At 42.0% G+C, this 144,179-nt stretch overlaps 1 protein-coding gene across 1 annotated transcript; it reads right to left on the bottom strand.

Moving 5' to 3' along the window:
* Positions 1-76,722: 76,722 nt before the first annotated feature.
* FER1L6 (fer-1 like family member 6) lies at positions 76,723-142,912 on the bottom strand. Its single transcript, XM_051610306.1, has 42 exons — positions 142,866-142,912; positions 139,218-139,300; positions 135,167-135,293; positions 134,226-134,280; positions 133,999-134,130; positions 133,222-133,284; positions 128,833-128,911; positions 127,369-127,525; positions 126,051-126,237; positions 124,257-124,449; positions 122,660-123,009; positions 119,411-119,519; positions 117,681-117,861; positions 116,156-116,276; positions 114,785-114,885; positions 114,049-114,136; positions 113,173-113,292; positions 111,660-111,812; positions 110,133-110,319; positions 109,441-109,565; positions 106,872-107,006; positions 106,172-106,321; positions 102,362-102,472; positions 99,934-100,095; positions 98,598-98,781; positions 98,222-98,406; positions 96,543-96,665; positions 96,369-96,412; positions 96,206-96,210; positions 94,507-94,613; positions 93,255-93,386; positions 91,753-91,878; positions 90,672-90,799; positions 88,705-88,875; positions 87,701-87,861; positions 85,822-85,964; positions 85,165-85,253; positions 83,059-83,157; positions 81,456-81,697; positions 80,946-81,109; positions 78,146-78,246; positions 76,723-76,903 (listed from the first exon to the last, which is right to left on the bottom strand). The coding sequence occupies exons 1-42, from the start codon at positions 142,910-142,912 to the stop codon at positions 76,723-76,725; spliced, it is 5,601 nt and encodes a 1,866-aa protein (XP_051466266.1).
* Positions 142,913-144,179: the final 1,267 nt, after the last annotated feature.

Raw genomic sequence — 144,179 nt, 5'->3', positions numbered from 1 at the left:
TAGAGCCACCAGATTAAGGGCAGTCACAAATTGTTCTTTTTTTGCCAGGTCTTCTACTGTTCTTGGTCCTCATGCATCCTGAGCCTGTAGTGTGCAGGCTGGTTCTGCAAAAAGGGATGTGACACTGTTCCACATGACACCCTGGTCTCCAAACTGACAAGACATGGATTGGACAGATGGACCACTCAGTGGATAAGAGATTGGCTGGATGGCTGCACCCAGAGAGTTGTGGTCAATGGCTCAGTGTCCAAATGGAGGCAGGTGATGAGTGGTGTCCCTCAGGGGTCAGTACTGGGACCAGTGCTGTTTAACATCTTTGTTGGAGACATGGACAGTGGGATTGAGTGCATCCTCAGCAAGTCTGCTGATGATCCAAAGCTGTGTGGTGTGGTTGACACCCTAGAGGGAAGGGATGCCATCCAGAGTGACCTTGACAGGCTGGAGAGGTGGGCCAGTGCCAACCTCATGAAGCTCAACAAGGCCAAGTGCAGGGTCCTGCACCTGGGTCAGCACAACCCCAGGCACAAATACAGGCTGGGGGAAGAATGGCTGGAGAGCAGTCCTGAGGAGAAGGACTTGGGGGTGGTAGTTGATGAGAAGCTCGACACGAGCCACCAGTGTGTGCTGGAGCCCAGAGAGCCAGTTGTGTTCTGGGCTGCATCAAAAGAAGTGTGGCCAGCAGGGCCAGGGAGGGGATTCTGCCCCTCTGCTCTGGTGAGACCCCACCTGGAATCCTGTGTACGGTTCTGGTGCCCTCAGCACAGGAAAGATACAGACCTGTTGGATAGGGTTCAGAGAAGGGCCATCAAGATGACCAAAGGCCTGGAGCACCTCTGCTATGAAGACAGGCTGAGAGAATTTGGGCTGTTCAGTCCAGAGAAGAGAAGGCTCCAGGGAGACCTTATAGCACCTTCCAGTACTTGAAAGGGGCTACAGGAAATCTGGGGAGGGGCTTTTCATCAGAGAAGATAGTGATAGGACAAGGGGTAATGGTTTTAAGCTGAGAGAGGGGAGATTTAGGTTAGACATTAGGAAGAAGTTCTTCACTATAAGGGTGGTGAGGAACTGGAATGGGTTGCCCAGGGAGCTTGTTGATGCCCCATCCCTGGAGGCTTTTAAGGCCGGGTTGGATGAGGTTTTGTGCAACCTGATCTAGTGGTGGGATTCCCCGCTAATGGCAGGGGGGTTGGAACTTGAGGATCTTTAAGGTCTCTTCCAACCTTAATGATTCTATGATTCTGGGTTGCTCAATACAAAATCCTTCTAAAAAGCACCAAAGAAACCCAGCTAACTTGTTTGCCAAACAAGATACAGTCTGGATCTTAATGCTCTGCTTATTCTGCAGGGATGTAGCAGCATGGGGTTTGCTTCTACATCTGAAGAAGAGCTGAATGCTGCAAGGTCAGGTCATCTGGCACAGAAGAACCTGCTGTGCTAGGGAAAGGCTACAGGGATATAAAAGCAATTGGGAGTAAGACAGAGACCTTAGTTAGAATCTGATTTCCTGTCAGGCACTGACCAAATCAAACTCCAGCAAGTAGAATTTATTAATATTGCCACAGTAAGAGCCGAGCCTGGCAGCAATGGAAAGCTGTAGTTCCCTGTCCCAGAAGCTTCCTGCAGGAGGAGGGAGTTATGTAAACAAACAAGACTGTGAAAGAGAACTGAGAGGACCAAAATGGGATATTGGTTTCTCTGAGCTCACACAGCCAAGCTGAAAAGTCCCACCATCTGACGCCAGTGGTTGCTCTTTCCCAGGTTCCCCGACCTCCAGGTGTCTGCACGGTCATGCTCCATCTCTCACCCCTGGGCAGATGGAAGAAAAAAGGTTCCAGTAAAATTTTCTCTTCACTGTTGCTGACAAACAATCTGTCCCTTGCTTATCTTTAGCACACACTGCAGAAGAGAGAGCCCTGCTAGTCTGTGTGCACTTCTAAAGGTCTTGCAGCTGATACAGAAATGTATGACGTGTCTGCATTCACTGGACCTTGCATTACAGTGTGGATTGATGTTTCCTTTGGACTTGAGGTCAAAAGCCATATAAAAATAAAAGCTGTTCATAAGACATTGTAAATGGACTTACTCTCTAGCTGCTCTGACCTCAGTATTCCCAGGAAACAAGTCAGTAATATTTTACAAGATAACAGTGTTTTAGAACAAAGTTCCCCTGAGCTCTGAAGGGCATCTCCATTTAGGGAGCACTATTGGAAAATAAAGGAATCCCCTTGGTCTAGTGCTTCATGCCTTTGAGCAGTACCAGCATCTTCCCCACAGGTCAGACTAGCTCTGAGATCCTAGTAACTTTTATACTGCAATTTTCTAGACACTGAGCATCATTTGCCTTCTAGGCAAATTTGTCTGGTCTAGGTGGCAAAATCTGAAATGAAGATCTGAGTAGGAACTCAGGGTAAAATCTAGATGGACACAGCCTTGTCCCAGTAGTAGCCCACCTTCCAAGGACACTTTTCCCAAAGCTTTCTCAGTGTACATTTTTATCTATCATCTTCATCCTCATCATTAGTAAGTTCAACTGCTCTACTGCTTTGAGGTCTGCACTAGGAACAGGATCTCCCTGCAGCAGAGAGTGTGCACCTTTGTACAGCCAGGGACAGTCCATGCTACAGAGAGTTCACAAAATACATATTGGAGAGCTGGGAGAAAGCAGATGGCAGATCCTCTACTTCAGTCTCACCTGCCTCATCATCTCCACTGACAGCAAGGTTTCCTTTCCCACGCTGACTGACTTCAAGTGGTGGGCAGTCCATCCCTATAATAAGCTCTACCCTACTTAGGAAACCCAGAAAGGTCCTTCCCAACCACGTTACTAGGAAAAAATAATTGTGCTTAAATCCTTGCAGGGTGTTATCTGTCCCTGTTGCTTAGCTGCTGGGAGTGCATCCATCCATCTCCAGCTATCTAAGAGTTATCCATCTCCTCAAAACTACTTTTCCATGTTTCCAGTACAAGCTTGATAAAGAGATAGGAACTAGCTGACTCCACTTGCCTTGGCTACTCTCTTCAGAGTGTAATGAGTGCTTCTTTGGAGGTGCCCACCAACTAATGCGAGGTGCCTAGGTAGGTCTCTCACACTAGAGCTTGACCTTCATGTGGTCAGATTAATTGAGATTAAAATCAAGTTTATAGACTAAGTGACTGAGGAAAATATTGAGCTGCCCTGGTAAGCAAATAATTGCTGAAGAGTTTCCTGAGCTCTGGCTGCATTAGTTTAGGTTGGTATTAGATGAGTTGAATTGCCCCTCAGCTAAATGCCATTGGAAAGGGAATGTTTCTTCCCATGTCTTTATGGAAGCTGCAGCTCTCACCCAACAGCAGATGTAACTGATCTTTCTGGACCTCTTCCACAGAGCAAAGCCTAAAGGCTAAAAGTGCCAAAGGCCCCACTGATGAGGAGTGAGTCCTGGTGGCAACAGAGAGACCATTAAAAGCCTAAAAGAAAAATATGAGGACATCTGCAGGAAGGGGCAAGAGCAAGCATTAAAAGGTACATAACATTTTAATCATAATCCTATTTTAATCTAGGACTGCACCCAGTTAATATAAAAATAGCTTTTACATTTCTTTTTATGGCTTTGCTGTGTAGACCTATAGTCTAATGCAGTTATCAAGTATCTTTTTAGGTTCTGCACAAAGGTGAAGAGATGGATTTTCTGTCTTTGTAAGAAAACTCACTTCTGCAAATAGAGGATGGTAGGTGGGTTATTCAGTGAACTAATGAAATGGAACAAATTCACACCTGTGTATTAAGTTAATTGTGCAGCAAAGCAGAGCTTACTGTCAGGTTAGTTTCCACTCAGAACAGGTAAATTAATTAGTCTTCTAGTGTGTTAAAGAGGAAAACTGTGTTGGATATACAGGTTTCCTAGCTATGTAAGCCATCAGAGAACACATTGCAAGTAGGACCAGGAGGTTTTTCCTTCTTGCTGGCTGGTTTCATCTAGCCCATGGTAAGCACTCTGGTAGCTCAGTCTGGCTTGGACAAGGATACATAAAAAAGATAAGTATGAAATCTGTTTGAAGAGTAAAAGGTTTGAGGCTAGGAAGAGCCATTCATGTCCATCCCAACCTTCTGTAGGACACAGGGAAAAAAATGTAAGTTGGTTAGGTTCAGACATATTGTATCTGATCAAATTGATGATACAATCAAATACTACTGTATTACTGATTGCCAATAAAATGAATTAGAAATACAGATATCCATGTGTTTGTAAAATGGATATGTGCTGCTGAATATGAGCAATGATATTGTGGTAACACCCATTTGGCTGTAAGCATCTCTGATTAAGATTCCCTCTAAGATTTCAGGAGAAACAGGAACTTTAAGGGCTCATCTTGACTCAGTTTAGGCATTTGCATTAGAAAGAGATGACCAGAGCCCTGAAAGACTCTGTTGCTCTGTGATGGTTGAAATGAGGAGGCAGTGATTACCACAGAGGTAAATGTCTGTGTTGTAGGCATCCATATTTCCTAAATAATTCTGATTGCATTTTAACTGGAAAGCTTTTTGGGCTAAAAAAAAGGAAAAAAAAATAAAGAAAAAGAAAAAAAAATATTAAAAAGGTCAAATAGAAAAGCAACAGCACAGTTGATAAAAACTGTTGAGGAAGAGTTTGTTAAGTTGGCCAGATCATTAAGATGAAAGTCTCAGGCTAATTTGTCATGTACCAGAATAACAATGGGAAAGAGCTCAGCCTTGAATCCAGAATGCTCCTGGGATTTTGCTAAACAAGGGCATGTGGCTGCCCAGTGAAGACTGGCACAAAGGCTGCATTAAACCACACTTGCTAGGGATTAACTTTTTATTAGAGTGAATCAGAATCAATATCAAAGCAGTCTGTTTTCTTTCAGATGTGGGAGGAATGGTGAGCAGAGTGAAGGCAGCAGAGGCTGTGAACAGTGATAAATACACGACATGTCTTTGTTTTGGTAAATAGGAATATTTCTGCCAAAAGCAGTGCTCTGATTTAACTTGGATATTGAGTCTGGCTTATTAATATACTGCACGAAAGACATCGTTCAAAACTTTTAATCTGTTTGATGCCCCTCCTAACGGGCAGGAAATTTCAGTGAGAAATAAATCACAAGCAGAACTGTTTTACATCTCACTTAAGAGAGTCATGTATCATCAGCATTCCCAGATCAGCTTATTCATCTTCAGTCTTCAAAGATATTTTAAAACAGATTTTGAAAAAAACAAAAAAAAAACAACCCCAAATCAAATTGTTGGTGGGGTGCTGAAATGCAACATTATCAAGACACTGCTCAGAAAGACAAAATGGTGTTTCCAGTCCTGCAAACTCAGACAAAGCAGAATGATGCTTTTGCTCAGCAGAAGTTTCAGTCTCATCTGCTGTGTTTAGGTTTTGTTCTTCCCTTCATGAGGGCACCAGGAGCTGTTGTTCATTACGTAGCTGGAAGTCAAGGAGTATCTTCTGCTGAATCAAGTGGGCAGACCATGGGGGATCTGACATGGTGACACGAGGAAAATGACACACAAACTTGACGTTACTACCTAATGTCTGTAGGGCATCAACTTATGCAAGTCTTCCCGTTGCTGGAGCCCTCAAGAGATTTCCCATGAACCTCAAGGCTGGGGAAAGAGAAGTTCTCAGCACAGTTTGTGCTGGACCGTTATAAAAGGTCCCACTGCTCAGTGTGGAGCTGGCTTCCAAGGCTACAGACCTCATTAGTCCTGTCTCCTTTCTTTACTTCAGGCTGGTCCTATGGCCAAAACCCAGGCTGGAGATGCCATGTGGGCAGTTTATGGTGTGCAGGGTCCTTGCAGGGACATCTATCACATCCCCTCCAGACAGAGTCACGTCCTTGCTGTGCAGATTAAGGTCTCTTTTCCTCACCTACTCCTGCTGTACAGGAAGGGTACTCGCACCAGGTACTGATTAAATTTTCACATTTGACATATTTTCCCTTCTTTCAGTTTTCATAAAAAGCTGAGTGCATTTCACCATTTTCATAGAAGCACAGGATGGTTTGGGTTGGAAGGGACCTAGAAGATCATTTAGTTCCAACCCTCCTGCAAGGGCAGGGACACCTCCCGCTAGACGGGGTTGCACAAAGCCCTGTCCAGTGTAGCTTTGAACACCTCCAGGGAAGGGACATTCACAAACTCCCTTGGCAACCTGTTCCAGTCTCTCACCACCCTTACACTACAGAATTTCTTCTTAATGTCTAACCTAAATCTACCCTCTTCCAGTTTAAAACCATTACCCCTTGTTCTATCACTTCACACCCTGGTAAAAAGCCCCTCCCCAGCTTTCCTGTACCCTTCAGGTACTGGAAGGCTGCTGTAAGGTCTCCTTGGAGCCTTCTCTTCTCCAGGCTTCAACAGCCCCAGCTTTCTCAGTCTGACAGTTTTTTCTGTTCCTAGCACAAGGCATGGAAATGACATCAAGGACATCTGTAGTGTTTGTTCCAGCAACTGTGTGGCTCACATTACAGAACAAGCCAGCAAGTACTGGCACACAGAGCTACATGTGGTGAAGATGTGCAGCTCCACACTGCAAAGACAGTGCAATAGTAACAACCCTAAGTCCTGTGGCTCCCACTGAAACCTTTGGGTTTCTCTTGACACCTGTGAGTGATCAGCCTCTTGCACTTCTCTGTGCCTTTTTCTTATACTTACTGCTGACCATAAATTGCCACCTGACATAGAGAATTAACTGGGCCAAAGTACACGCAGGCAGGAAGCAGCAAAGGAAAATGTGTGCTACATTTATGTGCACTTTATAGCTGCTACAAAAGCACAAGCTTTGCTGTGCAGTATTTTCAGGAGTTCAAACTTAAGTAATAGCAGGGATGTGAGTGGTATTTCCCATGTGTTCCTTAAGGAGGATGATGTAAGGTTACCACTGCCACCCAGACTGGCATTTTTGGAAAAGGACACTCTCTGTCATACAAGATCCCTTGTGCCTTTTGTACCCTCTTATTTCTGCTGATGGCAGCAGCTCAACTATGTGCCGAAAGTTAGCTAAGGAGTCACTGAAACCAAAGCTTATAGGAAAGCTACTTGCCAGGAATGGTGATTTATTGACCCATATTTGAGGTATTTTCATATGAATTTGGGTGGGACTTGATCATCCTTCTTTGCTCCCAGAAAGATTTTCCTATTTCACATTCCTTTATTTTCCAGGAAGAGGAGCAGTAGGGCAGCCATGAAGTGCTGGATGCTCATCTTGGTGGGGTTCCAAAGTGCTGTATGAGCAGGGTATGCCAGAAATCTTGTTTCTAAACACCCACTCAATGTTCTCGACCTCTGTAAAAGTCCCTAGGCCTCTTATCCTGAAAGCTAGAAAGCTTTTTTGTTTGTTTGTTTTGTTTTGTTCTGTTTTAATGCATAAATACACAAAATCTCCCCTCATAAAAACTTTTCCAGACACCTCCTTGGTGTGAATCTCCTTGTGGCTGCCCTTGCTCTGCAGTCCTTCAGTCACAAAGCCAGTTCTCCTGTCTGCTGTCAAGGGGTGAAACTCCATCTCCTACCTGTCATTTAGGCAGGAGTCTCGTTACACCGAGTCCTTCCTGGCATGGCTTTGAGCTAGGAGAGATTCAGTCTTATCTGAGGTGAGAGCTGCCTGGAGGAACTCAAGACAGAAAGCCCTCAGCAGACCCAGAGCCCCACTGCTGCTAGGTGTTAAGATTTAAAAACCTGTCTTTGATGTTGCCATTAGTCTTGCTAAAATATTGTGCTCTTTTTGTATTTTCTTAAGTCTTGCACTGAATGAGTATTACCTATCTTTATAATGGCTTCCAGTGGGAGATCTCACCTGGAGGATAAGCACAGGTCTGTAACTCACAGATGACTTGGTCATTTAGCGGAAGAAGCAGAAACGAAACTGGGGCTTTCTAATCAGCACAGCTTGATACAACTTTGCAGAGGGCAAAATCCTGCCCCTTAGTTTGCCCAGGCCTTTATGAGCCATCTACTGAAAGGTAATCAGTGGGGGCTGATTGTTCACAGGGTGTAGCAACTATTTCTCTAAAGGTCTTGGGGTTCAGACCTATTTTTCCCCTCATATCTGTCTAGTACCCAGCACCCTGCATTGTTTTCTGTCACCAAAGAGTTGTTAGTGATAACAACATCATCACAGTTCAGAGCAGCTTCTGCATTTTCTGACCTGGTATTTCTTCTGCAGATCAAACATCTAACCATACTAAAAACCAATAAGGACATAGTCTGCATGGAGCAAAGGTACAACCTGGGCTATCAGTCTGGGGTGGAAGAGAATTATGATCTTTTGATGGTCTGAATTACAATCCCACAGAGCACAGCTTGGCAATGCAGTAAGTTCCAACATTCAGAGTAGAGCTAAGACTTCTGTGTGTATAGTGTCAAACACAGCCTGACAGCAGAACATGTTTTCCTGACTTGCTAGGGAGAATTAAAATCCTGACTGCCTCTTCTCGTTGTTAACTCAGAAAGAAAAATGTAATGCTGTGTGTCTGGGAGCTACAGCATAAATGAATGAGCTGTAACCAGAGGTGATTTTTTTATTTTTTTTTTTTTTTCAGCAGCAGACAGTAAGATGTAGGCTGTAGATGTTGTGTCCAACAGAGCTGGGGAGTGTCCACAGACATGTTGAGCCAGATTCATTTGAACAACATCTTCAGTACAGGCACAAGGACCTGGCTGCCTTCCCCTCCAGTCAACCAAGAGAAATATTGATTCCAACACAGGATCCCTAAAATATGCATCCACATTTACAAAAAGGGAGTTATGAATGATGAACACAACTGTAGCTTCCTCTATAGTTAGATCTGTTATTTAATATGAGTTTATGGCTGCTCATACACAGTGTCCAAAATAATCCCAATTTAACACCCCTGGAAGTCACTAAGTATTGCACAACTGCTAGAATAGAAACTGCAAAGACAGGAAAGCTGAGCTGATGATCAGGGTGGATTTATTTCCAGTGAAGAGATGCAAGTGCATAAAGAAGTCAAATGTGAAAGGTAACAGAAAATCTTGAATGAAAACATGAGGGCAAATGAGCTTACCAAAGGAAAAAAAAAGTCAGTAAAAGGAAAATTGGCTTCACCCTGGCTCAAACCAGGACAGCATTTCATACAGAATGGGACAGTGGGGCAAGTAGAAGGATATAAAGTAAAGCTCTGAGGAAATATGAAGCTGAACAGAACTTGATAAAAATAAAAAGAATGACTGTACTAACTTCCTTCTTTGAAATTCCATACTCTACCATTCTCCTCCAGCCTCATCAAAGTAGCCAGGAACATTTGTTACAATTTATTTATGAATTGCACTTGCAAAAAGTGATTTAGCAACTAATTAGCTCCACATTCTTGGAATGAATGTGGTTAAAAATTAATCCAGGTGTTTTACACTTAGGAAACTGGCAATGAATCTTAAACAAGCTTTTAAATACTGGAATACTCTAATGTTTTTGGCCACCAGAAACTACAGGATTATTCAGGAAATGATTGCTTAGAACAGAATTGCTTGTTTTGCATGAACATTTGCTCAGCTGTTGACATCCCTATCAGCCCGTGGCAGCTTGAGTCAAGTATCACCTATAGCAGATTGAAACTTCAGAGTATCCTGCATTTTTGTGCCTGATGGGAGGGATCCTGGAGCTGTGAACTGCTGTGCATTTGCACTCCTTGAACTCAGTGAACTGACACTGAGTGAAAGAGAGCATAATGGTAACAGATGCCAAGACTGTAGCTTCCTGGAGGCTGGAGCAGCAAGTGAGAGCACCACGAGAACCTGGAAGAAGGGCTCTCTGGTACTTTTAGGGGTGACTGAGGAGGGATTTTCCTAAAAATAAACTTAAATCTGTGCAGTGATCAGCCAGACCTGCTGCTGCCACGATGACATGACCCACACTTCAGCACCAGAGTGATTCCTGCCTCTGTCCTATGCGAGCCCTGAACTCTCCATCAGTCAAACTTGCCAGCTTTTTGTGAAGAAATGCATTATTTTAACCATCAGCAGGGAGAGCAGAGCAGTCCTTACTTCTCTCAGGGAAACACCAGCTGTAATATTTGCCACTTTAAATGTTCAAGTGCAACTCTTTTTGTGTTGTACAGCTTAGTAATGGGAACCTTCCTAATAAAAATCCCTGCAAAAACACTCTCTATCTGCTTGCCTGCCCTGACCTTCCCCTTCCTCTTCTCTGAATGTCATGCTTAGAAGCTGGGAGAGCTGCTAGAGGCTGCAGGGAAAAAAAAGTTGTGCTCTTCTAGTGTTTGTATTTCTATGGTGATTTATGCCTAGTGTTATCTACTGGAGCTTCAGGGAGCAGCAATTACAGATTTCAGGTCATCAGATTAGTTCTTGAGGGGCCAAACACTCCCTTTAGAAGTGGTGACAGATTCAGCTACCAAGTGCTGCCTTTCATGGAGCATCTGCAGTCGCTTCAGAAGGCCAAAGGTTTTACTGGAAATGGGCTGAATTTTTGTTGTTGTTGTTTCATTTTTTGGCCTGCTGTAAAGCAAAGAGACAGAAAACAGCAGGAGTTGCCCTGGGCAGCTCCTGTTGCTGGGTGGGGGAAAAGGCACTGCAGTGCTGCAGAGCCAGTGGGGCCGGGCTCAGCACCCTTCTGGCCCTCCCCACACAAACCCTGTGTCTGCACTAGCAGAGGGGGAGGCAGCACCAGTGCCAAATCCTCCAGCCTCTCTCCTGCACGTTGTGCTGGGATGCTTCCAGCTGGCAGGTCTTCAAGAAACCTGAAGACTTGTGCTGTATCCCATGGGGAACAATGCAGTGTGTTACAACTGAGTGCTCAGAGTTCTTGGGCTCCTGCAACATTCCTGCAGTGAGGATTGATCCCATGTAGAGGGAGGAAAAGACCTGTCTGCTGTGCCTTTTGCTGGTTGGAAAATAAGACAATGCAGCCATATATATACGTGGCCCTGTGTATAACTAATCCAAAGGGCAGCAGGAGGATGATAGAAGTTATTACTTATACTTGTGACATGAATGAGTTAAACTAGACAGGAGTGATGCCAAGAGCAATCATGGGTAACATTTTCCCTGAAATGATATTGAAGTTTTATAACAAGTCCTTTTGAGCTTTGTACTGTTATGAGATCTGTTCAAGCAGGGGGCTGGCTGGTAAACAAGTGCCACCATGGCCCACAGCAGGTCCTATCACTGATGGTGCAGCCATCAGTGCAAAGCAGCACCATGTTTTAAGGCAAGGAAACGGAGCATTTAATTTGAAATAACCAGTTAAGGTTAAAAAAAAAAAAAATCAGTTCATAATCATTGGCTGTTTGGTAGGCAATTAAAGAAAATGGTTGTTAATTAGATAATCTCATTAAAACAAAGCCAAAGAAATAAAGTAATTTACTGACACCAATATAGGCAATTGATTTGCTCATTTCCATTTATTTGTCTCATTTCATGTATCTGGAATGATGCTTAACATCCCTTTGCGTGAAGTCTATAAATTGCATTATGCAAGCTTTATTGGAGAGGCTCTAACAGATAAAATAGTCTCTTACTTCATTAAATAATCTAACCTTGCCCCGGGGAAATATAATAACTTATGATCTCCTTAATCAAGTTTTTTAATACATATGGCAATTCCATGGGCCAACAAACATGAAAAGATGGTTTTAACTCTCGTTGGTTTTGGAATAAAGGGGGTTTTCAAAAAGAAGTAAAACTGGTTTGATAGAGGTGGGAATAGAATTGATAGACTTGGGAATGCTGTTTCAGCCTGTCCTGTTCTATTCACTGATGCCTTTGCATTTGAGGTTGGGGCTCCTCAGGCTGTTGCAGGTTCACTGTCAACATTCAAATGTGGCATCTCACAGTGTCTTAAGCCACAAGGTGTGGAGCCATGGCCATTATGGAAATTTCCAGCTGTTAAAGGCATCCTATCTGATGAAGAAGAAGTATCCTTTATAAATTACCCAATAGGAAAAGCTCGTGTGAAACCCCTGCTTTTTTCTGTCTGTCTTTGAATTCTTGCTCAGATGTTGTCTCAGGCAGTCCAGAGAAGTGCCCTCAGCCAAATAAATGCCTATTCTGTTAAAGTATTACACCTCAATACTGTGATGATAATTACAGATGATTTTATTTTATATCTACTTGAAACTCTCAGAGCACTTTGCATGCATCATTTCTCGTGGTTTTTTCCACAATGGATAGATTGCATTTGTCCTGCTTGGAAAATTACAGGACTCAAGTGCCTTGATGTCTCTTTGCTGGGGCTTGTGATGAGTAAAGTAACTTTACAGACCCATTTTCTATATTGACTTCAGTCACTTATATCCTGCAGTGCTGAAATACTTCTTGCAATCTGCATCGGATTGATTTGGTGCAGGATGATGAGTTACTCTAGTGACTAGCTTCTGAATTCAGAAATATCTGGAATCCTGCCTTTGGTGGCCTTTGCTAGACCATGACTTAGAAGAGATTTATGGTGATTTACAGTGCTGTGGGAATAATATAAAAGAATCTTAGAATGGTTGGAGTTGGAAGCAATCTAGTCCAACCCCCGTGCAGTGAGCAGGGACTTTTTCAACTAGATGGGGTTGCTCAGAGCCTCATCCAACCTGACCTTGAATGTTTCCAGGGATGGGGATCCTACCACCTCTCTGGTTAACCTGTTTCAGTCTTTCACCACCCTCATTTACTGTAAGAATAATATTCCTAATATCTAGTCTAAATGTACCCCCTTTCATTACTATTATCCCTTGTCCCCATCTTTCCTGTAGGTCCCTCTGTCACTACAAGCCCTTATAAAAAGCCCCTCCCCAGCTTTCCTGTAGCCCGTTCAGGTACTGGAAGGAGCTATAAGGTCTCCCAGGAGCTTTCTCTTCTCCAGACTGAACAGCCCCAACTCTCTCAGCCTGTCTTCATAGCAGAGGTGCTCCAGGCCTCTGATCATTTTTGTAGCCCTGCTCTGGCTCACTCCAACAGGTCTTTCTTGAGCTGCGGGCTCCAGAACTGGATGCAGTGCTCCAGGTGGGGTCTCACCAGAGCAGAGTAGAGGGGCAGAATTGCCTCCCTCGGCGCTTCTTTTGATGCACCCGGCATACGATTGGCCTTCTGGTCTGTGAGCACACATTGACAGATCATGTCCAGCTTTTCATCCGCCAGTACCTGCAACTCCTTCTCTGCAGGGATGCTCTCAACCCCTTTATCCCCCAGCCTGTATTGATTGTTGAGGATTGCCCCAGACCGTGTGCAGGACCTTGCACTTGGCCTTGTTGTGCTTCATGAAGTTCACATGGGCCGACTTCTTGAGCTTGTCCAGGTCCGTCTTGATGGCATCCTGTCCCTCAGGCATGTCAAATGCACAACTCAGCTTAGTATCATCTGCAAATTTGCTGAGGGTGCCCTCAGTCCCACTGCCTATGTCATTGATGAAGATAATAAACAGTACCAGTCCCAGTACGGACCCCTGAGGGACACTGCTGGTCACCAGTCTCCGTCTGGACATCAAGCCATTGACCACAACTCTCTGGATGTGACCATCCAACCAATTCCTTAATCACTGAGCAGTCATAATAATAATTATCAGCGTTCAGGGCTTCTCAGGACTGAAAAAAAAAAGATCTTGAGCAATTCATCTTATGGAACATCTGAGAAGGTGAGTGATTATTTGCCTCTCTGAGACCAGGGGACAACTGAGCTGTGCTAATTCACCTCCTATTATACGTAAGTTTCAGAGTCCAAACACAGACTTGATTTCCTGTGATTAATGCCTGTGGCCACTATTCAGCTACAAGGGTTGTCTGTTCACTTTGCTGGTCTTCTGAACAATTTTGTTATTTTTGGTCAACTATCTGGCCAGAAGCATTTTCCTGGAACACGTTATTTTCCTGTAAAACTCCATGGAACTAAGAGCCAAACTCTCTGAACTCCATTCCCAGGACTGGCCACAAGCATCTGGCAGGGAATTTGGTGGAAGCAGAATAACGTTGTTATTTCAGCCGCTGTAGATTTGCAATAAATATCCAAAGCACAAAATAAAGTGGTTTAAATGCAAATGAAGCTCTGCTTTAATACAATTATGCAACTTCTGGTGCCAAACAACTTTTCTGCTGTAGCCACGAAATAACAATATATCATCTGCAGGATGATGTACTTGCCTTGCAGTCCCAAAATATATGTGGAACTCAGTCAAGATCTGGAAAGAAATATGTATTTCTTCAGAATACCCCTGGGGCCAGAATGAAACGTAGTGCCTCAGACTACACAAATGTCAGTTGTCTTACTCTAAAATAAGTAAATAAATAATTAAAAAATCAGATTGTCATTTTTAAGGCAGTGGCTTTGCTAAGAGCTCCTGATCAAAACCAGGGATCAGTATGCTGCTGTGTGGTGTATATACACTTACAAACTAACAAGCTTATGTCACCCAAATGCTTGAGCAGATATTAGTCAATGTAAAATGAATGTGAATTGGACAGAAATATTAATATTGTCTGCTGAGTTTGTCAGGAAATGCATATAATCCACTTTTATAAGTGTTGAACAAATTGTAACTGATCAAAACGTACCACCATATTATGAAGAAAAATGCCTGTGTTGTTCAAGCAAATTAGATAACTCCAAGCACATTTTGCAAATAGAGAAAACCAGATTTTGTTTTGAAATATTCCCCAGATAGGTTCTGTAGGTGCTTTGTTTCGAGGTATGAAGGACCTGAGAGACTTTTGGTGAAGGTTATTATTGATTTACAGAAATTGTATAGATTTAGAATTGTATCTATTGAATGAATAAATAAATAGATAAAAATGGATAATAGATAAAAAAACATTTATACTTGTCAAAACTGAAGTTCTTCACAGGAGAACACTGGCCTTTACAGAAGTATCAATTTTTAAACACTTGGTTATATTTTTAACACAAAAAGATGATACTTGTGGCTCAAAATGGCTTTTAATTATTTAAGCTAATACTTTCGGTAAATGCAACATGACATCAAACCAAAATAATTTCCATTGACATCGAATTGTTTTTGACAGGTAGTTTCAGGCTTCCCAGATTTGGACTTCTTGCCTTAATCTAAAAATCACTTCCCCCCCCCAAGAGAGGAAAGCAACTGGGTAAGATTTTCATTGATTACAAAAGCAATGGCTTGGGGATCTCCTCCCCCTTCCAGCCCATAAGGTTAATCCCTTTTGGGGACAGTTAAATCTGTTACAAATATCCTCAGATGTCCAGCAGTGGCTGTGGTGCTTGGCCAAAAGGTGGCCTTACAGACCTTCAGAGCTGTGTGTGATTTGGGCTTCTCCAGTATTTTTTCATCCCCCTACACTGTCACTGAAGCCTGTGGATATCATTTAGCCAGCTGATGCCACAAAGCAGCAGTTTTCTAATAGTGCTTAATGGGGAAAACAAAGCAGCTGAATTACATGAAGCAGTGCACTGAGGTGGTAAGTAACTTCATCAGGTGCTGTCTGAACTGGTAGCAGAAGGTAATTGCCTCCAAGGGGAGGGTCAATTAATGAATTTTTAGCCAGGCAATTCAGCTCATGTATTGTTCAGAGATCCCCAAATGCTGTTCATGTCCTTGTACAGGATAATTTCCTTACCCAGGAGCCTTCAGATGTTAACCTCCTATAAGCACAAATAGGATTATTTGACCATTGCTTCCACTCACATTTAAATCCAGTTTTAGCCACTGCAATTATTTCTAAAATTCACAATAAAAGACAGTGGCTGGAGCATCAGGTGGAGTGGTGATTTGAGCAACGTAGACACAGATTTTGATTATATGAAAGACTCATGGAAGGGTATTGCAGCAATGACAGCTTTCTTGGGTGATTTCAAAATGATGCTGATGAATCTTTATAACCTTCATGTCACCCAGACCTTTGTGCTGTTGCAGATCTGTTCTGCAGACCTGGAGGGACTGGCTCAGACAGATTCTCCAGAGCTGACTCGATGATCTCCAGAGGTGCCTTCCAACCCCTAACACTCTGGGATTCTGTGAAGCTTTGTGCATGACCAGCACTGCCAGTCACTGGCTGCCCATGCTTGCCATGGTGCCTGCTACAGGGGGTAGGTGTGGGTAGGGGTGTCTGAGGGAAAGCTTGTAGCAACAGGAGAGGACCTGGCTTCTGAATGTTCTCACCTACAGACAACCTCACATGGACCTCAGCTCATCTGTTCTCCTTAGAATGGGATTGAGGAGAAGGCCAGAGCTTGGAACAGCTCAGGGAACTGATGGGGCTGGTGGGGAATGAACTGGAAGGTTTTTTTTGCTTCAAAGGCTTTGGAGGGAGAGAGTTCTTATCATTATGGAACTGGCCGGTGATAATGAATTACTTCCTGATACATTTGGCTTTTGCTTTTCCTTTAATTTAGAGGTGTCCTTCCATTGAATGAAAGAGATACTGATCTGTCATTCCCTGTAATATCTATAGACCTCCCTAAGCAGATGAAAGAATACACCTCCCTCCCATGTCACCCCCCAAAAGAAGCTTTTACCTGTGTCTCAGTCTCTGAAGCTCCTCAGCTTGTCTAGTGTATGGTGGCTACTTTCTGCTTTTGACTTAGCTGCACATGGTATCCAAAGATGTGTAACCACTCCTAGTGTTATTCCTCTGCATTAAAAATCCCTCAGGTCAGTGTAAACTGAGATCTATGGTCAATCTTGCCTTGTTTTGGTGCAGTTGCAAGCCAGCAATGTGCCCCTAGTTTGAGCAGATCACAACCCTGAGGTCATTTTCTAACAACATCAGCTGCTTTGGCACAGGCAGGCACACCTCTAGGGTTGCAGTCCATGTCTTCCCTGTTGGTTTTGGACTGCCTGTTTTTACAAACATTTCCTCCCCCCCTTCTCCTGCAAGAAGAGGAGTCAGAAGAACAGCAGCTGCCTGCTGGCATATGTCTTCCTCTCACTGCGCCTGCATCAGCTGTTGGGTGTTCATCAACATACTAGACAAGTCCTGTGGTGGTGGGAGCTGCTAGCTGTGCCCTCCACAGGCCATGCCAGCAGGGCTGTGGAGCAGAGCTCAGCCTCAGGCAAACTGCAGCACATCTCTTGGATCTGGTCCTGGTGTTTCTTATGTCATCAGTGTCCACAGGATTTTTTGCAAGATGAAAAGAAGGGGACTGAAACTGCTTCTCTGCTTCTTCCATGCCTGTTTGTCAGCACTAACCATCTTCTGCAGAAAATGCATGTGTTGGAAAAGAAACTTCTGTGATGGAGTGGCTCCTGCTTGGCCAGAGACTGACAGCCAAGCATCCTGAGATGGCTGACTGGTAAAATATCTACAATCCCCCTGCTCATCCTCTGCCTAACTCCAGTAAGGTGCTGAATACACTTTCACTCATACCATGGGAATCATCTCAGCTGCCTTTGGCCTTCTAAAATTTTAGACATAGCTAGGGGAGGAAGACAAGCACCTCTTGAAGGATCATCATCCTAGATGACCTTAGCACTGCTTTTAGGATAGTGTGAATTATCTCCCCATACTGAGATTTTTAGAAATAATGAATCCCATCTGCAGACTGAGAAAACTTAACTGTAGGATATAATTTTAATTTTCATTAAAAAACCTGTCTTTCATTTAGAAAGATTTTATGTAGATATTTATCTTTCTTTCCCACTCTGTCCCTGTTAGATTCTTCATTGTATTCACAGTAATATCGGTGCAGTCAATAGGTCAAGAGCACAGATCTTGGTGATGCTAATGTAGTCACACCAGCTCTGCTGCTGGTTCATGTTTTATTGAGTATCTGCCTTTTTTAAGTCTGTGAGTATATCTTAAGCAGATGAATTTTCCTGTTTGCTTTAGTCTTGTGCCAGAAGGTCGTGGGATCATGGCTCCTTTCTACAGAGCTCTATTACAAGGCGTTGGATGTTGTACGAAAGGTACCAGGTGTCGTGTTCTTTACAGGAGTCTGGGTGACACTACCCAGGTTTGTCCTGCCCTACCAGGTTCCACCAGCCTCACTAGTGTCCTCATGGGCTGCCAGACACAGCTTGTGTCATGCTGACAGCACAAGGAAGTGCTCCCAAGGGATTTTAAAACTACTTGATGGGTGAAATGTGCCTCCTAGTAGCCCCACACATCACTGTTTGCTAAAGGACTCCTGCCTACCTTCCTCCAGAAGGAATCTGGAGTCCCTGTGCCCCACATATTTGTTCAGACTTAGACCCTCATGCCCAGAAGCTGTGGTGCAGGGAAGTGTGCCCATTCCTCACAGAACCTCCTGCTCTTTGCAGATGGTGGCTGGCTCACCTTTGCGTGCACTCAGGAGCAAAACAGTGTTTCAATGACACCATCACTTTTCTGGAAGACCAAGCAGAGGCATCAGGACTGGCTGGAAGGTGTTGACACAAACCATCGAGAGTTAAGACCTCGCTGATGCTCTGACAGACAGAGTGACAAATTATCTTCTGAGGCAGGGGCAGGGTTCACTGAAACCATTAATGTTCATGTTTTTCAGAGCCTCAGAAAAGTCACCTTCTTTCCCTACTTGGATGGCAAATGACAGTGCATTGGCAGAGACAAAAAGAATTCTCTTGTTGAAATAAGTCCCTAATTTTAAGAGCATGACCTGGCAGCACGATGCAGGACTGACAAAGTAAAACCAGGATAGAGCAGCCAAAATGTCTTCACACGTCATTGCTCTGTAATCAGCTTTGTTGCATAAAAAAATTCAGCCTTTTGTTGCAATGTAATCTAACAAAACACATTTCAAATTAACAAATCAGCTTTCCCTGATGGCAAGCTATGTGCAGAGTGGTACTGAAGCATTCAGGGTAGCTATGGTGACAGGATCTTCCTGCTAACAAAAAAATACTCTGGAATTAGAAAATTATTTGTGAACAAGCAATAATTTTGTATCCAGATCGCAAGAATTTGCAGAAAAAAGGGTTGTGAAGTTCACAGACACAGGTTTTTATAACACACTACTTGGATGTTGCAGATCAGTTCTGAGAACAGCCATACCAGGACATGCCTGATTTGCTGAAGAGGCGTAACTTGGCCAGGATCCCAAACTTCTGTTATTTATAAAGGCTGTAGTTTATCTGTCCTTGCACAATTTTCAGCTTATCTGGAAAAAAATCTATTGAACTTTTCACCCAGCTTATGTTTATTCACAGCCTGGGTGTTCCAAGGCAGAGCTGCCTTGTTCCTCTCACTGCTACAGGGACCTTTCTTATGCAAATCTCTAGAGATCTGGGAGAAGATGGGTCATGGAGGAACAGTAATTACAGTATGGTGGAGGGCAGCCAGAATCTTTCTCAGACTTTGTTTGCCTTACAGTATCCCCCCAAAGCATATATCATTGCACATCAGAAAATTCATAGCTTGCACTGTTTCCCCTCCTGTCACACCCCATTAAGAGTTCCAGAAGTGTGCCCATAGTCTTACTGAGCTCTGCTGCTCTTCAGCAGTCATGAAGATGTAAATATTTATGCTCCTACAAATTTGTTTGCCTGTGTTTTGAGGAGTTATATTCATATTTGATGTTAACTCCTTGAACTTAGCAACAACACACGGGCTGTTACTCTTACTCTGGACCTTACAGTATCTTGAAGAGCTGTTCTTGCTATGCACACTGAGACCTTCCTCAGTGAAGTGAGAAGACATATAACAAGAGATATTCACAGAAAGCATGAAGCTTCAGACTGAAAGAAGGCTTGAAAGAGAGAGAAAATTACTAAGAGGTGTGCAAAGTTTTTCTCCAGATCTCTACACCAAACTTCAAAGAGAGAGAGAGCAAAGAGCTGAAGGGTTGCCTCAAGAGGTGTTGCACTAGGTACAACCATGTCCTCCTCCATATGCCTTCCCTTCTTGGTGTGATGGAACAGAAAGCTCTTGGAAAGACCTTTATTCCACTAGAGAGTAGGACTGCTGAATGCATCCAGACTTTCACAGGAGGCACTTCTTTCTCTGAGCAGTTTCTGTACTGTTATTACGTGGATCCCTGTGGTGTGGAAAGCTGATTTTTCCTCTCTTCTGGTGCAGATGCACAGTGTAACTCCTTCCTTCTGATCTGGAGAGTTTCCAAGGAAAGAAAAAAAAGCTTCTGACTCTACAGGCACAAAATATCAGGCTGTGATATTTGCCATAAGCAGCAATGTCCAACTGTGTGGTTCAGGCTCTCCTTGCTCTCCCAGCACCTCGGCTGGTTCTTGTTCCTGCCCTGCACCTGGATGCTGGGAATCAGCAGATGGCTCATCCCTCCATCCCCAGCAATTGCATGTGTCTCTTGGCCTCTCAAACAGCATGCAAAACACAGCATGCATTGATAACAGACAGAAAGGTTAGCTGGGTGGCTTCCAGTCTGTTCATACAGTGTTTCTATTGGTCATTTAAATTGCCAAAGGCTCACATTGTGATCATCCAGTGGCGTGAGCTGGGCACACTGCTGGAGCAGCACGGCTTCCTCTTCCTGGAGACCTGAGGAATAATTTTCTTCAGCATCTCAGGAGACCCCTCACCCTGGCATTCCCACTGCAGCCACAACCCAGGAGGATGGGCTGCCCATGCAATAGGGAATCAAGTGGGAAGCAATCCATCTGAAAACGGATGCTAAAAGAGGTCTAACTGGGATCATTTCAGCAGCTTACTCCAGATGAGCTCTTTGGTTTGACTGTGCCCACTGCTGTTGATATCAGCTGCAGTCCTGATGCCTGAATTTGTCTGGTTAAGTCTTTTTTTTTTTTTTCTGAGTATGCTGAGCCTTGTCATGTGGTACTTAGCACTTTTACTCCCTGCCTCACTCAGAAAGGTTAGATTTTAGAGATATTTTTAGCACAGATTCAGGCTCTTAGCAGTGGTAGGACACAAACAGTAGCACATGTGAGGACATGGGGTAATGTGACCTTTTGTTTGTGCCAGGGTATGGGCATGAGTTCATAGATATGGAAAGTACCTTAGACCTTTCTTCCCTCCCTTGTTCTGTTTACAACCTGGTGTATTAAGGTTATAGGGAAATTAATATAAACTGACTTAGATTATATTTAGCACTGTAGCTGCAGTTCTTATTTTGATTTTTCAAACATTTTCTTGTTAGCTTGATTTCCTTTGGCTCATGAATTGATCATTTGACATCAGAAGTGTGCAGTCACTGATTTTTTTTACTTTTTACCTCTGCAGTTAATTTTATAAACTGGAAACGGGTTCTTCAAATGAGAAGGTCAACAGTCAGTATTTCGACTTAGCTGTTACAGAGATATGTGCATCTTGTGTTATCATAAAATGCTACAAGGAGTGAACCAACCAGTATTTGTAACATGTGAGCTCAGCTTGCTCATTAAACGGCCTTTTCATGCCTTTCCTTTTGAAAACAGGAAATTGTTCTATAAAAGATGATAATCCAAGAATGGAAAAGTAATCAAATCAGTAATAACACATAGGAAGTGTGTATCATCTTTTACCTTAAGGTTTAAAAGTGTTTTATAAGCTACTAATTAAGACTCAAAACCAGCAGGGTGTTACTGTAATGAGTACTGAGACATCCTACTTCATGCTGAGCTGAAAACAGTCTTGAGCATTCCAATAAGTTTCTATTGTAGACCTCCCTGTGGTCAGTACTAACAAGGTCTGAAATATTATGAACAGGATGGGCAGTCCAATACTAAGGTCAAAGAAACAAATATTGTGGTTTATAAAGACAACATCACTTTCCTTCCAAAATGCTTCTGAGAAAAACAAGATTTTTGTTTTATTTCTATTAATACAAGTATTTATTTACCTAGCAGGCAAAAACATCCCCTTTTTTAAAATTTAAAATGTAAATCAAGTTCCAGACCCTGTCATGTGAATGTTCTCAATGTTTTATTCTGCAACTATGTGGGAGAAGCTTTTTTTTGAAGTGTTCACATCACTGTGTGGTTTAAAAAGCTCTGGTTTTAAGTAAAACACAAAATAATAAGAGTTTTTTTATAAACTGAAGAGATCTAGCAAAAAATTAGGAAAAAAAATATTTATTGAACCTTAAAGCAAGTCTTGTTCAGTATTTTCTTCATAGATCGATAGGGATTCTAAAAAAATATGAATTGCTATAAAACAATGTGAGTGAGGGGTAACAAATTCTTGCACAGAAATGAAGGAAATCAGATTCGGACTGATTAGCAACACTACTGTGTTGTACAGAGCAAAGGTGTTATTGACAAGTTTTAAGAAAAGTTTGCCTTCCTAGTTTCACTGTAAGCAAGGCTTTAGTAGTTCTCCAGTTGTTATAAACATCTCCTCCCAGTAGCACTGACCTTCAACAACGGAAAATATTAATAAGGTCTCTGAATTATGCTTTTGTGAATATTTTTTAACAACTAGGAAGGAGCATGAAACTTTGTCAGAAAAGAAATTTAGAAGTACTCTAGTAAGCACATGGCATCCTTCAGGAGTTTACCCAGACCCAAGTAACTACAGCTCAGTACCAGCTGGGTTCATCTCAAATTAACCTGGTGATAGTCCATCAAACATGCAATTTTCATCTAAATTAGAAATGGCTGCTAACAATTTCTGTTAATAGGTTTGTTAATTAATTATTAGATAAAATCCCCATATACCTTGTAGGATTTTTACTCATTCAGGGGAGGATATACGTTTATTTGGAATTTGCTGTGTGCACACTGCTCCATCCACTCATAAAAGCCCTTGAGGTTTCTAGCTAGCCAATGGATTTTTGTATTCCAAGTCTGAGATATGATTTTGGTATGTTCTAATCATGCTACCCTTTTGCCTTCCCTTTTATACAGAGCAAAGATCAAGGAATGAGTTTCAAAGAAATGAAAGGGCCCTTCTGTCTCCTGAGTCAATAGCAGAAATAGACATATTGAAAAACCTGGAGACTGATGCCTGCTATTTTTTTTTCCAGCTGGGAACGTTTTTCTTCTTTTGCTGATTGATGAAACAAATATGCTCCCCCAGTATTCAGCAGTTGCCTATTTTATGTGTGTCTAGGCACCTCCCTTGGAGCACCCACTTTACTGCCCATTTTTTGGTAAGACGCGACTCATCCTTGCAGATAATTGAAAAACATGCTCACTGAAATGATTTTGCTGCCTTTGCATTTGATGCCATTCCTGTGTATTTTGCCTCTGTAACACTGTTGGGACAAGACTTGTGCACAAGATTGCAACCGCCACATCTAGCCCATGGCAGTCAGACATGCAGCATAGACCATTGAGCTGAGTGGTGAAATGAGCTGTTTAAACCTGCAGTAAAACATTCAGAATTATTAGGAACCTTTAAGATCTGTCAGGGTGGCATCTCCAGAAATATATCACTCATGCAAAGAGCCCTCCAGTCAACAATTTCCTCTTCCCATCTAACTGTGACATACCTTCACTGTGCCAGATGAGAGATATGGACAGATAAAGCCTTTGCCCTTTCATAGAGAGAGGACAGAAACTCTTGATTCACCTCTGAAAAGTCTGCATTTTTCATATGGAAATTAACAAACCTGATCACAGTATTTCTGTTTGTAAAGGCTGGTTGAACCCATTACCTGTAAAGAAAAATCCTGGTAGCCAGCAATACAGGAGCACCTGAAGAGACACAACGGTTGGATACTAGCACAAGAGACAGTCCCAGGGCCCAACAAATCAGGTTCTGACTTTATAATTATAGCAAAGGCATATTCCTTTCTCAAAATGCTCCTCCCAGAATGTTCTTGCCTGCTGGCTTGGGAATCTGCCAGCTGTGAGGTAAAGTCCTAATACATTTTGTGGCTCCCCATATGTTGGGAGATATGTTTGCCATGGGAGGCACAAGGAGATGGGGGGAGCATCCCGGGAGTAGCCCCTTCCTGGTCAGCAGCCAAGTCTTTCCCTGCAACTCACCCCCAGCTCAAAGGAGAGCAGGAATCTGTCCTGAGAGTGATGGAGCACTTCAGGCAGCCTCCCGTTGGGTGAGCTGTGCTTTTAGCATCATCTCTAGAGCAAATGCAGTTTAATCATCGTGCAGTCAATATTCAGAGATCTGCTTTCTGCTTCAGCCAGGTATACACCTCAGAAAAGATATACAGAGCTATTATTTTAAAGTCAGCTTGTCACTTTTCCTTACACAGCCAAAATAGTCAGGAACAAAGTGTGCTTGGATGTTTTTGTAGATATATTTTTGAGGAGTATAACTCAAATGCTGTGGAATCTCAAGGTAACTGGCAAGAAAACTGAACAGCTCTGTGCTGCCTTCAAAATCCCTGCACTTTTAACCTTTTCATTAACTTCTCTGGTTTTCCCATAGATATTGATTCTGCCAATTCTGATTTCAACCAGGCTGCATATGGGAGAAAAGTAAGGTCTGAGCAGATGGTAGACATGAAATGAGCAGCAAAATATTGCACAATTTTGGGAAATCCAGCACATTCTGCAATGCTTTAAGTCAACAGGCATTACAGATGCCAAAGCAACCAGACTCATGGGACACTTGAAGATGTAGAAACACATAAAGTGTACAGCCTGAAGACTGAAATACTTTATCCTGTGAATAGAAATGCTTCATCAAATTTTCTATAGATTTGACTTCTTGTTCCCCTCATGAGAAAGCAGTATTGACAAGGTATGTAGAGGGAGGATGTAGAAATCTAAATAACATTGTCCCTGCAGTGAAACTTCCTGCAGACATCCTAGAGGAACTGGCCTTAGATATTTTAAACTATCATTTTGCAGAGACAACTGAGCAGGGGCTAAGAAAAAATGAAGCAATTGTCCTGGTAATAGCAGTACCTGCAATCACAATAGACAGAGTAAAAATATTTGTGCAATGGATTTCTCATTTATAGTTTTGGTTCACAAGCTAATCAATAACTGAAAGGGGTTTGAAGGAAACCATCTTTGCAAATCATTACATGACTTCCTCGGGGAACAGTTCTTCAACCTTCTGGATCCTCCAGAAATGGCCTTTCTCAGAGGTGAAGGACTGGGCATTGAGAGCTGTATGGGGTGGAGATGACTTGGGAGTCCCTTGCTTGCTATAAGCTCTATCCAAATAACACGTCTGATGAAAAAAAATCGTTAAAATTTGTGGTGTACTCATCATGAGAATGTGTTGTGATTGGCATCTAGCTTGAGTGGATCCATCTCACTTACATAGCAGTGCTCTGTGCTTCTGGGTTAGAAGATAGAGCATTATTTACAAATTGCTTTATAAATACGTTAAGGGCGAGTGTCAGGAGGAAGGAGCCAGGCTCTTCTCAGTGGTGTCCAGTGCCAGGACCAGGGGCAACAGGTGCAACCTGGAGCATAGGAGGTTCCAGGTAAATGTGAGAAAAAAATTATTTGCTGTGAGAGTGACAGAGCACTGGGACAGGCTGTCCAGAGAGGTTGTGGAGTCTCCTTCTCTGGAGACATTCAAAACCTGCCTGGACACGTTCCTGTGTGATGTGCTCTGGGTGATCCTGCTCTGGCAGGGGGGTTCACTGGATGGTCTTTCGAGGTCCCTTCCAACCCCTAAGATTCTGTGATTGTTTAGGGGGTCTCATTTTCACATCTCTACACCACACACTGCCTGATTTCAGTGGTGAGCTAAGTGTTTCCTGAGCCACAGCTATTCCAGCAGCTGCTGATTTTGCAAAATTATTTGAAACCAAAAGGACAAAAAATGGTGAATGGGGGAGCAATGCACAATTTTCTTATAAAGACAAAAATCAAGTACTTGGATCTGGCAGTGCAAAGTCCTAAAGACAGTTTTCCCAGACTGAAATTTTCTTTCCCAGCTGACAGAAAAAGGTAATTCAATATTGCAACCGTGGGTGTTCTGCTTTGGTGGATTAATGGGCTACACTGAGTCTTTACTTCTTCCCCACCTAATACTGTGTCAAAGACCATTAGTCAGTAATTATTAATAATCTTGGCCTACATTCCTGCTTACCTGTACTTATATATAAAAAAAAGTGTGTGTATATATATTCTGTAAAACTTTTCTTCAGTTTTAGCCTGACTAAAGATGCTCTTTTGATGTACAGGCAGGCAGCTGGATCACAGGCTGAGCTGTCACACTTCAAACAGAAACCAAAGGCACTTGGGCTGAACAAAGATCTCCATGTCTTCTCTAAACCTTTCCACCTTGATAGGCAGCAGAGCATCCTCCACCCTTCACAAGCATTTAAAAGGCCAGCAGAGTGATCTGGGCATGAAAATCTGGACGGCAGCTTTAACACCCTATAGATTTGTACTCTTACGGACTCTCATATACTCTCAGCTTTAGGCCCGTTGGCCTGGGGTGAGGTGGGGAGCTGGAAATAACTCAGTGCTGAGCACAGGTATGATCAGGGAGGTCCTCTCTGTGCCTTCCTTCCAGTGTTGTTTTCCAGCACTGTTCTTGCCAGAGAAAGAAGGGTGGATCTGCTTTATTTGCCATAGCAAAGTGTTCCAGGACACAGACATATGCCATACCAGCGTTTCAAACAGCTACATGGATTTCTTCCCAGAGGGGAAATAGGATGCAATAGAGGATTTCCTGGGATAGTAACAGGTCATCAAAATAGCCACACAGATGCTATTAAGTTTCCGTTGTCATAGCTGCTGTAACAGCACATGCTCTGTAGAAAAAAAAAAATACAAAAAACAACACAAAAACCCCCACTAAACTACATATATGCCATTTAGAATCAGAGAAGAGAGGTCAGCTCACTGAGTGCTGATCTTCATGATAATTCACCTTTTCACGTACTGCAGTTTCAAAAATGGGGAAGGCATGGGACATATTTCCTTGACCTTTATTTTCCTTCTGGAGATCCTTCACAGACCATTACATTCCAGTAGTGGCTGGGGGGAAGCTGAAGAAAATAATTTGGAAAATACTGGTGGTTTTAGCAGGAGGTAAAGTGGCTTGTTTTTTTGGGCTGTTCGCTTTGGAAGGGATTTGCACTAGTCGTTCTTGTATTTTAGAGGACTGAACAACTCTGTGCAGCTCTGGAGCTCTCAGCACAGGAAAGACATAGACCTGTTGGAGAGAGTCCAGAGAAGGGCCACCAAGATGATCAGAGGGCAGGAGCACCTCTGCTATGGAGACAGGCTGAGAGAGTTGGGGCTGTTCAGCCTGGAGAAGAGAAGCCTTTGTGGAGACTGTATAGGGGTCTTCCAGTACCTAAAAGGAGCCTACATAAAAGATGGGAAGAAACTTTTTCCCAGAGAGTGTAGTGATAGAACAAGGGGTAATGGTTTTAAACTGAAAAAGTGTAGATTAAGTTAGATATTAAGAAGAAATCCCTCACCATGAGGGTAGGAGGGCACTGGAACAGGTTGCCCAGGGAGGTTGTTGATGCCCCCTCCCTGGAGGTGTTCAAGGACAGGTTGGATGAGGCTTTGTGCAGCCTGATCTAGTGTGAGGTGTCCCTGCTAACAAGAAGGGAGGTTGGAACCTGATGATCTTTAAGGTCCCTTCCATCCTTAACCATTCTATGATTCTATGATTCTAAATTCAGCCCTTGTGATAAGAGTATCAGGTTTAATTTGATGAAGGAGGAGGTGATTTCCAGCACTTATTCCTATAACCAGGGACATTTTCCAGATACCTTGAAAGCAGGTTGAAGTACATAATTCAGGACCCTCCTGGCACACAATTAATTTCATAGATTGAATAGATAAATTCATAGATAACCACTCATATGTCTGTAAATGGGAAGATGATTTACCGTGGGGTCAAAGGACCTATCAAGAGCTTTGATACTGTTCTGTGAATGAATTACCATTCTCCAAATGCAAGATTGGCTGCTTCAGTTTAAAGCAGCTAAATTTTGACAGTCTAGGAGGAGGACAGATATGCTTCCCAACGCACGGTGTTTATCATCAGGCAGAACCTCTCATTGCCTGCTTTTGGGAGTGCAGCCTAAACCTCCTAGCAAATAAGTTTACTTGGAATCTGGACAGACTTTTGGTCTCTTGAAATGCATGGAGAACACCCCACATAACTAAGCAGCAGCCACTTTTGCTTTATCTACAAGTTTTCTCTTGTTTTGAACTGATCTTGACAATAAATGGAAAGTTACTGGAGAGGAATTTTTAAGCCTTTTTTTCCCAATAGGACTAAGCTTATGCAACATCTGTCCATCTGTGAGTTATTGCCTTCTAGTACTTCTCAAACCCAGCTTTTTGACCAGTCTTGACAAAGATGGGTATCCTCAAACTTGGTATGTGCCAGTAAGTTTGAGAGAGGTAGAGAAGAGAGAGGTGAGTCTGTCTCACGGCTACAATAAAGATGTCAGTGACAGCTCCTTAGTTACCAGCTTGGTTTGACCCACCAACTTCCCTGCAAGAGTGAGAGCACTGGGCAGCCTGACTGTACTGCCTGGGGCTTCATCTGTTCTGGTAGTCCTGGTTTCCTTTCACCTTGAGCAAACAAATAAATTACATTTATATTTTGTGTTCTGGATGGCTATGGCCAAGTTCAAAGAAGCTGTTCCATGTGCATTAAAGGTAGTGTAAAAGCATGATACATCAAGCTCTCTCTGCACCTGGTCAAGGGGTTCAACAAGCAAGAAGTGATGTGCCAGAATATTTTCCTGTTATCTGCAACACAGGTTGTTTTTATTTGCTATCTCAAGCTTTTATTGGCATTGTTCTGTTCACAGACCATCAATTCAGTATGATTTGAACAGCAACATTATTGAGCCGGACTCATGGACATATCTGTGGCAGCTCTCCCCCTCTTTGGGGTCATCATCTTTAGCCTGTGAGATACTGGACTACACTGAGCACCCTGCCTACTACCCACTCACCTTTCCAGGTCTTTCTTCCATAAGAACAAGGACCTCCTTTTGCTCCAGGGTGCTGTAAGCCCCAGAATGCTCACAAACAATGAAAAGGACACCAAAAAGACCATGAAGTGGTGTTTAAGTATCTCCAAAGCGGTATGTATATCTTTTGTCCATCTTTTGGTCCTAAATATTTCCAGGCTGAGATGTTTGCAGTGCTGCCAGGTGTCCAGGGTATGTCACTGCAGAGGAGTTTGGGTTACACAGCCACAGTTCCCACCATGGAATTCCACTGAGTCCAGTTATTGTGACTTGATCAGGATACCAGGAGTTGTCTCCCGACATGGCTCATTGCAGCAAAGGAGCTTTGTGTTCCCTTGCTCCTTTCATCATCGCCAGCACCAGAAACTTTTCTCTAATGTCTAAGAGGAGTTACAAGAAGGTCCTCTCTCTTTCCCAGATGTGCATCAGCAGGGCAGCCTTTTTCTCCCTGTTTATTCTCAGCCTTATGTGTTCAGAGACAGAGTGTAGAAGTGAAGCTGCTCATCCTTTTTCCCTAGGAGAATAAGGAAGTAGTGAGCAGAGCTCTTCCATTCCACTGGGCTCACTCTCTCTGCTGTAGTCCAAGTCAGCTGCTCTTCCAGCTTTGCTGCCCCAGTATCAACTGGCAGAGTTGCTAAAGCAAAGCTCTGCTAAAATTGTCGTGTTAAGTCTTGCCAGGGCATACCACCCAGAAGGGAGGTCCCCATGAGCATACCCAGGCATGTTATCCAGCTGAAGCATTTTGATTTCACCCATACATCTTCCTAAGGGTGAGTTGGGCAAGGCTAGAGTCCTGCCTGGTCCTCCTCTTTCAGCATTATCTAATGTGACCTGCACTCTGCAATCAGGATCCACCATAATTGCTTCTGGCTCATGTTCATTAGGCCTGTGGCTGTGCTGGAAAAAATAACACCAGCAGAGGGAAGCTGCAAGTCAGCAAAGGTATTTCCAGGAAAAGCAATTTCCCCTTGCTTGCCTGCCCTCTAAAACCATCCTCCCCAGCCCTCCTTTGAGCTGCCTGGGGTGGTGGGAGTGCCAGGCAGCCGGGCACAAACACTGTCAGCGCTGCTGAAAGCAAAGCAGGAAACCTGCAGTGGGCTCAGGAGCTCAAAGCTGACATGGAGAGCTGGAAGGAGCTTGGAAAGCACAGATTAGTCTCTGGCAAAGGCATGTTTGGCATTCCTGCACTATTAAAGCTATCAGATATGAAAAGCATTGTCCTGTTTTCTTATTTTACGATGAGTCCAGCTAGCTGGGTTTCTTTGTCATCGGAACTGGAATGCTGCTGCTTTCTGATCCCTTGGGCCACTGTTTTACAATGGTTTAATGGTAATTCCTCTGCTTAAACTCTCATGGCTCGTGCTTGGGTCAGAGCTGAGTGACACAAACTAACATTCCTTCCATGTCTGGATCCCACCACTAGAAATGTAGGTATTTTTAGCCTGAGCTGAATTGCTGCTATTCTTAGCTTCTTAGCTGGAGATTCTATTTTACTCTCCTGTCTTCTCCCACTTATATCTCCTAGACATATTTTACTTTCTTTCCCCCAAAGTTAACTAAAGGAGGTATTTGAAATATATTGCTGCTAGTAGAGGAGAGAGAGTATTAGGCGTGCACTGAATTTTAAAAGACAGTAAGATTAAATTATGTTTTTCACACAATGCCCCAGACTCCAGGTTTTCTAAAAATGAATCTGCTCTGGTCTTTATGTAGGAAATCATCATCACCGAATTATTAGAGTGGGGGTGGTGGGGAGTGCAGGGGTGCAGGTGTGCACTTTTACAATATATTTATCTCCATCTTTTTTTTTCATTCCATGTGGTGTCTGATCTTGACTTGCTTAGACCAGGAAAAACTGAAAGGCAAGATACATACAGCTCCTGACCTCTTACATCTAAGTGATGAAAGATTAAAGTGATGAGAGATTAAAAGATCAGAGATCCCTGAAAGCGTCAGCACCACCATCAAACCCAAGTCCTCTCAGCTGGGGCTGAGGTTGACTTTGATGTGCTGCAGGGAAAAATAAAAAATAGTGAGCTGATAATACCTCTTATTTTCCATTATTTTTAGAACCAATGCCAAAAGTTGCCATTTAAAGCCTTTCTTGGTGGTAAGCAGTTGAGTACCCTCATTTAAATATTTTAATGTTTCAACATTAGGGCAATACACAGAATAGCTGTTATTAGCACTTTGAATACTATCCTTATCAATTCATGCCACAAGCTGGGGAAGAGGAGAAGCTTATTTCACCCTATCAGGTTGTAATAAAATAGAACAGCAAAGTTGATAGTAATATGATACACAGCTCAGGATTTCTCTTGAGATATTGCCATGCCACAAAGTTGCCAGCTTGGGGCCATCCCTGGGGGCTTTATGGCAGCCAGGCACTAAGAAGAAATTATTTGGATGCTGTACTGAGATAATTGTTAGTGCAGAGGAACAACAGTTGATTCCTTTAAGCCACTCAGCCCAGTTGCAATCTCTGACCTAGTGGTTACTCAGGCTGGAAGCTGAGGAGAAAATTTAGTGAACCCAGACTCCCGCTCCCTCCACCCACAAGGCATATGGAAACCAGTGGATAGTTATGCAGGACCCCATGAGAAAGGGGTGGCTCTCTGAGCTGACACTTTCCTATACTTTGTCCACTCATCAGGAGACACAGCTGCCCGTACCAAAAGCTCTAAGCATCTTCCACTAGCAGTTACAGCTGCAGGAATAGCAATATGCCCACATAAATATCTCCTTTCTCTAGCTCGCCGTAACAGATTATGTTCAGCTGAGATGCAGTGGATAAGACAGCAGCCAGCCCTTCCCCATGCCTAGGATATGATTTTCTGCGAAATGCTCTGGACAGAAATGGAAAATTTATCCTTGTGGAAAAGTTAATTCTGGTCTTCTAACATTAGGGACCAAAGTGTTGTCTGGAAGTCCTGTTTCTGCAAAGACACAGGCTTGTGCAAGTACTTTGGTCTAGGTAGTACTAGCTTTTGGAGCATTCTAAAGTTCCATGGATGTGGGAGAAGGTCTCTCTTGGCCCATAGGAGCCCCTTCTGACTGCCTATTAGAATTCAGTTCTCATTGGTGGAAAATGGGTTTGACTTTCATGGCTGCTGCCAAAGTTTGAAATCTTGCTCCTGGAAGGACCTGTTTTCATTGTGTATGTCCTCTCATAATAATTCAACACCAGAAATCTTAAGGGTCATATAAGAGCATTCACTGGTTTACACGTGACTGAGGATTAGGTTCAAGCTTGGAACTTCTCTTCTTTCAAAGCAATGCAGCACATAAAAGCTGGCTTGCTTTCATGCACCAGAAAAAAAGAAAGAAAACAGAATAATGTGGAATTTTTGAAATTTGATCACTCTGATGTGAAGATCTATTGCTGTTGTTCACAGTTGTTTTATCCCTCATTTCCTATGACCATTTAAAAAAAAGTTTTCCTCCACTAACTGGCTTTAAATGCCACAGTGACAGTGTTGGACCAAAGCTTAACATTTTTTCTGCCTTGTGAGTTCTGATTTTTTTTTTTTTTTCTGAGGGCTGCAATGATATGTGTTAGCTGATGAACATTTATTTTTCTTTGGCTGACACCCTCTTCTCTGGAAAGGGTAGATCTCATGGTTTGAGAAGTCAAGAATCTGTTGGTTATCCTGGTGTTATTTAGGAAATTTTATTTCCCAAGTCTTATCTACTTAAAATAATATCATCCTTATTTCTGTTTTAAGAGTCTTTCTCTTCCATGATTCATGACAAATTGAAAACACAGCCAGAACAAAATGTACAAGCTCAAACCTCAGAGAGCTAAGAAAGAGATGTTAAAATATTTATTTAAAGTTTTAAAAGATTGCATCAGTGGCTGAATTTTTTTGGGCTGTGCAAAGACTTTTAAAATTCATTTCTACCTCACCTGGGAATGTTGTTGGTATCATGCATTTATGAGAAACATTCATTCTTGCAAGAGTCTCATTTGATTCACTCTTAATTCATCGATCACTTAACATGAAAATCACATGCTAATAGCATTCTAATATTCCTCAATTTATTACAACACACAGTGTTACATTGTATTGATTGTGTTCATAGAGAAATGTTAGGAGGTTGGTACAATGTATGGAGAACAGATTCAAAAAAAAGTTAAAATAATGTCTTAGGCTTCAAAATTATAATTTAATCATCTAGTTTGGGGTAATAAAAAGGTAAATAAAAGGAAATGAGAAACAGACCACATGGTAGACTTGCAAGACTCCTGCTTCTTAGGAAGCAATCAGTCAAAACCCCATATTAAAGGTTGCTGATGAGATGTAACATTCAGAAGAATAACTGGTTTGAAAAACGGTGATTTCATTTTGTACTTTTGTCAAAAATTATCATAAATCTTACAGCAGTCAGGAAGGAAGGAGAGCATCGGCATTAATTTCAAGGGGACAGAGAAGTCCAGATCCATAAGTCATGCCAGCTCACTTCAGTATCTGGGAGTCAGCACTTTCCCAGAGACAGACTGATCCTCCTTCAAAGCATCAGGTATTTCTTGAGATTCTAACAAATTTGTTTTTGCAGGCTCCTGCCAGGGAAAGAACTGTCACTGCCATTTTGTAGGCTGGGAGCTGTGGCATAGGCAGGGGAAGGACTCAGCCACACAGTCATCTTACTGTTTCAGCAGAACCATGATCCTTTTTCATACTTTGGATCATGTGATATAGTTTCATTAGGTTTGATCCTAACTCAGATGCTTACCTGATTTGAACTGTTTCACCAGAATAACACATCATTACGTGTAAAGAAACTAAGGAAAAATAGTTCAGGAGTTAAATAAAGCTGAGAAAATTCTCCAGTTGAATTTAAATTGGTTTAGCCAAAATAACTGGCAGAAGCTGGAAATGGAAAAGGTACTTCCAGTGCACCAAGTTACCAGTGACAGAACCAGCCCCAGTCCACGCAGGGTGTCAGGACACACTGGCCATGACAGTGACACTTATTGGGTCTGCCAGGTAGGTGACTGAGGGGACAACACAGAGGATTTTTGCACATCCTTTTCTGTACCTTTCAGTAGTACTGCTGGACGTGAAGGCCCAGGGGTGACAGCTTGGCCTTGGAGGGGAGGGGCCTTCTTGGGAGGCCTTCAAGCCACCAGTGAAAGCAGCATGCCTCAGATCCTTGCAAAAGCAGGTCCTGACCTTTTTCAGTAGAAAGAATCTATAGTTTCAGTTGGATTCAGTTAAAACCCACATCTAGCTGTATCCTGTCCTTTCTGTGTTGGTTTCCTCAACTGCACAAACACATACACATCCTTTAATGCCTTTCTGGGTTCTGAAGTCCTGTGTCTAAGCCAAGCAGAGTGATTCCCCCAATGGAGGAGTGGAGGGATGAATTAAACCTGACCCATCTGTTCTCTGTGCTGTCCCTCAGCTGATCGTCCATCGTCCCTTCTCATCATGTAATTATGCTCAGAAGTCCTAATGAGAAGAGTGATCAGGAAAACCAAGATATGTTCCAAAGTCTCATCAAATGATTGACAGAACTGCTTTTCTAAACGATCCATTCAGAAAAGTGCGTTGTTTTCTGAGTCATGATGTCTGCTGAGATATATAAAGAACTTCAAACCATTAATTTCTAAAGAATCAACCAACTTGATAATTTAAGCCCTCACAAGACAGACAGTTAAAGGAAAATAAGAGGAGCAATGTGTCCTCAGCTGGCATGGATGTTTCAAAGAAAGGTGTGAATTACTTTTATATTAAGACTAGTCAGAAATTTCAGTCTCTCCATTTCATGTCTGATCAGTGGGATTGCTCCAGCTCTTGAAAATTTTATTCTTTTGTCATTTGTGTGAGTACATTCAGCCCTAGAAATAGACAAAATAGGGCCACAGAGGGGGAAACATGCAGTATCACTGTCTTTCTACCCTTTTGGCTAGGAGAAAGGGCCTTTTTTCCAACCTGTCAGCATGGTGTTGTAATTTGTTGTCTGAATAAATATAACCTTTGCTGGATATTCAACACTTCTAAGCAGCAGTCAAGGAAACAAATTTGCTCATGTTAAAGGATTCTGAGACATTATTGAGCATCCGCTCCTGTGGTTCCTACACCAGTGCTGTAACTTGCCAAGCAGACTGTGAAGAAAGATTCAATGGTTGTTGACTAACTCAAACAAAGTTTTATGAAGACTCATAGTAAAAATGTATGAAATGAAAGTAACTGTTTCCATGCCAAAAAAAGACTGTAAAAACCAGCAAACAGGATGAAACTGCATCCAATATTAAAAATTTGTACTTAGTGTCTGTAATTTGTGTACAACCAGTCTTAGTACCTCTGCCAATGAAACCACCTTCTCCAACCCTACACCTCTAATCAGAAGCACAGGCAAACTTCTGACCTCTAAGAAGCATTTTATGTATCTGATTCTGAAATGCAGTTTCTAGAAAGACTATCTGAATTAACTATGAAGTTTTCTGGGGCAGTTTTCTCTCTCTCAGTAGAGGTTTGTGGGAACTTTAATGCCTATAAGTCTCTCACTCTTGCTAGCACAAGGTAGCTTCGAACTTTGTGTAGCCATCATAGGCCATTAATTTCAGAAATTACTCCTGAATAGAACCAAATACATTTGTTTGAATACAGCAATAGCATCATTAAACCATCATTCCATATGCCATTTCATAGCAGCTATAAAACATAGTGCTAAAGTTTAAAGATCTGATAATTTAGGACTTGCTACAGTTTCATATTTCTTGGGAAATGTAAATCATCACCTCCTAGGATGATAAAACTGTAATCCTTGTCCTTGGTGGGTTGTGAGTTGTTTTAAGACATTTCATTTGCTGATAGTCAACAATAGGAAGTTGCCATGATTTATGTAACATGGGTGAAATGCAGAAAGGAACCTGATATTATCATATTTCAAATCCTTTACCTTCTCTCTAATATTATTTTTATCTCTGATGACAGGTACCTAATAGCCCAAAACAACACTCTCACCCTTTTGATTTGAGTCCTGAACAGATAAATAATAACAAAGGAATTTAAGACAACAGAAAACTCAAAGGGGAACTGTGTATCCACAGTAACTGTAAAATTTTCTGTTTGGTTTCAGTTATTATTCAGAAAGATGTCTGAAAAGATTGACTATTTCTACCTCCCATCTTCTGGTGACTATTTTCAAATACCCCTAGTTCCTGATTTGGATGGTCATATTTCACACAGTCTAAGCTCCTCATTCCTCATGCTTGCAGAAAAACTTGAAAAATCAATTTCTTTGCCCAAATACCAGACAGAAAGTAAATGAAAAGGACTTTTTTTTTTTTCTTTCCTTAGATCTGATGGCTTTAAAGACACAATTTCCACATCTGGTTCCTGTTTTTTCAATTTTTGGGGTTAGCATTCAGACAGATGCACTGGAAGAGTTAACAGGGAAATGGTTCACCTGAGAGCTCTTTTCCCAGAGGCTGCTATATCCATTGCCTGTCAGTTCTGACAAATTTCTCATTCCATGGAGATTTTGTCTTGCTGCCTAGAACATATAGGGGGCCATGAAAATTTCCTGAGGGCTGGAGCACCTCTTTTATGAGGACAGGCTGAGGGAGTTGGGGCTGTTCAGCCTGAAGAAGAGAAGGCTCCAGGGGGACCTCATAGCAGCCTTGTAGTACCTGAAGGGGCTACAGGAAAGCTGGGGAGGGACTTGTTACAAGGGCAGGTAGTGAAAGGAGAAGGGCTAATGGTTTTAAACTGAAAGAAGAGAGATTTAGATTAGAGATCAGAACAGGCTGCCCAGAGAAGTTGTGGAAGCTCCATCCCTGGAAGTGTTCAAGGCCAGATTGGATGGGGCTCTGAGCAGCCTGTTGTGGTGGGAGGTGTCCCTGCCCATGCAGGGGAGTTGGAACTAGATGATCTTTAAGGTCCCTTCCAATTCTAACTATTCTATGATTCTATGATTCTATATACAGAACACCAGAACTGCAGAGATGGTTGCCCAGATGTGCTGGTGAGGCACAACCCTCTCCTCACGAGAGGGGCTGCATTCCCAGCCTCTGGGCAGCTCTGGGGGGCTCATGAGGACAGCCCTTTGGGACAGTTATGGAAGCTGCTGTGCAGTCCTGTCTGGGAACCTCTGTCCTGCTGCACCTCACTGGAGGGGTCTCAAACAGGGACACGGTAGAGAGTCATCAGGGAGTTACTTGCTCTATTTTTTTAAACTAAATTTTTGGCAAAGGAAGAGCTTTGTGTCAGATTACAGCCTGGCTTGTTTCCACAGTGAAACCTAATCCCTTCCAAAGTGACGAAACCAGCTGTCTGCACAAAGGCTGGGTGGGATACTTTTGCGTAAATGGCAACTACTTAGTGGAATAAGGCTGGAGCACCAGCAGTAACAGGAGTTGCTTTCATGAGCAAAGCCCTGCCAAGGGTGGAGATGGCAGGGAGGTGATTTGCTCCCTACACTGGTACAGAACACACGAGCTCTATGCAGCTCTTTTTGATGCAGTCTGTAGAGGCGCAAAAGCCTTGTGGAAGAGCTTTCCCTGGGCAGCCTGGGGAAACCAACCAATAGAGAGGTATAGGCCAGGGGATCAGGTGGAAACTCAGCAAAATTGCACCCAGCCACACACAACATGAAGGAAAAGATCTTGGCACCAAATAATCTGGTCTAAAAAATTGTTTTGCTAGTGCAGGCATTGCTAATATGGGCCATGAAATGGCTGCAAATGTCTTTATTTTTAAAACTACATCAATTCCCAGCTGTATGAAAGACTGAATTACCATAATAATGTTGCATAACCTCTTAGCACCCTTTTTTTCTCATCTGTAAACCAAAAATAATAACACTAAAACTGACAGCAGATGTTGTGAGGCTAAATGAACGTCTCAGGGGTGGTTCTCATCAAAAGATACAGATTAGGGCTTCTGCCTTTGGTCATGCTATGCTCATACTCATCACTGCATCTGTCCCACTGACTGTTTCATCTGATCTCTTTGTATTGTACGTGTTAGATACAAAGTAAATGCAAAAAATATTTTCAGGTTGAAGAGCAAAGTCAGGGTCAATTTTGCCAAACATTCCATAAACAAGAAAGTAATAAAATCCCTCAAGATTTATTAAAAAAAACCAAACCCAAACCACAAAACTACAACAAAAGTAAATGGAATTATTTTAATTTGCCATCTGATTTTTAATATTTAAATGCATAAATACTAAAGCCAGTAAAGGATATTAAATAATTTGTTATGTGGTTCTGAATGGAGGGAGCTTAGACTTTCACCTTGGGACCATTAGATGAAGCCTAACAGCACGTGTTTGTGTAAAACAGAACTTCCAGAAACACATCTTATTCTGTTAAGATGTCCAGAGAGGCACGTGAGTCTCAGTTCCATACTAAGGATTAGAATGGAAACAGCTTACAGAAAATTTGAGATGTTTTCTTTGACAAATATGATCAGGGACTTTCAGAAAAATACACTGTAATGCCAAAAGAGTTGGTAGGTACAGGAATTTTAAATTACTGATGCTCACTTCTAGGTTGCCAGTGAACCATTAAGCAGATGTTTGTGTCTCTAGCTTTATGAAGGCTTTCCAGTTTTTCTCCTGACTCTCCCTACACATGCTCTCTCTGTCAGGGAATCTACAGGCTGGACGCAGACCTGCAAGAGAGCAAATTTGGAACAACACCAAGAACTCCTTCTTCACCATTTTCCAGTGCTGTTTAAGAGCAGGCTGGTTTTAGTTTTCCCCTATGTTATGAAAATTATCCCTGTCCTTGACATGGAGTGTGTATAAGAAATGAGTAAAAAATTAACACTATATCCTAACAGAAATGAAAAGTGTACCTGTAAATTTTCTAACTTGCCCTGTGCCATGCTGGTGCAGATGGAGAAGATAATGGGTCATTCATGACACTTCTGCCTCATTCCCACCTCTGGCACAACTGCCGTGTAAGGGCAATGGAACCATCTAAGGCTCCCCTCAAACCAGAGGTCTCCTGTTTCAGAGGCAAGGTCACAGCTCCTGTTTCTAACTCTTAGCCCCAGTCTATTCTTTTAACATGAACAAAACATCACCTTATGGTTTACTCCAGCTGGTTGAACATAGCTGTGTGACCAGGATATCTTCTTGAGCTATTGCATGGCTGGCTCTGCTCCAGCACTTGAGAGTGGTGAAGGCGAGATGTACCTGCAGAATTTCCCCCTCTGGGCTGGCTGACTGCATGACTGTTGTGCCTAGTTTTGGCATTGAACCAGAATGCTGCATGACAGACATTAGGTCCCATGCAAACAGAATGGAAAGACAGCACCATGTGGGGAGTGTGTTGTGAATACTGTCCTGTTCTGCTCTTGGGGGGTCAGTGCTGCAGACTGCAAATGCATTCACGTGAGGAACTCCCTTCAGCCAGGTTGGATGGGGCTCTGAGCAGCCTGATCTAGTGGGAAGTGTCCCTGCATGTGCGGGGGAGTTGGAACTAGATGATCTTTAAGGTCCCTTACACCTCTAACCATTCTATGATTTTGTGATCCTATGAACCACATTTACTTGTTATCTTCCTATTTAGTGGTCTGGCTTAGACCACACACAGATTACAGAGTGTGTTATGGCATGTGGCTGTTGCTGCTGATTCATCTTTGGTTTACCAGTGCCACAAAGTCTCTCCCTGATCTTCTGCTGATCTCTACTGTGGAAAAACAAATTGAAGGCATATTCTCAAGGACAAATTAATTCTCATCTCATTATTCAGGGAGATTTTCAAGCTCACAGTCCTGTGCCTCCTTCACATCTTAAGGCCAGAAATGGTATGGCTTTTTTCAAATATGTCTGCTTGTCTCTGGCCAAGTCAGCCCTTGAGTCTCCATGTGGCAGTGGGATCAGTCAAAATCTGTGCCAGAAGTGGATTTTTAAATGAGTCATTTCTGTTAAGCTGTATAATTGATAAGAGGCTTGCAATTATGAGGGAAGAAGAAAGAAATAATCAATGTAAGCCTGTTTAGAAATGCAAGTTCCTTGCAGACTTTGCTTAATTTTCTTAATGCAGAGTAAATAACTTCTGTTCTTAGACATGCAAAATAAATACCATGTGTTCAAATGGCTGTTGCAGATAAAAGCTGGATTTCTCAGAGTTGTCTGGCTGGCTCAGACAATAACCACACTCTGAAGGTGGAACATGACACTTCTGGCTTGCTGAACTGTTGTCCCTATCCAAGTTCCAACAATAAGAGGGAATGCCCCAAAGAGGAGGCAAAAAACCAGCGAAAGACAATTCAGAACAATTTGAGCATCAGATAAAAAAGCTTGTCATACTGCTTTCCAACTGGTAAGAGCTAGTGCATTGCACACAGACAGTTATTTAAGCCAAATTTTCTCATGTTTGTCAAAATCATTGAACTTTGTATGCCCACAGAACATCCTTGCATCTCAGTTTCTCTTGGTAGTCGGAGAAGACAGAGACTCATAGGAAGGGAACAATCCCGCCTATTTTTAATTCTGTTGTATAAAGAGACAAACTACCTACTAAATCAGACTAGTCCACTCTGCTGACTCCATTGGGTGCCTAAGTCATGCAGTTCAGGTGAAGACATACAGAACCTGGTTATGGCTGGTTAACACACCATGTATCTCAATCTTCATGTGTTTAGGAGTATCTGCTTCATTTTGCATTAGCTGATCTGGAAAACTAACAAAAGATGGAGTGATTTTCAAAGGCCTGTCCAAAGACTGGGGAGTTGAGCACAAGGGCTTAGCAGAACTCCCACATCCTCCAAAAGGCTAGAATTAAGTCTGCAAAATTATTACTACAGGTTCATGATGATTTTCAGCAGTACTGTTTATTAGGTTGAAAGCTACCTAGAGGATAAAAGTAATTTAATAGTAATCAGACCCTGAAACAAAATCCAATTACTCAAGGACTTTAAGAGCTTTTATTTAAGTTGCACTCCTTTTTCAGATCATGCACATTAGTTGTACTTTTGGAAAGTCTTGCACACAATGCAAACACAAAACCTGTGCACAGCTTAGCCCTGATCTGACTGCACAGCCAGTGCATTCACATGCACAGGTCATATATTTTATTGTGCAAGTGAGGCCGGATCTTGCAACCTCTGAATGTGAATAAAAGGACCTATTACCTCTGGTGGTGCAGCACAGCACTCATGGGTACCCATGAATGTGTCTTCTTATTTCTGCATTTTCCCCTACAACTATCACCAAGCTCCATAGACTGACAGGATATGTCTACATCATTTATTTTTTTCCATTGTAGGAGTTCTAATCAATTAGTGTCAAGTCTCACCTTATGGCTCAGGCCAGCTGTCCTTTGGGTCTGCCCTCCTGTGTATTACTAACCTCCAGGTATTTGGTATCACTCACCAGCAAACATGATCAATACTGTGCTGTTCCTCTCTCTTCATCTCCTGGATAAACAAGATCACTCTATATCTAATTCAGCCTAAGAATTTCAAGAGCGTTTTGAAGCATGGAAGTTGTTATGTTTTTAAAAATATCTTTCCCAACATGTGAATCAAATATTGACTTTGCTCCATCCCTTGCTGTAACTTATGTCCTCCTCTTCCTGCAAGAGTTAGAGTAGTTTCAATATATTTTTTTAAACAACAGCTTCTGGTGACCCCAGAATTCATCAAAGGATATAAAGAGGCAAGAAAACTGACCACATGGTGGATTTTTTATTTTTAAATTGTCAGGAGAGTTCATCCAGTCTGGACATTCAGGGCAAACAATCGTTACCTTCCCCTCACAGTGTCTACACAGAAGACACCACGGGTTAAAAGATCTGGGGAAGCTATTATAATAAAATAATTCAATAGAGAGGATTGCCCCATTTTCCTTGCCCTCAGGTATCTCCACCTGGCACCAGGACCATGACAGCTGGCAAACCTCAGTCCCTTCCTTTGTCTGGGCTTCTGGTGTTTTCAAGATTGAGAAGGTTCCACCTGCTGTGGGAGAAAGGGACCTAAGCACTTCATGGTTGTGCAAGACAGTCCCACAGATCCTTCCCAACTCTGCATGTGCCTTTCCTGCTGCTCCCATAGGATTTGGCCCATCCCTTCCACTTCAGGCTCTGCAAGGATAAAGCAGCCTATGTCTGGGTGTCCTTGAACCGTCTCTCAACACGTTGCACAATTCTTGTGTTACTAGAAGCCAGGAGCTGTGTGACCTCTGCACATCTTGGGAGAACATTTGATACTGCCCACATGCCCTTGCTGGCATGGGTAGCGCTGCCAATTTGCAGTCAAAGAGCACCTCCCTCTCTCTACCAGGGAGCAGTGGGGTGGAGTGCCAAGGGGGTTGTCCTTCTCAGCTTACCTTGGTCCAGACCCAAGGGAACTACACAGCTAACATGTGGCAGGCTCCAGAAAAACCTGTGAGGAGGGGAAAGTCCAATCAGAGAGGCCGAACCATTCCTCTAATTGATTAGCCTCTCCAGGCTAAGAAAACCTGAATCAAACAATTATAAAATAAACACACGTCATCTACTCTTGGCCACAACAGTTGGAGCTGTGTGGGCTCTGGGGCTGGGTTTGGCCTCCTGTGGAGACAAGGATGCCCCATGCATTTGTGAAGCCAAGACCTTTGTATGTAAATTGAAGATTCTTTGAGTCTTTAATATGCAAAACATAGACAATATCTCATATGTTGGGATGGGTTGAACAGCTGGCAAGTTCCCTCTCAAGTACTGTAAAGAAGTAGCACTTAAATGGCATAAAGGCCATTGAGTAAAGGCCCAAAAAAGCCCTTGGCTGGAGACAAAAAAGCCTATATGAGATCAAGAGTCTCTTTGCTATCCCCTGTTCAACTACTGCCTAATTCTGTTACATTTTATGGCTCTCTGGGCCATTCTCCTGGACACTGAGCACTGCCCACATGCTGAACACTGGTGACTCAGCACCTCATTTTACTGTTGGAAAGTCTAAGTAGTTTGGTGCTGAAACTACTCGTGTTGCAGGGTGATTGCAGACCTACACCAGCAACTGGATCCTGCAAGAGGATGGGACCAAGACATGTGGATACTGGGCATGCTGGTTTCCAGGCAGCTGAATAAGAGCCAGCAGTGTGCCTAGATGTCCAAGAAGGCCAACAGCATCCTGGCTTGTATCAGAAACAGTGTGGCCAGCAGGAGTAGGGAAACGATTGTTCCCCTTTACTCAGCTCTGGTGAGGCTGCACCTGGAATTCTGTGCTCAGTTTTGGGCACCTCATTACAAGGACACTGAGGTGCTGGAGCATGTCCAGAGCAGGGCAACAAGCAGGTGAAGGGTCTGGAGAGTCTCGTGAAGAGGGAACTGAGGTTGTTTAACCTGGAGAAAAGGAGGCTGAGAGGAGATCTTATCACTCTCTATAACTACCTGACAGGAGGGGGTAGTGAGGTGGGTGTTGTTCTCCCAAGTAACAAGTGATAGGACAAGAAGAAATGGCCTCACGTTGTGCCAGAGGAGGTTTAGATTGGATATCAGGAAAAATTTCTTCACTGAAAGGGTTGTCAGGCACTGGAACAGGCTACCCAGCGAAGTGGTTGAGTCACCATCCCTGGATGGTATTTTAAAGGCTGTGTTGATGTGGTGTTTAAGGACATAGTTTAGTGCTGGACTTGGCAGTGTTAAGGTAAGTGTTGAACCCACTGATCTTAAAGGTTTTTTTCAACCTAAATTATTCTGTGATATCAGTGTTGGATGGAGACAGAAAGTACTATTACCAGTTAAATTCCTACCTGTAGGTATATTCTTGCATTTCCATGGGGTGGATGGCTTCTATAGCTTCTATAGCTATGGAATTGTGCAAGACCAGTTTTGTAATAAGGGATCCTTCTTCTCCCTCATTAATCTCTGTTTAAAAGCCTAAGCTATCAGAATGTGGAGGGAATTTCCCTTTAAACTGGGACTGAGCAGTAAAGAGGGACTGAAAAGGATTTGAATGCTGCAATGAACATTTCCTTCTTCTATTCTTTGTTACAGATTATAGGTAGGCATTTAATCAGACATAAGGACAAGAATAAAGAAACCACTGTTTGGGGAAATGAAGGATTAGGGCTTGTCTTGACCTCGACTTATGTTTAAAACTTCTTTCAACATTTATTACTTGTCTTAAACACCAGGATTAGGCTGTGCTAAGCACAGGACAAGAAGAAGAAAAAGAGGATGAGAGAGAAAAAGGAAGAAGACAACCTAAAACTCCCTGCCTGTATGAATTTACTTTCTGGAGATAAATGAGACCAAGCATGGGCCACATGCAGGTTCTCTCTGCCTGTGTTGAGTTGAGGTTTTGGTCCTGATCTATCTGCACTCAGGTCTTGACCTGGATTTTCAAAATTATTGATTGTTTCTGCATTTACATATTATAGATTCAGAGAATCATTCAGTGTCAAGGGGGCCCAAATCTGAAAACTGGGCCACAAATGTGCTGTTGCTGGAGATACATGAGAAAGGAATGACATTAAAACCAGGTTTTAAATGTCTTGAACAAACAAAGGAGTTACCATTTCATGGGAGAGATATATACTTGTAATGGGAAATTGTACATAGCTCTTCTGAATCTCAGTAAGCTCCATGAGCTGTTTTGTCTGCTGTGTGATGCAGAACATGACTGAGGGCTCTGCAACAGAGCAAGGTCCTGTGTCCTGTGGCCTGTCCTGGCTTCTTGCTCTTCGCAGCCATTCAGAGGAAAAAATTATAATTTTGTAGTGATTAGATAAAAAGTAAAGAACTAAAAAATTTCAGATGAGAAACAAATCAATTGTTGACTTGTGCCAAAAATCCTTGCATTTATTCATGGTTAACACAAAAGACCATGACATCCTGGGTCATGCATGTGGCACACATTGCCTAGTGTTGTGTTAATGAAGGAGCAACAATATTCAAAAGACCTTTTCCTAGTGTATTAGGGGAGTACTGCTTGAGGTATAAATCACTGCAAAAGCTAACAAAATTTGCAAGCTAACACAATGAACAGCTGTGTTTTTTCTCCTACTAAGTCAAAGGCAGTGACAAGCCACAGTAATCAAATATGAATATCATATTTAAAATGAGGACAGAGGTAAGAAGTAGAAAAAAATATAAAAATATAAAAAGAGCAGGCTTCATGTGTTGTGAAGGAACTAGGGACACAACCCATCAAAAGTCATGAAAATAGCAATAAGACCACAACATAAGAGGAAAGGGAATCCAGAGCACAGAGCAGGGTAGGCCTGGGGGGGTGATGGTAACTGTGGTAGTTTCCAACAGAGAGGAATTCAGCCAGTTTATAAATAGCAGTTGTCAGGCAAAACAGAAAGTCCTGGAGACAGGCAGGTGGCTGAAGCAGATTTTTGTTCAAAGTGCTAAGGCAGAGAAAAAGTACCATCTTCATCCAGCCTTTCTGCTTCCTGAGATTCAGAAGAAGCCAGAGAAGCACATGAAAATGTCCTCCCTGTAGGCATCCCCTTTCATGGGAAAATGAACATAATGTGCAAAATGAACTGTTGCCTCTTCTCCCATGAGTGTATTGATGTGCTCCTTTCTGCCGCAGTTTGAGAAGTTACTTAGAGGCCAGATATTCTTACAAATGTGATTTACTGCCTGTGTCAAAGGAGGGTTGTGGTTTGGGGTTTTTTTCCTTTTTTTTCTCCAGGGCTCTGAAACACTTATCTGCATCCCTGCTGATGCTTGCAGCCAGTTGTCCCTGGCAAGGAAGGAAGGGATCTGTTCCTAAAGTAGGCAAATTATGTCAGAAATAGGAATAGGTGAATCCAAGCCAACCTCATCCAGAGGGATCCATCAGTCATTCCCAAGGGGCTCTCAGCAAACAGCCTTGATGTACTCTCAGTACAGGAATTTACTGGCAGTGTAACCAAATAAAGCTCAATGCATTGCAAGAATAAAGCATTTTCAACTATGACATGCTACACACAAACCAATAAACAAGTAATCAAACACATGCTTTTCCAGATAATTCATTTTCAACAGACTGGGCATAGACCTTTGTGTCAAAAATACCTCTGCTGTGGTTAGATTGGGAAATAAGCATCACACCTAAGTGTGAATGGCAGCAGTGCATGTATCTCCATCTGAGCTCATCCTAAGCTCCTGTCACTGTTAATTGGAAAGAAAAAATTGTCAAATTTAGATATGATTTATGTAGTGTATTTTAGATACCAGATGCCTGGTTGTAGCCACTATTAAGCAAAGCCAGATGAATGTCCCTGACATATTCTTCTCTGCCTTCAATCACATGAATTCCACCAAAGGAGCAGTTCACCCTAAGGTACCTTGGCTCTTGTAGACTCCCAGTACCGCCCAGTAACAGTAACCCTCTGCCTCATGTGAGGATGTTGGTTTATCTTAACCTTCAGTGTTTGACCATCATCTGGAACAACCTCACTGATCTGCTACATCTAGTAGTGTCTGATTTTTTACTGGGAAGTTCCAAGAAGAGTAACATTTACTGGGAGGATCATGGCTAGCAACAGACCTGTGACTGTGGGGAGCACCATCTGAAGCCGATCTCTTTTCTGAACTTTGTTCTAGTACCTTTGTATCTTCAGGAATGCCTGAGCACTCCCCATTTTACTTCATAAGAGTGATAAGGAGTGAAAGAGCTGTACTTTGCAGGGTACATTACAACATATTGCCTGTAAAGATCTGAAGCATAGATAAGGTTCCTCCAAATCCTTTGCTTTTCAGTAACACACTCTAGCATAGTCAGGTATTTAGATGACCAACTTCCACTTGGTTTCTGCTGTAGACCTACTCTGCCCTCCTTGTTTTTTGTCCTGAAGATTCTTGCCATCACTTTTTGTTTTACTTCCACAGAATTTGCTAATTTTGCAAGTGCATGTCTATTCAAGGGAGGTTTGAAAGGCATACGGTAGACCTGAAATCAGAGTCTGGGGAGGATGTTCTTGATTAATTTCCATCCTTTGAGCTCCTCAGGAATGGTAGTTTCCACCATTGGGAAACTCTGGAATTTCTGACCTTTCATTCCAAACTGGAAGAAAAACAAACAAAAAAAAGGAAATCTGAAATTTTATACCAATACAGACATTTATGCCAGGAATTAAGGAGGAAACTTTGAATTCCACTAAACACATATTTTTCAAGTGAAATTGTTAGGATATTTTCTTCACAAAATTTACTCAACAGGATATAGGCTTGAGAAAAATGAACTTGCCAGCATGCTCTTCTGTAAATTTTGCTAATTTTACTCAGTAGCTTGTCCTTAGATAGCCCATAGGCAGCTGGTAGAAACAGCAGTGTATATATTGTGACTACATTTCCAATTTCAAAGCAAGTTTAAGTTTATTTGCTTCTGTGAGGCCTGTTTGACAAATTGCTTCAGTCATAAGTTACAACATAAAAGATGGAACCACCTGCTGTATTTGTGCAATTCAAAAGAAATGATCAGTCTTTAAAAATCATGGTGTAATATCAGTTACAACATTATGTGCACATTCAGGTGATGAGTATTTTCCCTGTGTTTCTTCTTATGTTAATGAAGTGGCTCTGTTCTTCTTACTGCATTTTTTATGGCAATTGCAGGAAATTCTAGATGCATCTCTGGTGGAAAACAATGCACATAATAAAATGACAGATTTGATTAAGAATTGAAGAGCTTTTCTCCAGCTGATAGAAAGTATGGATATGAAGCATCAGAAAGTGCACAAGGGGATACAAAGGGATTTAGCCTTGTGCACACACTAGATAAAGCAATATGAGTGTGGATATTTGCATGCTCAGGATGCAGAAGAGAAGGGATTTTCTATTGCGGGCACTTGAACATGAAGTTCTTCAGTACCTTCTAAGTCCTACCTAAAAGGAGGAGAGCACTGCTGAGCAAGTCAGTCAGTCTCCTGGGGACTGTGCAGCTATCAACTCACTTCACCTCTGTCCTGGCCTTCCAACGTTTCCTCTGTGAGCAACAGCTGCACCTCAGTGAAAGCTCTGCTCAGGCCAGGGCTGGACCATCATCCTCCTCCTACATCACTCTGTGGAGGGCTCTCACTGGCAAAACATCTTCATCCTCACAGAATCACAGAATTATCACATTTAGAAAAGATGTCTAAGATCACCATGTCCAACAGTCAACTCCTGCCCCGCCCACACACACACACACACCCCCAAAAAAACAGAAAAACATACCAAAAAACTCACAACGCACCATCTGCTAAAGCATGTCCTGAAGTGCCTCATCAGCATGGTTTTAAAATACCTCCAAGGGATGGTGACTCCACCACCTCCCTGGGCATCCTGTTCCAGTGCCAGACCACACTTTCAGTAAAAAAATTCTTCCTTCCTTCCAGTACTCAGGGGACAAAACTGTCATTGTGACATCTGTAATTGAAACAAATAATTCTAATACCTTATAGCTTGTATCTTTCATGTTTCTCAAAACATTTCAGCAATGTCTGGAAGTTGGCATCTCATTCTTTTGAGGCAGATGTGTCTGAGGTAGAAGGGGAAAATAAGGCCAAAGGGCAGTACCTGTGTCAGGCTGTAGACATCTAAAAGTCTGCAATTTTATTTTTAACTGGTTGCACATGCCTCCTCTATAGCTGTGGGTCACCCAACAGAATAATTCTTATCCAAGACTGGGATAAGAATAGAGTAGAGTAGAGTAGAGTAGAGTAGAGTAGAGTAGAGTAGAGCAGAACAGAACAGAACAGAACAAAACAGAACAGAACAGAATCCCAGTTGGAAGAGATCTACAACAACCACCTAGTCCAACTGCCTGACCACTTCAGGGCTGACCATGTTAAAAGATGTTGTGAAGGACATTGTCCAAATGCCACTTAAACAATGACAGGCTTCGGGCATCGACCACCTCTCTACGAGGCCTGTTCCAGTGTTTGACCTCCCTCTCACTAAATAAATGCTTCCTGATACCCAGCCCAAACCTCCCCTGGGGCAGCTTTGAACCCTTCCCACATGTCCCATCACTAGATAGCAGGTGTAGAGCTCAGCATCTCCCTCTCCTGTTCCCCTCCTCAGAAGTTGCAGAGAACAATGAGGACACCCCTCAGTCTTCTTTTCTCCAGACTAGACAAACCTAAAGTCCATAGCCACTCCTCACATGACATTCCTTACAGCCTTTTCACCACTTTTGTTGCTCTCCACTGGATGCACTCAAGGACCTTCACATCCTTCTTAAATTGTGTGGCCCAGAACTTCACACAGTGCTCAAGGTGAGGCCTCACTAACACTGAATACAGCAGGATAATCACCCCTTTAGACATCTCCATTTGATCTAGTGAGCCGAGGTTTCCTTCCCTGTCAGCAGGGAGAAGTTGACTATGATTCATTGTCTGTGACAGGATGAGATGAACTGCACCTATTCCTCTTCATTGATCATAAAGGTAATTTAGTGATGACTGGCTTGGCAGCCGATGTCTGTGTTTTAGAAGCTGATGTTCAGTGAGTTGTGTTCAATTCATTGTGATAAATGTCAGTGTTCTGTGGGATTACTTTTGATACACCACCAAGACAACCTGCTGCTCTGTGATGTACGTCATGTTCAGACTGAGCTCCAAGGTACAAATGAGACTGTTTGCTGTTGCTTCATCCTGGGTGTAACTTGTAGTTCTTATCTTGTGGACTCAACAAACTTTGTCAGTAAAAAAAGTTGTACAAAGTAGTTGACTGCAAAGGCTATTTGTCAGCCAGAACTTGTCTAAAAGAGTGAGAAAACAAGATGAAAGGATTGTTTTTGTGGTCCTGACATTAGCCAGCATCATAGAGAGTTTTAGAACCAATTAACCTTGACTGAGTATGAACAACAGGAAAGAAGAAGAACTAGACATGAAATTGCTTTGTAGACTGAAAGCCATGTCCTTCCCACCCACCACATTCTCATGTGCATCTCTGAAGAGACTGAGGTTTTTCCAACTGTGGGCTATTGACATTTCCAGGTAAGAAACGTCACATTCTGAATTACCACAGAATATCAGGTTTACTCAGTGTTAGCTGTTTCACCAGAACCTGCCTTCAGTTCTGCTGGATGTTTTGGAAAACAGCATTTGTAGGATCAGCAAGATGCAGAGCCAAGATCTGTAGGTAGTATGAACATGTCATATTGCTTTTCTCTTTATTTTTCAGTTTCACAATCTCGTGATAAATGAAGCACTTTTCTCTGATTATACCTTCCAGTAAAGGAGGCCCAACCCATATCTCCTGAGTAAGCAGGGTAGAAAGTGTCTTGTAACTCTGTGAGACACTTCATCTCAGCACAGACAGCTGTCTTTGGGACAAATTTCAGTCATTCCATCCTGGCCTCTACAGCCCCTGGGATACATATCTTCTTGAGCCAGTTATTCTCACATCCCATTTGAGTCCCTCCTGATAATGCCAGTACCACAGCAACCATTCATCCATGCTTCAAAGGGCCAATTTGATTTAACTAGAGGAAAGAGGGAGATAAAATATTATAATTTCTTCCTGATTTAAAAAAGACATCCAAGACATAATTTTAATGGAGTAGGAGGATGGGTATGTTTAAAGAATCATACCCATTTGTTTGAATTAATTATTGAGATAAAAAGTTATGATATAATCAACCAAGAAAGATGAAATCATCCTGAGAAGCAAATGCTATGTTCAGAAATCAAGGCATTCATTTGCCTACATGCCACAGGAGAAGGATAAAGGAGAAACAATTTATTGATCATAATTTCAGTTTTTGCCTGTTTCTTTCAAATAATAAGGACTCAATTTCTTGAGTTAAGTCTTACACAGACTTCAGCTTTGCAGGCAAGGCCAGTAAAAATAAAGCAGAAACTGAAACATAAAGTAGGAACAGGTTTGGTTTTCTACAACATTCTTGTGACAGGCACAATCAGCTCTACCCAAGCCATGCTGGGTTTAAAATCATGTCCATTTTCAGGAGAACTTTGTATAAGCACATTTTCTGGGTATTCCAATGTCTTCTTTTTCTCTGAAGTTAAGATGATTGAACTCATAGCTGAAGAAGAAAAGAAGCAAACACACAAACAAAACAAAAAATAATGAGAGGGATAAAAAGTGCAGAAGAAAAGGATATGCCCACAGAAATGAAGAATATCCTCGGAGATTTCCAACACTCAGTTGTACAAGACTCTTAGAATTCTGATCTAAGTTTGAAGTTAGCCATGCTTTCAAGTGAGAGCCTGGACTAGATGACCTCCATCTTATCCAACCCAAAAGTACCCAAATCAAGAGACTAGATAAAGCTGTTGAGATATTAGAAATCACAGTAAGAAAGAATAAACCTGCTACAACAGTCTAAGAAACAGAGAGAGAAAAGCTAAAAAAATCCCCAACCCTACAAACCTACCACATATCTTTCAAATTCTTTAATTGCCATGGTGCCTAGGTCCATAATAATAACTGAAATAAGTCTTTTCTTCTTGTACCATGTCCTACTGCTACAGTAGAGAGCAAGTTTTCCTTTTTGCAGTTCTACAGTTTCATTTTTTTCCTTATGATTTTTGTCCCACAGTTCAATATTTTAATAGTGATTTTTCAGTACCGAAAGTAAAAACACTACAAGAAGTTGCATCTGTTACCACATTGTCCAGTCACTGAGTTTCATGGATTTGAATCCTTAGTGTAACACTTCTATGGAGTGACATTCTCCTATACACTCAGGACCAAATTATCAAAGATATTTCACAGGTTTGGGTTGGAAGGGACCTTCAAGATCAGCTACTTCCAACCCCCTGCATGGGTAGGGACACTTCCCACTAGACAAAATTGCTCAAAGCCCCATCCAACCTGACCTTGAGCACATTTGGTGCCCATCTGCCCCTCCAGGCAAGGCAGGCTGCCAGGTAGGTGTTGCCAATTCTTCTACAGTTCAACCTGCCACCCTGATCTCTCAGTCATTATGTTTCTCTGCCACTGAGCTTTCCCAAATCCCCAACAATGCCTTACTACAGTAACCTACTGTCCTGGTTTGAGCCAGGATGAAGCCAGTTTTTCTTTTGCTGATTCCTTTTTTCATTTCAGTGAGCTTTCTTCAACTAGCAACTGTGTGTTCTGCTAGGTTGATAAGACACTGGAATGTTTTTGTAATTGCTGGGCTCTCAAGGTCGTGCCTTTGCTCTGCCGGCTCAGACACTACGGGGGGATTTGTGGCCCCCCCGTGGGAGGCTGGGTTAGACGAACAGCAAAACTGGCCAGAGATATTCCATTCCATATATCTACGTAGGCTCGGGGGAAGGTCGGAGATGACAGAAGAAAATTTCCTTCCTTCCTGCTTCGCTCTCTTGCCGCTTCGCTTCGCCTCTCTGTCTGCCTTCCTTCTTCTCTCTCTCTCTCTTTCTTTTGTTTGTGGCCGGCGTCTGGGAAAACACCATCTGCCCATCATCGTGGACCCATCGACCTCAAGCCCTCCTGACCCTCGTAACTCTCTGCCTTTCTCCAGGAGCAGCTTCGGGATTCCTCGAAGTTGTCTCATCTGAGGGAAGTGCTGTGGGAGTTGCTGGGGGTGGGGGGAGGCAAGAGGCTTCTACCCACGCCTTTGTATAATCACATATATATATATACATATATACTCTCATATCACATATTAGTATTCTAAATAAAGCTGCATGGTTCAGTTTTCAATCTAGCCAAGTCTCTCTCTCTTTCTCTCTCTCCTTCCCTACCTGGGTGGGAGGGGGAGGGGATCGAGAGCGTTGTTGTCAAACTGAGTCAAACATTGACACCTACATAGGGTTAAAGGCCCACAAAGCTGCAGGTAAGAGCCTCACATTGTGTGTTTGCTTTGAACAGAGAACTTCAGAAAATCCTGCTGGCACCTTCTGCTTGCTGTTGAGCCACCAGAAAAGAAAAGAGAGAAGAAAGCTCTCTCCAAAGAGTACCAGACACTGGATTATATAAATATGGTGGGATGGAGGAATATGAACAGAAAGAAGTGAGAGGGGGACACTGAGAATGTCACAGAAAGGAGATGGGATACCTGAATAGGTGACCTGCAGGGAAATAGATGACAAAGTCCTGACTGGGACCTGTTTGTGGCTCCTCAGCCAGCTATATTAATAAATCCCCATCCCTTTAAGGACAGATTTAGCTTCAAGGCTCAAACTTTCTAGTAGATAATGAAGTGAACAAAGCTGAGCAGGGTCACATTTGAACATCTTCTGTGACTCGTACACCCTCCAGCCGGACTCCCCCTGACCTGGAGATGGAGGAAGCAGGTCACCGAGAGCTCTGGCATGTCTGTGGGCAGTGTAGGATTGAGGAGCCCTCTGAGATACCCGTGCATCAGATCTCCACAGCCGAGGTGCCAGCAGATGGCACTGGGGAATGCACGGAGCAGTCCTGGGGCTGCGGAGGCTGGGGAGAAGCTGATGCCCTGAAAATGGCTCCTGTGCAGCGTGTCCTACGAGCCACGCTCCAAACATGTCCAGAAAACAGAAAGGCAGGTTGCATTTCAGACTTCATTTTTTATGGATATATATTTATAAATTTAATTTCACAGCTGTGAGAATGAAGGCATTATTTCCTTCAACACAGTGGGAAAAAAAGAAAAGGAAATTCAGGTGGGAGCGTGGATCAGGGCATCTCCACCACATTCCAAGACTTCTGTGTGCAGGAGATGGAAAGAGATGGAAGCCCTACTGAGCACACATGTCCTACTCATATCCAACACGCAAAAGAGTGCAAACCTGGCTAGAGAGGTCCTAATGAGGAGTAGATGCACTTCTGTTTTCCAGGAAAAAAAAAACATTATGAAACACTTTGGCTTTTCAAAGTCGGGAAGTTATTATTTCTTTTATTTTCCATGGAGGAAAGTTGAAGCAAGGAAGCACAAGTCACAAAACTCCAAGTGGAACCAAGTTTTGCTGGCATAGAGAGAGGCAGCTGACCCAGGTCACGAGAGGCACAGGTGGGACTGCACAGTGGGCCTCCCACATCCACATCTCACCTGTCCTGCCTTCCTGAGCCTCTCAGTCAGCAGGTCTCCTCCTTGGATCAAACACATTGTATCAGGATATTAGCTCCTAGAGCACGTTTTACCTGCCAAATAATTCATTCGGAATTGTGTGTGAGTTATAAATAAGATAATATATGTGCTATGCCTCTGTACCAAGAAGGAGAGCTGCTTGTTCAGTCTTGCTTTCCCAGCCCACATTTTCCAGACATGCACCTTTTCCTTTTTCCTAGGATGACCACTCTCTTTCTCTCTGCTCCTTTCTTATTTCATCACCTTTCACTTAAACTTCCACTAATTTTCTTCCTTCTACTCTCAAAAAACAAGGGGTTCTAATTGACAAGCGGCTGAATATGAGCCAGCAGTGTGCCCAGGTGGCCAAGAAAGCCAGTGGCGTCCTGGCTTGTATAAGAAATCGTGTGACCAGCAGAAGTAGAGAGGTGATTGTCCCCCTGTACTCAGCACTGGTGAGGCCACACCTGGAATATGGTGTCCAGTTTGGGGCACCTCAATTCAAGAGAGATCTTGAGGTGCTGGAGCAAGTACAGAGGAGGGCAATGAAGCTGGTGGAGGGCCTAGAGAATAAATCTTATGAAGAACACTTGAAGGAGCTGGGAATGTTTAGTTTGAGGAAGAGGAGGCTGAGGGGAGACCTCATCAGTCTCTACAACAATGTGAAAGGTCATTGTAGAGAGGTTGGTGCTGCTCTCTTCTCACAGGTAATTAGCGACAGAACAAGAGGGAATGGCTTCAAGCTGCAACAGGGGAGGTTTAGACTGGACATTAGGAAAAATTTCTTCACAGAAAGAGTGGTCAGACAGTGGAATAGGCTGCCCAGGGAGGTGGTTGAGTCACCATCCCTGGGGTGTTTAAAGGTGGTTTGGATGTGGTGTTGGTGGATATGGTTTAGGGGAGAACTTTGTAGGGTAGGGATGATGGTTGGACTCGGTGATCCCAAGGGTCTTTTCCAACCTGAATAGTTCTATGATTCTATGAAAAAAAAAGTCTTTAGATATTTTTAATAGCTGATTTTTCTTTTTTAACTGAAGAACACAACACTGCAAAGTTAGAGGAAAAATGTAAATTTCACAAATTTCAGTGTTTCAGTGAATGCCAGATACGACTGACTGAAAGCAATTAAGATGTAAGAAACTCAGTGCAGTGAAGGAGGTTTTATTGACATTGTCCCCACTGAATTCTTAATGATGGAAAATTCCAAGCTCTTGTGCCTATGGTGACACATGAGGGATTAAATTGGTCTTCCTTGTTATTTTATAATGTCATGTACAGTGGATGTTACACAATGCACACAGAAGTACAGTTTTACTTAGATATAGACTCTGAGCTTCATGTAATTACCAATCCCAGAGGTATGGCCCATGCAATGTGCAGTTGCAGGGAAGGACCACAGCCTTCTCCTTTTTCCATGAGCTCATGTGGCAAGGGCACAAGGATATGAGCATTGTACACCAGTAAATGTCACTCCTATCTTCAAGAAGGGTATGAAGGAGGACTCAGGGAACTACAAGCCAGTCAAACTCACCTCTGTCTCTGAGGAGGTGATGGAGCAGATAATCCTGAAAACCATTTCCAGGAACATGAACATATCTTGGAGAATCTTCGTAATGAAAAGATTAAAAGCTAGATCAAATTCATGTGAGCTATTTCAGCCAGCTGCCACAGGATCAGGTGAAATTGCACCCATGTGGATTATATCAGGTCCAAGAGAAGTCTGGGTTGAGTAGCTCAGTGGTATCTCTGGAAATTTACATTCAGTTACCTGGACCCTGCCTTAAGTCTTAGGGGAGCCAGCAACTCAAGTGGATGATCTCTGGGTGTCTCTATAGGATGCTTTAGAAAAGAGATATACAGTGAGATCCAACACAGTATCACTGAGTAGTAGTGAAAGGTTTTGGTGTCCAAGTGCCTAAAGTCAAGATTTGGAAGCTGCACTGCTGTGCTCATCCAGGAGCAGAACTTTTGGTGCCAAGGGTGTCTGTGCTTTAGGGGGTGCACCCAGCACAGAGCCATGTTTGACATGGAAGGAACTAGCAGTGCTTATTGGATTTTCTTGGCCAGTCTGGATGCTGGGATTTCTCTTGGGGGACTGAGTGAAAGAAGCCTCAGACTGGGAACCAGAGGAAGTGATCTGAGACTGAATGCCCTCTGGAGCAGTGGGTGATCCTTCCTTGCCTACTTAGGGCTTAAAGAGCAGAGTCTGCCTGGAGCCATGTTCAGAGAGCCCAGAGCAGGCCCTGAGGGACAAAGACTTTAGACCCAAAAACTTAGTGAAACTGAAAATGATTTTGGACAAAAGCTGACACTTGCAATTTTCCATGTGCCAATTAACAGAGGGAGCCTTTTTCCCCCGTGGATTGCAGATATAGATCACTTACCTGCAGAACTTCATTAATTAAGTACTTCAAGACAACAACAACAACAAACACAAAAAAAGTTTTAAAAGTAAGTGAAAGGTTCAGAGGTGAAAAGATTTATACTGGGGCCCCTCCCCTGCTCTTGTGTCTCTGGTAACATACTGCAATTTGAATCCTAACATGCTTGTTCTCAAAGCTTATGATTTAGAGGAAGTCTGTATTATCATTGGGTTTGCTATAGCAAGGCACTGCAACCAAGGATGAAAAACAGGTATGAGCAAATGGTGGATATTCAGCGGGTTGTTACTGAAAGAGAAATCATCTTTATGTGCTCAGAATCTAAGTAAAATCTGGAAAAGTGCTGTGCTGGGATGACCTGGGGAAGTCACAAAGATTCCCTGGCATATTTCAGTACTGTTGAAGACATTATTTCTAAGGCTGCCTTTCCAGCTTTGCAAGAGGCTCATAACGGCAGGAGTAATTGGTGAGAAAATACTGTGTTGTGGAAGACTCTTGGCTCCATTCTGTTTGTTATTGTATAATTTCAGTCCTCTGCATCTGAGAATATGTCCAATGCCATGTTCCACGGTCACATAAGACTTCTAGGCAGCTCCAGCAGTGGGGTTCTGATCCTTCTCCAGCAGTGAACACCAAGTAGAAGCTCCAGTCCTTTAGCTAGCTCAGCAGTAAAGGGTCCACAACACTGCTGTGTGACCAGCCCAGTGAGAGAAGTGATGGCTTCTTTACCTTAGGAATGAGCCTTCAAAGTCAATGTTGTGGTCCAGGGATGGATGGATAGGTGGGAATCTCAACTGCGTGATTTAGTATGGAATTACCCTTGACCAGTAAGTGAAGGAGAGCAATTTCCAGGGCTTGAAAGATGCCACTTTTCCTGAAGACCAGGTGTTCACCCTGCTCTGAATGAAAGACCTGGGAAAAGCCTCAGTCGTATCTCCTTACTATGCCTTTCAGAGGAACAGTGTGCAGGTGTGTTCTGGTTTGAGCCAGGATGAAGCCAATTTCCTTTTTACTGATTTTATTTTTTTTTAATTCAGTGAGCTCTCTTTTAACTAGCAGCAAGCTCTCCAGCTAGTGGACTGATAACACTGGAGTGTTTATGTTACAGCTGAGAGACCAAGGACGCTTTTCTCTGCCTGTTAATAATAATAGTAATAAAGTAATAATAATAATAATAAAGGAGCAGAAGAGTCATATCTGCAACTGTCTGGTAGGGAGGAGTGGACTAGACAGACAGCAAAACTGACCAGAGATATTCCATACTTATATATCTGCATAGCTCTCCGTATAAGATCAGGATCACAGAAGTGCAGCCCCTTCCTTCTTCTTCCCTTCTCTTCCATCCCTGGCCAGCATCTGGGGAGGACTGCATCTCTCCATCACCACTGATCCTCAGGTTCATGCATCCCTGACCCTCACAACTCTCCCTTCAGCTCCTGTCTGCTCTGCTGCTCTCTCCAGCAGCTCCAGGACATTTCAGGACTGTTTGCAGCTCAGGAGATGCTGTGGGAGTTGCTGAGGGTGAGGGAGGCAATAGGGGTTTGCACATTCCAGAATACATTAGTCTATAATTGTACATATTTTCTTTCACCATTGGTGTTTAATTGAAGCTGTCTGGTTTAGCTTTCAATCCAGAGAGTGTCTCTCCTCATTCTCTCTCTCCTTCCCTACCTGGGTGGGAAGGGGAGGGAATCGAGAGCGTTGTTGTTGCTGGTTCAATTGTCGATCCCGAGTCAAACCATGACAAGGTACAAACCTACCCAAGCTACAGGACAATGTGGCTTCTCTTATTATTAAAATATTTCTCATCACTGAGTCAGTAGTAATTAAATTCAATTCCACACTGCAATTTTTGGAGTCACCCTCAGACAGATGTAATAACCTAAATCAAATTAATTATAATCCTTCTCCTAGAGACAGACCATCTCTTTTAATGAGAAAGACCTGTACAACTTTTCATATAACAACCAATTCTTGGCCAGCCAGACAAAAGCAGCTTTAAAGGCTGACACTAGCACAGTCCTTGGCAGAGAGAGCAGGAAGCAGCTGGAGATACTTGAGGTCTGGTATCCAGTACCTGAGATATGGCTGTATGGAGATGTACTACTCCCTTGTTTGAAGAACACTTCATGGAAATGCTTTCAGGTTGTGGCTTTCCTATTCAGTAGACACCAGCCCAATAGTATCAAGTTCCATAATATCGAGTGGCATTACAAATCCACTTGAAGCCTTGCTTAAGACCATCATTCCTGTAAATATGACAATCATTACTCAAACACCCTTTTTACCTGACAAAAGCACTCAGATTACCAGAGGAATGTTCTTATTCTTAGATACCCTACATGCCATTTCTCATTTCTCAGTTGAAAGGGGTTTTTTTATACTTATGTAAATAATCACTTAACCTGTTTACACCATTGTTTTAATTAGACAAAGAGAACAAAGAAAACCCTAGAACCATGTCATACAGGTTACATTAGTTTGTTGCCAGATTAGGTAAAGCAGAATAACCAAAAAATGTATTGTATATAGGGGACATTCCTTCTTGCTCAGGACCTCTCTGGCCAGGTCTCCAACCACAGGATGAGGCTGATTCCTATATAGCATACTTAATGATCCTTCAGTCTTCAGATCCCAGCTTCTCTATTTACTGTGTTTTCCTTTCAATTTAAAATATTGATAACATCTAGTTGGTCATTTTTTAATACCTTGATACACGTGAATCCCAAATAAAGTGATTTCTGTTTACCGTTTAGGTCCTTTACTGAGAAACTTTGCATCTGTGATTCTTTGTCACTTGTTAACTGCAATATCACATTTTTTATTTTGCATTATCTCACACTTATTTGCTTACAGTATCCCAGCAACAGGAATCTGGGCTTTGGCTGGATTTACATAATTTTCTATTGGCATGAGGAGAGTAAAAACCACAGTGAGACAAGGTAATATGTCGCCTGCTCACTTAAGCAATGTGTAGTCTGCATACACAAAATGGCACTATTTTAGCTATATTCAAACTCAGAGAAGTGGCTTTTCTTAAGAATCAAACAAGCGATTTGTTTTTGACTCAGAAACTGGGCAAAAGGAAAAACTCAGATTTGATTTTCAACTTCAGAAAATAAACAGGATTTCTACCACAGCCTGCCTGAAGCATTGACCCCAGGGAATACATTACAGAGAAAGATGCATTTACCTTGTCTCCCCCTCCCTGTCACAGGCCCTGCTGTGTCTTAGGGACTGCACCACTCTTATTTATCCCCATGGCATTTGTGAAATATCAATCATATATCTCACTGAGAGTCTGGGTGTTGAGCTCAGGACTAGGGCTTCAGAGATAGAACAAGGGTCTTGAGCCCTGGTGCTGGGATGCTGCATGGTGCTAGTTCCTTCTGTGGATCTTGCTCTCTCATTTTTAAGACTCTTCTATGGTGGGTGACTACCATAGCTTGCTTGATGCAGTATCCCAATTTTTCCTTAAAAATCAATTTTGTCTAACCCTTTAAACCTGAATTGATATGTAGCAGTATCCTTTTAATACCCACTTTAAGTTTCCTTTTAGAAACCACAGCATCCATTTTCAACCTGTATATTAATTTATTCTATTAGTGGAAATGAGTTTCTCTCACACATTTCCTCTCTTCTAACCTCTGCAATATTCTGATGCTGCATTGACACAGATAAAAACCTGCAGTGCTCTGTAGAAAACATGGGAGAATATTAATCATATTAAAAAAAGAGAATGCATTAAAATAGAAATAGACTGTTCAAAAAGTTTCACTTAGTCGAGGTGCAACCTCACACAGTGGAATGTTGGTGTAAGTCTACTGACTTTGTAGCAGGTCTACTTTGGATGGAGTTATGTTACAGAAATAAAAAAAAAAAACTGAATGGACTTTTAAATGGATTAAACTGTTTTCTATCAAATGGATTCTGATCTATGATTATTCTCTTCTAAGTTCTTAATTTCTTTTCATTCACTGCTCTTCAGCTGGCTGAACCACTGGTTTTTATTGCACAAGAAGAGGGATCATAAAAAAATTTATAACAATAATCAATACTCTGCCTCTCCTGTCACAAGTAACCCACTATTAGCAGAAGTGGGAGGCTGAGTTTGCAGACACAGTCTTTGGGGGATACTTCAATGTCATACATCTTCTGTCTGAACTACAAAGTTCACTTACTAATTGCCATCAGATATGAGGTCAAGATAATACAGAATTTAGATGACATGAAATAGGCCACAGATCTGCCCTTTAAAGCTGTTTTGAAGTGCCCCTGTTCTCACTGAATCCTTACAGGAGCTTTTTTACAGCCATCTCCTCTGCTAAGATTCTGCATATAATTGTCTGTAAGGTCACTGCATACACTTTGGTGTAAAAAAAATTTACAAGTGCCCTGATACAATAAGTTATCTGGCACAGTTCAGTGTATTGCACACATCTGTTCTTTATGCTCTTATGCTCTCCAAGCACCTTTTGACTGAAAAGTTTTAATAACAGCTTTAAAGATCCATTTTGATTAATGATAGGGAAAAAACCCACAACATTTTCTTTGACCATTTTCTTTGACCATTTTCTTCTTTCTCCTAGGCTGGCTGCAGTACATGCCTAACAAACATGGACAACAGAGTGACTGGACCTGCCTGGCTCTACCTTTCCCCAAGCAATACAGCTCAGCTAGTCACACCAGGCTTATTAGTAAGGTGGCTTTTGCAATTAGTCTACAAGGACACTGAGGTTTCCCTCGTGATCCAAGCTGGAGTGCTTGGATCCATTCAGAGTCAGTGATGCAGAAACATCAAAATGGTCTTGAAATACACATTAGGTTACTTCCAGGGAGAAAGGAGTAATCCCCATTTCCTTCCCTTCATGGGCAAGATAAGAAGTAATGAAAGAAACATGGAAGAAGGTACAAGTTGGAGAGCAGATGTTGAGTGAAACTGTAGAGGTTTGGGAAAACTGCAGTCTTCGCTGTTCTCAATCATCCAATCCAAACTAGAGGGGCAACTTAAAACCACCCAAGACCTCTGTTTGTACATATCCAATATAGATATTAGTATTTTGTGATTATCAAACAGAAAGTCTCTGCTTCCAGGAAACTGAGCTCAGCCCCTAATAACTTGAAATAAATTATATTTGATCAGGTGTTGGAGAGGTTCCTTCCATCACTACTTTTCACAGTAAGTGGAAGTCTCACAAGATGCCTTTGAATTCTCACATGCAGCTTTTTTTCCCTTGTAAACTAAATGGAAAATGATGGGTACCTCTCTGAGAATTGGTATAGGACTTATCTCAGTCCTTTGTCTCTGTTAAATTTAAACACTCTCCTTGAATTTGAAAGCTGAGATGAAGAACAAGCCTTTGCTATCTAGTCAATGTCAGGCTGCCAGTCACTAGATCAGCTGCTTTCGTTGCTGTAGTGTTGTACAAGGCTCCTGCACCTTCATCTGCATCCTGCTTATACTTTCAGGGGGAGAGATCCTGTTGGCCTTTCTGAACAGGATCTCTTCCCTGCTACCTTCATGGAACTAGCATCCAGCTTCTGGGCTGGCATCATGACGAAATGGGCTTTTTTCCAATCAAGTACCTATATGCAGCACAGTTTAATTCCTCAGTTAGTTAGCTTTAATAATAGTAATTAGCAAAATGGAAGAGCATACTTGATTTCTGAAGTCTCTGCAATTATTTTCCTGCTGATTACTTGAAGAACAGAAATGCCGTAAACCCCAGGCAGGAGTGCAAGAAGCTTCTGCATCAGAACAGTTAGGAAAATGCAGCATTGATAACACCATTTGAAGAAAAATAGATATCTCATATACTCCAACCAACTGATGTATAAATGCAGTGATTATAGCAAGATAATAGTATTTTCACTTGGTCAGATATGGAGGTGAGATGGTGTCCTGGACAGGATGGATGACAGGCAGTGGGTATAAGCAGTAATCAAAATTTATTGCATACAATGTTGGGGGGTTTTAATTATTCTGGACGAGAGGCATGAATACAGTAAAAGTGTAGGGAAATTGGGAGATAAGAACAGAAGTGCAGTTTGCATGCAAAAGGCATATTAGCAGTGAATTTTACTACTAATTGTTAAATCAAACAAGAAAGGTTAACCACTAAAATGCTGGCAACTTACTTATTATGGTATTATCAAACAAAAATGGTAATTATCATCTTTAAAGGATCTTACAATCTTAAACTTAATAATGAAGATTACTTAATGTTAAGTTTGCTAATAAAGACAGTGAATGAGTAATATTTCTCACCCATGTCAGGCCACAGCCCAGTGTCCTTGGTCGGACCACAACTCCTGAGAATCTGTTTCTCTGGCAGGCATCCCAGCTAGAGGAGAGAAGGTCCAGCAACTGCTGGAGATCTCTTTTGATAAAAAATGGGACCAGGCTTTTATAGAATAAAGTGGATTGACTGCTGTCATTTAACCATTAGCCATATCTCCGACATCTCTCATTGGAGAACAAAAGGAAAACAGTGGAAAAAATCATGAGGGCCTTGTTCTCACCAAGCAAGCTCTGTTGTTTATCTGTTCATTATTACTTTATCTCCGTTTTGTGGCTGGGCTGAGCTCTGTGTTCTTCAACACCAGAGAGCAGTTGGTGTTGTGCACATCCACTTGGCCCTCTATACCTTTCAAGGTTGTTACCAGCTCAGAGTTTGCTAGGCCTTTTCCCTTCTCATGGGGACCTTTCACTGCAAGCCTGGGCCTGCAAAATGAGAGAACAAAAGCAGTTGAATCATAAAAGGGAACTGAGGCAGGCATATTGAGAGGTGGAGCGCCCTGCTAGAGATGGTTCCTCCTTTCTTCATGGTTGTTTCAAATAGGGTCATGTCCTCACATTGGCCAAGATGAACCAATACAGCCCATGTGAGGAGACAGAGAGACCTGCAGTCGTGCTGGGTCTGAATGGTGATCTCAGCAGGATCAAAGCACAGAAAACAAACTCTGAGGCAGGAAAGACCTGAGCATTTCTGGAGGTTGCCTTGCATAAAATTTTCCATTCCCACTCACAAGAGAAGTATGTGATAAGCAAAGAGAGAAGGGCACCTGAACCTGAAAGCTGTCCCTCAGCTGCTGGAGCAAGACTTCAGTCTAGGAGCTGGCAGCAGGCAAAACTGCCTAATGAACAGCCTTTAAAGCTCTTAGGAAGCATGTAATCAGTTGTTCTGAGTGACAGGTCCCAGTGATTATGCCTCTAATTAGCCTCATTACTGCTGAAGAGTCTTCTCACCTCCTCAAGATGTCCAACACCAGGCAAGTCAGGGATGGCAATGTGACAGGTTTACTTCAGCCAAGCCAAAGGACAAGTAACTGTATTTTGAGTAGGGGAAAATATTTCAGAAGAGAAAGGCAAAATACAGAAACCCAACCTCAGATCCTACCTGTGCAGAAACTTTCCTTCCTGGTAGTCGCTGAGGTGCCCTCAGGCTTGTCTCAGCTGATGGAGAGCTCAGGCATCACCACTCACCTCCTTGCATGCTGCTATTCTGTGTTGAACCCTAAAAGGCTTCCATCCAGGAGGTCTTAGCCATGACCAAACATGTTCCCTATCCCTCGAGGGTAGCTGTGGCTGAGTATCTCCTTGGAGTTGGGACTGTCCAGCTTGGTGAAGACAGGACTTTGGGGATCTCATCCATGTGTATAAATCCCTGATAGAGAGAGAAGAAAAATGACAGAGCCAGCATCTTTTCACTGGCACACAGCGACAGGACAAGGCACAAAGGGCACAATTTGAAATGCAGGAAACATTTATTCATTTTACAATGTCTCCCAATTCCATGAACAGCACAGGGACTATTTGCATCTACATCCCCATAAGAATAAATATGCTGAAAAAAATAACTCAAGACCAGGGCTACATACCTGCTCAGAAAACTCAAGATGAAGAAAAGCATCATTAAGGTCCCAAGAAGGGAGTTGTTAATCACAGTTTAAAGTCTGCTTCAAAGAGACCACAAACAGCTGCTTAATGAGGGCACACAGAGTCCACTGTGAACATTGCGAGGTATGTGAGCAGAAAGGACACCGAGGTCCTTCCACACTCAGCTGTTTCTCCTGTGCCTTGGAGCAACTCATTCACTCCTATGCAGCAATTAGAGAATGCTTCTTGAAAAAGCTATGTCCCATCAGCAAGTTTCTCATTCTCTTAAAAAATCGGTTTATAAAATATGAATTTCAGAACAGCAACTGTGCTCCCTGAAATTATTGACCACCCGGAAATCCTGTCTTTGTCTGCTATGCCCACCTCAGGCAGGCAGCTCACTGGGAATAGCCTTTTCCAACCTTAAAAATTCTCAACCCTTAAACAGTCTTGCAGATAAATGTGTAACCATAGAGACTTGATATATTTTTAATCTGGTTCCAGCAAGGTTAAATCAGCCAGTTGCCACAGAGGGGCATTAAGCACAATCCACCACCCTAACTGTGTCCTCTTCAGCTCTTCAGAGTGGATATAAGTCTTCTCTGAAGACAATATGATGGGTTATGGGAATGTTATTTGAATATACATTATATTAAAGTGGTAACGAAGTCTGTTGCATCACACACACACATCTGAAGATTCCTAAAATCCAAACGCTTCCTACCTGTTCTATCAAAATATTAATGGAGAAAACTTATAAAACTTCTGCCAACTGTAAGCCTGGGAATTGAAATTTATATCTTATTGCATACCAAAAATCTGTGGTCTGTATCAATATTGCTTTTATGGTACAAGTTTCTCTTCTCCTTGATAACCTCTCAGTGTCCCACACTCTCTGCCCTATCTTGCCTTCTCTTTCCTCAGGCTATATCTGCCTCTGCACCTTCCTCTCCATCCTATTACTGTGTTTCCACTTGAGAGGTACCAACCACATTTCCTTCAGACATAGTCTAATACACAGCTAATCAAACTGTGACAGCTTTTCTAACAGGCACTGTTACTTGCCTGTTAAGCTTCATTCTTCTATTGTGGATCTGAGGAAGCTCTTGTGTGCCCAAAAATGTGCCTAAATTTCAGTTTTGCGCTGGTTGATCTAAAAACTCTCTTAACTTACAAACTTTGTCTTAATAATTTTTTACATGCTTTATTATTAAAAGAAATACTTACATGGGGATTTGCTTTGGGATGCCAGAATGACTGAGCTCAGTGCTGCAGTTGTTCTGCAGTGCAGGGAGTGACACATTTACATCACCTACATCCTCGTTAGGCTGGGTGGATTTAGAGGTCCCTGCAGTCAGCTAACTGCACTGGCATAACAGCTTTTCTGCTAAAGGACTTACTCAAAAAACATAACTGCATGTAACAATAAATTACTTATTTGACAAACAGGAAATGAGGAAAAAGGAACTCAGAGTAGGTGACTTAAATTTTGCCCTTTAATAAAGCAACTCACTTCATGCTTTACCAGTGGGTTCACAGGAAGCCAATATGGAAACTTTCAGGCAGTCATGATGAGATGAGAGGCTTCTGGCATGAGTCTGCAGCACTTCAGACAGCTGTAAGAGGTGGTCAGTGAAAGAACAGCACAGATTACACATAAAAATTGACATCTCTATAAAAATGTCATAAAAATGGTAGATGCAGTTGAAAATTACAAATGACATGGTAGAACCTTCTCCACCTTCTTCATTTTGTCATACTCTCCATTTTTATTCATTTTCAAACTGAAAAGCTACTCATTCTTTTGCCACTACTGAGACATGATATAATTAGAATTTCCATCTACTCCTTCCCAGTTTTTTTGCAATAAAAGTGTTGAAATCAGCAAAATAGGAAGGCAGTAGGTCTGTCTATTTGGCCCAGCCTTGCTTTTCTCAACTCACTGGTTGTTATTCCCCAGCACCATCTTATAACTATGATGTTTGATTTCCAAGTCTATTGAAACAGCTTCTCTGGTCCCTGCTGCAAAGCAACTGAAACTCAGGATATTTCTCTCCACCACCACTCTGAATTGTTCTCATGTGTGCTGTACCTTATTTTTCTTTTATTTTTTTTCCAGTATTAAAATGCTTTTGACTAGGAGGGCTCAATTCTGCAGCTGTTGACCACTGAGAATACCTCCTAGCATCAGCTGTCCCACCTCAATATGTCCCTTAAGGCGTTATTTGCAGCAACGGCTCAAATCCAGGCTTGGAGCAGCACCTGTAGATTCCCTGGTGAGATCCTCAGGTCAGATACAGCAGTGGGGGGGGGGGTTGGGGTGAGCACAAGAAGAGGACTGTCCCCCTTCTGCTCTGCCCCACAGCACCTGTCCCACCACAGCAGTGCAGATGGGGCCTCTGATGTCAGTCCTGTCTTGGTGTCTCCCAGGGACACTCCCTGCTTCAGAGATGCTCCTGGTGGTCCTGGATGAGAGAAATTGATTTCCAGGGCTGTAAATCTGGAGTTTAGTTGTGTTTTTTTTTTAGAGAAGGTAGTTATGGGTTTTTCCCCAGTCTTCATTTTCCTCCAACACACATCAGTATCAGAAGCACATATTTCTGATGAGAGGCAACAGAGTTTTTTACCAAAGCCCTCAGCAGCCAAGTTACTTGCTCTCAATCTGTTACTGTTTGAAGTCTAGAAATCTCAGGCCTCACACACAGCAGAAACAAGATTCCCACCATATTCAGGGAGAGCAGAACTGATTCCCCGTGTGAAGCTTTACTACACCAAGGGCAGAACCTTGGCAGAGTCTCTTCAGATTAATGTTTAAGCTGTGCCAGGGATGATTGAGCACAAAAACCATAATGTCAATTTGGTAATTATTTGAGCATGAGTGCTATGGCATGCCAAGGTTTCAGGAGCTCAGCTCTGATGGTGGGTCTCACCATGAGAGCTTTGCAACAAGGTGCAGCAGCTCAGCAGATACCTCTCCATTGCACACACAGTGTTCAGAACTGCACCCTGCTTCCTTCCCTTTCAGCAAGGTATGTGGTAGCAAGTAAAACCAACCCACAAGGATTCCTGTGTAGAAGACCTTACCACCCCGTGATGAAAGCTATTTTGATGAATTAAAAAAAGACATCACAGTTATTCATATTCATAAGTCAAGAGCCTGGTGAAAGCTCTGAGTTAATGTAATTATAAGCAGTTCAATCAGAGAGCTCTCACATATGAAATACTTGCAAGCTGCCCCTTGCTAAAATAACATTTTTCACTGACAAATTTGCCTTGCCCCTTCAAAAGCACCCACAAAAAAACCACAACAAAACACAACACTGCCTGTTTGTCTGAAACAGAGATCACCCTTTTTAAAATTCAGTTCCAACAGAAATTGTTTCTTGACTCAACCACAGCCTGGGAAAAACTTGCATAAAGACCTACAAAATGTATCAAAATGCCATTGAACCCACAGAGATGAGGTGAGACAAGACCACGAAGGGGTGGTGGTGTCAAAGGTTGATCCTGATCAGTCCTGAGGAGTATCAGCTGCATCGGAACTTGTCCTCCATCACACATCTCACAGGGCACCTGGATCCAGCTATTAAGTCTGCTCTTGTCATGCTCAAGCTCCTCTGAAACTTGAAGGGAGCAGGACCACCTGCAAAATTCAGAGCTAGTTCCTCCTCTGTGCTCCTGCTCTGGGTTGGGATTGCAGGAGCTGGGTACTTAGGTCTGAGTTTGATTTGTGCTGCCAAACCTTCTTGTAAAATGTTCTTTCTGAAGCTCATTTTCACTTCCAAGCAGGTTTCAGGTTTCTCAATCCCAGTCCCAGAGATGTGATCCACCTGCTTTTATCCTTCAACTTACAGCCAATAACTGAGGAAAGTCCATAATACAGGCTCAGTAATTAAATGCTGTCAGTGTTCCACACCACACAAAACAACAGTAAGCCCGGTTAAACCAGGTGGGCATCTGCTTTTCATTGCTGGTGGAAGCTGAGCTTGTTGCATTGGTATTTTAAATGAAAGAAGCTGCTAGGTTGCTTTCCTCCAATGAGGGAATTCTTTGCCTGCTCCTGCAGTACTAGGAGCATGTGGCACAGTGCAAAAGAAACAGGTTTTAGCAGATCACTTGGCAGTGGCAAATGTTTAATTTTAGCAGTGAGTGAAAGCTGATTTAGGAGCCTTATTGCCCTGCAATCAGAGACTGCAGGGAAAGCCTTTTGTCCTTGAAGCATGCAGAGGGGAGGTCTGAAGGCAGGGAGTGACCCAAAGCTAATTAAGAAGTAGGGTTCAGATCTCGCTCTCCATTCATCGTTCAGCCCTGTCAGATGGGGTCAATTAACAAAGCAGGGCATGATCAGCAGGGCTTGCTAAATGTTACAGCTTTTCCAGGATCAGATCCAAATAGTGGAAAGAATTATTTCTTTCCCCAGGTGTCTGTCCCCCAGCCTGTCTGGGAGGTCCTTGGGATGCTCGCAGTGACTGAAGGGGAACTTCCTTCCAGAGGGAGTAAAAAGGATGGAGGGAAAGTCAGAGTCATAACCCCCACTTTTTCTGAAGCTACTGAAATGTAAGCGATGGCAGCAATGTTTAGTTTTGTGTGCAGCAGTATAATTTTCTTGCCATGAACAAATTAACATGTTTGAATACTAACCAAGTGGAACAACCTTTCAGGCAGACCTTTTTTATTCTGTCCCTAGAAAAGGTTTTGTCTCCAGCATGAGTGGTGGAGTGTCTGGGGATGCCCCACACACCTGGATGCTACAGGTAGTGCAGCCAGCACCCCAGTGACTAGAGAGGCAAGTGTTTTACAGGTGCAGCTTCCGTTCTTGGGTCCAACAGGTAACTTAACACCTGCTGGGAAATAATTTGTCTGATATAGTAAGAAAAAGGCTTTGGCAAGGAGGTGTTCAACAGAGCAAGACCTCACAGTCTGGAGCATGTTAGTGACACAGGCCCCCAAGGACTGATGCAAGACCTTAGCCTGGGCTGTGCCCTTGACACAGCTTTGTGCACAGCTCTGCCACCACCCCTGCCAGCTACTGGGAGGAGAGATGAGTTTGATGGCTCATGGTCCAACCTGATAGAGCAGCTCCAAGTTCTGGTCAGTTTGGAGTTCCCTGTCCCTATGTCCCACTGACTTTTCCAAACACTGAAAGGAAATAGAAATTTCAGAGCCATTCTACAAAATTTCAGTCCCAAATCAGTGGTGATTTGGGGGAAAGTGGGGTTCTTGGAAATAAAAGAGTTTTGGCTCTTAACCTGAGGGTCTGTGGGGGCTCTACAGTTACTGGGATTTTAGAGGGCTGTAGTGGAATTTGGACTACAAATATAGTTGTACCCAAACTTTTCTGGCTTTAGCTGTTCACACAACCTTTTGTTTTAAAAACTAAAAAGGCTCTGACCAAACCCTGTGTATTCAGTAAAAAAGGTTCAGCCTTTCCACCTTTCCTCTGCCCGTGACAGATGTAAAAGAAAAAAAAAAAAGCTGACAAAGCCTCCCAGCTTCACTTTTTTTTTTTATTTTACTGTATGATATTGTTGCAAGCAGGTACTGGGGGGCTACCAGCAGTCAGGTGCTTTTGCGACTCCCCCTCCCAATGTGGAGGGGTCTGTGAATGAGCCCGAGGGTCACACGCGGCGCTGCCTCTCACGGAGGAGCGGCCACCACGGGACCGTATTTCAGGGGGGTAGTTAGAAAGCACCCACACCCCACCACGCTCAGAAATTGCCTCTAAAACCAAGGTTTACTCCACAAACTAATCGGTTTATTAAGGGTGTGTGTGTGTGTCGGAGGGGCAGCCTCTCAGCAGTAGGTGCAGCAGCCACTGGTTTCCCCTCCAGCGGCAGCAACACGGGGAGGGGGCTCCGGCCCCGACCCCAGGGCTCGGGACCCCGGCACGCTCGGCGCTGAGGCTCAGGCTGGACCCGGGGCAGGCAGGCAGGCAGGGTCCCAGCACCAGTGTCCGCAGCAGGGGGGTGTCCCAGGCAGAAAGTGTCCAAACCGGCCTCAGGGAGGAGGGAAGGGCCCACCTGCTGCCCTCGCTGCCTTTGATACCCCCTGACCCACCTGTCCAGGCAGTGTCACTGTCCAGAGCCAACGAGCGTCCATGAGCCCCAGGTTAGGGCGGTGACTGCCAGGGGCACAGGATGGCTTGTCACCTGTCCTTTCTGTCCCGGGCCACATCTGTTGTTTTGGGTTCAGTTGTCCTTCAGAAGCAAGTCTGTTTTAGTTCATTAGCTGGGCATAATCAGGAGAGGCCTTCACTAGCTTAAAAGGCATTTTGTTTGGACTTATGTGGGGAAGAAAATAACAGTTTCCCACAGATATTCACTACAGTTGTGTTCCAAGGCTCTAAAATAGGCTTTGAAGCTGCTCTAGTGCAGCATTTCAACACAGCTGTGTGCATCCATCTGCACTGTGGGTACCAGCTCTGGAGAGCCATTGGTCAAGGGCAGAGCTGCTCTCTTGGGTGAAGCTATTCACACACCAAGAGCCAAGAACATAATGATGGTGTCAAGAGGCCACAGGCTTCAGAAAAGTGCTTTGTTTACTGTTTCAGTGAGGTTTTTTTGCAATGGCCAATTAAAAGTTCGTTACTTGCACCAAACATTTATTTGCTGTACAGTCATATTGTCAGTATGTCAGAGCTGTGTTTGTTTCTGGAGTGCATTAACTATTGCTTACCTGTCAGGAAAAAGAAACATCACTAACAAATAAGTAAACAAAAAAATAAATCCTTGTCTCTCATGGCATGCCAACAACCTTTGGTGATGCTTTTGCCTCTGGCTCTTTTTTTAATACTTTCCCGAAATCTGGCATGTAAGTTTCAGTGCAGAGCTAAACAGCATGGACCAGCGTCCTCTGGGCACAACAAACCTCTCTAGATTTCCTTGTGTCTGCAACCCATCCCTTATCCCCATGGGGACTTCCAGCTGTAACCACTGCCCATGGGTGCAAGGTGCTTTGATCAAGGATGAAGGTTTGAGGAGTAGGGCTGCTAAAGGAGGCAGCTGGACTGGCTGTAGCCACTTAGGCTGCAGGTGGCAAAAGTGGGTGAAGGAATCTCTCTGAGGTGTGGTACCCCAGGGTAGGGGTTAGTTCAGTCCCTGGTTCAGGGACTGAGGGCACAGAGAGACCCTTCCAGATGAGAATCCAGTGAGTAACAAAGAACTAGAGTAACTACACTGTTCAACCTTCTCACCTAGCAATGTAGACATCTGAAGAGTTCTTGGTCTGTATTTATAATATATTTTTACATATTTCACAGTGTTTCCCAATCTACAATGACTCCCAGTTTTGCCTACTTATGGGTGCCAAACTTCTGTACACATCTTTCTTAAAAGTCTTTTGGGGAAGAAGACTTGTGGCACCTGCAGATACCATCTGCAGGTCTGTCATGTTTTCATTGTCTGAATGGCAAGGAAAAATGCAGGCTGGGGCTGGACACGGAAATTGCAGATGGTTTCCTTTCCTTCTGCCAGACTCCTTTTCACTCCAGCTTCTGAGCCAGCAGTTGTGTGCTTGTTGCTTTCCATCTTGCTCTCTGGCAGGTGTCAGCTTTTTGCAAGAAGAGAAGCAACCACCAGTAGAGCAACAGAGGGAGGCATTGCTGGTAATGGTGTCCACCTGGGCTGGCAGGTCAAGCACAGCCCTCACCAGGAGCTGCAATGTGAAAAAATTTCTGTGCTGTCATGAGCAGGTAACTCTGAAAGACCAGGTTGCTGGAATTAGCCCATTAAGTAGCTGTCAGTGTCATCAGAGAGAGCTCAGCCAGGGGCACTCCTCAGTCAGTGTGAGAGAGGGAACAGTAAGAGATCTTTCCAGATTGGTCTTAATGGAGGTGGCCTCTTACAGCCTCGGAGTCTTGGATCTATGGCAGGGGCATCCAGGGAACAGACACATAGTTCCTGCTATTTAATGTAGCTCTGATTAGTCTCCATATCTGCTTCCAGAAGTGATTAAATGAGATGCAGTCTGGAAGATTTTTACAAATCATCCTTTGCTAGTTGTTTGGTTTTGAGATGGGAATTTAATTAGAATAATTATATACCTGGGACTCTGCAGTTGTCCTGGCTCTGCTGGCCAGCTCAGCTTCAATGGGACTTTGTGGGAACTTGGCTCTCAGGGAAATCAAGTGCTGCTTTTCTCTGTCTTGCTTAAAGGACAGGGAAGGGGAATTAAACATGAAGGTTTTTTTCCTCCCTTTGTTTTTATCCTGTGGTATTTATGTTCCAGAATTGTGGTGGCAGTGGAAGGAAGCTTGTGTTTTCCTGATGGGCTAGGACATTACTAGTTGAGACCAGCTGGAAATGAGTGCTGCTCGTGGCTTCATATTTAAGTCCCAGTGATCATTTCAAACGATGATGTTTTCCTGATGAGCACACATACACAACACCTGGGATGCTGTAGCTTTTACTTACATGAGTAAATGTTATTTTTTTTGTTGCAGTCTTGTGTAGCAAGAGTCAGAAGCAACAAGCATATTCTTCGGGAGCTGCTATACTGTACAGTGTGAGACAAGATTTTCTTTTTGCTCTAATTAGTTTTATGGGAATGCAAAATTGTCAAAAGAAGTCAATACCCATAAGACTCACCTTTTGCTGTCATGTACCTCATCATCGTGTAATCAAATCAGTCATTACAGATCTCTTCTGTTCTTACAGTGGGAAATCAGGCAAGACTGTGGCAAACCCCAGTGTTGGTGTTACTGACAACTCTGTTGTTTTTCTTTATTGGCTGAACTCAAAACTTCTGCTGCTTCTTGAGCCTTTCATGCTCTTGCTTGCCTGCAGTATTGCCATACCACTGTATGTTCCCAAACTCTGCCAGTAGAATTGACAGTTAAAAATTAATAGATATTTTGCTCAAGAACTCACAGCTCTATAATCAGTTGGTGGGTTTTTTCATTATTGTTCCCTTTTATGGGAGGCCCTGACAACAATATTCTGATAGTGATTTTCTGTTGCTTTCCTCCTGCTCTGTTAGAGCAAATGAGTTCATGTCTCTGCTCTGCAATGACAGCAATGCTTTTTCCTCCTCATAGTAGTAATAATGTTTTACACAGACTTTATTTTAGTGTGCCCAGTAATATGTCTGTAGCTGAGCTTTTTCTCTGCAGAAAGCCATTCCTCTTCTCTTGGCTTACATTGTATCTTGATTAGGCTCTTCTTTCATTTTCCTCCTTAGAAATAAACTTTAAATTTCCTTTCCTCAGATGTTCTTCAGCTGTATCACCAGAACAAGGTCCATCTTGCTTTTTTTGCCTCACCTGCTGCTGTGCTGTTGAACATCTGCTGGGAGCATTTATAAACCTGTACAATTTCTTGTGATGCAACACATTTACATCCACCTACAGCAATGAATGGGTGACAACAGGCTCAGTGTCCTGATGTGTCCTGTTGAAAGCAGCAAGGCTCTGGCACCACTACATGTCCAGGCTAGAGCCGGCTTCAATCTGGTCAGCATAACCTTTGACATTTCTGTCCCTAGTTACACATCTTGAGGTGTAATCAGTTACAACTGGAGCCTAGAGCTGGAAGAGCCTATCAATGGCCAACTTGCTCCACACCATTACAGCCTGGAGTTCTGCTCCCACTCTGCTCCTTAAATGGCAGTGGGAGCTGAGTTTGTGTCCAGAAACCTGATCCAGGATAGATGAAATTGGGCTTTCAGAAACTGTTATATCCCAAAACTGAGTCTGTCTTCAATATTTCAGGAATAGGCTTCTCCATCTTTCAGGTCTTCCCCCATAGGGATAATACCTGCTTCTGCCTGAGAAGATTTTTGGATGTGCAAAGCAGCATTTACTGTTGCAAGCCAAAAGTCTCAGAGCAGGATATGTCTTTTTAGATCAGCAGTGGTAGTCCAGTATTTCCAAACATTTTTGGGGATTCCTGGCTAGCCTTCCCATTCCAAGAGCTCAATCTTATACCCACAGATGCTGTATTTGCCAGTGGTACCACTCAGCTATTTGGTGGGCTATTTGTGATCAGAAACCGACTGATATAACTCCAAGTTGTGCCACCTGGCCTCAAAATTCAGCCAACATAATTGCAGACCAATGCTGAGGTAACTACTCAGGATATGCATTTCTTCTTTTTGTATGAAACAGATATGAGCCCTTGACAATAATAACAATCCTTTATATAAACCTCTATTAACCTGAAAGCTGATGTCACCATAAACCCACTTAAGATACAAAACTAACATCTGGTATCTGTATGAGTAGTGCAGCATTGAGTGGTACTATATTTTGCCTCTTTAATACTTACTGACAGCCCTACTTCTCCAACTACTTTGCAGCCATCTGGGAGATCATACAAAGGTATTTGATTTCACTTTGTCCCATGAGTCAACACTACCCAGCTCAGCCTACATGTGTTGAGTGTAACCATAGGCAGTTTAAGAGCTGTGGAGGAGTTAGCTTGCTTGCTTTTTGGCTGCATGATGCCCTTTTTAGCCCAGAGTGCAGGGCTATGCATGGGAAAGAGGACCTTGGTGTTCAGCAATACAATGGGCTCAGGAATGGCTGTGCTGCAGGGGATTGAAGACCTTAAAGGCAACAGGGGTGAAGGAGATGGCTACTTGAACTGGGATGCAAGGGATGAAAAGGGGGACAAGGTTGTTGCAAGGCTCCTGTTCATCCAGACTCAGACCAGGACTTGGAGGGGGTGGCAATTTCAACTATCTCCTCCTAACAGAGCTGCCACTGTGTGCTTGCTGCTGGGTTCCAGAGCCAAGGCTTCATCCTGGAGCCCTGCAGGAGGACCCTTGGCAAGGGCAGAGTGCTCAAGCCATAGTCCAATGCTTCACACAGGCCACGGCAGCAAGGGCAAACAAGCAGAGAGTAAGGACAGATGGACACAGCAGCTGCCATGCAGGATGAGGTCCCCCTGCCCTGACACACCAGAAAAAAATCAGAACCATTGCCTTTATCGCTGTCATGACATACTCCAGTTGTCATCTCCTACCTTTTGCACTGAATAAATTTAATTTGCTCCTACTGGAGTTTTTTAATTGCAGTTTCAAATATCATGGTATAGTGAGAATAATAGGAGAAATAACATTTCTGTTTCATACAGGCTCAATCGCAAAGTAGCACAAAAGTCAAAAGGATATAGTTTCAGGTGAATGTGTCACACATGTTCCTCTGCTCCCACAGAGGGATGTGAGATTAAGAGGGACTCAAGGATGCTCAGCACCCTTCCACATCACTGTATTTCATTGCTACATCCAACTAATACAGATTCAGCAGTGTAATTGTGTTCTAATTTCTTGGTTATATTAAATACACATCTCAAGGAAAATGGCCCAACAGTAAAACCCACGCAGTGTGGTCCTTTGCTACATGACTAATTCTAATGTAATTAGTCACATACCTAAATAATTCCATCACATGTATTGTATGCTTAGAACCTGAAATTTAGAAGGAAAACAGAGTCACAATCTGCTGGATGGGATGGGAATGGGATTGCTTTCAGACTGCCTTTAGCCATCTGTCTCTATCATCAGTGGAATGGGGAAGAGGCACTTTCAGAACAATTCATCCCATCCAAAATAAGCCTCTAAAATGCTTTTTAAACATAAAATATTTTCTCTGTGGAAGATTCAATGACATCCATTTTTCAGAACAATGCAATTACTTGTGTTATAGGCCAGATGGGAACACAGAGGCTCATTTCACAGCCTTAACAGGCCAGGTACAAACAGTACCACAAAAGCTTCCTGTAGAAGTGGCTTTGACAATGATGCAGATGCCTACGTTTCTATTCCTGCACCCTGAACTTGGTAGAACTGTCAGCTTTTCTAGGATTTATTTGTTCTTGCCTTTTGATACTTTAAAATTTGTGAAGGGTGCTCATACTTTCTATGAGAAGAGCATGGTGGAAACCATTTTCTCAGAGGTGACCTTTACAACATGCCTAAGCATGGATGGACATAGAGGAAATTTCCATAGCTAGTTCAAATTCATAATAATGCATTTTAAGGCCAAGTGGGGTCATTAAGTTATCAAACCTTTCTCTCAGCATGACAAAGGCTGCAGCATTTTCTGTATTCTTCAGTAGGATGAGGATTTTCCCATGGACAACAGTGCAAGATTTTATTCCTTGTGTTCTTTGATCCTCCATGATATGTTCCACTCTGCAGCTTTTCTCTTCTCCATTTTCCTCTTCCCCTCTGTTCATCATGCAGCAGGATTGTCTCCATGCCCTCTGCTTTACAAGGAACATTTGCTACCACAGTGCTGGTAGCTGAGTCTTCATCTTCCTGATCCCTCTCCTCCAGTGACCTCCAGCACTTTCAGACTGCAGCTTCCATCTCTGCTTCTCCTTCCCCCTGTCACTGACACCTCATTTATAAGTGTATGAGGCATCTCTAGAGAGCACAGAGCTCCTACTGGGAAGCACGGGATGGATTCTGTACATGACACCAAGTGACACAATTTAACTTAACATTTTTTTTTAAATAAAACTTTTATCTCAAAACAATTGTGCCATTATAGGATGCTGGAAAACAGTTCAAATAATTATTACAAAAGTATGCAAACAGAACTATACGTTTCTGTCTGTGTACAGACTTTGCTCTTAATATTTAATCATTTTTCTGTAATAATAAATACTTGACTGACAAATCTGTTTCTGCATAGCATTAAGGAATTTACTTTCAAATGCAGTTTTAGATGCGTAATCAAACTTCCATTGTCAGCAAATGTTGGCAACGTGTTAATGATAAGGTACATTAAAGATGGGACTGAATAAGAAGTCAAAGAAGATGTTAGAATACTCTAAGAGAGCTTCAGTTTCTGATACAAATATTTAAGTTTTCTTCTTAAAAGGAATGAAATGTGTTTCAGGTCCATTAACTCTGTATTCTTGACTTTTATTTTTAACTGAGTATGTAATTGGTTACAACGAGAGCCATAACCTATGCTTATCTTCCAACTATCTTATTACTGATTGCACCTGGCAGCGTGTAGATAAAGAGCACCAAGAAGACAATGAGAAGAAGTAGAACTATGCCGATGATGATGTACTTCTTGTAATTTCTCCAGATCAGGTGATACAAACACTTGAAAGGGTTTACAAACCAAGAAAAGGATGTGTCTGGTCGGCTAAATGAGAAATAAAAAAAAAAAAAAGTGAAAAAAACTTTTTAAATATGCAGATCCAGCTATTTCCAAATGTACCCTGCTGTGAAAATGGATGTTTGAGTCTAAAAAGGACTGTTAACTCCTGGGAACTGGTTAAAGAGTTTAGAGAGAACTTCCATGAGTTTCATGTACTGTGGGATCATTTTTCTTCCATCCACCCCAAGCCCAAGTTCCACACACCGCTGGGAATAAAATTTTAGTTCATACTTCTTCACTACTCTAATTAAAGACAAAATAAGGGGTTCAAAATTGTGGACAAGGTTGTGATAAATCCTAAAGAAAAAATGCAGATGTCTTGAACTCAAGTACAAAACCCTTATAACCAGTGCATGGAATTAAGCATTGCAAAAGAGGTAATGAGCCACTACAAAAAAATCTAACTGCTCGGTGACAGCCATGGTGCCATAACAAGCAGAGCCAGCTCAGGCGCAACATATGGCCCAAAATGGCACATTTTCAGGAGTTTGAAAACAGGCCTCCTGAAAACAGGACATGAGATGAACCCCAAAATCTGGGTAGTTTGGCTGGGTTGAGAAGAGTCACCTTCTCCTGATGGCAAGTGTCTGCACTCTGCAGTCATAATTTTTTTTTTCAAATGTTGCCCTATGAGATATTGTCTCCAGAACCAGGAAAGACTGTTTGACAAAGCTGGCTACACACAAAGGGGAAAACAGTGTTTTCCTTAGGAAAAGTGTTGGTCTGGTCCCTCCTCTGGTGTGCCACCCAGCTTAAGAGGCCACTATGCCTCTGACTTCAACAGCCCCTACCTCTGTGGTGGGCTGAGGCAACTTTGCATGATGGGATGACCTGAGGAGTATGGTGGTGTGAAGCAACAGTAACAGCAGCACAATTGGGTGCAGGTTGTCTTTTCTACCCATTATCACTGTAACTGTGCAGATAGTGCAGCAGTAAGGAGAATGAAGGTAAGACTGAGGGTCACAAAAAGGAACAGCCATGTCTCATTCCAGAAAGCCATTTAAGGGATTTAAGCAGTGTCTTAGCCATGTGGAGAATTTGACGTGTGGAAGTGAATGCCAACATGACAGAAATTCTATAAACTAAAAGGCCAACTAAATATCTTTTAATTACTTTAAAATCTATGCAACTAGAATGGTTAGTTGTGGTCCCTTTGCCTGTGCAGAGGAAGGACCTCCTGCCTGAAGCCTCTGCCCCAGGTTGTTTAATGATTATGCTTCTACTCACTTGGGTTTTTCCAAGGGTTCAGGCTCCTTTCGAGCTTTGCCTACTGGATTCTTCTCAGCTTCTTCTGCTGTCACCAAGTGAAACTCAGCTTCCACCTTGCCCTGGATCAGAGAGATTCTACATAAGCATCCAATCCTAGGTTATTATCACTAAATTACAGTGAGATTCTGCTTGTGGATAAATTATGGAACCAACTGAGGGTGAAGGAAATTGATTAAAGAAAATAAGATAAAGTCTTTGCAGTTAAAAGAAAGTACAAAGGAAAACCAAATTCCTGGTTATGTTCAAGGACTATGAGGAAAGGGTGGTAGGCTGTTTTCTTCCAGACATAGAAATTTATTTTCTGCTACTTAAATTATGGCATAATTCATCTCAGAACTGGCTTCTATCACATCACCTGGCAGAGCTGGGTGACTGAGATGGAAGCTGCATTGCTGACATAGACAAGGTGTAGTCCACCAAGGGGGGAAACTCAACCAGTCACAAGTTCTGGAGCAGTTGAACTAGGGGGTCTCAGCCTCACAAAAGAAAGATGTTTAGAAATGAGACTTTTGTGCAGAAAATACACAGTCCTTAGCTCTGTTCAGGCTAAAAGAACAGCGTTCTGGCACATGGGTTCAGAGTCAATTTTCTTGATGGATGGCAGAGCACAACACTCAGAGCTGTGACAGAAGGACAGTTTTGCTGAGCACCAACTTACTGATAATTTCTAGAATTCAGAAAAGTCATGACACACCATAACTGCTGGTGTAATTCTTGTTTTCATTGTGGCAAGCCATTAAAACTTGTTGGGTGACCGATAAAATATTGGCACTTACAAAGATTATGTCTGTTCTACCTTGCAGTAGAAATATGTAACTTGAGTTATTTAGACTCTTGGTATCAACTGTAACTTCTGCTGTGGAAGTTAAAGCTTCCTAAATACAGGCTGGTTTGTTCTTGTTGTTTTTTTTTTCCCTTGCAGTCACAGCAATAAATCTGTTGATATTTCTGTCTGTGTGAGATTACAGAGATGTTCTTTCTTTTCCCTGTTCATCCAGGCATGTTCTTCAGTACTATCCCCACTATTTAATTGTGGCCAAGGAAAATTTTATTAGGCCAAAGGAAAAAAAAAAGGATTTAAGAGATTTAAAGATTTCAGTAGCAATTAAGAGTGGGTAAATAAAATCATCTTCATAAAATCTGTGATGGATGAAAAACAGAGATGTTTTTAAATGTATTTGTTAATTTCCTATTCCCCACCTTTGTGGATATCAAAACCTAACTGTGGATATCAAAGCTGAATTGTTAATCTATGGCCAGTGACTGGGATTCAGCACAGAACTGGAATGTAAGAAGAAAGCAGATAAAAGAGAGCAATGTGGAAGACAAGGGGATCAAGAGACAAAAGTGAAGTGGGAAAAAGGGAAGCAATTGTAGTAGAATTAGGAAAACAGAGGTAAAGCAGGGGTTTGGGAGTGGAGCCCGTTCACTAAATCCATGGAAAGCAGACAGTCACCTTAATCTGAAGAAGGCAATGAATGTGAATATGGTACTTCTTATTTAAACATCCTTCTTGCTGGAATGGACAGAAGTATGAAGGAAGGGTGAAGTTTAGGAAAACCTTAGGAGAATCAATGAAAGTCTAGAGAAGGAGGGAGATTTCATAAAAAAGGACCAAGGCAGGTTAATTTGTAGAGGGCTATGCTACAGGAAGGCATCTTGTAGTCCCCACAGAGATCTGGATGCACCTAAAAAGACTTCAACCATATTCATCCCAGAACTGGGCTGCAGGGATTCTTAGCATCTGGACCAAGTTCCCAAAGTGCTCTATGGCCATGTGAGCACAACAGCTTGAGTTTTTATTCACTAGCATACACAGCTCTGCTTCACACTCAGTCTCACGTGGACATGCCCCAAAGACCATGTGTAGAGTTAACTCTTGGGTTGTACTTCATGCCTAGATACATGCACTCCACCTAGGAAACAGACAATCAGAGCAATCTTTCATTTACACTGAAGATCCCTATACTGCTGTAGCAGTACAAAGGAGCCTTCAAGACAGGGAAATGGGGAAGTTATGGTAAACACTTAGAATTTTAGTGTAGCTCCAGATTATACACAGAAAGCATTACAACACTATGAAGAGAAACTACAGCAGAAACCCAGAGATGAGAGTGAGTGAGATTTACACCCTGCTGCAAGCTGTTACACTAGAGGCTTTGGGTAAGTGGAAATTTGTGGTGCAGCATTTATATTCTTCTTAGGAGAATAATTCTAATATTACAAGTCCTGTACAGTTTGGAGAAAGATATTGATGTCCTTTGCATTCTTTTATACCAAAGGTGTTCTGCCACTAAATCTAAAAAATATGGATTTCTTGAGCATACTTCAACGAGAAGAGGAGACTGTGCTCTTTCTGCTTGAGATGTGTCACTAGCAAGGAGAATAATGGTAGACACCAAAATCAGTTCCTTTGTCCTGGCTGAAGTGAGAAATAAATAGTAGAGAAATCAATAAGCAGGTGAGATTGCTCCGCTGGCATAATGTTGGCTGGAAACAGCTGATTTTCCACTCTACTCATCCAGGGTGCTTGGAGATGAACAGTGGGAGAAAGGAAAGAAAAACTACAAAGTGCTCTGGTTGCCTGGGGTTATCTGAACCAAGTCTATTGGGAACAACATTTGGAGGAGTCCTATGGATTGCCAGCAGTGTTTTTTCTTCAGATGTTACACCCAAAATTACCATTTGTCTGCCTCAGGATCTCAGCAGAGCATATGAGTCCCATAGAAAAGCTGTTCATCTGTAGTGAGCTGCTTACCGTGAGCTCCCCAGCCTTTATGAAAGGCCACCAGCCTCTGACACGCTTCTGCTGAAAGATGGAGATCTTGTTTTCTTCACTTGCTGCCACAATTGTGTCTAGGTCACAGCTCTTGGCTGTCTTCGCTGCTCGAGGAAATCCATTCATGTTCAATTCAAGAGTGCCTAGAGGGAGAAGTAATGTGACAGCACTCAAGACACCAGACACATATGAAGGCATTCAAGCAGCAGCTTCCAGATGAGAGATATGGAGCAATGCAGCAGCTTGGGCCCAAGCTTCAGAGCTGGGGATCTCTCTGTACTGTCAGTCTTAGTCTTAGTATTGCCCTGGCATTGTCTCATCTGAGTTCCTAATTACTCCCTCTCCAAGAAATGTGTAAGTTTGTGCTGTGGTGCTTCAGAGAAAGACAAGCAAATGTTTGGTCACAGACACTGCTTTGTACATATCTCTATAAAGTGCCAATCTGGTGAGACCTCAGGAGAAGTTCAGGCAGATCCATTGCATACTTACCCAAGAAATCATCTGAAGAGAGTCTTTCAAAGTCCCAGACCTGGAGCACCAGCTCAGCAGGTATTTTGCGCTCTGTCTTTTCCAAGGAAAATATGTTTTCTCTTTTACTGACCACTATTTGTTTCTCTGCTGGGAGATAGTGGAATGGGAACACGAAACGCCAGTTGAAGTTACCCTCCCCTGTCAAGGAGTTGTAATGGACATCTGTCTCCTGCTTGTCCTCTTCCAGGCCCTTTATCCACCTATGGCAAGCACATAGCAGAAAGCACTGCTGTCATCAGGGGAGCTGGAATTGTGGTTGTCATTACTTGGTTACAGGCATGACCATTTACTAATTCCTACCTAATCAGTAGGAGGTAACACACCACTCAGGACTGTGACACGCTGCCCCAGCCCTGGCTTGGGGATCTCAGCCACCTCCCAGCCATGGCACAGGATGCAGCAATGGCCAGTGATCATCAAAAGCTGAGAGTGAGAACATAATTTATATTTTCATCAGACCCCAAAATACCAGTTGGCCATTTGCTATTGGCCAACACATCTGTCTTCTTTGGGACAGGCAAAGACAGCATCAGTCATGTGTCCACTAATTCCCCTGTATTCTTGTTGTGCCACACTAAACTTCTGTGACAATGTCCCAAGACTGATTTCAGTGCCCAGTATTAGAGTCTAAATTGTTTGCAAATGCTGTTTGGGGGTATAAATACGCCATAAGTATGGCTGGAGAAGTCTCTTTCTTGTCATTTCCTCTTGGTTTCTGCTACAGTGTGCACAACATTTGATGTGCAATGCTACAGTATATAAAAGAACAATGCTTTTCTAAACATAACCTTCTCTTCTGAAGAGCTCCACTGAGGTATGGTATGTTCTAGCTCAGAAGATGATTTATCACAGCTTGAGTGAGGATTAGCATTTTTGCACTAAAGAGTGGCTTTGCCCCTGCAAGCTCCACTATTTCAAAAAGTAACAATCCCAAGCACCACATTTCCCCCAGTGCAAATCTCTGCCTGGTGAGAGATCCAGTGCTAAGTGCACTGTCTAAGCATAATGAGATTTGCGTCTTCACCATTAAGGTAGAGAAGCAAAAAGTTATCTACTCCTGCTTTCCGTGGAGAACAGAAAGTGCCCTTGTGAAGTTCTCCCCAGCATGGCCACTCTCCCACACATGCTCCCCACATGAGGTTACAAATTATTAGCCAGGAAAATACTGGGTTTCTTGTTTCTAATGTGGTCATAATTCCTTTTTCTCTGATTATGTCAAATCTCTCTGCATCTGTGCAAGCTTTTCCAGTTCAAGTTTTGTAAGTGTTTGATCTCTGTTTGCTAAATTGTGGGCTTGGTTCTCTTCTTGTGTCACCTCTGTCTGAGAGGAAATTAATGACTAGTGCCACTTTCCAGTAACTTGATTTGAAGGGGAAATTGTTTTGTTTTGTTTTTTAAAAAGCAGTATTCATTATAGATGAATAATTTAGGCAGGCTTTTAGAGCAAAGTGCCAAGGTGACAGAAACAGGTTATTGAATATTCTCACGCTTATATTTTTGATGTTCGATTTTTGAATGAACTATTACATGTTCTTTTGATGACAAGTCCTAAAGAACTTACCCTTTTACATAGATATCACTGGATTTTTGCCCCGTAAAGATATTTTCATCTTCTAGAATTACGTCCTCTGTATTCCAGATTGTTACCCTCAGTTCACAGCTGAAGAAGAAAAGAAAGTCGGCCTGTGTATACTCAAGCTCTAGTCAAACACTAGTGTAAAGCCCTATCAAATCATGCTTTTATAAAGTGAGAGATGTTGGTTTTGTGCAAAACTCTTAAAATAGCATCAGCCTCAGACTTCTGTTTACAAGAGCCTCATGATAGAGTGGAGATGGTGGCTCCTCTCAGCTAGGAGCATACCAGATGACAGTGGGGTTGTTGCCAGTTTCAGAGGGATGGAAAATTCCTTGCTTTTAATGTGCCTGTTCCTTTTCAATTCTTTTCACAAAAATGCTGCATTGAAATAAGCAAAGTTGATCTGAACAACATCATCAGAGCAGTCTCTAAAACAGTGAGCAGCTTGCTGATAAAAAGCAGAGCTCCCTGGGAGGTGCTTTTCAGAAGAAAACCTAAAAACATTGTATTTGGTGCAAACCAGTGCATTAAAGGGAAGAGAAGCACTGTTTAGAGATATTTAGAGGTATTTTCATTTAAGCAAGTGCAATAATTTTTAAAAGCAACAGTAAAAAGAATTGAAGCTTTCCCATCCTTTCCATTTCCTATCTGCTGACATTTATGGTGGCCATCCAAAGTTCTAAAATCTTGAATTGAAATACAGATGTTGTAAGTGACATAAAAAAAACTTATACTCAAAATTTAGGTATGCCTTGATTCATTGCATGAACCACCAAATTAAAAAAAACCCACACCTATGCTTCAGAACACCAACATAGGATTTTTCTGATATTACATGTTTTTTTGGAAATAGTCTCAGGTGTTAGACTGCCCCAGGAGTTACCAGATACCCTTGGTCATGGAACTCTTGAGATGTCAATCATGAAAACCAAGCCTCTGCAGGAGCCAAAGAAACTTTCATCTGCAATCCTCCACCAGAGCCTTGTTCAGTCCAAGATCATCAACAAAAAATGTTTTCAAAAAGTGTTTGAAGTCTTACGGAGCCTGGATCCTGTGTTGCTGCCTGGGATTTGTTTTGGAAATACTAATTTCTCAGCAAAATGTCTAACTTGTGTTTGCACGTTTACTTCCTTTCTCATAATCATTGAACAAAAATATCTCCTGCTTTTGTAGGCTGCAGAAATGGCAGCAACAATCTGATGTTTTGGGTATGATTGGCTTTAAATCTATTTGGATTGGAAAATGCTCATTGTTAAGAAGCTTTATTTTTGTCCTAGACAAAGTAGTTTTTACATACTTATTTCTGTCAGATCTTGGCTTCTGTATCATGAAAGGAAAAAGAAACAATTTTTGATTACATTTTTTCTTGTTCAAACATAAATAATACAGGAATAGTAGCAGCTGCTGTTTCAGACATAAAATTCTTAGGAAAGGCCTTGCTAAAATATTACAATAAAGCTGATACAGGATGGACTAAGATCTCTGTCACTCATTTTTGTGACTCATTTACAAACATTAAATTAGCTTGAAGAACTGCGTGTAGTGTTGCATATAAAGCAACATAATTATCTTTGTGAAATTTGGGGGAAGGTTATTCCAAACTTTTTGAACTGTTGCTCCTTTATGTGTTTCTTGATCTTATCCTTTAAAGAAGTGCTGGAAATCCAGTAAGTGTAATACAATTGCATCAAATTAAAGATCTCAACCAGGGTCAAGTAAGTTATCCAGCCGAAAGAGGTTGCAAAACAAGAATTACTTCCTTCAGCTCAACAAGTGGATGATAAAATCAGAATTATTGAGGGACTCTTGCCTCTAGCCAATCCATAATCTCTATATGAAAAAAAGGATATCTTTCTAAAAGAGGTGTGGGATAGCCCTTGATAAAAAATCACCAACAGTTCTCTGAGTTGCTCAATGGAGGAGACCAAACTAGATTTGAAGCCACAAAACCTTTTTTCAGGGTCAGAGAAGTTTGTTCCCTTTATAATTCTTTCACAGAAGTTTGTTCCTTTTATAGTTCTTTCCAAACACTTAAGACTCAGTCTTTGAAGACTTATGCCACTCTGCTGAGAGGGAAGCATGGAGTATTACCCTTTGGGTTTTCTTGGTGAGATGTCCACTGGGGGTCCTGGCAGAGGCATATCTTTAGGAAACATGTCAACCCACATCTGTACACGACCCTTGAAAATGAAGAGGTAAACATCTCAGTAACCCTCTTTTAGAGAGACTTTAAAAGGCTTTACATGTAGTTCTGTTGTCCCAAACCACCTCTTCCTCTATAAGTACCAGACACCTCATCACACTGTATGATTTAATCTATAAACTTACTATACAATATATTTTTTTCATACCCATTTTATCAATCTCTCAGAAATCTGGTGAAGTTGGAATTGAGCTCAAATATTGGCTACTTCAAGGTAAAGTCCATATAAAAATAGCACATGATGAATGGAAAAGAAAAAGAACCAAAATCTAAATACAAGCAGGGTTTGTGTTCATTAATAAAATACAACATTTAAAAGAAGAAAAATATGCAGCTACACCTCTGAATAATGTGTACTGAGGTAACTGGCTGTATACATAAATGTGTGACAATTTCCAGCTTGATACTGTGCAAAGTCTCATGTATGGTGCAACACTTGGCTACTGTCTCTGTAAGTTCACAGATACAAATAGAAACCCCAATAACTGGAGAAAAATGAAACTCCTCCCAGGTCTACCATCAGCACCACCTCTGAGCTGCTCTACCTGTTCCATGCCTGGCTTATCCTTATGGTAGAGAGGCCGAGTCTCAATGTGCTCTGGGACCAGTTTGTATCCAGCTCCAGGGATTTCTTCCCAAGCACGTAAAACCTTTAAGGAAAGATGTTCATATGATTCAACTGGCTCCTCTACAGGAAAGAGTAAAACAAAAAGAACAAAGAGAGATGAATTATAATGTTCAACCCCTTAGTAATATGTTCCATAATTTATTTATTTAATTAATTAAGCTAACCAAAATTTTGTCTGAGTTAAAATGAAGGTTTCAATTATCCTAGCTAAGTAAAGGAAGGTCTTGAAATGCATTTAATTCTTGGAAATAAGGGTATCCCCTGGGGTAACTAGAAGATTAGCACCTAGGAGGCAGTTTATCCATAAAAGACAGCAAATTGTTTCACTATTATACAGCATTTTCTAGCAGGAAGATGGGATAAACCTGTGGGTTTATGGGATAAACTATTTTCTTTTCTTTTTCAGATAATTGCAAATGTGAGGCTTTCTTATAGCTCATGAAAGACAAGGAGACTTGGATTTTGATTGAGTTGATAGTAAATAGGCACTAGTAGCTATACCTACACTTTATTTTGCCTTGTGATGGAAACAGCAAAGACCCTCCTGGGAAACTAAATCTCACCTCAAGGGAAGAGATTGAATTGCATGGACAAAAAAATGTCAGCTCCTAAAAACTCAGCTTGGCCTCTGGAGGAAGGGAGATCCCAGAGAATGGCACCTCAAGGAAGGATTGGTGTTAATATTGAAAGTAAGGAAGGTGGAAAGCAAAGAATGCTTTTTGAGCTCTTGAACTTCTTTTCCTCTCTTTTAGTGTAGTCTTCACACAGAAGGAACTCAGACTTCTGTAGAAGAGTATCTCCTAGATTAGGAGAGAAGTACCCAACTGGGAAGTAATTTCAGACTTCTTTGGTTCACCAAACTGTCATCACTTTTCCTACAGGTGTTGCTATCTCTGAGTTGCAGATGGGTGACAAAAGGTTTGGTTGGGATTTAAACAGTAGGTATTAAATAATAGCTACTTAAATTAAATTCTCTAATAAATCAGAGAATGAGGAAGGATGATCTTGTGGTTATGAGTCCCGGTTTCCTCTTGTGCAGCAACATGTGTTTAGGATGTGATGTCTTTCATATAACAGTGTGGCCAGCAGCAGTGGAGAAGTGATTATCCCCCTGTACTATGCACTGGTAAGGCTGCATCTCGAATACTGTGTTGAGTTTTGGGTCCCTCACTAAAAAAAGAACATTGAGGTACAGGAGCATGTGCACCAAAGAAGGGCAACAAGGCTGGTGAAAGGTTTAGAGAACAAGTCCTGAGAGGAGAGGCTGAGGGAACTAGGGTTGTTTAGTTTGGAGAAGAGGAGGCTGAGGGGAGACTTCACTGCTCTCTACATCTACCTGAGAGGAGGTTGTAGAGAGGTTTGGTTCCGTCTTTTCTCCCAAATAACAAGTAATAGGAGAAGAGGAAATTACTTCAAGTTGCACCAGGAGAGGTTTAGATTGGATACTAGGAAGAATTTCTTCCCCAAAAGGGTTGTCAGGCACTGGAACAGGCTTCCCAGGGAAGTGGTTGAGTCACCATCCTTGATTTTAAACAAACCTGTAGATGTGGTGCTTAGTGGTGAACTTGGCAGTGCTAGCTGAATGGTTGGTCTTGATGATCTTAAAGGTCTTTTCCAATATAAATGATTTTATGATTCTATGACTCATCAAAACAGTTATTGAAGTATTTCAAAGCAGAGACTTGTTCCAGTAATCTGACTTTAGAGTGCATGGCACAAAGGGGCCTCATCAACTGCTTGGGCAGGCTCTTGGTCCTGCTACAATGCAGTCAAAGAATGATGAACTACTTCATTACCATTCTCATCTGCTGTGAAGACTGTCTGTCCCTTGAAGACTTTTGTTCCTACTTGTATCTCCCCTGGCCGCATGAAGGGTCCACTTATTCTATAGTCCTTGCACAGCTTAGTGAGGATCTCACTTGGCTTGGTTGCATCTCGCCATGCATTGTACCCTTCTCTGCAAGGAGGGAACAGAGAGTGAAGAGAAATGGGGGAGTTTTTCCTTCAGCAAAGTGCAATCACAAATTGGAACTTCCCATACAGAGATTCACCTCGTGTTCAGTGGCCCTCATGTCTGCTCAGTCAAACTTTTCCTTTGAATTGTCCAGCACTACTTCTTACTTGACACACCCCCTGTGTCTGCTGAGGTCCTGGGCTCTTTTCTCTTAAAACATAGAAGTTGAGGCAGCCTTACCCACCACTTGGATAAATTGGCATGCTCCCCAAGAGGAAAACCAGGATACCTCTTTCCTTGTTCTACCTAAAGGCTTCAAGTCCACATGTTCTGTGCACAACTCAAAGTGTGCAGCAGTATGGCAGGGACCAGGCACTCAGCACCACAGCCCCGTGACTGACCTCTGTCAAGGAGGCCCTGCCAGCAGCCCTGCTCTGCTCCTGCTCTCCCCAGTGCCACAACAGTCCCATCAGCCTTGTTGCAGACCCTTCACTCACAGCTGAATACTGGAGAACAGAGTAGAACCCCATCATAACTTCCCTGAGAGATTTTTTCCCATTGCCCTTTTTGCCTGTCCAACAGCAGTTTATCCAGCAGGTATGTTATGCATACATTGTTTACTGTCTAAAATACCTGGTGAATAAACAGTTGTTAATTTTAAAATATCTTCTTCCTACTGATTCTGGCAGCTACCCAAAGCTACTGCTAAACTCTTTGGTGAATTTGAATCCACCTCCTGTGACACTTGTGTGCTGGAGAAAGCACAGTGTTTAGCCACATCTGGAATTTCTTCTTCAGGCCAAGTCATTCACTGTGTGCTCTGTTGCTGCCTGAAAAGGTACTTACATTTCATATTGACTTTGTAGCCCACAGGTAGCTCGATGCCTGCTGTAGAAACGATTTTCCAAATCAATTTTAGTCTCTCCTATGAGATCATCTGTTCCCACAAAGTCATGGTCATAGATCAGGACGGTGAGCAAGGAATCCTTGGGGAATGTAGCTTGTATTTCAAATGATCTACAGCAAAAATTGAGACCTGCATTCAGTCATATCAGTTTTGTAGCCTAAAAGTTAATGAATACTGTGCAAACAATGTATGGACAGTGTCTCTTCTACTAAGCACTGGAGGATTTTTCATAGGGTTTCTTTTTTCAATAAATATCTGAACATACTGGAAACATAATGTAAAAATATTTTAATTCTCTTAATTGTTTACCACCCCCTGTAGTTTTTATGTTGTTCCTATCTACAGTAGATGGAGCAATGGTTCAGAACTGGTCATCTGCAATGATTTATCCTGAATCCAACAGAGGTGGAAATAGAGAAATTTCAAGGCTAATGAAGCTGTATATAAGAGCTCTCACATGCTTTTCAAAACCCACAACAGGGACATGTGAGTCTTTCTTGTTTTGTTCCAAAAGCTCCTGGTTAAGTGCTGAATATAGGAATCTGGGAGCACCCAAGAAAATGGTCAGTCAAAAGCTTTAAACAAGTCTCAAAAAAGCAAAGGTCAGAACTCCATTTTCACTCTGTACATTTTTCAGGGATAGGAATCATCATTATTGAGATGTTTAGGGAAAATGAAAAAGTTATTTTTTAAGAGATTTGACTAATTGGTGGGAGACAAGACACCTTCATCAGCACGACACTGGTTCCAGATTTCTCCAAAGCACAGGCAAAACTGAGCTTCATCTCCTGAAAGCCAAGTTTTGCCCTTTTTCTCAAAGTGGTAAAGTCGATTTTGTAGCAAGAGCAGAGCATTTTTTGGAGAAAAGAGAGCTTTGGGAACAGTGTGGGATTGCTAGAGGTTGGTGGTGCTATGCCAACCAGACCTTCTAGGATGACAAGAGGTGGCTACTCTCTCTGATGCTACTGCTGCAAAAGGGTTGCTGGTCCAGTCACCCCAGTGTCATGCCTGGCTGCAGGGCAAGGACTATCCAAATGAACAACCCATTCCTAGCTGTCTAAAAAAACATTGTGGCAACTTCCCATTCCATCTATATGCATCTATAGTGGTTGTGCTTTACCATTTGTCACAATGATGATTCAGTTGCAACCTCTACTATGAAAGAGCTTAAATTCCAGCAAATGAGCTGGCATGAGATGGAGGGACCACTCTGTTCTTGTCTTTCCTCCTTGCACTTTTTTCTTTAAATCTGTGCTTTTGCAGACAGAATACTGGGAGGCTTTCAGCCCAACGTAGTCTAGTTTCTCTGGCTTAATGTTTTTACAGAATCCCAATGCAAAACATTTTCAACTTTCTTAAAACAGGGAAGCTTACTGGCAAAAAAACCCACAGCTATTGGTATTAATAATATAAGTAAGTATTAGGCATTGCTAATACACAGGTTGATGTTTACTGACAACTTACCCCATTCAGAAGGCTGTGTGCCTTCAAAAAACTAATTTTTTTTGTCCTAGTTCTAAAATGATGGCACTCTATTCAACCTGAAATAGCAGCAAAGATTGTGAAATCACACTTTACTGTGCTGATATTTATTGCAGTATAAACTTAACAATTGCATTAATTTGCATGGGTAAGATAAACTGTTGCCTCGTTTCTTCTCATGTACCATTTTGTAAAACCTCTCACAGATGGCATTCTGTGATGTGTTTTGACTGGTATGAAAATTAAATAATTTATAATCACATAGGGTGACACCAATTCCCAACATTTTAATCAGTAGAATTACAAAATCTCCAAACAGGCAGAAATCAGCATATAGCAAACACTTGGCAGTGCTAACAGCAGCAGTGATGGCAAGTGACAAAGAAGAAATCACCTCTGAATAAGAAAAGAACCCATTACTGACCTTCCAAATATCGGGTTTAGCTGCTTGGGGATGTAGTTTTCCCTGTCTTTAATTTCTGTGTTGCCCAGTCTCAGCACAATGTAGGGATCTGACTTGCCATCTGGATCAGCTGGACTGAGGTTAAACGCCTGTTAGGAAGAAAGACCATGTCCTCAAGAGGCTTGCTTAAATGCAACATGGTCACAACACAGGGCTGGGGGATTCCTGCCCAGCCATGGGTGTTCTGGAAATGCCTCATGTCATATAAAATTTGGCACTTAGTTTTGCAGGTTATTGGGAAAAGATGATCTGGGGGAGAAGAGAGAGTTTGCAAAGGTGGAGCAGCTCTAAGTGCTGTCCCACCACTAAGATGGAAAAATCGATGAGCAGGAGAGGCAACGCTGAGGTTGCACAAGTCATGCAGGATTCTGGAAAAGTTTCCCAAAAATATTGAACGGTATAAAACAACTCTTCTGACTGTATTTATGAGATGACTTGCAGGTCTTTATATTCAGGAAAAAATCTATTCTTCTGTTTTGTTTGCCACTGTCCCTTTGCATTCCATTCCTCCCTCTTAGATCACCTGCAACTTTCTTGTTTCTCTGAAATACTAATGCCTTCTATGTCTTCTCACATTGCACTCTCTTGTCATCTTGTTCTATGTATTTCTACCTCTTTCTCCACCTTGTAACGTATCCACATCATCTACCACTTTGCTTACATGCAATTCACAGGCCTCAAAAAGTATGGTCCCATTTCCCCCTTACTGAGGTTTTGTTTAAATGTGGGTATCATTTTGAAACAACTCTACTGATTTAAACTGGCTGCATTTGCATGGTTGTCCATACTATGTTGGTTATATCTCTAGCCTTTTCAGTTTTAACAAGTAAAGTGATTCTCTAGCCTTGTGATTTATCATGAGGAATATGTAATATTTTCTACTCTGAACACCCATTTCTACAACATGAATAACCATCTGAAATATGACCCCAAAAAATTCTACCACATAGATGAAGATTTTCAGGAGTTTCACTGCAAAGACACTGAGTTCAAAAGTAACATCCAAGTTGTTTCAAGATTAAAGGAAATTCTCTGTACTTACTGCCACAACATAAACTCTGATGAGGACTTGGATGGAGTGGTTTGGTGGTATCCCTTGCAGGATGCAGGGCTGCCCTCTGTCCAGCAAGCTGCCATCCTCCGGACTCGGGTATATGCAGAAGGAGCCCTGGTAATAGACTGTCTTTTATCTCCCTCAAAAACAGACCAAGTGCAATACAAAAACAATCCTTTGAATGCAACCAAAGCATCATTCATGCAGCTTGTGCTGCAGCACATACATATACACAACACATTTTTGTGGCACCACTCAAAGGGAACACAGGTTTCAGTGCACTAAACATCATCTTTTGTAATCACAGAATTGTTCTGGTTCGAAAAGACCTCTAAGACCATCGAGTCCAACCATAACCTAGCTCTACCAAATCCAGTCCTTAAACCATGCTCCTAGGAAACACATCTACGCCTCTTTTAAACACCTCCAGGCGTGGTGATTTAACCTCCTCTCTGGGCTGTCTGTTCCAAAATTTCTTTGCTCTATAAAATAGTACAATCATCACACCAAGACGATTACAAGAAGTACTTGCATGCTCTTAGCTCTCTGTTTTATTATTTAAAGGACTAACACCTGCAGGTGTTCTAAATATAGTTTTCTTAGCTTTACTGTTCTAAAAATAATATTTTGCCCTTAACTTTGTATTTACAAATTGATCATTCCACTGGGTTAATTTCACAGCAGTGTAACTAGAATCCAACTGTATTTTTGCAGACACATCACAACTCATATAAATCAATATTGACTCATGCAGCTGAGTAGCTCATACTGCCTAAAAGCAAGTAGTAAGTCATTTTAACAGCAATTTACATTGCAAACTAATTGAGCTATAAATGAATTTAAATAGTTCCTCTAAAATACAAAGTGCTTGAAATCCTACTAAGATTATTCATGCTTTGAACTGCATTTTCAGATTGCCTAATGGTGCCCTGGATCAGGCTGTGCAATTGTTTCCAACTGGAGTAGCTGTAAGGGTCTCCATTTAAATTAGTGGAAATTACATATAAGGTGCTGTAACTGATAGAGCAGCAATGAAGGTGCATTAGCAGAATCTGAACTAGATAATATATCTCTTTCTCCCCTTCCATTGTTTAAAACATTATTGTAATTTCTTGTTTCAATAGAACAGTGAACACCTGGTGCTGGATGATGCAGCATTTATCCTACAATGGGAAAGGAAAAACATAATGGAATCATAGAATGGTTTGGGTTGGAAGGGACCTTAAAGACCATCTAGTTCCAACCCCTCTGCCAAAAAGGCCCATCCAGCCTGCCCTTCAACATTTCCAAGGGCAAGGCATTCACAGCTTCTCAGGGCCATCTGTGCCAGTGTCTCACCACCCTCACAGTAAAGTATATGGCCCTACATCTAATAAAACAGGTAATTCTATTTACAACAGACTGACAGTGTCTTTTTCTTTCATCATGAAATATGCATGAAAACATAAAATCTCTAAACTATTACCCATTTAATCAACAGCAAAGCTCACCTTAAATTTTCCTATTATCCTGTCTTCAGAGTCAGCATGAACTTCATCATTAGATTTTCCTCTTAAGAGATGGAAAGTTTTCACCCAGTCCTCAAAGTTATTAAATTCACTCTCCAAGTCTCCTTCATAAATCTTTGAAAGTAGGAGAATTCTTAGTTTTTGTAGTGCAGGGAAATATATTTATAACAACTTCTTTTATTATAGGATGACTAGAAATCCATTTTGACTCAAAATACAGAATTTAATAAAACCAAAGTTTTGCAAAAGCCCTTGAGGAAAAAAGTTAATTCCCCACTTAAAACAGGAGTAGTTTTGTCCTTAACCAAAGTCTTTCCCAACTAATACAGCAGATAGAAGGGCTCTAGAAGGTTCAGAAGGAACATTTGTAAGCACTGGTGCAGGAGAAAAGCAATGAGGGCGTGCTGCTCTTTGCTTCTGTTTCCTCTCTGTAATATGTCTTTGATGTACTGACCCGTTCTTTTATGTTAATGTGTCAGAATAAGAGAGCAAAACAGACAATAATAAAGGGCTGTGTTGACAGGGCTTTAGGACTGGTAAAAAGACCAAATAATTTTTAAAAGGCCAGAGTTTTTTTCAATGCTGTCTCCCTGTAATTTATGAAATGCTATTCAGTGTGAAATAGAAGAGCCTAGACTAGTTCCATCTCTTACAAAATGGAAACAGCCATTTCAAATTCCCATTCTATCCAATCTAATGGATAGAACAATCTAATCCAAGCAGTCCTAATCTTTTCACCCCTCCTCATCTGTCCAGTCATTTTGCACGACTCAGTTTTCTTTTAATTCCTCTTATTGTTACCCAAACAAATCTGAAGTGAGTTGAATATTCCCACCCCATTAGGGAGGATGCACTACTGATTGCAGTGATGCTTTCCATGCTCTTTTTAAGTCATTCTTAATAGGTTGTAGTATTGCCCATATGAAATTTTGCATTTCCAATTTCAGCATTTTACAGGTGAAAAATAAGACTGAATTTTCACTGATGACTCTCTCGGTGTGTCTGTACTGATGAATTGAAGTTATAAGGCCAAACAGCCACATCTGCCTTACAAGACCCTGGGTTCCTCTGGGCCCCATGTGCTGATGTGCATTATCACTATAATTTTGTGTTTTATTCATTTTAAAGTGTCTGAAATAAATGTAAGAAGGATTTGCTAAACTCAGCTGATGATGTAAGGCTCTGGGGAAATAGTGAGTAACAGCCTTACCTCTCAGCCTTACTTCTCTCTTACCTGCAGCGTTGCTAGGTTTGGAGTTTCTTTGTGTTTTCTTCTCAACATCTTGTCCTTCTTTTTTTTGTCTGGCTCCTCTTCTATGACCAATGCAATGTGGTCATTATCTGCAAAGATTTCATGACATTATGTAGGTTTTAGTGAGGACAGCACATAAAATACTTCATAAAAGGATGCAAAATACATTTCAAAGAGTCCCTCTTGCTCCTTCTCCATTCATTCATTCCGCCAAGCATAGGGTCCTCTCTTTTGCCACTGATCCTCCCAGGCAGAGAGGAGTTATTTTGTCCTCTCTGGGGCTAACAGTCTTCATGATGAGATTGGTGGCCTAGGTGTGATGTCCTGAATCACTCCTCCCCTGCTGGTCATCTCCCAGACCACCCTTTTCCTTCCTCTTGGACTCCTCCCAGAGATCTTAACAGCCTTCATGTAAAACTTCAAGCTTATTTAAAACTGGAAGCCACAATTTAGGCTGACTGGTACTTCAGATAACAGGTGATCCAAGTCCTTCTTTGCTCAAAGGTATCACAAAAGTTATCTAGAATTATGGGAAATGGGAGGACCAGCCCCAAGCCAGATTGAGAGGGGCTTTCCAAGAAAAAGAAGGGGAGGCCTCAAAAATGGCACTGAGGTGGTTCTGTTCTTTTTGGCTGAAATCTGGATTGAGTTTACTTTTATTTTTTGTGCAGTTCATGTGTGTTTCATAACACTAAATATTTAGAGAAATATGTATATACATGTATATCAGAGCTGTCTTGTATATGTAATATTTATCATGATAGGTGAAAAATATGTATACAAAAATTACCAGAAAAGAATTCACAAGATCTGAAGTCATCAGTTAAAACCAGCTACGTTTGTCAAAAAAAACTGAAAAAGGGCCACAAAGATGATGAAGGGAGTGGAACATCTCCCTTATGAGAAAAGGCTGAGGGAGCTGGTTCTCTTTAGCTTGGAGAAGAGAAGATTGAGAGGCGACCTCATCAGTGTTTACAAATATGTTAAGAGTGAGTGTCTGGAGGATGGAGCTGGGCTTTTTTCAGTGATGTCCAGTGACAGGACAAGGGGCAATGGGTGCAAACTGGAACAGAGCAGGTTCCATGTAAACATCAGAAAAAAAAATATTGACTGTGAGAGTGACAGAGCACTGGAACAGGCTGCCCAGGGAGATTGTGGAGTCTCCTTCACTAGAGACATTCAAAACCTGCCTGGACACATTCCTGTGTGATGTGCTCTGGGTGACCCTGCTCTGGCGGGGGGGGTTGGACTAGATGATCTTTCGAGGTCCCTTCCAACCCCTAGGATTCTGTGATTCTGTGCTTTCTAGAGCTCTGTTTGATTGTGGGAGGACTCATTAAACTGTGGAGTGTACATGTATGGAGACACATAAACATACACATAGAGCCTATTTCTGGCCAATTATTTTAGGTTCTTGTGAAAAATAATTTCCACTAGAACCTGAGCTAAACATGAAGCTTTTCAGCTATGGTAGTAACACACATGATTATGGAGTATCCTTGGAGAAGCTGTTCCTACATCTTTGATCCTGAATTGGATTCAAAATTGAGAGAAGCTTCTTCTTCTGAGCCTGCTACAAGTGCAATACTAGGATAATCTTCACCTTCTATAATTTAGGAGTTTGACTTTGCAGATCTTTGTCCATGAGATTTAAATGACAGAAAACATCTGTTAACCCAACATTGCCTGTGAAGTTTTAACCTACCCACCACCTGATCAGCCATAGAAGAAAGAACTCAGTACACTGGCACTACTGTGTCACTAGACATTAATTTTTGATTGTAAAATAGAAGAGAATCAAAGTATTAATAGCAGAAAATAATAGAAAAATACAAATTATTTACTTACTGTCTTCAGGTTTTCCCTCACTGGAAAAAATTCCTTTTGCCTTTCAAAAGAAAAAGACAACAGACAAACTCCTCATTAAGAGTGTAGTACTGAAAAGGAATCATTCATCAGTAAATCTACTTTCACCAAATGCTGATCCATGAGAGTTTTGGGCACACTGGGTGACTTACCTTTTGTAGTTTTAGCACAGAAGCATAGTATTTTGACCACCAATCAATAACATTTTCAGCTGATTCATCTGCAATTGTTCTTTTTCTCCTCTTTGTTGACCTTCGGATGGATTTTTTCATGTCCTAAAAAAGCATGGGGAAAACAGTGTTCAGCTTTTAGAACCCATTGAAACTAATCACCTGACTTGTAGCATCAAGCATGAACAGGTGTATATGAAGATAATTTCAATCTCATTAGTGTCTCTGTCTTATTTCAAGACACTTCTTGTGATAATAATTCTATTAAAGCTATATTACCTACTGGTGCTGCCAGTGTCGTGAGCATTGGAGGCATTGCCACAGTAATAGGTAATGATGTTTTAAGGGATGTGAACATTCAAATACAAATTGGCTTCTCCCACTTATTCTGCAAGTGTTTTAAAAACTGCCATTACCTCCTTATTGCCTTTTGCAAGACGAAAGAGTCCCAACAGTTGCTGCAGTTCAGCTGTTCTCTTCTTACAAAAAGCTAAAATCTGATCCTGAAGGTCACCTGCTCAAGTGGCAAATCTTATTTCATTCTTGCCTAAAGACTGGCCCTTTTTAAACAGTGTGTTTCATCCTTACAGAGTGTGTTTCACTTACAGAGAGTTGTCAGCTTGTCTGGAGGGGTTGAAGCAAAGATAGAGCATTGGAAATGATAGATAGATAGATAGATAGATAGATAGATAGATAGATAGATAGATAGATAGATAGATAGATAAGATAGATAGATAGACAGACAGACAGATAGATAGATAAGTGAGTATGATAATGAATTTAATACAAATGGTTAAACTACAGAGTTCCCTTTAGGACTCTTTTCTTATTATATTTTGCTGCCATACAGAACAATTAAAATTGTTCTGTACCAAATGAAAGATCCAGGTTTGTGTGTACATCTAAGGAATAAGACATCCCTGCAGTTTGTTTGACCTCCTAATTATTAAGGATGCTGGAAACATCTGACCACTGAAACATCAAAGGTTAAAGAAGCATGCTTTACATAGCTGCAGAAACAGCTTCTGAAATGAAACTCTGCTTTTATTGCTGCTAAGAAAGAGTGTTTGTAGCGGGAGAAACTACAGACAAAGGAGGAGCATGTGCATCTGAACCAAAAAGAATGTGCACAACCTAGATCATATACTGCACTGTAAATGCCACACTGACCAGAACTGCCCTGTTTTCCTATACTTCCCAATCTTCTTCTACCTGGAGACTGACACCAGTTTTGTAATACAACCATAAGATCTTTTGGAGACAGACTTTCTGCTCCACATCTGTACAGCATCTAACACAAGGGGGCTTTCATCCCTGTCTGAAAGCCATGGACACAGGAACAGCTATTAACAGTGACAGGTTTGCAATTAAATAGATTATTCAAGACCAGGAAAAGCAAAAACCCTACTACTTCAGTACTTCTTACCCATGAGATGACCATCTACAACAAAAGGAAAGAAAGAAAGAAAGAAAGTCTCTATTGATGGAAGTAATGAAATTCTGTGGGGTCAAAGCTTCCTTGCTACCTAGTTCTCTCAAGGGCCAGCAAGATAACACGAGTGTTAACATCAGCACCCAGAATCTCGAATCCTGAGGTTAGACATTACTATCTTACAAGTCTGCAAGTCTTCAAGAGAAAGCTAGCTGGCAGCTATACCCACCTTCTGTTTCCTCTCCTTCCCTGGTTCAGAGGTAGAGCTCTTTGGTTCAGGGGCAGCAAGTGTTGTGAGATGTGGGTCTGGCTCTACCACTGTATATGTACCCTGCTCCACTTCAGCATAGATGTGATCAGCTAGAAATTGTTCTTCTCTGGATAATTCAGCAGGCTGGGATGACTCAGGTGAAGCTGAAATTGAAACTTTTCAAGTTAGGTAAGATTATGCTGTCATCACATTTGGTGATCATCAAATGATCGCATCACTAGGGGTTTGACCACGCACACAATACAATAAAGCATATCTTCTAAGTACATGACTAGAGTTAAGACTCTGACTAGGTCCTTTGTCTTTGTATTTGGGGTCAGGATTGGACATTTACCTTTCTCAAGTTCTATAATGTCTAATCTGTTTGGTGTAGCTTGAGGACCCGAGTGGGTCTTACATAGGAATTGCTTCAGGCAATTGATGGTGTGTGTTCCAACAAGGGTGCTCCTCCCAAATGCTCTCCAGTCAACCACACAGATGCTTAGTGGTGGATGCAAGAGTTCATTTTCAGGCAGCTCCTAGTGGAGGAGGAAGGATAGCAGGATGAGAATTGCTAAAGTATATAGAACATCTGTAGAATATTTGTCAAGCACAGCAATAAGGCTTTCACTCTTCCCTCCCTTCTCCTCCTCAGCTATTAACTTAATCAAAAAGCAAAATGCACACAGCATAGGCAGGACTATTTTGCTGATGATTTTCTGCAAATTCTGGAGAAAGTCTTGTCCTTAAGAATACAGAGAGGACCATATGGACTGTATTCCTGAGTTGAGACCCAGATTGTGTCATATGTAAGCATGCCTTGTTAGAATAAACTGGTATGTTCAGAAGGAATGAACCCTGTGTTGGAAAATGTGAGTGTTAATACCATTGCTGCTTTTTTAAAGGCTATGAATTCTATCTGCCTCAGGTTGCCCAACCATGAGGTGTGGACACCAGGTGGTTACATGTCTCAAAGGATGAACTACAAAAGGAAAAAAGAGGTCTTTGGACATGTAACATACAATGAAAGCTAAAAATACTGTAGCTTCAGTATCCAGCATAGTGCTTTAATATCCTTTTGTCTTATGAAGAAACTTCTTCTCTCTTGATGTTAGCAACCAGAGCAAATTGAACAGATTATTTTTCTGGTACTGACCTTTGTCCATTGTCTATGGAAAGTACCAGCTCTTATAAACCAGCTAACAGGCAGTAATGAAATTACCAGTCCATAGCAGCAAGTTTTACAATACGAAAATATCCAGAGCTCATGAGCCAGAAATTATCAATACCCTTAATAGCCCAGTAACACAAAGGTAAACTAAAATAATTGGAAAAAAAAAATAAAAGAAAGGGAGCACTAGACTGCTAAATGGGAAAGGAGAAGGGAAAAGTACTAAAAATATCCCTGTTATCTACCAAAAAGTTCCAACCTATAAGTGAAAATCTGATTGCAACATATTTCCTTGCCTGTTTGGGACATAACAGGAGGAACATAATCTTATTTTATCATACAATCGCAGCAGAAGTCTTTTAAAGCTTCTTCAAATCAGTAGCTTTTGCAGAAGACCCCAGTCCCTTAGTATTTAATCAAGACACAGAGGAAATTATTTGACAAGAAAGGAGGGAAATCGGTTATTAACACCTTGCCTAACCAGAGAATGAACAGGCCAGGAGCAGCATACTGTACACACCACTTCAAACCAGTCTGCAAGGCCACTGAAATTGGGATTTTTCTTGTAGCTCTGGATAACTGAGGATTTCACTCCTTTCCCTGCACATTCGATGAAAACCTGGGGTCGATCTACAGAAAGGAGCTGGACTTTCTTCAGCTCTCGAACACCCCAGAACAGGACCTGTGGTGGGCAAAGAGAGAAATGTCAGTAGCCTGAAGAGTCCCCTCAGTTTGGGGGAAGCCACTGCTGGGATCCCATCACCTTATATCCTTTTGGGAATGCAAGATAAAGAAGAAACATCGTAAGTCTGATATCCAATAGCCATGAGGATTGTGGTGGAAGTTAAAGCAATTAATAACATCCATCTGTTATTGAGAAGGTATTGTATTGTCAACAGCAAGACATAATAATGATGCTTGCAAAAGTTCTCTTTTCAGCAGGGCAAGGGGACTACTCATTTGAATAACAGGGACTCTGTTTCAAGCATCTGAGTTGTTGAAGGAGCAAACAAATCCCATAGGAACAGAGGTCATCAATAGAGGTTTGCCAGCTGAGGTAGACTTCAGGTCTGCAATGGATGGTAGAGTTCTCCAAGCAGCTTTCCTTCAAAGGGCCATGCTTCTGGTCTGGAGGTTGAGGAGGAAAATAGGGGTCTATCTGCAGGAAAAATGGGACTTCAAACAGCACATGCTGGGAGGCCCTGAAACCGAGGGCTGAAGCAGTGAGGGATGGTTATGTTACCACTGTAGAGACAAGCCATGAGTCTCAAGAACCTGAAATGAAGCCTGGAACTGAAAGGGAGCATGAGTACCTTTGTGGACAACTTGAAGGCTGGTAGGACTGGGGATTTGTGTGACTCAGGCAGTGGCAAGGGGCACTGTAGCAGAGCAAGGGTTGGTGAGGTCCTGCTCCGTTGACAGAGGTTCCCAGTTAAAATCAGAGCACACTTCCATAGTTACAATGGCTCCATGGCCATTTCCACTGGTGTGAGATATCAGTTTATAATATCTTGACAAAAGCAGTTTTGCTGTCTTTATGCTGTGTTATTTCCTTGCTGGATACGCTCCAGAGAGGGAGTATTTGGGAATTATGTACATTCACTTTATATACCTGCACTTCAACTGTAGACCTCTTCTCATAGCAGTTTGACCATATTGATCTGGATGCAATTTCCACAATTTTAAGGTGCATGAGGTATCAGACTGGGAGCAGAGTTGTCCTGGGCTCCCTCCAGAGCCAAGGGAAACAGACATCATAGAAAGGCTAGGGTTGGAGGGGAACTGGAAGATCATCTAGATTGAACCCCCCTGAATTGGCAGGGACACCTCCCACTGATTTAATCTGTCTGAGGTCTAGATCACCCTAGGAAGGTGGCTGCTCTGCTCAGCCATCCAAACAAGAAGCATACAGTGAGGGTGCTTCTGAGCTGGGTGCCTTAGGAGACATTTGGGATGAATGTCACAGCAGTGTAAAACAGAAAATGTACAAGCACAAAGCAATCCTATTGCAGAGGCAGTGGGAAGGCCTCCATAGCACAAAACTTAGAGGAACACCTAAGTTTAAGAATTTAACTTGTCATTTTAACATCATCAGAGTAGTTCATTGCTCGTTTACCTTGCAGTGTTGGGTGTGAAAAAAACCTTCTAAAAACCCCTCTTTCTTTATGTACAGAGAACAAGAATTTAAATAAATGAAACAGCAGAACTAAAACCTGCTCTCTCCTTTTCAGCAGCTCAGTTACTTAATCTTTGAAGGCAAAGCTGAAACTGCTTCTGGGCTCCCAAATGAGTATTTCTTGGGAAATAACCACCAGGTTATGCAAGCAGAACCTGATTTGGCACAGCAGAATGAGCAAATAAGAAGCTGGTATGAAGGTTGCAGGATGACTGACAGGGAGTGATGAGGCTGGGCAGCATCCAGGCATCACACTGACATGAAAAGCTGCCACATTTCCCTGCTTTCTGACATAAGGCGACTTTGGGCCCAAATGGTGCAAGAGAGGAGGGAAGAGAAGGTGCAAACATTTGTACATGGGCAGGTGACATCACTTGGCAGAAGTTTGGGACCTAGAAAAAGCTTGGCAGGTGACTGATGTAGAACTTCACCTCCAGTGAGGTCAGTGGCAAGGGGAAGCTCTCAATTTCCTGCAGACACTTCCCTCACTGCACACAAATTAGGTCCATCAGCCAAGATCTGCTGCAGGAGCAGTTCCGTCTCAGCAGGCCAGGATGGAGATGTAGCCTTTGCTAGCCTCAGGTGGAATCACTGCCTCACATGCCCAGCCTCAGTGCATCCCTTTAATCTGAATTTACCACCTTTATGTTGGGACCCACTTATGTGATTCTTATTAAAAAGGATTAAAAAGTCATAATTACTTACTCCTACGGTTCAGTAAGAGAATAAAAGAAGCTGAAATTTGGAAATGGAAATATTGTAAGTAACTCACCTCCACTCTGTACTTGCTTAAAACAGGTCGGATGTTGACTGGGACTGGGTAAATCTGGCCAGCATCTGGTGGATCCAGTGGGGGAAGTCTGTCTGGATCTGACTCAGGAATCTGAAAAATTAAGCAGCCATAACTCATGCTGGTCTTTTGAAGAATAAAATCAGTATCAAAAGGATGCATAAATGATACACAGAACACATCAGTTTAATGCAGTTTTTCAAGACAAGTTGCAGAGCAGAGAGGTTGTGCTGTGAGAGAAATGTGACCTGGATTGTTATCTGTCCTGCTGTTCCTTTCTTGGCAGGAAGAGTATTAATAGATCTGGTTTATGCATCTATCTGAAAAAAAGTCTCCTTTGTCCTAGCAGGACACAGTTTGCCCTAAAGACATGTGAGTACTGAAACATGGTCATTATGTTTACTACAAATGGAAAGCATGGTAATTTTATTTTACAAAAATACTTCTTTGAAGATTTTCACATGAAAATTCTAGATCTGATTTTAGTTTAAAGAGGCTGGTGATCAGACAATATGCATCAGCTAAACAGCAGGTTTGTCAGCCAGATGTAATGCTCTTCAGCCACTATGGAAAACTGGTCCTGCATTATTACATGCTGTCAGCATTTGAGAACTTGCAAATTGCATCTCCAGCATTAGCACTGGGTCCTCTCTGTGCAGCAACAAAAATCTTGTGGCAGGCTTTGCCTGTGATTGCACATAAGCCTGCCCCATCTTCTGGTGCTTATTTGGGTGCACAGCACTGCTCTGACCCGGGAGGGTGGGAGGAGAGCATGCCCCACCAGAGCTCTGAGGCTCAACCATCTCTTTGCCTCTTAGAATCATTGAATCATTTAGTCTGAAGAAGACATTTAAGATCACTGAGTCTTGCCATGCTCCAGGCTTGGCTGCCTGTTTAGTTCACCTTCTTGTAAGAAGTGTATTTATAACCTTCTCTGTCTGTGCAGGGCAGATCTGAAGCCTGGCCTGATTTAGCAAATTTCTACATAGAAGAGGGGAAGCCAGGACCTGGTGACCAATCCTACCAGAAGCTCAGGCTGTGATGAAAGAGAACAGTAGGAACACGGTTTCACAGGTGAGCTAAAAACCTACAGACAGAGCTCTCCTCGTCCTTCCCATGAAGTATAGTACCTAAAGTATACTAAACGTGTGGCTCCTGGGAAAAAGAAATACAACTTCTGGAGTGTTTCACCCTTCCCAAGATAACTTGTCACTGTTGAAAGGTGGGGCACCTGAGAGACAGCTCACAAAGGACATGGAAAGTTGAAGTCTTCTGTTTCTTTTAACTAGGCCATCTGTCTGTTATCTGCAGTGTTCTACAGTGGTGTGGGAGTTTAATTAGCATAAGGGACAGATGATCCTTTCTCTAGGAGATGGGTGAAAATTGTATATTCTAGGATAGCAGCTGTGGTGTGAGTATTCACATAATTAACAGCAATAATTCACATGCACGTTTACTGCTGTCATCAGTAAAAATCCAAGGTAATTCATTTAATAGATCTAAGCTTAGTTTTGTTGTTCCTCAATGTATCTGGTTTCTATCAGCCACCTCTATGATGCCATTTAAAAAGTCAAGATAGAAACACACAATTTTGTGAACAATACCTGCTTGTCTGGAAATCCACCTGTTTAATTATATTCAGAGCTTGCAACTCTGTATCAACTGGCATTAAACACTCAAAAAAAAAATAATCTTCATGAGTGATTAACTGGCATTTTAAATAAAGAGGCAATTACCACCTGGAGCAGATCACACAAAAGATGTCATGTCCCTGCCCACAGTTCGTATCTCAGGGTACACACTTTCACTGCATCATCTGACTAATTTGCATGATACAGTGACTTGTGCATATGTAACTTCTAAACTGCACCATTTCTTTTCATTTTAAGAAAAATCTAGAACAAACAGCAATTTGTATCTCCTCTTACAGCTGTGAGAAGGGCATAATTCTCAAGGATGTGGCTTATGAGAGGAAGGCTGGTGAATTCCCACATTTGAGGACAAAACTGCCTCATAAAGAGTTTCATTACATTGCACTGCAGGGCTGCAAGGCTAAGACTGATATAAAATCTAGGTTCCCTGGATCTTCACTTTTGCTATTGCAGTTAACTGAACAGTACTCTATTATATTTTGAGGTCCCCAGTTTTCCAAGTTCTACCAACCACTAGTAGAGTTGAGAGAGTTTCTGTATGACACAGTGAACATATTACACATTTCCCTGAAATCAGCTTGGAATAACTTAGAAAGGACTTTGCTTCATGGCCACAGTGTAACAGCACAAAACAAGAGGTGAAGAATCATCTAGCATTCAAATGACAGTAGAGGAAAACACCCACAAGGTGTGTTTACAAGGTGATTTTGCTGATTTGATTTTTAAAAAAATAAATTAAAAATAAGTAAATCTTGTGCCCACTTCGAGCAAAATTCAGACTCCTAGTCTGAATTCATTAGTCTGTTGGGAGTTTTTTGTCTACTATTTTTCTAAATGCCAGGATGCTTTGTTTTAAGAATAATTTTATCCCTCAGGCAAGACCTGACATAACAGCATTCATCTTGAGAAGGCAACATTCACTTCTTACACAACACTTCTTCAACTGAGCCAAACAGTACCTGCAGATCAGAGTTACAAGCATGGTATGTCATGGGAAAGGTTATGGGCTCAGAATGAGAATAGATCAGTGATGAGAGAGTTTTTGTTTTCATCCTCACGAAGAGCATCATCAGGAATCCCCTGATATTGGAAGGAGTCACTGGCACATCAGCTCTGGGAGTTTTTTGAAGCCTGGCAGATGCTCATATAAATATTTTTTCCTGAAAATTTATTTCATATCCATATAGCTATTATCTGCCATGTGAGATGCTCTGGAGTGTTTTCACTGAGAAGAATAAGACAGAGAGTGAAAATAAGGACTCCAGGGTCTTTACTTACTGTTCTTATCAACTCTCTAGAGAAGTCTTAAGGATTTATTTGGATATATCTCAGAAGTGCTGCTTTGTGTGTCCCAGAAGACAGCAAAATAAAATGCTCTGTTTGTTCACCAAAAAGTGAATTTCAAGAAAAAGTGAGAAAATTATGGCTAAGGTAATAATCTCTATCTCTAAGTACCCAAAATAATTAGGATATGCTTCCTATGTTGTCATACCTCAGCCTTTCACCAAGAACAGAATTAGCACATCAGGCTTAAAAGCCTGTTTTACCTTGGCAATACCTCCAGAACATGTAATGGAGTTTCACATTTTTCCCATTTCAGAATAAACTGCTGTTGGTTTTAAGCAGAGAGAAGTTTCCTCTAACTGATAGCTCTGCAAATTCCACTGAAATTCCTTGAAATACCAGGCACGATATACCCCACTAATGCATCTGCTGAGCTAGCCCCAGAGATACACTCAATTTGCATTTTGTCTCGCAGTTGGAAACCAGTGTAACACTTCTCTTGATATATTTGAGGTATCTGAAAACTCAGTCTCCTTAACCCAATCTTTAATATTCAGTATTTCCTTTCCTAAGGAGGGAAAGCAGTATTGGGAGCTTTGAGGTTGCTAAAGTCAGGGCCATGTGCGACTCCAAGGAGCAGGTCATTGCAATGGGAGCAGGATTTTCACAGTTGTTTCTCAGACCATAGCCCAATTTAGGGCAAGGCAAATGAGGTGGAGGGAGTGACAGAGATTGCATTGGGACTCCAAGAGCCAATAGCAGTTGCAGTTCCCACTAATTCAAGAGGGTGATGATGCCACTGCTGCTTTTGTGAGCCCAGGATGTAAGTGTGTAATGGTCAAAAAAATCCGTTTACCTCCAGAAGCTCAAATGTAGCAAGAAGGTCTCCTCCTGAAAGATTTCCACAATACACTGGGTGGTAAGAAAGCTTGGGAGGTTCATAGTTTTGATCAGCAAGTCTCACCACAGGGGCAGCCACTGTGGACCCAATATATTCTGCTTTACCCTAAATAAAGGAGAATGCAGATATTAAAGGCATTTGAATTTCACAGCTGTTACAGGAGCCAAGATGGTGAAGAGTTTAGCATTTGTGAAAAAAACCCAACCCTTCTCCTGAAATAAAAAACAAGGTGAAATGGAAAGCAGCTATGAAAACAGAAAAGCTGAGTATTTATTACCTTTTTGGAGCATCTGAAGTTTCTGAGCTCTACAGTCATTCCGTGAGACTGTGTCAGATTTTGCACAGCCAGAGATAAATCTGTGTCTCCCCAGACTTAGATACAATAATTACAGTTGAGTACAAGGGAGGTGGGGAAAAGCTGCTTCAGATTTCTCTAAGCCATTCTTTGGGAGCAAGATTCACTTGCAAAAAAACCAAGGTCTTAGCTTTGCAAGGACATAAAGTGAGTAAAAGGGCTGTGCTCATGTTAAAGTGTGAATCACTGTAACACAGAGCTCCATTCAGCAAGGTCATCCAATTAATGCCTGTTCAGTGACACAGCTGTGTCACAGATGTGAGAATCCAGTTTTTTAATGAAGAAGGATTTTGAGTTTACCACTGCGTCGTCATCGTACAGCTCGATGACGATCTCTGGTGGGAACTGAGCAATCTCCTCTCTGTCGCCATGAAGCACGATGCTGTTGAAAAGCAGCATCTGGTTCCAGGTGGGGGATAACGTCTGAGCAATGATCTAATGGAAGAGAGGACATGTTTAATGAGCTATGAACTGCTTGGTTGGGGAACCTTCAGCAGGACATGCTGATATGCTGGTGACATCCTTTCCCACAGCCGGAACAATTCCTTGTCTGAGACACTGCATTTTTCAGCAGCTGTTCCCAGACAGAAGAATATAATTATTTTGCCTGAGACCAGTATCTCCAGTGTCTCCATTTTCCTCTTTGCCTCTGTCATGGTTCAGAATTGACAACAACGCTCTCGATCACCTCCCCTTCCCACCCAGGTAGGGAAGGAGAGAGAGGATGAGGAGAGAGACTCTCTGGATTGAAAACTAAACCAGACAGCTTCAATTAAATGCTAATGATAAAAGAGAATATGTACAATTATGTACAAATGTATTCAGGAAATGTGCAAACCCCTATTGCCTCTCCCCACCCCCAGCAACTCCCACAGCATCTCCTGAGCTGAACACTTTGCTAGTGAAAAGAAAGCTCACTGGAGGAAAAAAAAAAATCAGTAAAAGACAAAGTGGCTTCATCCTGGCTCAAACCAGGACAGCCTCACAGATCCCTCACAGGTTTATCGATACATGAGCATCAGTCTGTGCTGACAAAACTCAGTATTAAATTTAGAGGAAAGCTGTTGGTTTAGGAAGGCAGGCACATGCCCAGTGCTATTAAAATGAATCCTTTGCCCTAAACTAAGGCCAGTTTTCACTTCTCCAGGATACATCTTTTTGATTCAGTTTTTACTTCGGTGTAACAACACATGAAACTTTATTAAAAAAAAATAAATTAATTAATCACTCATAATAAAGCAACAGTTTTTAATTTGCTGTAATTTGGCTTACGTGGACGTGTATGGTATTTCATCACAGCCAGTGTTTACACTATTTCGGCAGGAAATGTATTTAACAAAGATGCCATTTAAAGAGGGTAAATATGTCAACTGAAAAATGACTCATAACCCCTGCTATCGTTCTTTTGGATGAAAATAAGGCTCTTGACTACAGTTTATTATCACTTGGCTGAGAGTTTTCCAAAAACATGAAAGTTATTGGCTGCAATATTTTATTCAGGCAGTGAATAAACGTAACGCTTCAATGCCTATAAAATGCTATTTTTCCTGGGCCAAATTCTACTTTCCTGAATCTGGTGCATCTAAACATTAATTTTGTTGGCTTCATTCACCAATTTTTTTAGAAGTTTAAATCACATTACAGGGAAAAATCAACCCATACCCTTGAGGCAAAAGCAGCACTGTCACCAAAAATTCAGAGCTGAGAGAGGGTTTTACTTTTCACTCCCTTAGACATTTGCTACAGAACTTGCATCCTAAGAGAAGAAGGTGTCAGGGGAATTTTAGAATGTCAGTAATCACAGCTCAGGAAATGTTAGAGTCTTTCCATTTTGCACAGGGTCAGCAAATTCAAGTGAGAGAGCTAAAAGATTCCTTTTTACACTGGTGTTACTGCACTGGCCTCTGGCAATGAGCTCCTTTGTGAGCAGCCAGTTCTTGCAGCCAGTGGTAGTATTCAAGAGCAGGAATTAAATTTAAAAGCTAATTAAATTTATACAGTCTTCTGTGGACTTTTCTGGGGAGGGACTAGGTAGGGGGTGTAAAACACTTTTTCTGAAAAGACACAATATTTTTCCAGCAAACCCTGCTCATGGCCCAGACTTCAGAACTCCCAGCCCCATTTTAAGTCCAGGGTTGTTGTAAAGACTCACAACTTCTGAAAGTCTATCCCCATGTTCTGTGAGAGACCATTCTCCTGCTTATTTTCCAGGGCTGTACTTCAACCCTTCATGCTGGAGCTGTGTAGAATTTCCCCCTTCTCTCTAGAGGCTCCATCAAATGTTCACAGGAGATCATTTCCCCCTGAAAATGCTTGAGGGAGATGTGAGACTATTTCTTATGGGGACATTTTTGCAGCATTTAAGGGGTGCAGATGGCCTCACAGATCTCTGTTTCAGCTCACTTCAACTTTGCCACTCTAAAATCCTTTATGTGTGCTGCCAAATTCTATCACAAAGAGCTATGCTGGCTTGCTTGGCTACAGACGCCATAATTAGGTCTTCTTCACTCTTTGCTCGATCATTGCACGCATAGATTATAGGAAAACAGAACCATGGGGGCTCCCAAACTTAAAACAGATATAAAAAGATGTAGAGAAAGGTAATTCAGTTGCTGCAAGGGTCCAGTAGCCCCAGATAATCTGACATCTGAAAGAGCTAAAACGAACTTGCACTACTGCACCTCATGTTAGAATAGAAGGTTACACCCAAACCTTTCCCTTGCTTGCAGTGGACTGACCTGCCCTTTAGCAGCAGGCATCTAACTTTTCTTGTCAGTTCGTCCTTGCAAGACAAAGATTTTTCCTTTTTATGGCTCGATCAGTAAAAAACATTGTATTTTCACTTACTGGAAGAGACATTGGAACTTACCTTTGTGGTCTGGCAGTGTGATGTGAAAGTAACTTTTGCAAAAGGATCAGAAAGTCCAGTGCTGTCAGCTGCAATGAGCCCCCTTGCCTGATACATGTGGGCTCTCAGCTGGAAGAGGTGCGGGGCTACGGCATTCCAAAGAAAACAGTCATGTCAGCTCCATGGAAATGATGCAGCACATAGGAAAGGAAGATCCACCACCTGCCATCCAACCAGGATCTGGCAAGGGGAACTGTTGCTAACACTGTCTCACTAATAAAACACGTGAGATGTGCAGAAGTTGTGCAAGAATTCTGTATTAATTTAAAATCAGTGCCTCTCAGTCTCTACTGCAAGGTCACTAACTGCCAGGTTTTATCTCCCATCAACAGTTTATCCATCAGCTGTTCAACACAGTAGCTTCATCAAGACAACTGAAAGGTGCTCCCTCATTATAAGGAGACAGGGACAGGGAACAGAAATTGGAAGAGAACAGGTCTTTTCTTTCCCTGACATCTGCAAGGTGTCTGTGGCAGGACTGATGTCTTGGCAACAAAACCAGCCTTTTCTGGCCAAAAGAGGCTAAGTTGTGAGCATCTTAGAACAGTTACTTTAAACAGAGGTTTTGCAACCCTCTGAGTTAGGGCTTTTGGGGCCATATGCTTCTTAGAAACCCTCTTAATTGCTAGCATGGAGAAGAAACAGTGTCTTACTTCTGTACAGCAGGCAGGCAGGTGAGGGCACCACGTTGTGCCCTGAGCTGGTGTTGGTTGGAATTTCAGTCTCATATCCTACAGGTAAGTTCTCCATGATGCTATGGGCAAAGCTGGCAGGTCCAAACCATAGGTAGATGTCCACCTTTGCCTGCACAGTCCAGCCCACGGGGCGTTTGCCTGGTAACTGAAAAAAAAGGATCCACCCATCACCAACAAACTCAAGAGAGACACAGTTGGGTGCTGACTCCTACCAAGCCAGACTAAAATAAAGGAGCATTCACTGAGTTTATATACTGAAAGATGACACTTCCCCACAGTGAAGTGCCCCTGAGAAACATTTAGGATCAGGAAATCCTGTAATTCTTTGGGAAATTAATAGTTTGCTTGGTTGAAAGTCTATGTGAAAGGTGTATTGGCTGATCTGCAGAGGTTTATGCAGACTAGCTAATAGCTGCAAGCATATCAGTGTTAGCTGGTACCTTATTTTTCCCAGATTTCAGCCCACTTTACATTTCATGCAGTTTTTCTGGTCTCCAGTAGTTAGTCCCATATTTTACTATAAATATCAACCTGCTGGGCAGATCCAAAAATATATTCCAATATAAAATATTATTAGTCTGGACAAAATATACTGTTATTTTCTTCCTCTGCCTTCCCACTTCATCTATCTCTGCTAAGCTCAGTGTTTAGTATCATCTCTTTTTAAGGTAAGTCTTGATATTGAAAGAGTTGGAGAATTTATTATAACATTTTTTTGGTCATGCAGGCAAATAGTGCTGTGCTTAGCAAGTACCTATGGCAACTATCAGGAGCTTAGATATTTTTATCTGCTCTTTAGCTGTGTTTAATGGGAGTGTTCCCAGCAGCCCCAAGTGAAAAACCACTAAAAAATCATTATACAAAGTTACTGTTGCATTCTGTGTTTAGGCTGTTCCTGATGGTCATAATAACAATATAAACTGCATAATATTCCACTGTCAGGAACTACCAGTCACTCTGTCTTTGTAGGGCTATATCCATTAATACTTTCCTTCAAGATTGATAATCCCCAATAATATTTTGGACATATAATGCACAAAGCTAGTCACATTTTAAATAGCAAGCATAAAAAAATTGATGTATTACCTCTGCATACCTAAGTTTCCTTACTTTGTCTGTTACTGTTTGCTGCTTTCTTGCCAGACTCCTTCCAGACTCTCATGTGCTGCATTCTGACATCTTTGCCAACAAAGAGGTTTTACCTCTTCTATCTATGGATATAGCTATAGAAAAACGCTATAAACTTGACATAACAAACAGTGACAGACTTAATTACTCAGACACCAAAAGCCTGAAAATGATATAATGCTTAAAGAAGGATAAGCATAAATATGAAAAGTAAACAGTAATAGATGGCAGATGTAAATAGGTACACATTCTTAGTATATTACAAAGATGAGCCTGTAAAATACAATCCCTGTAAAAAATCTGCATGCTAAATGTTCCCCAGGCATTATCTCTGGTTGCTTAGTGGTCCAGACTTACTTTCAAGAAATGGGTTTTAATCTTCCCACAGTCCTTGCCTCTTTGCTCTTTTGCTGGGGAATAGAGGATGTTTTTTGCTGGGACTCTTGCATATGCAACTCTCTTGTTGTTGCTGAGCATCCAGATGAACACATCAGGCACCGTATTCTGTGGCTGTTAAAGGATGAGAACTAAAACTGATTTTTTTCTATTAGCCACCACCTTATTTTTTGTTAAAACACTCATTACCAAGAGCTGATTCCCTCATGGCTCCTGTGGAGTAGCAGATGAGCATCTGGAGTAAAATCATAGCATCATAGAATGTCTTAGGATGGAAGGGACCTCTAATGGTCATCTAGTCCAACCCTCCTACAAGAAGCAAGGACATCTCCAACTAGAACAGATTGCTCAGAGCCACATCAAGCCTGACCTTGAATTGTCTCCAGGGATGGGGCCCCCACCAAATCTATAGGCAACCTGTTCCAGTGATCCACCACCCTCATATTAAAGAACTTTTTCCTAATGTCCAACCTAAATCTACTCTTCTTCAGCTTGAAACCATTATCCCTTGTCCTACCTTTACATGCCCTAAAACAGGCTGTCACTTTGTGCTTTGCAGTCTAAACCTCCATTCCTAAGCACAGCTGAAGGTAAAGAGCTTTGTAGGATGGGTACAACTCTGTCTCAGGAAATAACTTACCCATAGACTGTGTAAGCTGAAAGTACCTACCACGGGAATACCATCAACTTCATCTACCCCAGCACACCAAAAAAGGACCAGGGTAAAACATGATCATCGATTCTGTTTGTGAAGATGTTGCATGTCATGGCTTTGCCCTGCCCAAAATGGCATTTGTCCAAGAAAATCCTGAGGGTATTCTGAAGCAAAGACCAGTCCAGAGGCTGTTCCCTGGATGCACTGTGAGCAAGGTCACACTGGTTTGGGAAGGAACAGAATTTGGACATAAGATGGAAACCATGCCAGGCTGTGCCACTTGCTTCCTGAGCCAGTGAATAGCCATGGCCTTGTTGCAGAGACAGCTCTCAGAGAGACTGCACTTCACTGGCTGGATTTTGGTCCAGCAAATATTGCTGTTCTATTGTTATTCTCAGATTTATAGTATGTCCCAACACTGCCTGCACAGCAAAGAATAGCACAGAGATACGTGACCTCATACCGAGTCACCACATTCATACAAGTGGATACATGAATCCAAATCAGAAAGCAGGCTGTGTCCCAGGCACCAGGTCACATAGGGGATAACCTTATTTTTAAAAGAACAACAACAAAACAAACAAAACAAACAAACAAACAAACAAAACACACCAAAAAAGCACCAACTCTTCACCCCACATAGCCCAGTGTTTCCTCCAGTCTGTTAACAGGTCCATTTGATGCAAAACAGGATTGGGTCCAGATATCCAAAGAAGAATTCCTTGGATAACCAGGCCAGGAGTTATTATTCACATGGGATTATGTAAATCAAAATCAGGCCCTCAATTTTAAATGTATCTGAGTTTCTGTGTGAATTACCTCATCAACCAAGAACCTAATTTTATCTATAAAGCTCTGAGTCTCACGCATCATTTCATCCAGTGGCATCTTCTTTTTCTGCTGCTGAACAATTGCCTTGGCATCACTGGACATTGCTTCCTGCAATCAGGAAAGACAAGATGTATTCTGTATGCATTTTTAAGTAGTTTGAACAGGACACAGAAGGAGAAAGTAGATTCAAGATAAAAAGGTGAAGACACTCATTCAAAGTAACAGTTACCTTTGTCACAACAGAAACTGATCAACCTTTTGGAGGGGAATAATACAAAATATTAATGTCTCCCACCTTCCCTTTGTCTGTATGTATACCACATGCATGGAAGTCCCAAGAGACCTGTGATTACCACCTAGAATTATCAGGCCTTGGTCCTAACAGAAGTCACAACCCAATTCTCTGCTACCAACAGTAAATAAAGCTAATGAACATTTAGATGACCTGCACTGTGTTTGGTTTCTTCTTTCTAGTTTCCTGGAGAAGATTATTAGGTCCAGGAATATCAAATGCCAGACTATACTAGTCTTGAATTTTCCTGTTTTTTACATTGAACTCTGCATCATCCCATTTTAAAATGCATAGAAAAGAAAAATAATCTCATTATTATACAGTCTAATTTGTATGTAAAACCAACATGTTCTGATTTATTTCAGGATGTTTTACAACAATTTATTAAGCCCAATAGGGTGCATTTTTTTTTAAAAAAAAGCCCTTGGTTATTATATTTCTATTAATTAAAAAGCACTCCAGCATAGTGAAACCAAATAGAAATTAATATACATATACAACTAGTGTTCTTTCAGTCAACATCATTACTTAAGTGTTGTTAAACATCAATGCTTAAAGAAAAACACACATACCAGCTCCTGCTTGAACAGCATGAGTCTCTTTTTGTCCAAAGCAGTGTAGTTCAACCCTTTGGGCTTCTCAGCAATGGTAATGAAGGCCCTAGGATACAACAGTAGCAGGTTCTTTAAACATGTAATTTTTTTAATGTCAGCTGCTCAAACACATTAGATTGAAATGTTCTCTGCTGCAGTATATGATCCAGAGGACAGAGATGCTGAAATTCTCTGAAATAAATATTGAGCACCTGTAGGATTCTAAGAATATAGTCTGAAAACTCTGCACCACATTTCACAGAAACAGCATTAATATCTGCAAATTAGGAATTGTACATATTTGGAGCCCAAACATGTCATCTGACTCAGACCTTACAGGATGGCTTAACCAAGCTTGTGAAATCCTTTATTTTCACCTCAACCTTGTACTTTTTTGAGTGTGTCTATCACATGCTATATTAATTCCTATTTATGCCCATGTATGTTCTATTCTTAGAGTTTAGAAAGCCAAAATAGTATGAAAATGATTGGCAGTAGTCCAGTGTAAGTACTGGATATTGAAAGCAACAATAACAATATAACAATAGAAACTGCAATTTGGGAAGGTGTTTTTTTAATAGCAGAATTAAAAAAATGTATCTTGATAAGTTTAGTGTATTTTTTAAAACACTACAATTCGTTTCCTTGTCTAACCTGGAATTTGTAGCCAACATATCAAGTTGATTTTCTGTATGCCTCTAGGAGATGTAGTTACCTGCTTTGATTGATAAAATCATTTAGTGTCGTCCTCATTTTCTCCTCCGATGCAATCTCTGAAACCTTGATCAAATTCTTAACTTGCTCTAATGATTCTTCCTATGAAAAACACATGGAAGAGCTGTTGTGTAAAGGAGGCACCTCATCATTGTGCTGGTGTTCTAGCACCATCATTCACTGTATGACTAGCAAGAATGAGGGAGGTGACTTTGTAACCTAAACGAACAGAACCTTTGATGGATCAACATGCTTGAAATGCACAGAGAGAAGACTCCAGCTTCATGATTCCTTTTAACTTTTCCATAGACTCTCCAACCACTACTCCAAGTTACTGCTGCTTGGAGCAGCTTTTTTTTCTCACTTCTTCAGAAAGGCCACTTGGAGGGAAATATTTTCCATCAAGTAGGAGGAAAACGTGTTGTTCTCCTTGGCTCTGCCTGTAGCCCTGCTGCTTAAATTTAGCAAGTTGCTAGAGTTCTCACCTTAGTGGGTACCTGAATCCATATGCAAGGCCTACTGCAACACCTATTGCTATCACTGAGAAATGGAGTCTGACCTCCCAAATTCAAAAGCCCAAATAAAGGCCTGAATTTCCAGTAAGGAAATTTCTCTCTATATATATATTCAGTTACTTTATCGTAAAATACCTAGGCTTGAAAATGTTAGCTTATAAATCACTGTCTTTCCATGATACAACCATGAATTCAGCATTGTTGCATAAGAGGTATATAAGGATATAAAGGGAATGTATCAGACTTCAAATCTGAGTGTCCCAAATTAAAATATTCAACATTTCAAGTTGCTTTAAAAATACATTATTACTTTCTTGAGACTGTTGATAGTGTCAACTTTAAACAAGGGTAGAAAATACATCATTATCCGAAAACACTGACTAGGGCATCACAGTGAGTGTCCATGAGACTAAATGTCATCTTGTCTCTACCAAAGTTTTTAGGAAAATAACACCAAGTAGTGTCTTTAAAGAGTCTCCAGCATTAACACAGCTTAACCCACATGGACTGGCAAGAAGATGTCAGAGGAGGAGCCACAGAAGATGGAATTATTCTGTATCTCATATTTTCATTGTTTGCCTCTTCTTACAAAAAAATAAAACATTTCTGAGGAAAGAGAACAGCCCTATAGTAAAAATAAATAAATAAATAAATAAATAAAATAATTGTGGACAGGAAGACTTGACTAGCTCTAACAGACTAAATCAATTTGGAAAAAAAAATAGGAGAAGGAATTAGGTCAGCTACTCTTTCATAAAATCAACAAGGGATGGAGTTGGGGGAAGCTGTGGGAAACATGACCTCTCACTAATATTTTCTGCAGAATACCTGAGCCTGGGAGGATGTTTGCTGCTTACCAAGTGATCAGCCATTTTCTCAAGAGTGTTGGAGGAGTACAGACGAAAGGTCTGGTTGCCCCAATAGCTCTTCACACAGATACAGGGCTTCCTCTCATCATATGGCAGGTACTGGTAGTTCCTATGAAAACAAAACATAGAACAGATCATAAAGGTGAGACAGAAGTCCAGGGGGAAGCACTGGAAAAATAAACTCTTTGGTGTTCCCTCACAGCACAGAAACCAAAGACATTACAGGATATCTCCAGATGTGCTTAACCAGTACATACATGGAAAGAACAAACATGAGCATCACTCATGCTACCTGTGAGATCCCCAGAGAGTAAAAGCTTAGAGTCAGTGGATCAAATTTCAGTGCTTTCCAGGATGGGAGAAAAAGGCAGGAAAAGAGGCATGCAGAGAAGCTCTGAAATACTGCTAACGGCATGAAGCAATAAGGAAAAGGAGAAAAGATTAAAATCTGATCATTTCTGATCAGAATGTCACCACCACATTACTTTCACAAGACACTTTTCTCAGAATAGCTAAAGGAGATTGACATATACCCAAATCTGCAATCCTGTTCAGGAGGAGAAGCAACTACCTTTCTGTCAAGCACTGGATTTTCCCCTTCTCTTTACTTTGCTGCAGAAACAAAAATTCTACCATGCTATTTTAATTCTTGTTTTCTTACACTAACTCTTATTTAACCTGACTGGGCCACTGGTTGCAAGAAGGGATCAAAGTACATTTTATCTTTAGGAAGGTCCAGAAACCAAACAGATCTAGGTTGAAATTTCCTGCTTGGTTCTTACATCCGTAAACTGCTTGGCAATGCCTGGCCTTCTAAAGAAAGAAGTACCATCTAGTCTTGGCATTCTGCAATATCAAAGATCATTCTACCTACCAAAGCAACATAGAAAATATTTCATCTTATTAGCATCTTTGAAATTAATTAAACCCTTACACTTCTACTTCTAAACAAGACCATTAAGAAGAACTGTTCTGCATGTTTTCATCCATTGTTCCATTCTTTTTCTCAAGAATTTCTTAAAGAATTTCTTCTATTTCTGTTACTTCTTGCTATTTAAGACTACATCTATAATTATTAACTGTGGAAAGTGTTCTGAGAAGCTGACACTATTTTGAGCAGGTTTCAGTATTTCTGATGTGTTGCTCTGCTTTTGGAGCTAGTCACTGAGTGTGTGTTACTTGTGCTCAGAGTATGGGAGCCTAAGCCATAGATAGCACTGAAGGAGTTGCATTTTCCTACAGCTTTCCTACGTATAGTTGGTATAATGCAGCCCTTTTAGAAACAGCAGAAGCTCAAGAGCCCATGAGGTCAAGATCAGAAGACAAGTGTAAAATGGTTCAGAGCCCGTTCACTTCAATAGAGCCTGGAAAATTTACAGTTCTGAAGGATGTAGTTGAAGACTTGAAAGCTTCAGTTCCACACAAACTGTCTAATGCTGCCAAGGTTCATCAGCGAATCCCACAAGATTATAAAATAGGAACCAGAGTCCTGCATCATAGCACAGACCCTCACCTGTTCCCACTCGTGATCAGTGGCTTCTCAGGGGGAGTGGTGGATATCAGGGGTACTCCAAGATGAGGAGAAGTTTCATTCTCCTCCTCATGCAGCAGACTTTCTTCCTCTTCTCCATCACGTGTCTTCTTTTTCCGTCCAGCTCCTGCTGACACCCCATCAGTAATATTCCCAAAGTTACCTAAAGACACAGGGTTACAAATTAAGAGATGACTAGCTTGAAGGTGGTAAACCTGAATGAGGTTTAAAATAAATTTAAGACTAGCCATACCAATGGAAAATGTTTGTTCCCGGCTGTTCTGGCCAAAACATAGTTTATAAAGGTCCTGACTAGGTATGTTGGTCCCAATGACTACAGGACAGTGCCTCCTTACCTGCCCTGTGTAATACACACCTGGTATACTACCCCCATCCTTAAAGGATGCTGGTCACCAGCACTTGTACTTTTACTACAGAAATGCAGAAGCAAAACCAATTTCTAGATCCAGGAGTCCCAATATGTGTTTGATTTACACAGCAAATAAGTGTGTTCCTTACAACATACAGATGATCATTTCAACATCTGATCTCAGGAGTGCTAAAGCTCATTTTCAGACAAGCAAATTCTGTATAGCAGAGTGGCAGAGCTAGTAATAGCAATGTTTTGAGGCCCCAGTTTCAAGCCTGATGCCAGACAACTCTGCTAATGACACGGCCATCTTCTCTGATAGTATTTTGCTCTGAGGGGCAATTATCAGCCCTGGGAAAGAGGTGCATCCATCAGGCTGGTAATTAACTATTTTATTAGACAGGCAGAAAACATATTCCTGCAGGAGAAAGATGTGCTGAATAACCTCATATGACATCCTGGTCTTGACTTTTGCTTCACGCTTTCATGTAAATAATGGCCATTTGCTAAATCTGCATCCAAAATTCAGGGAGCTGGTAGACATTCAGGTCCAGAATTCAGAGCCAGATTCATCTTTAGCATTAATTCTCACAAGAACTAATATAATTTCTTGCCCAACTATACAAATGAGCTTCTCATCATTCTCAGCTCTGCTTCCTGCTACATTTCATGAGAAATCAGTGTCAATTGCCCTGTTTGTCACAGATATCTCACCATGCTCACAACCTTGCAGCTGAACACACTCAGGTATGCAAGCACAAGGGTAGGAATTACAAGGGTTCCACGGCACATTTGGACTCTAAGTGGGGCTAGTACAGGGCTAATCAAACTTTACTCAGAAAGAAGACAGGACTTAGCAGGAGGATCTTAGAGGACAAGCTGGTTCATGCCTTTTGAGGCTGGGCTGTACATCACCCCCAAACCACACTCACAGACCCACATGTAGCTCAGCAACAGTGGCCAAGAGGGTCCACATGGGTTCTCCCTGCAAAGGGACCAGGGACTAATTGCAATGGGCACCACAGAATGAACTTTGCTCTGAGTTAAATTGTTTGAGGTGGGTCTCCCAAAAGATTAGGAGGCTAAAAACTGGACGAATCACTGTATACATTGGGTGAGAGGGTTTGTATCAGTATAGGGCACCTGGGAGTAAAGACAGCTAGGCATCAGTACGCCCAGCTTGGCTGCTACCCGGATAAATGAAGATTAGAGTTTAATTCAAGTGTGTAAGACCTGCTTTGAAACTGACTCCAGATCCCTAAGACACAGCTGTCAGCAACATGTAGCTCCTCTTGCTTCTGAGACTCCCTCTCTGCTTTGGAGAAGAGCTTAACACACTTACCAACAGAAACCTCAAACGTTATTGGCTTGTCCCCAACCTTCCTATCAATCATTGTGGCTTCAAAAAATGTCCCAAAGAGAAGGAATTCCTCCAATTTCTCTTCATAGATCTATTGGAGAAGAAGGAGGCAGAAATATTAAATTTATTTTATTTTTTACTCTTTTTTACAGCACATAGGAGTCTAGCAGCTGTGTTGTAGATCTGTCAGTCTGAAGTGGTCAGTGAGGCAGGATTTGTAGCAAGAAGTAAAAGCTCTTCTCTGAGAAACTGATGTGATTGGAACAGAGATAAACCTGTGTGACTTTGATCTTGTCAGTATTGTCCAGTTATATCCTAACTGATTACATAAAAGTCATTACCCCTCACTTCATACTCTCCTTCATCAGCAGTCACTGTTGAATGGTTTCAATAGCTTCACATACTGCTATGCTATCATTCAAGCTATACATTTAAAGCAGCTCAAGGGCCCTTTTAGTGCAACAGCAACAAAATACCACCATCCTGATAGAAGTAATATAGCAGTAGCCTTTCTTTGCATTGTGATAGTAACTATTGCCATCCTAACACATCCAGGCAGGGGAGTGTTTCCCCTGCTCTGCTTTCCCCAGGGGTGACTTTAACCTACTACCCATCTGTTTGTATTATCAAGACTTTGACCATACTCAGGGTCATTCAGCTCTCAGTGATGCCAGTAAGACTTAAAGGTATCTGGCATCCAGATTTTATTGGACCCTTTTTATTAGTCTTGTGAAAAAGCCTATTGAGACCAAGCAGTCATTTTTATTATTTTTAACCCGTTGTGCTTTAAACTACAAGTCCAGAGGCAGGTCTTAGTGCAAAGGGTTGCAGTCCTCTGCTCTTTGCATTCCCTGGCATCACAGCATAGAAAACAGTAACCCTGTTTTCAGCTTTTCACAGAATTTGGAAGCACAGGAACCCCACTGTCTTGGTGCAGAAGTACATCCTGAAAAGTGTAATAACTTTTTGTGGAGTTTTAAGGCACTGTTTGGCTCTGTTATACCTCTTGGAGCCGCAGCATCTGCTTGTCCTTGGCACACCCTCTGTGTGTGCAGGAAGGCAGCCAACCCCTGTAGCACTCTTGGGTCATTAAAAAAAAAAAAAGAAGCTATTAGGCCCAAATCAAGAAAGACTAAGCTCAGAGGAGGTAAATTTTGTGGCTTGAGTTTTCCCCAGTTTTATACCCTGACTGCCACAATATCTCCAATGCAAACCCTACTGATATCCCAGCATGGACACCAGCACACTGAACCCCAGTAGGCAAGATCAGTACTAGCTTCTATTGCAAAAGTGAGGCAAGGAATAAAACAGCAGAGTATGAATATTTGTTTCCCTGGCTTTTGCAAAGCAGAACCCCCTTTTGACACTGCCCACAACTTCTTCATTTTGAAAAAACTCTGCTACACACAGTAAGAGATCACAGGTCTCCAGAGGAAGGATTAGCAGCATCACATATCAAAGCTCACACCACAAACAGATTGCGGTCCCTGTGCAGCTTTACCTTTCCTGCATCTTGATTGTTTTCAGCTGGAACACAGAGCACAGGTGCCTAATAACGCTGAGGCTCAGAAACTGTGACACACACATCTATCTCCCATTATAAAGGAAGGAAATTGCAAATGTTTAATGTCTTCTTGCTGCTGGAATAGGTCAATAAAGTTGTGCAGTGGGGTTGAGTAATTTGCCTCTTGTCTCAGAGGCTCTGTGAGACATTTTTGCCTTGTTTATCATGTCTCCAGGTCCTACTTCTCCTTTCAGAGAGCTCTAATACAATTACTGTGTCTACTGTGGCATGCAATACTGCTGAATGTCAAAATCAAAATAATATCCAGCATCACTATACTATGTTGTTGCCTCTTACTCATTCTGTATTTGAAACTGAGGCACAGTAGCCAAAAATAAAGCCTTATTCCTACTAGTAATATTTATTGTTGTTAAAGTCAGGTTTGCTCCTCTACCCGGAGTATTTAGTTAGCACCTAAGACCAAAGCATTTGAGCTGCTCATAATTACTGCTTTCTTCCCTATAAAGGAAAATTTATGTGGAAATACATTTCTTCTTACCTCTATTACAATCTTCAGAGAAGAACTGAGGGACAGAAACAATTTACAGTTATATGAGTATATAAAGCAAGACCAGGGCATGTTTTCACACAACTGGCTTGTAATTCCCCATGCCATTTCTTTGTTAACACTCCTGACCTGCTCCAGCTAGCACTCATGCTAGCAATGATGTGTCACAGGCCAAGGAAGAGCATCCACCAAGGCCAGGGCTCAAGACCAAGGAACAATTTATTCTGTTGTATTTACTTGTAGAGGTTTAGCAAGAGACCAAGAATCAGATCTGTTAAAAGGACACGAGTGCCTTGAGAACTGAGGTGGGACTCCCAATACAAAAGCCAAAGTTTTGACCAGTGACATACTGAAGAGGGAAGAAAACTGGTTATAAGAATATTTTTCTTCTATATATTGGGTAAAACATAATAGAGCTTACATATGTACCAGCATGCTGCTGCTCCCATACAGTGATGTGATGGAGCAGAGAATCAAAGCTCAAGTATTGGCTCAGTATCTAAGCCCACATTCCCTGCCACAACTTCACAACCTTCTCGAAGCATCATAGCACAGATCTGCCCATGATGTAACTCAGCACAACAGATGGAGTCAGGAAAATAAAGTCAGTTGACATCAGGTGAGGCTGAGCAGCACATGATTTGCAGCCCCTCCTAAAGAGATCAGCATTCTGAAGCTACATTGACAATGCAGAGTTAAAGGAGGAGAGTGAACCAGGCTAGACTGTCTCCCTCTGCACTTGCACAAAATGTGCATCAGTGATTCCCTCCAAACTTCAACTTACAATTACCAATTTTCTCAAAAGAGTCCAAGAAATCAAACCTTATCATTACCAGCTGCCCCCATCAGCTCTTTATCATTTAGCAGATAGGATATCATACAAGTTTCTAGTAGGAAAGTTTCTAGTTGCAGAAGGGGCATTAGGACAGGAGACTAAGCTTTATAGAAACTGAATCCTACTTGAGATTTTTTATGAGTTACAGGCACACACAAATGCTCCATTTGCACTGCATTGTTATGGGAAGGTCCCAAGACTATGGAGGAGCTGTAAGGAGAACATAAAAGCAGTAGTATTTTACTTGAACCCAAATGCACACATTGGTTTCATCCTTGGAGGCTTAGGGACACGTGTCAATCAATCTCTTAATATCATACTAACCTCTGAAGGCACATCAAACGGCTCAACTTCCACTTCAGTTGAGTTCATCTTATCTGAAGGAGAAACTGACTTTCGATCCTCTCCTGCTTTCTCAGTTTTGTCTTTTCCTTTGGATGTTTTGAAGTCTTTATCTTTAGATGGCAATTTGATATCCTTAATTAAACTTGAGAACTTTGACTCACGGGCTCCTCCTGAAAGTATCTCCACAGCAATCTCAATGAAGAGACGTCCCCTGAAGGAGACCCCTTCTCCAAAACCTTCATTAAGCTCCTGGTGGTCATCCATGAGGCTGTGATTCCTGGGAGAGCCATAGAGGTTGATCCAGGCAGGCCCAAAGGTAGGCAAAAACCCTGGAGATAAAGCACATTTTATGGTATTTCCATCAATAGCACATTCTCCTCACTCTCTGCTGCAAGAAATCTTGCCTCTTGCACACAAAAAACCAAACCTGGACCCATTTCCATGCAGGTGGAAACTACTTTATACAGGGCATGGTTTTGCACAGCAGTTCTTAGGAACCAAGAAGCCTCTGCCAATACCAAATAGGAACTCTGACAATATGCATTTTTCTCCAAGATCTTTGTACCACATGTGCTGGGGCATGAGGCCTATTGCACCCCTTGAAAAACAGAGCTTGCTCCCTCAGACTGAAGGCTGGGGACATGCTGGGAGATGAATAGAGGCCTTCTTACCTTGTCCAAACTGTTCCCACTACTCACCTTACATGACTTCTCTTTTCTTTTCTGATTAAGGACTCATTTGAACAGCCAAGTTTATGGAGTTATTGTGCCTTTGCAGAGGGGTGATAACTAAATATGTTCCACACTTGAATCTCACTGCATAAGTTGCACCAGGGGAAGTTCAGATTGGATATCAGGAAAAATTTCTTCACTGGAAGAGTGGTAAGGCATTGGAACAGGCTGCCCAAGAAGGTGGTGGAAGCACTGTCCCTGGAAGTGTTAAAAAAATGGGTAGGTGTGGTGCTTCTGGGGATGGTTTTGTGGTGATGGGGTTGTGGGGCTGCTGGTTGCGCTTGATGATCTTGAAGGTCTTTTCCAACCTTAATGATTCTATAATTCTATGCATGTAGGCACAGATAAGTGAAAAGACTCCAGACAGTGAATTTTACCTCACACATGTGAGGACAAACATACTAGTCTGTGGTACCTCCTTGAGCTATGATAGCATCCAGCTGAGCCCTACATAGGAACTTTGCTCTTACTGGGTAGATCAAAAACACAAGCCTGCTCTGCCCATGGATTGCACTTTGTGCTTTCATTGCCAGACAGAAACTGGCACAAACTATAAACTGATATCAGTCATCTCTAGTGGACTACAGCAGACTATTGCCACAGCCACAAAGAAGGTACCAAATTATGTGCCAGCCCTGGAGCAACAAAGGCAGTGACAGACCACCATGCACCAAGCAAAACATAACTTCAAATTAAGCAAGAAAAGGTCTGTCAGAAACAACAAAAACTGCGGATGTTCACTTGAGCTCTGAGCATTCCTAACATGGGGTTAGTCAATGTCCAGATGCCAAACAAGTAGATTTTAACTGAAGGGCATATTCTGGAAGAGACATTTTACACTTTACCTTTGTCACCATCTTGCTCATTTGATATTTTCTTCAAGTCAATGAAGTGGGTGGCTAAGGCCACATCGTTCATGCTGCCTTCATCCCAGACCTGGATTTTGACTCGTCGGCAGAGTGGAGGGAACATTTCCTTGAAAACAATCTGCTCGTGCCACGTCGGATCTGCACAGTTCTTTTGCACCGACGTCCGACCCTGAAACAAAAATCCACCAAATTTAACCCCAGGAGGGTCGAACTCAGGAGAATGGCAATGAGTGTAGCACAAATTGTACTCAGCAACATCTCTCCAGTCACTTTTAAAGCACAAATGTCTTATCTTGAAAGTACTTTGGCTTTTTCATCAGCTTGTTTATTTTCCCTCTATACCTAATAAAAGACCTCGTTATGGCTAAAGGACCCTCACGGGCACACAGCAGAGCCTGGAACAAGATCTAATTCTTCAGGGCCCTGATGCACAAAACAGATCTGTGAAGCCAGACCTTGACATTTCAGCTACAAACATCTTCATATGGTTTTTGAAATACCTGGGTAGTTGTAACAGAGCCCAGCTTGTCTCATAAAAGATAAAATTCATTACAGCTGCCAGGCTGCCTGTGCCAATGGAATTACCTTAAATGGGGAAATTTATCTCATATAAAATATGATTACTCTGACTTGCATGCTGAGCATATGCCTGAGTGCTGGGGATGTAGAGGCTGGAAAAATTCCTTCTAGCCTGAAGGAAACGACAGGACTGTATCTCAGTCCATGCAACCAGAGGCTGTGGCAGATCTTCTACTCTTATATTTGGTGGGGAGAATCAAGTCAGAAAACCCACCAACGATACCTCTAAACCCATCATTTACACACCAGCATGCCAACTCACAGCACTGACCTGTTCTTGCACTTTCAGCCCCCTGTTGAACCTGAAGTAGCTGCACACATTTGACATTTTGTAAACCATAAATTTTAAGAGATAACACTATGCAATTTGGATTCACAACAAAACACAAAATCAGCACCAAGGGCCTCATTCTCATGCCTGAAAGATCTGTAAAGGACTAGCTGGAGTTCCCTCCAAGGCTTCCTAGCACACAGAAAGCATTGCTGGCTTTAAATTATTCCCAGTTTGATTCTTTCCTTATTTATACCAATAATCAAGATGAGCTGCCTGATAAGGTGTTTCACAGCTGTACCCCAGAGGAACCAGGCCCTGTGGACCTCCTCTGCACTTCTCTTCCACCAAAGTCAGAAGGTCCTCTTAGCAGCTCTCTGTAGCAACGTTTGATGTTGAAGGAGCTCTGGGAGCAATTAAGCCAGGTAACACTGAGACAGAGCCTATTCACATGCTCCTCTGCTACCTACAGAAAAGCTGCAAGGGTCCTGAATTACAGCACATTAATTCAGAAGTCAGAACACAGCCCTAAAATCCAGATTGAACCATCTTTACCAGTTTCAGTCCCACTTCCATCTTTCAGTCTAGGGAGACTAGATTATAGCATTTAACTAAGACCACACTGGGTACTTCACTGCCTTTTAACTTGATGTTTTAGTAACAAATCTGCAGGCTGCACTTTCCCCTCCTTCTGTCTGACCTACTACCACGAGGCTGATATTAGATCTGCTGGCATTAAGTGTTTCCCTCACTTTGCCCCTGAATAATTTAGAACAGAACATTTTCTTTCTGGTTAAAGAAATACGTGTTTTACTTAATTTATGTAAGTATAAATTAAAGGACATCCAGATAATCACCTGCCTGTTACACAGCTAATAGGAAAGAAGGCCTACATTTGTGATCAAGAGGATCCCAATTACCATTTGACCTGCAAACATGACCACCACATAGGGATCCACAAGGTCCTTACTGTCGCCTATGAATGCTTTGGTGACATTGGCCATGATGCTAGAGTTCATCTTTGGAAGTCCTTCTGCTTTGTAAATTCTCACATAAAATCTGGCCCATGGTCTCTCAGATGGAAAGCCTTTGGGGATCAAGAGGTTCCTGAAAGAAAAAAAGCCATGTCCTTAAAATGGAAAACTCAGACAGCAAATTATTATTTTTCCAACAAAACTGTCATCTTGATTTAGCTTGCATTCTGAGAAGACATAAAAAGGTGTATGATTTTGCTTCTGCATCTGAACCACATTTTCTGGTTACCATGAGAAACTGGTGCAACATTATTCAGCAAACAGCTCTCTTTGATATCAAACCACAAAAGCACAGAACACACAGTTTGGAGGTGACCTCTGAAGGCCATCTGATCCAACCCTCTGCTCAAAGTACGTCCAGTTCAATCAGGTTGCTCAAGACCAGGTCCAGAATATTCTGAGTATCTCCAAGAATGGAGACTGTCTTTGGGCCTCTGTTACCTTTGAGTACCTTCATGATAAACAATCTTTTTGTATCTGTTCTGAAATCCTCTTGTTCTAACTTGCATCCAAAATTTCTCATCCTCCTATTGTAACCCTCAAAAATAGCTTGTCTCTGTCCTCCTCATGTAAGATTCTCCTCAACCTGCTCTTCTTAAGTCTCAGGAAACCTACCCTTCCCTACACACACACACCTCCCTTTCCCTGTACACCATGTGTTCCAGCCTTCCATCATCTTGGTAGCTCTCCTTGGACTCAATCCAGTATGTCAGTACTGGCCAGAAACATTGCTCCTGCAAAATTACAAGTATGCTGGCAACACAAATTACCACCTTGAACTTCTGTATTTTACAAGGGGAATGTTAATGTACTTGTGTTTATTTAAGGCCATGAAAAATATCCTTGCACATACACCTGACAGAGGAAAAGGAATAGTTTTTCCTCATCTCTTTCCTGCTTACTTCACTGCTTTTCAGCAATACTTAAATGGTTTCAAATCAATGAACCTTCTGTCAGGGATAATCTGGTACTAAGCCACAGGGCATGGTCAACTCTATCAGCTGCAGAAAACTGACCCTAACATGCCCTTCAATTTAGTTGAGAAGATTGTAAAAAGCCTCTTTGAGCACATCAGAATAGCCAGGTGTACAATGCTGTCCTGCTGTTAACCCTGAGTTAATAAGGAAAGGATTGAAAGGAGAGCAGAAGACTTTTAAAGTGCTTAGTAAAAAATGAAGCAATAAAAAAGAAACTATTGCAGTACTTTTCAATCTGCTCCTCAGAATCAGCTGTTTTCTGTGTAGTTTGTATTGCATCACCTTTCCCAGTCACACTGATGTCACACTTCAGGTATCCCTTGGCTCCCGTCCTAATGTCAGCAGGGTCTGTGAGAAGTGCCCACTTGTCACAAAACTGATGACCTGCAAGATGCACAGACTTTAACATCTGAAATAGAGGATGCAAAAAATGCAAATATTTATCCTCACCACCCCTGGAAAGGGCACTGCAAACAACATTTGAGCTTTCATGCTGAAGTACAATTGCTCACCACACACAACTGGGGCGTCCAACATTTTGTGTGACCAAAAAGACAAACAGGAGGATTGATCTAAAGCTTGTCAAGAACAAGCTCATTTTCATAAATTTTTCCTGAGATCAATGACTAAAGACCAGTGGAAGGTCCATTGAGATTCAGCAGGTGACTGAAGGCTGCAACTTTATGAGGACAGGCCACCTTTTTGATGAGATCTGTTCTAAGATCTCAGTACTCTCCCACAGCAAAACCCTTGCTGGGAGCTGTGTGTAGCCAGGGTAACACCGGCAGCCATCTGAGAAGGGAAGGAAGGGAGGTGGGCAGCCACCAGAGGAAGGAGAAGCAGCCAAAAGCAGGTTCAGCTCCATCTTTCCAGTAGGAAAATACACAAGACAATTCACCCAAGACAGCCCTTGCTGCAGCACTGCTTGGGCAACCCTCCTTAAGCAAGAACTTGAAACCTTACACTAGGTCCTTGACAACCACCGTGGATGTGTAAAGGAGTGAGAGGGAGAGAATGGAGTCTACCAGGGATATGGGCTCAGGATCAGCCCTCAGACACTGCCCTCCTGTAAAAATGTGAACAGGAAATACAGGACTGAGTTCAGAGACTAGTGCAGACTCTGAGTACAGACATAGTCTGCTCTCTTCAGTCAGGACATTTTTCTCTTCAGATACATGTTTTGTGGACAGCCATAAAAACAGGCTGAAAAAGCAGGAGGTGTTATTTTATTGGCTTCAGATTTCAGAAAGCATCAGGCAGCTCTGGAGATGGTAGATCAGTGGATCAATGGTCACTTATTTGTCAACTCCTCTCTCCCATTATGGCCTGCCCCTCCTCTCATCTTGTGCTGTCTTCATCTTTTAATCCATGGTCTGTCCCACTCCTTGTACCTCCACCCTGTCTATCCCCACACATGCAGCTGAGCTTTGGGTGCTCTGTGATGAACGAGTGGAAGTGGGTTTCATAAGCATTCACCTGCCCCCTAACGAAAAGCCAGCCAGACTGTCCAGGTGTTTTCAATGTAGAACTTTAAAAAAAAAAAAATTGGCTGGTGCCCTGGTATCCAAAGAGTAAAACAATCCTTCCAAAAACCTTGTTAAGTTTATCCCTTGGCATAAACCACAAGCACCTAACAGACAAAACCAAACCAAAACAAAAAAACCACAAAAGCAGAGAAATGCATCACTTACCTGGCTGATGATACACTGTCCCCAGATCTACTTTAAAGGAGCCTATCAGCACACTCCCAATCAGTTTATTGTGCATGACCTGTTAGAAAAAGGCAGGTTAAATAATGTCACTCTCTTTCCTCCCAGTCAGTATAAGGAAGAGGAATCAAAATAAAGATCACATTTGGTTCAGAAGTAATGAGCAGCAGCATCCAGCACCAGCTAAAACTGGATGTACATTGCTACAGCAGATACAACTAGTTTTTGGAATCTGTTCTTCATCCAATATTGTGCCAATTTAGAAACAAATACAACTGCATACAAGTGGAATCACACAGGTCCATCCCAGGTCTCAGGCTTATATAGAGCAGGAATTGGATGGATTTGTCTTCAGATCAGATGCAGTTATATGACTTATCCTGGCAGTTTGAAATAAATCATAATGAATATAAACACACGAGGCATAACTGGTTTCACACCAGGGTGCAGAAATCGTATCACTTTCTGTGCAATAGCTGAATTGCCATAAGAACTGAGACAACCCAAAGGAAAAGGAATTAAGGCATTTGTTTGCAACATTGCTTTGTGCACATAAACTAGGAAAAGACTCGATTTTGATTTATGCTCCACAATAATAATGAAATCAGAGAAGTGGTATAGATGTAAATGAGATGACAAGCAGGCCCCAGTGAGTCTGTCTCCTTATCCTTCCTGCCAAGTAATGAATTTAATTTAATTTAATTCAAATTTAATTAATAATTTCCTTTTGCCATGACTCCTGGATCTATGTACTCCAGTGTCTAATTTTCAAAGACATCCATGTGCTTCACTTCACAGACAAAGCAGAGACTAGCACCATCTTCTAACAGAAGTCTGACTCTAGAACTGTATGTCACAAAAAATGTATCTCGATTTCAGACTAGCTTAAAAGGTTGAAACCTATTTTTTTGTTCGTGGAAAAGCTCTTAAAAGCAGGCTGAATTGTCTGAAACACCTTGGCTAAACTGCAAACAGAAACTAAGTCCACAGGATTCAAGTCCAGAGAAGCTAAATTTAAATGCTAGAGCTAAACAATCAAGCCTCTAAGACCATTTTAGGAATCTGGAATCCATCCTGGGGTTGGACTTACACATCCTAGATAGGAATACAAGACTTCTGTGATTTTACATTGGATTTGTCATGTGACTTTGTTTTGTGTGTGTTTCTTCCAGATGACCAGAAGACACATGTTCCAAAGATCACTGACACCTTCATCAAGATCCACCAGAAACCTCAGGAGTCTTCTAGCTGCAACATAATGTCACTCCCCATTAAAGGTCTGAGGCCACTGTGCCCCTGTGATTCAGGAAACACACTCAGGTGTCCTTGGTAATTCCTTACTTCTAAATAGAAGGAGTTTCTAGGGCTGAAAAATCAAGAGTGGAACAAGCAGCAGTTTTATTTTACTCTACTATTAAAGCTCAAAAATTAAGCAAACTTCATGTGGGAGAGGAGCCAGTGTGAAGCCAAAGCTTCATACACTGTTGCTGCTTTTCATCAGTCCTTGATGCTGCTGGGTCCCATCACAGCACTGGACCCTTGCTTGGATGACGTTGGACCTAGGGTCTGTGAGGGTGGGGAAGAAACCATGAAAACTGGTGGGTTTCATCCTGAAGCCAGGCAAAGCTAGAGATCTGGAGGAACTACATGGAAGTAGGAGCTTGCCCAAATCAACTGATCCATCCATCAGGGGATGGATTGAAGGGGAAAGATGGCTGTAAAAAAATAATTCCTTTAAGATCCAGAAACAAAAGGAGGTGATGTGAGGAGTCTGAAGTGGTGATATCCCATTGCTCTTTACATCCAATCAAAATGATTCCATGATTCCATGATTTTCTCTCCAGGGCATGACAGTATGATCAGAGAGCACAAGATGTGTAAACGTCACTTCTCCATCCTTGAGATGTGCTGTGTGAAATCTGGTGCCCTTGGGTAAACACCCCCTGCTCCCACTGAAATGATGGGGGTTTCCACTCCCTTTGAATGGCTGAAGAAATAAGCCACTGCTTCTGTCCAATGCTCTGCATCTTTCCTGGTACGTTTTTAGAAGCATATTTTTTCTAATGTAACTGAGCAGATGATCATGAAACTTATAGAAAACATCCTTCATCTTCTCTGAGGGAGAGCATCACATCTACATTATACCTAATTAAAGGTTTATGTTTTTCCACACTTCATTGACTACAGTTGACTGAACAATTTTCTTCAGATTTTCTGAATGAGGACAACCATGAACTAAGCCGGGAATTATTTCAGTACTGGAGATCCAGCTTTAGTGTGAAAGAAACATCTCTTTTAATACAGCATTCCTACAGGGTTGCTGGAATGCGCTGGAAGATATTCATGAAGAAAAAAATCTATTCATTAGCAGGAGCTAAGAAATGGAAAATCTCATTTGTCCCTCAAATGCAGGGTTTGAATATAGCTAGATAACTGAACTGATGGACAATGGCACTAATCTTTTTCATTTTCCTTGAGCTTCCCTATGCAGATGAGTTCATTTTAACAGATTAAGCACATTCAGTGAGTGAATAATTGCTAGTAATGGAAGCTGTCAATCTTTATTTCTCTTTAAGTGAGATTCCTTCTAAGCTAGTGCTTTGAAACTTTCCATCCCCCAGGGTTTCCTTCACTCCCAGTATACATATTTCCTCTGTTTGTTTCTATTCCCCTGATAGACTGCATAATTAATCTCTGTTTTCAGTAACATTCATGAGCATTGCACTAGGTTAGTTTGGGTTGTTGTGGGTTCTTTAAAAATATTTTTTAGCTAGAAGACCTTTAATTTCTTAGTATTGCACCTTCACCAGCTATAAATCAAGTAAGTTTGCTGAGCCTGATGAAACTGAGCAGATTTACAGCAGGTAATGGGGACACATTGACCCACACCCTCAACACACTCAGAAAGCTAGCACTGCCCCCCCCCCCCCTCACTGGATATATTCTTATCAAAAGAATGTGAGATTGGAAAGACTGGTCCTGTCTTGGAGAAAAAAATACGTCCCCAAGCAGCAGTAGCTTGTAAAAGTTGATGCCTTGGTGCTGTGCTGATACTAACCACACCAGAAACAGATACTGGGGCCATGCTCTGTGATATAAGTCATAACAGTGAGATTATATTTACTCCCATGGAAAAGAAGGGCCATTCTCAGCCTGTTGTAAACTCATTCCTCAGGGATAAATGAATGTCAGATCTGCAGATACCTTATGTAGATATGAATTTCATATATTTGAGCTGTGCATGTGATACAGTGGACTTGAAATGGAGCTTAGGATTCAGACTGTCAGTTTACTACCAGCACTGAAAACCAAGGTGTCCAGCTGGCCATGTGTAAACGAACACTTTTTCCTCTGTAGCTGGGAAAATTCATTGTATCAGCAGCTCAGCAAAGCAGATACACAAAGCACCTCTCTAAGAGGTTTTGCATGGGTGCTTCCTGTAGCTCCTGACCCCTGCCTGTCTCTGTTGAGCAGAACCAGCACAGATCCCCTCCTGCAGTACTTTTTGAAATGAACAAACCACTTTGGGGAAGAAGAACTTTTCCTGGAGCACCAGCTCACTACTCATTTCTCTTGCCAAGGGGTGGGGATTCTGGCAGTAGAAATGAAAAAAAAAACAGCTCATGAAGGGCACAGCTTGTGATACTTTTAAGTAATCTAGCACTGTCCTTAATTCCTTAGCAGCTTTGCTAAACGTGGTGATGAACCTCAGGAGCCTGAGGTAAGATAATTAGCTTGGCTCCATAGACTTGGCCTTCCAAACTTCAAATCACTAATTCCTCATGTCCAAGAGCATGTGTCTCTCCCATCAGGGTTGTTCTGATACGTCACATAGCTTCCCTGGGACTTTACTTGCAGCAAGCAAGCAGTGAGCTTTTAGAGTCCACACCCACGCTAACAGCAACTAGCCACTGACATTCCTAGACAGCCACGGCTGAGGGTAAGATACCTGAATAGTTCAGTTAGGAACAGCTGCATCTGAGGAACTGAGGTAAACCAGAAGTTTCACCTCAGTCATTTGAAACACGTGGCAACTTGAAAATTGGAGAGATTGACAGTGCTGACAAGAGTTAACTAAGCTGGATTTTCTTATTCTATCACACAGATTGCCAACCCAGCAATGAGTGTCCCTGAAAATGCACACTTAATGTTCCTTTAGGGTTATGTTCCTTCAAATCTTTGCCAGCTGCCTTTCTTCCTTTTCCTCTCCACTATCCTCTCTTTTTCTTATTCTTCATGCCGACTTTATAGCATTCTTGGTACCTAAAATTATTTCTCTTTTTAACTACATCAAAAAGAATAATTTAGAGCCAAAGTGGCACAGACAACAATGGCCCTTGCTCACCATGCCAAGCTCTCCTAGGTACTTACAGAGATGTTGATTATTTTGTCAAACAGGAACGTCTGTGGTCCCATGAAATCAAACACAAAGTACTGTGGGAAAAGAAGACAGCAGATCAGAATTGTCCTTGTGTTGGTAGCCAGTGATGTCAGCAACATGGTTTAGCTTCTTGGGTTACCACACAGAGCCCCAGAGAGACACTGGGGGTGCTGGAGATGCAGCAGTGGACACAGCCAAACCCTTTCTGTGCTCCCTGGCTTGTATTTGCCATGGTCCAGACCTGCTTTCTGCTCTCCACCTTGCATGGCTGCACAGCACTGCCCTTCAAAAATGTCCATGGCCCTCACTTTACATCAGAGGGTATTGCCAAAAATGACAGGAGGCACAGGGAAACCCAAAGGACTGGTTGGTTTGGGGAGTTGTTTTGGTCTCATTTGTCACCAACTGGGACAAACACTCGCTGAGAAAAGGCTGAAACAGTTAAATGGTAGAAAAGGGAGGTTGGGGCGACAGCTTAGACCAAGCTCCCAAATGGATGATTTGAATATATGGAGAGGCAGTGAGAGTAGGTTGGGATGTGGTGCAGGGGGTGGGCTACAGGATGCGCAGAGCTTGAGTAGACAGAGAGCAAATAGAGCTAAACCCCAAACAACTATGGATGATGCTTGGTCAAGCTTGAAGCTCAAACAGCTCTCTGCTCGGACATGCAGGTGCTACAAACTTAGTTCATACCCTTTTGACCTACCGAGTGGTGGAGGCCACCTAGCGTCACTGAAGAAAATTCCTTCTTCAAGTAAACCACCTACCTCATTGTAGAAAGGGGCATTTGTGCCTTCTTTTACTGTAGTTTGCTTCTTCTCATCACCTATCTCAATGATCACCACAGGGTCGATGTTCTCACCCACCAGCTGCCTGGCCTCAATGATGGTAATGGCAATCTGTGGGGCACAAGGACACCATGGGCACTCCTGGGCTCAGGTGCAGCCTGCCTGAGGTTGTCACAGGCACATCAGGACTGTCACCCCTTGCTCACCTGGTAGTTCTGGGATTTTGTTTCCTCTTCATGAATTCTGGTCACCAGCTTTGCCCTGTTTAAATGACAAAACAGGTCATTAGGTATCTCTAGGCAAGAGCTGCTACTTGGGCACATGTTGAAAAGACTTCTTGTCACTAAGCAAGCATTGCTTATGGCAGGCAGCTTTGTTGTGAACTCTTAGGCTTGGTTTCGTCAGCAGAGACCATCTCTGTCTTTCTCACATACTTGGTAACAGGGAAATGTTTTGCATCTACCCAGACCCAGGCAGCCACCTGTCAAACGTGACTCCATTCCTCACCTGTGTGGAAAAAAAAAAAACACAACACAACTACACAAGCTCTTGTCTATAGAGTTTGCTGTTCGTGTTGGCTCATTTTCATCAGCAGCACAGTTGAGGCACTCTCAGCATCCATTTCAGTCTCTCCCTGCACTGAACAGCATCTCATGACAATCTGCCTTTAGCTGTTAATATTTTGCTGACAGTAAAATAAGGAATTTATTCACTATATTCCATTACCAGGGAGGTTTTTAGACATTTGTTGGAAAGCAGAGCTTTATCACATGTTAAGAGGTTTGGGAAGACAAGTGTCATGGAACAGGTTGCCCAAGGACGTTGTGGATGCCCATACCTGGAAGTGTTCAAGGCCAGGTTGGATGGGGCACTGAGCAACTTTGTCTAGTGGGACATGACCTTACCAATGCAGGGGGTTTGGATCTACATGATCTCTAAGGTCCCTTCCAACCCAAACCATCCTATGATTCTGTGATTCTATGGAGTACATCCCACTCTGTCATGTGGGACAGCAGGAATGAGGAGATCACTGCTGTCGGCAAATGGATTTTCTGCCAGCAGGTGAATTGTCCTAAAGCAATGACATTCCCAAGAAGAATGGAAAAGGTGTTTTGGGGGATGTTAGGTAAGGTATGCCAAGAAGCACCTTTTCCTCTTTGGGCTTAGGGATCCAAAAACACTGGACAGTGCATTGCTGTTCATTAGGTCGTCCTTTCCTTCTTCTTGTCTTCCAAGAGTGTCATGGTGAAGATTTGGACTTTCTTCATGATCACCTGAAGAAGAAAACAACCAAGAAAGTAAAACACACCTCGGATTTCTACTGGCAAAAAGCTACATTGGAGCAGAGCAGTGAATTCATCAGCATGAACTGAATATTTTATTTATTTGGGTATCACAATTAGAGATGCAGCAGTGGTTTGCACTGAGCTGCAGTGCTTAGAGCAGCAGCTCCCTTCCTGTGCAAAATCATATGAACTGTGGCTGCAGCCACTCTCTTCACTCTATGTGCACCCACAACAGCCACATGCACATCAGTCACATCTCACTGCCCCATCTCTCATCCACTAGAATGACAGTGGGATAGATTATTGCTGGGTTTTGTACGTATTACTTCACAGCAGTGAGTTTGCCCTCCATGGTTTGTCTTAACACCCTGACACACTGGAGTCCCTTCCAAGCGACCATAGTGGAGCCTAGCTTAGAAATCATTCCTCACCTTTCCTCTTTGGAGAGTTGATGAACTGGAAGATGAAGGACAGAAAAAGAGAGTTGAAGAGCATGATTCATGGGATCTCTTGTAAAGAGTCAATGAGACAAATTGCTTCCAGAAGTGCTTATTTTTCTTCCTAACCCTAAAGAGAATCTCAGCAAACATCTCAGACATAGACATCTACATTGAGCCAGAGAAGCCTTTCCCATACTACTCTGCTTTGTCCTCCTGGTCTGACAAAAATTCTACCAGAATTTTTGTGCCTTGCAGAGCATGTCTGTGGTCAACACCTGCCTTGGGAAGGAAGCCATGTATTTTAGGTGAAAGTTTAAAATTTGGGTGCCTGTAGTTCATTCCAATAATTACAATTATTAGCAAGAAATGTTCAGTGACTCTGGATGCGAGTTGTGTCTAGCATAGAAGCTGTCAAGTGGCACCTGCAACAGTAAAAATAACCTGCCCAGCGAGGGGCTGAGGAGACCTTATGGATGACCTTGCATCAAATGGAAGGAAATGCATCCAAATGCATTTTCTCTAAGTACTCTACAGCATTGTGCTCCCACTACAAAACTAGATAAAGGGTTGTAATAGTGCTTCCTTGTCTCTTTGCAAAGGTATGGTCACTTGAAGCATGTTAGAAGCTGGTGATGGTAACAAAAGACCATTCATTGTACAGTAAAACTCACTTGGATAGCTCTCATCAGGTCTGAATGTTCCTTTTTCAGATGGTTTTTACCAGCCCCTAATCCGACTCAAACCACCAGACAGGTACAGATGGACACATTTATTTTTCTGGCCAGGCAGCCAGAAATGAGCCAGCTCCATGATGGTTCTCATACTAGTCATTTCATGTAACAAGGAGTGCCTGAGGGAACTGGGGTGTTCTAGCCTGGAGAAAGGAGGCTGTGAGGAGAGTTTAGTACTCTCTACAACTACCTGAAAGGAGGTTGTAGCAAGGTGACTGTTGGCCTCTTTTCCCAAGTTACAAGTGATAAAATAAGAGGAAATGTGTTCAAGTTGTGCCAGGGGAGGTTTAGGTTGGATATTAGGAAAAATTCCTTCATTGAAAGGGTTGTCAAGTAATGAAACAGGCTGCCCAGGGAAGTGGTGGGAGTCACTGTCCCTGGAGGTATTTAAAATACATGCATCATAGAAAGATCATGAATCATTAAGGTTGGAAGGGACCTTAAAGATCTTCAAGTTCTAATCCCCCTGCCATCAGCAGGGAACTCCACCGCTAGACCAGGTTGCACAAAACCTCGTCCAACCTGGCCTTACAAACCTCCAAGGAGGGGGCATCAACAACCACCCTGGGCAACCCTTTCCAGTGCCTTACTGCCCTCATGGTGAGGAATTTCTTCCTAATATCTAACCTAAATCTCCGCTCTCTCAGCTTAAAACCATTACCCCTTGTCCTATCACTATCTTCTCTGATGAAAAGCCCCTCCCCAGCTTTCCTGTAGCCCCTTTCAAGTACTGGAAGGTGCTAAAAGGTCTCCCTGGAGCCTTCTCTTCTCTAGGCTGAGCAGCCCCAACTCTCTCAGCCTGTCTTCATAGCAGAGCTGCTCCAGGCCTTGGATCATCTTGGTGGCCCTTCTCTGGACTCTTTCCAACAGGTCTGTATCTTTCCTGTGCTGAGGGCACCAGAACTGTACACAGTATTCCAGGTAATAGGTTAATGATTGGACTTGATGCTTTTTAAGGTTTTTTCCAAGAAAAAATGATTTTATCATTGATTCTATATGCTCTTTGATTGCCCTTCTGGCTCTTGTCCAACCTACCTAGAACATAAGGAAGGTGAAGTTGTGTCTGTAGCTGCGTAGGCATAGCCTGATTTTCAGCCCTTAAGGCAAAGGTATCTGCCCACAGTTTTGCATCTATAGCACCAAGTTCCCATGACTACCCTCTGTATCCTGTTTACTGTGGAGCATGGTGTTTGATCACAAGCTTGTAGTACTCTGTGTTGTTTACTCTAGGGCTAGAGCAGATAAAAATCCTCCCTTGCTGAGGTACAGACATGTGCTGGCATCACACTCTGGCTGGAACACTTCTTCTGCGTTCAGTGTTTCTATAGAGATGAAAACTCTTTGCAATTCTTCTTTCCATTTACAGCTCAATTTTCCTGACATTTTAACATCCTTTTTTCCTCTCATTAATTATATGTACGTTGTGCATAACCAACGAGCTGTGATGTTTCCCCTGTATGGAGCCAGTGACAGAAAACGCAAATGGTTCAGAGTGTGACAATGTTTCCCCACTGCACACATCCTCCTAGACCTCCTAAGCCCAAATCCCCATCAAGACAAGAGAGAACTGATGATGGCTGCATCTTTCCTTGTTCAGACCCTCCAGCAACAAAGATGTCAATGAAACAGATTAAGAAGCAGCATAAGGACTCAAATCTATCCAGTGACTCAAACAAAATAATTTGAAACAGAGATTTGAATGCACACATGGAAGACTGAAGTAAACTACAGTATAATGGATCTTGTAGAGCATGGTGTATTTCATTAAACATAAGATAAACTCTAACATATCTTTAATAAGTAGGAAATTTATTGGTCCTTAGATTTCCCTGCTCCAAAAGCCCAAACCTCTTGTTATAATGGCCAGAGGAGAATCTTTTTTAAAGTAGCACCCATTAGCTAAATAATGCTTATGGCACAAAATAGATACTCCTATTTCTGCCCAACAGTGAGTCAAGACACCTGGCCGGTCTCTTACAACACTGCAAATTCAATGGCTGCACTAAACACATAGTAGCCCATATTTCAATAACTCCATGAAATCTGAGGTGTGAGACAGCAAAATAAAACTACAGAAGGTAAAGACTTTGTTGGGGCTGAACTACAGGTTTTGGGGAATGGGAGAGCTGTGGTGACAGAAGAATTACAATGGTATGATGTGCAGGGGAATGCATCCTTAGCTTGGAAACCAACAGTGTATTAAAGGACAGAAACAGGAGACTTATGGGTGTACCCATATCTGGTAAAAATAAAAAAATATTGTTAAAAATAAAAATTAAAATAAAACAGCTGTGATATATTTAAGAGGAGAATTGTTATTAAGTAAAGCTCCCAGCTCTATCAAGCCAGCCCATCCAGCTACCAGAGCCTACTCGGGTTGTTACGGTTTCTAGAAGTAACAGTTCTCTGGAAGAATTACACACCCTTGTGTGAATTATCTATCTCTAGAGTAGAGTAAATACTTTCAAAAATGTGTCATCTCTCTACAGTAAGAGTCAGGCTGACATTTTTGCTTTACCAGATACAGCCATCTGAACTCACAGAACCTGGAGGCAGACTTCATGAAACAGTTAATGCAAAAAAAATTGCTGCTCGTTTACTTGGGAGTGATAAGGAGTTTGCTGCCTGTTTTATCAACACTAAGCCCTAAGACACAATTCAAATGAGTTCACATGAAGTTAGACATAATATAACTCCCCACCTGCTCTTCCCTGCTGCAATGTTGATTTATGAGGCCTTACCCAGTACATCTTTGTTTGCAATAGTCAACCCTTTTTCGCCTTTTTTCTTCTTCTTCAGCTTCATGCCAGCAAACAGCCCCTTTCTGAAAGAAATGAAGAGAAGCAATCAGTGTGGTGTCTTCAAGCCCTTTTCTGTGCTGTACTCTGATTTAACTCAAGGAACTGCTAAGAGGGGGGGTTGATTTCCAAGTTAGATCATTATATTTTTTGGTTTTTATTTTATTGAAAGCAAACAAGAGAAACCTCTCGCTTTATGCTTCATCCCATTTTGTTTATTTTTAAAATTTGGTCATGTACAGGCAAACCTACTGAGAGAAGAGCCAAAATTTATTTTCAAACCAAGACAGCAAGCAGCAAAGAAACAAAATCCAAGATAAGTTTCCAAGCTAATTACTTCCCACGCATGTAATCCTTATGCTTGTGACACAGACATAAAAGCTTCTCACAAATTACAGGTTCCACATCAAAAGCAGTTTTCCAGTGAATTAAGATAAATATAATAGCATTTGTGTAAACCTCCTTTATGAGAACACCCACTGTATCAGTGGCTTACACACCCCAACAGCTTTTGCCATTTATTTAGTTTGTTCTCATTCCCTTCCAGCAGCAAAGCCATGAGCAGGACTGGACAAGGGTTTCTCCTCAAGCTGTGTTAGAGAGATGCTTCAGCCCAGCATCAACCCCAGCTACCACTTCATGGGGCTTCTCTGCTTCCCACTTCTTCCTATACAGGATTAGTGAATTGATCCAGCTTAAAACTATCAATCTCAGTTAAAGCCTGGTGATGTAATTTTTCAAATCATGCCTGGTTGAAGTGGCTCTGTAGCCTCATTACAGCTTCCTTGTTCCTTGTGTTCAACTCAGTTTTAGCCACGACTCCTTGCCAGGAGCCTACCAAGCCATCCGAGAACAAGATACATTCATGAGGTCAGAAGTACACAGAGAAACATGGCCCTGGTCTGGTTGCCATCACAGATAAAATATGACCAGATATTCAGCAAGTGCCCATGGTGCAGTCCTACTTCTTGGGACACTGATGGGAAAAGACCCCATGGCCCTGAGGCAGCAGCCAGTACAGCTACCAAGGCAAGATAAAGCAGCTCTCCCAGGCCAGGTTGGCTGTTCAGAGCTCTGTGCTGGTTGTCCTTTTCCTATGTTACTCTTCCCTTAGTCCTTCAGCTCTTCAGTGAGTAGAGAGAGTAGAAAGAGCAGATGTGTTTTGTAGAGCTGGTTTTAAAGACAGGATCAAAAGCTCTATATATGTCATTGTCCTGGTTTGAGCCAGGATGAAGCCGATTTCCCTTTTTACTGATTTTTTTTTTCTTCAGTGAGCTTTATTTTAACTAGCAACATTCTGTTATAGCTAGGCTGATAAGACATTGGAATGTCAAACCAGGACAGTCATACAGTCTTTTCCCCTCAAAAAGGGTCTCCTTTTTCCTGCCATAGGCACCAGGCTCTCTGCCTTGGTTGCCAGCCAACCTCACCCCACCAAACTCTTTGTAGTTTGCCTCGTGAAGGGTTCAGGGCCATAGACACTGATGTTGTTCTGGTTTTTTGCAAGCACAGACCAGTGTAAGACTACAAGACTTATAGCTTTAACAGTCTCCAATTCACACCTGACCTACTGCTCCCACTTCATGCTCTAGAGCTGAGGCAGGAGCTGATATTGCAGAGAAGGACAGCTGTGGGAAGAAGATGGGGCTTCTCCCCTCTGCCCCTGAGCTGTGCTCAGCACAGCATCCATCTTCAGCAACATGGAAGAGAAGCACAGTTTTCTGTGTTAAAGCCATGCCCAGAGAGCCCCTTCCAACACAAGGTTTTGTCTGTCTTGCAATTGCCTTACTTTGGGAAATGGTTTGCTGGTTTTTATTCTTCTTCATGTTTTTCTTATCTTTTCTTCCTTTTAAAAAATGTGTGGTTTTAAGCCGCATGATTCATCATTTGAGAAGGAGCTGGGGAGTAGAAATCAAATCTCTGAGCACTGGAGTGTGCAGTTTAATTTTTACAGGCTCCTGAAAGTTTCTGGAGGCTTGAACCAGTGCTTAATAATGACCTTTAGTGTCTACACAGATCTTTTCTGCTGCCAATAAGGGTCTGGCAAAACAGTAACAATAATGTAAGAAATACACATAGGGAAATACTTCCTTAAGGGTAAACTGGACAGTGCTTGGAATATTGGTGGGCAATAATGGACCCTTGACTTTGAATGCTTGGAGAAAAACAAAAAAGAAAAATGGGAAAAGATGTCAGTAGAACTAAACCAGGTTTAAGAAGCTGTTTTCAGTAAAGAAAAGCCTATGGATTTATCATTCTGAATCAACCTGACCAACTTGACTTATACTCAGAAATCCAGTCATTGCAAATTATTCACTTGGCTTTATTTGATTTTGAAAATGTAAATATTGTTGTTGGAGGTCTTACCTGCTTACTGAAATCAACACAGTTTTGATATCATATAGTATAGTACTGAAATATGCAGTTCTGCTTGCAGGCGAGTTGGTCCTTTTTAATTTGAAATGTCAAGAAAAATATTTCAGCATATTGGAAACATTTCATTTTGAAATGTTGAATTTATATGCTTTTATATTTTGAATTGTTTACACCTCATTTTGAGAGATGAAACATTCACTAAATCCCTTGCAAATTTGCAAGCAGTGGTGGATTTCAGCCCATCTGGAACTCCACTTTTATTAGTATACTGCTCTCTACTGTTTTCCCAATTACTGGCCACACTGTTTCAAGAGGAGCTCTCTGTGGGCCTGATTTCATGGTACAGTTTTTCCAATGAAACTGATGTGCTGCATATTAGAGAGGGAAAAACAATCTATGCAGCTGGAGAATTTTGTGCTAGTAACACTACTGACCAGCAAACCAGGTGGTGAGAGTGGAAACACAAAGGATTTCATATAATGGCAACATTTTTCATTTTTCTCCTGCTGGCCACAAGCACGCAGCAATAAACAATTTTTTCCCCTATCAGCAGAGAAAATGTTTGTCTAAATTGCTGCAGGAAAACAAACTTATCTGGGGAAACACACAGCCTCACTAGCCCAAACAAACAGGTACCTATAAGCTGAGCAAACCTGATAGCAACCAGTGCTCAAACATCTGAAATCACCTACAAACTCAAGGTGCATTTAGCTATGGAGGAAAAGCTACTGCAAACTGGGAAGGGAAGTTGAAAATGTTTAAATGTTTTATTCAGAGCAAGCAAATGAAGTTTATTGGCCAGGCCCAAGAGGAATGTCAGCAATGCTGGGCACAAGTGCAGAAGATGCACAACTTCCACGAGCCAAGGAAGCTCAAAACCCAATCAGTGTGAGTGGGAATCGAGCACCAAGACAAAAACAGCTCAGGCAAAGCAGGAGTCAAAAAGAAACTGGAGGAAATGGTCATAGATAATGCCTGATGTGGAAAGTGGGCCATTTTCCATTATTTTTATGTTTGCTGAACACCACAGAATCATGGAATTGTTGAGGTTGGAAGGGACCATAAAGATCATTAGATTCCAACCTCCTATTCTGAGCAGGGACATCTCATGCTAGACCAGGCTGCACAAAGCCTCATCCAACCTGACCCTGAACACCTTCAGGGATGGGACATCTACAACTTCCCTAGGCAACCTATTCCAGCACCTTACTGTACCTCACAGTACCAAAACCGCTTAAAGACAGAACTACAGAAGATGCCATGATGTAGTGACAGGAAGAGAAACAGCCAAGCTTGAGATAACTGCACAGATGCCAACAGCAAATCTATCTTTGAAGCAAAACAGATTTCAGACTCAGCCTTTTAGCCTGCCAGATGTTCAGGCACAGAGAGGCATCAGGGAGCACCTGAGCTCTCCTGCAGCTCTGGCCCCACCAGTTACCTCAGCCAATTGTAGCTGTGACCACACAGAGAAGTGTTGCTCAAAAGGGCTGGAGAAACAGCAAGCACAAGCAACTTGCAAGACTCGGCCATGGGAAAGGAGAAGAGCATGGGGTTGTTCACCAAAATGGCAGGGGAGCATTCATTATACATTGGATTTGCCAGAGGGAATCTTCTCTGTAAAGGTCTAAGTTAAGTCAAGGAAGTTTTCAGGGAACAGAAGGTGTCAATCCCTTGCAACAAGGAGGCACCATTGCTTTTGTATGTGAAGTGCTTGTCACCCAGTGACAGTGTACATACTCCAAATACTGTGAATATGAATAACATCCATGATGCTTAACAAAATTATTTAAACTTCTCAAAAAATGTTCAGTGGATACTTTCTTTGGAATGAAAAATTAAAAGTAAGCTTTCTTCAAATTTCCACAAAGAATGTTGTTTTTCAGAGCAGCTTTAATGCAATTTCAATTAACTGCTGAAAAATACTCCTTTCTTTCTCCCCAAGATTGTAAAAATGTACACAGGAAAATGTTGCCAAGAAGGGAAAGTTTCAGGGTTCTGTGCAGTTTCACTATATTTGATTATGTCCCCAAAGTCATTTATACCCATCCTTTATCCCCAAGCCAGACATAAAACCCTGTGTGTCACTTCTAGCTAGACCCCAAAGATGTTGGGAAGGAGTATCTCCCATGCTCCCCAGATGAAGGCACAAACATGGCACTGCAAGATTCTGGGAAATCAGGAGAGACTTGAGGCTCAGAAAAAGTCTTTCATCTGTCTGTGACCTGTGGTGAGGTTGGAGGTTGTTAGTGTTGTGGTACAATACACATAGCCCCCACATGCTGTGTGATACACAAATACACAGAAGGAATTTGTCCCTTCCTGGAGCCAACAAGCTAATTTAAGACACAGTAAACCAAATTCATATCCAAAGAGAAGGTGGAGGAAAAAGTTCCTACAGGTTTCTCACTGTAAGTGCCTTAACTAGAAGCAATTAAAAATCAACCTTCTCAGATAACCAAGAACATTGCTTAGTTCAAAGAGGTCTGAGCCTCCCAGCTCCTTCCACATGGGGACTGTAAAAGCATC

This window comes from Apus apus, chromosome 2, assembly GCF_020740795.1.
Source record: "Apus apus isolate bApuApu2 chromosome 2, bApuApu2.pri.cur, whole genome shotgun sequence".
Lineage (NCBI taxonomy): Eukaryota > Metazoa > Chordata > Aves > Apodiformes > Apodidae > Apus > Apus apus.
This window is presented reverse-complemented; position numbering and strand designations above follow the sequence as displayed.

Bases quoted from the DNA above. Each gene is read 5' to 3' on its own strand.
- FER1L6 (XM_051610306.1), bottom strand. From the start codon at position 142,912: ATGGCATCTTCTGTAGTTCTGTCTTTAAGCGGTTTTGGTACTGTGAG. The intron at 100,096-102,361 runs GTGAGTTACTTA...TGCCCACCACAG, and splicing joins TAAGCAAGTACAGAGTGGAG to GTCCTGTTCTGGGGTGTTCG. The intron at 90,800-91,752 runs GTAAGTACAGAG...TCTTCCTAACAG, and splicing joins TCAGAGTTTATGTTGTGGCA to GCGTTTAACCTCAGTCCAGC.